The sequence below is a fragment of the Aythya fuligula genome, chromosome 6, assembly GCF_009819795.1.
Source record: "Aythya fuligula isolate bAytFul2 chromosome 6, bAytFul2.pri, whole genome shotgun sequence".
In the NCBI taxonomy this organism is placed as follows: Eukaryota; Metazoa; Chordata; class Aves; order Anseriformes; family Anatidae; genus Aythya; species Aythya fuligula.
In genome coordinates, this window is record NC_045564.1 from 26,083,365 (window position 1) to 26,192,350 (window position 108,986).

At 40.1% G+C, this 108,986-nt stretch overlaps 2 protein-coding genes across 6 annotated transcripts; one reads left to right on the forward strand and one right to left on the reverse strand.

The window, feature by feature from the left end:
* The first annotated feature begins 35,439 nt into the window (after nucleotides 1-35,439).
* On the forward strand, nucleotides 35,440-51,316 carry LOC116490982 (tip elongation aberrant protein 3-like). 3 transcript variants are annotated; one of them, XM_032190642.1, is made up of 8 exons: nucleotides 35,440-35,499; nucleotides 43,785-44,036; nucleotides 44,906-44,985; nucleotides 45,780-45,858; nucleotides 46,584-46,630; nucleotides 48,043-48,163; nucleotides 49,067-49,253; nucleotides 49,597-51,316. In XM_032190642.1, the coding sequence occupies exons 2-8, from the start codon at nucleotides 43,856-43,858 to the stop codon at nucleotides 50,294-50,296; spliced, it is 1,395 nt and encodes a 464-aa protein (XP_032046533.1). In that variant the 5' UTR covers nucleotides 35,440-35,499; nucleotides 43,785-43,855; the 3' UTR covers nucleotides 50,297-51,316. The 3 variants fall into 3 exon arrangements, with proteins under 3 accessions (XP_032046533.1, XP_032046535.1, XP_032046534.1); XM_032190643.1 differs by lacking the exon at nucleotides 35,440-35,499 and adding an exon at nucleotides 36,919-36,949; XM_032190644.1 differs by lacking the exon at nucleotides 46,584-46,630 and having other exon boundaries at nucleotides 49,110-49,253.
* Nucleotides 51,317-56,167: 4,851 nt separating this feature from the next.
* EPB41L5 (erythrocyte membrane protein band 4.1 like 5) lies at nucleotides 56,168-108,136 on the reverse strand. 3 transcript variants are annotated; one of them, XM_032190142.1, is made up of 25 exons: nucleotides 107,866-108,136; nucleotides 99,202-99,306; nucleotides 95,618-95,660; nucleotides 94,375-94,453; nucleotides 91,541-91,585; nucleotides 91,182-91,234; nucleotides 88,376-88,496; nucleotides 87,880-87,967; nucleotides 87,159-87,247; nucleotides 86,254-86,323; nucleotides 85,375-85,544; nucleotides 84,068-84,174; nucleotides 83,353-83,380; nucleotides 80,912-80,954; nucleotides 79,850-79,968; nucleotides 70,567-70,733; nucleotides 69,647-69,741; nucleotides 64,707-64,835; nucleotides 63,986-64,047; nucleotides 63,214-63,324; nucleotides 62,708-62,801; nucleotides 61,640-61,717; nucleotides 60,691-60,732; nucleotides 60,141-60,274; nucleotides 56,168-59,754 (listed from the first exon to the last, which is right to left on the reverse strand). In XM_032190142.1, exons 1-25 carry the CDS (start codon nucleotides 108,043-108,045, stop codon nucleotides 59,697-59,699), a joined length of 2,310 nt encoding a protein of 769 aa, XP_032046033.1. In that variant the 5' UTR covers nucleotides 108,046-108,136; the 3' UTR covers nucleotides 56,168-59,696. The 3 variants fall into 3 exon arrangements, with proteins under 3 accessions (XP_032046033.1, XP_032046032.1, XP_032046035.1); XM_032190141.1 differs by having other exon boundaries at nucleotides 80,909-80,954; XM_032190144.1 differs by lacking the exon at nucleotides 61,640-61,717 and having other exon boundaries at nucleotides 80,909-80,954.
* Nucleotides 108,137-108,986: the final 850 nt, after the last annotated feature.

Here is a 108,986-nt window from a genome sequence, read left to right on the forward strand (position 1 = left end):
GTATTTTGAGATTGGAGAGGATAAAAAAGAGCTCTCACTTATGGCAAATGCCAAAAAAAAAAAATAAAATAAAAAATAAAAAAAAGGAATAGAAATGCAGCTTTATAAAAGTGATAGGTGAAACAATGGCCTATTTCCAAAATGAAGTAAAATGAAGGAGGAGGAATTGAAAAGAGATTTACTATAATCTGTAATTTCACAGTTGGCAAAAAAATACCAGAAACTGGGAAAAAAGACTTACAGAGGCAGGGGGAGGGAAAAAAAAAAAAGAAAAAAAAAAAAAAAAGTAGGTGTGTGGCTCTGAGAATCAGCTAAGTATTTCAGCACTGAAAGAAAAAAAAAAAAAAAGTATCTTCTGATTTTCTCATTTCTTGAAGGAAACCAAGTTTTCTACATTGCTCGTAAATAAACAGGATTGACATCATCCTTGCATCATCACTAGCTTCTCCTCTTGACTTAAACAACTGAACAAAGCACCAGATTTTAGTTGATACCTTAGATGGGAATGCGACTTTTCTCCTTTCAGGTTTGTGCATTGGGAAAGGTCCCAGTTCCAGTATTTTTTTCCCTCTGCATTATAGGATGTACTAAATTAAGAACTGCGTCAATATTCATCCTGCATGGAAGCCGGCAGACTAAGAGCCATTTGCTGTTTGATGCCATCCATGCAGAGAAAGAATAAGCAAAGAAAGAAATATTTCACAATATGAAAGAATGCTTTTTTACAGCTACCACTTAAATTTCCCAAATATTGGTATTTCTAGGATTATGCATTGTTTTTTGATACATTTTGTGCATTTGTATGGGGCCCTGAAAATATCCAAGTCTCCACAGCCATCTTCCATGTCATGCTGGCGATAATGGTGGACCAGTCACTCTGATGTGACTATTCAAAAGAGAGAAATATTTTCAGCAAATCTTATCTTTGAGTTGGAACTACCAAGAACCGAAGAAGCTGGATCTTTCCAAGCAGACCACAGTATTAGTCTGCTGCCCATACCGCAGAGCTGACACTTCCCCTTACCCTGTTGCAAAAAACAGGGTTGAGAAATAAACCTCCTCTATTCTGCTTCTGCAAATTGTTTAGGGGAAATCTGCTTCTTTATAGTAAGAGAGTCATGACAAAGAACGTTTGTCTGAGGCCACATTTGAAATCATTATGCATGTTGCCTGGTATAATCTCCATGGTTACCATAGGTGTTACAGATATATTTTTGCTTCAGTACTTTAAGAAAATTTCTATAGAACAATTTAGGGGAGAAAATTCCTTTTATCATTTATATTGCATTTATTTTATTCTAAGTGCTTTACAGGCAAAAAATGTTCACTTTCTAAGCGAGTAAGATTTCAGTAGAGATGGAAAAAATTATCTCCAGCTGTCACTTCATCATGCCATAATATGCTTCAGACTGCAAACTCTTTGAGATAGGCACAGTATTTTTGATGCATGTATTTAGTTTCCAGCCCACTAAGGATGTAACAGGGCAGTCTGTGCCACTGCTAGGGCCACTGTGAACAACGTGAAGTGGGGTGGGATAATTGAGCAGTAAATATGTATTTTTTTTCTTTGCAAAGATTAAGACTCATACTTCCTTTCTTGGCAATTCTATTTTGTAAGTAGAAATGTATTTTAGAAAGACGGCTATCTGAAGCAAGAATTAGCTGAAATTAGCTCTAGAAACTAGTCAAGAGAAAGATATAAAACCCAGGTAGATAGCTCTATTTTATTTATTTATTTATTGTGGAAATAATTGGCAAACAAAATCAAGGAGAAGTAAAGAAAAAATTACATGGAAAGGACAGATAGTAGACCCTAAACCTAACCTGTGTGAGGCAGGGATGGGTAGATCTGTGTGATTATGGAATCTAGGGTGAATTACCATACCCACCATTAATGAGAGAGAGAAGCTAAATGGATAAATTCATGCTGGATGAGGCTGGCAATTGTCTTGTCTTGGCCCCCATGTTTGTCATTTACACCTGTACAGAGTACATGTAAAACCACCATCTGCATTCCCAACTCTTCTTTGGCAGTGTTTTATAGAATCTCTGCCCTATCGTTTGGTGTTGGTTTTTGTTTGTTTGTTTGTTTTGTTTTGTTTTGTTTTTTGCACAAGTGACTATGGGAGGAACAAGGTATGGAATCCAGTTCAGGAAAAAATGTATTTGAGGAACTAAAAGACCTAACAGGTTGCAAACAATGGACAGAAGCAGTTCCCTGTTTCTGCTGGGATCATGTAGGAAAGGTGTTTAAACTGATTTTAAAAGACTTCAAAGGTTAAAGAACTTGAGGAGGATCCTGGAATTGCAAGGGAGTCAGTGCTGCATGGAAAGGCAGTCTTGCAGAATTACTTGTAGTAAGTGATTTGCAGTCCCTGTCAAAAACAGAAGAGGCAGCTTTTCTTCTCTTCTTACATCTGAATGTTGGAGATGGATAGCTGCAGGATAAGTACCTGATTCACAACTTTTGCCACAGCACCAGGCAGGGGACTGTTGTTTAAAACAACAGGACCTGTTGTTTACCTCTACTGCCAGCAATGACCACAAAGTCAGGAATCAGTGGAGAAAGAAGTGGTCCTGCCACGACTCCAGCACTGAGGCTGAGCCAGTAACATAAGAACAGGATAAAGTAGTCCCTCTCTGGTGAAATTCTTTGTTGTACATGGCCAGTGCCCTGTAGCACCTGTGCAGCACGAAACAAAGGCTCACTGAGGGCAACCAGACCTGTAAGGCTTTATTAATTTGTTCAATCCAAAGCCACTGTGTTATTTGTATCCTGCTTACTGAACCATTCTGCAATCAAAATGAATGCTAGCATAAAGCTGGGGAGAACAGAAGAAAGCAAACTGGAGAGAATAGGAAAATGAAGAAAAAAAAAAGAAAAAAAAAGAAAAAAGAAAAAAAAAGAAGTACTATTGCATTAGCTAGAATGTTATGATATCCTTTTTGTTCTCAAAATACAACATTTTTTGTATGTGCAGAGTTCAGCTGCCAGAGTTAATCTAGGCTTAGATAGCTTGCCAGAAGAGGTGCATGTACATAGTGTGCATTCAGAGCTTGTTCTAAAAGAAAAATAATATAGTCAAAGATCGTTTTCTCTTCAGGGATGGATAGTCCAACAAGAACTACATTATACAGATTATTTGTATACTGACTGAGAATGAAGCTGACCTTGCAATGATTTATGAATTTCAACATTTAAAAAAAAAAAAAAAAAAAACAAAAAAAAAACATAAAGCAGTAAAACAAACTATATCAGAAACAAATTATAGTAAATGAAAGATGATTGTGGTTTTGGCCTTGTAGGAGTTTATGGTGTTTTGATTGTATTGTGCCCTTCATTTTTGTTACAAGTACCAGGAAATCAACTCACTAAAGTTCACTACGGAATCACCTTGCAATTTCAGGTGCAGCTGGAATTCTGTCAGGATCAAACTACAAGGTCATTTCAAGGAGATTCTTACTGAAATGTTGTGAGGTAAGGAACTTCACATACCTGTGTTACAAGTGTTAAGCTTCTTATCATCGTGATTATCAACAGCATGACAGATTTAGGGCCTGATCTTGGAGACTTTACAGAAGGAGATAACTTTATTTTAACTATTTTGATAGCCTAGAATCAAAAGAGAATAAAAGGACTGGAGAGAGTCATAGCAGGTGAGGTGGCCCAAAGGCAAGCTCAGTTATACATGATCTTGGCGTGTATACATTTTTGGCATGTATTTGTTTAATGCAATTAAAATTGTATTAAATGATACATATATCATTTGGGGCATGTATTTATTTAATGCAATGAAAGTTGCACCATCATCATAACCATTTATTTAAAATATTGGATTACTTTATCATAAGAAAAAAATTAACAATATTTACTTTAGATTACTTTAAATGTCACTTGCTACAGTTTTAGCCTATTAACTAGTTGCAAAGTGGGCATAGCAATCAGATTTTTCTCTTTCTTTTGCTTCAACCTGTTAAATATGAAAAAAAAATCATTATTTTTTCACTCTTTTGAATCGCTTTTTTCTTCAAAATAACACCTTTTTTTTTTTTTTTTCTTCTTCAGTTGTTCCCTATAGGCCATGTTTCCTAATTGCCAGTCACTCTCTTTCTTCTTTGGCCTCTCTCCAGCTGGCCCACATTTCCTCAAGTGCACTGCTGAAGCAGATACATTAACTAAGGCTTTACCAGTTATATGAAGGGTAGAAAATGTACATTAGTGTCTTACAGATAAACTTGGATGTATTATCGTACTGAAACCAATTATGTGAAAACTAGAATTACTGTGGAACAAGATAAGGCAGGGATTTTTTTGCCAGAAAAATAAAGCAGGTAGCTAACATTATTGAGAATTTTGCTCACTGAGATGAACATTGCTACCTGACTGAATAACTGCTGTTGGGGAGTGATTTGAGCATTCATGAAAAAAAAAAAAAAAAAAAAAAAAAAAAAAAGAAGAAAATCATGTTATCAGATCTTTTGTCACTTCTTCTTTAATCATATTTTTTCCAGATGAAATTACTGGCAAATATATTAAATTAATTGTGAAAATTACTGGCTTTGAAAGCAACCAGCATTCTAGCAGGGTGGGATCAGTATTTTAGAAAGATTTGTCAATGAAAAAAATATAAAATTTTAAGTATCTGCTTCTGCCTGCAGACTATAATTTACCTACCTTAGAGCAAGCCTAAAATGTCCTTCTGCAAATTAAAGCAAAGTATATATTTATGCAATGAAAGCTCTTCATATTTAGACTGCTCTCTTCGTTGTTATTAATGCATTTTTCTCCTTTCAATGTTTAATTGGAACACATATTGCAAATGTTTGGAAGTCTCAATGTCCCCTTACCACTTAAGTGGCAGTAAAATTTTTATTTCCCAGACACCTTACAATTTATGAGAGGGATTTGGGGACTCAAATTTTGTAATAGAATTATTTATCATTATGATAGTATTTTACCCATACTTCAGGGTATACTTTATGGAATTAACTCTGGTACTCTGTGGCTAAAAATCAAACTTTTATTGCACCTTTGTGATATTATGCTGGCAAAAGTCAAATTGAAGAAGGTCTGAATACGAACTTGAATGAGCAAATCTCATTTGGAAATTCAAGTGCTGTGTGAAGTGGATTTGATGGTAAAACAAATGGCTACAAAGTTTGTCTACCAAAATTGCTCTTTGCTGCACTTGGCTAGAGATCCTTTACTCCCTACACTTACACAGTACAACACTGCACTGTTCTCTAAATGCTGTATTTCAGCCCAGATGTAACAGCCTCAAAAAAAGTGGGTTAAGTGGTTATTGTAGGAAACCTGCAGGAATTTGTTCAATCAGCAAAGGTTATAAGGAAGTTTGTCTGTCTACAAATATGCTAACATAAGCATCATATTTTTATGCCACCACTCTTAGTTACAGAGCCTGCTTAGAACATAATCCAGTAATGTGATAATACTGCTACACTGAAGAAAATTTTCACTGTTGAGCTGAATGTTGATGTGTTAGTTTACACAGCATTCTTCTCTTCTAGAAAACCCATGTTCTTGCGGTTGATAACCTAATACAGTCTGCAAACAGCCTCTCCTTTTTTTTTCTCATGTTAATTTGATAAGAGTATAATATGCTTTACATTAGGGGATTAAGGAGAGTAATTTCAAAATAAGCATCCATTGTATCTCATCTAGATAACATCCTGGCTTCTGTATTGTCTTTTAACTTTACAAGCTGTGTTACTGGCTTGTCAGAGCAATAATGGCCAAAGAACGGCTTTTTCGACCATTTTTTGATCAATTACAGTTTATTGAAGAGTGTTGTATTTTAGCTTTCTCAAATCTTGTTTACTTGATTTGACATAATCATAGATGACAGCGGAACCCACATATATCACATATTGCAAATCTGCATCTGTACTACTGCTGTATGGATCATGAGAATCTGTAATGTAAATCTTGAACAAATTCTTTTAAGATGTTCCATCTACTCGGACTGAAAAAATGAAATTTACAGTAAATAAGGAACAAGCCCCAACAGTGTCTATATTTTCTAAGAAGCTTTGAGAATTATGCTTGCCCTTAATCATACAAAACACCTTTGTATAACTTTGAGATCTTCAACAAAAAGCTTTACACAACCTTTCAGAGAACAATAAATCAAACTTCTGACTTTTCAAAATTGCTTCTCTGCATTCAGGCATGAATTTCATCCTCAAGCTGGATTTCTTGAAGGGCAACAACAGACCTTTAGTTGCATTTTTTTCTGATCAGACTTTCAGCAACGGAAAATGAATTACTTTGATCTGAGTCACCTAACTATATTTATTCCCCTTATAACCTTTGTCTTCTTATAAGGCTTTCCTTTTTCTATACAATGGTTCTCTAACATTTAAAATGGAATTACAACCAGGTCATAAGACATACAAGGCCTGCTTTTCTCCTACCTTTTCTTCTTCTGTAGCAATCAATGTCTGTAAAAACATCTGTAAAATGCCAAATTGCAGATGATACAGATATAAATCACTATAGAAATGGTCAGATTGTTGGTCTTAGGGCAGTTTCTATGCTGTAAAAAAGAATTTCATATTGAATCGTTGTGATCATCATTGTTTGAGTTGAACGGAAAAAGGAAGTTATGTCCCTTCAAGAACTGGTCTCTGCAGATAACAAATGACAGTGTACATACATATTATGGGGGGGGAAGGGGGGAAGGAAATAATGTTTTTTCTTTTCTGCAGATCAATAGACTTCAATCTGCAAGCCCCAAGCTTAAACTCTCATACGAGTCACTGTAAGTTAACTGGTAAAGTTAAAAACTGGCATTGCTCATTTACACTGTTCCAGAAGCATATCTGGTTCATGGAAATAGATGCAGGATGCCAAGCAGATACTATAATCCTGCCCATGGAAACTAGAACTGTGAAGGCACAGATGCCAGCAGTGCAGGCAGTATAAACTGCGATGTCTTTATGAGAGCAGGGACTGTTCAATGTGTGGTTTAATCATTAGGTAAGATTAAATCACTCTTGCTTGTACCCTCCCTGGTTTAGTGAATTTTACAGCATGCAAACTGGATCAGCTTCAACAAGGACTAAATACACCCCTCACCTTGCACAAGATAGTCTTTGGCATTCACTGTTTGGACTATTCTCCCCCCAGATAAGGGCTCCAATCACCTCAGTGGAGGAGGCAAGTGATCTCTGGTTTCCTACATGATATACAGATCCTGTATTCCCTGAGACATCAGATAAAAGGATGAATCTTCTTTCTGTGAGTTGAAAGAAATGACTGCTATTCTCTACTTCCATCCCGCTTTCAATTTATGGAGAAGGAGACAATTTACAAGATACCCTGTTCCTAAATTTTTCCTTTTCAGCTTCCCACTGAACCTGTTGGCTTGCATAGATTACGTTCAGAGAAGGGATCTGAGAATTTTACCAAATCTGGTTGTGAGGGCTTAATGTGCTACTTGCCCCAAAGTCTGTGCAGCTCTTTTGGTAAAGGTTGTTTCTATCAAGAGAGCTGTAGTTGCTAACATTTGTGGTCTTAGTGTTTCCATTTAACAGTTATAAGGCTGGAAACAGGCAAACTAAATGGAAGATCCAAAATGTTTAATGATTTGTCTTTTCTTGACAAACGTTTTAACCAAACTAGTTATTTTCTTGTACATTTAGAGAAGATCTTTATATAGAACAAGCCTGAGATATTATAGTCTTGAGGCAGCTGCCACTTCCTTCCAAGAAAGGGCAGCCCTTCATGCTCTTTGGAAGGCAAAAATGCTATGGATTTGGCCATTGTGGCTGAAGATATCCATTATGTCAAATGCAAAATGCAATAGTCATGTCACGTCCATGGTAGATTCAGCTTGATGTAGTTCTGCCTTTTCAGTCTCTTTTCACAGAGCTTAAGCAATGTGGCCACCTGCTGAATCCCTCTTTTGATTAGCATGTAAAGAATCCTTTGTTTGGATCAGCTGGACTCCTTTGACTTCTCAGCACTGGAGGCTCAGCAACAGTTTTCTTGAGGCTTTTCTTAAATCTCTCTAAGGGTTTTCTGGGGATAATTTGGGAAGCTTTCAATTTGGGAAGAAAAGGAATGGAATTTTACCATCTCTACTTAGCTGATTTGTATTTTCTTAGTTTTTTGTACGATGTTAATGGAGATAGAGCTGCACGTTAGCACCACAGTCTAAGCTATCATTTCTAAATACAGTCTGGATCATGGCAGAAAGAGCTGCAGTGTTAACGTATAGGTGCTGCCTGCAGAGTTCAAATTTCCTTAAATTTCAGGGCTCATATTTTAAATTGGTTAGAAATGAGTGTGCCTTTACAATACTTTCTACGATTCTTAGCTCAGAGAGAGCTGTGATTCTTACAAAACTTTCAGTGCTCTAAACCATCGTTGGTTTCTCTGCCATTGAAGTTCTGTGCATCTTCATGGAAGCTTTGGTTCTTAGTTCTTGTCAAGCAAACGAGACAGTTAGAAACTAGAAGCAGTAAAGACTGGTGTGTGAAAGACATTTTTAAAAAATTGAAAACTGTAATGAGGGACTGTTCTGGAAATGGAATAAGGTTCAGGTAGGACTCTTACTTCTACTTGAAGAATTGCTTATCTGCCTTAAAATATAGAAGTCATTCTAACATGATTGGAGGGTCCTGCCCACCTATCACTGAGATTTCACTCAGTGAAAAGCTGTAATTAACAGGAACACCAACACGTAAAGATAATGAGCAAAATGGCTGCCAGCTTTTTTCCTACACAGACTCCTAGCTCATGCAGCAAATTTCCAACAATCAAGCTCACTCTCATGCAGGTTTGGATCACGGGGAGGGTCTTGAGCTGCTACTACATAGAGGAATGAAAATATCTTAGTCCAGATCTAGGAAATGTTGAGCAGCTCCAAGAGCCACTATACTTTAGATGGTACCACACTGGCGGCTACTCCCGGTCTTACTTTAGATCCACACCACAGAGCTATTTCCTGGTTATATTTTGATCCATGTGCACTTTTAGTTCCCTGAGAAGCATGTTTTGTGTTCCAGTGAGAACTGGAGTCAATTTTTACTCTTATTGACCAATATTCATTCTAGCTTCATTTTTGTTTGATTCCAAATTTTGGCCATTGATTTGTCAGTACAGTTTGTTGCTCCAGGATATAACTCATTTGTACTCTGAATTCACTGAAGCAATCTTTTGCAGCATGCCAGAGACATGGCTGTAGTTTGTTAGGCAGCTAGAGCCTTTATTCAAACTCCAGCTTTTGAGCTTAAGCTTTTTCTCAAAAGCTACTGATGATTTCCAAATCTAACAAACTAGTTTGCTGGCAACCTTATTTTAGTTATATAAAAAGTATTTTAGTTCCAGTTCGTATTCTGTTCCATGTACAAACATTTCATTCTAATTCTGCCAAACCTTTGCCACTATTTTTCTAGTTCCTGTTAATAAAATGCATAGCTTCCTGGTCTGCATCCTGTTAGTGCTGACACAGGCTCCTAATATCAAGTACAGATTCATCCCTCCAAGGACAGGAAATGTTCTGCTTTGCTGATTCAAATCTGGGCAGAAATAACACAGCCTGTGAAAGTCTTAAGAGAGAGAATTTTAGCAAAGAATATGAGAGTTATGAATGTAACAGTCAGAGTTATAAATGAAAAGGAGAGGAAAATCTGACTTGAAACTGGTCTGGAAGTCCTTGATAAATGGTAACAGTGATAGTAATGAAACAGCCCGAGAATTCAGCCTTACATCAGCAATCTTTTTTGTATGTTTTTCCTTCCTAAAGTTTTGTTATTTTTGTTTGGTTGGGTTTTTTAAATTTATTCTATGCTGTATGACTTAATATAAATTGGTGTGAGGAAATTTCAATTCAATATTATTTAAGAAAGATTTTGCAAGCATTTTTGTAATTTAATGTTGCTGATAGTAGCTTGTGTGTGAGGTTTCCCCATGAGGATGACAACTTTAAATGTTTGCTTTGTTGCTTGTGTCAATTTGTTGAAATGCTGTAAGACAACTGAATCCATTAATAAGCAGTTAAACCAATAGACTGTGGCTAACGATGGTTGGATCTTGAAAATACTGATATTACAGAAACTGCCTGTGGAACTGACAACTTCTAGACAAGATGCTAAGGACTGAACTCTGATGTTCCTTTCCAGGTCATTGGATTGCTTTGGCTTAGAGGATGTGGTGATTCTGTGTGTAAAGACAAGCTATTCTTTAAACTGTGCTATATAGGGTGATTGCCATACTAAATGTAGTTGAATTTCACAAATTAACAAATGGACCATAGCAGTCATTCAGCTGAAAAGAAAAATGATTTCAGATGGGGGGATTTTACTGGGACATAAGTAGAGGCGTAGCATAAGGAGCTACAAACTGAACAAGTGTGCTTGATAAGGGAGGCAAAACAAAGACAGATAAGTTCTCAGGTTCTTAACTTTACAGTCTCTTTGAGTAGCTTAGCAAATCACAGTACAGATGAGTGAAATTCAGGGGGTGCTTTGCTTCTCTTTCCTAGACAAAATTGAATATCCTTCTGCTTAAACATGGTAGTGCAGTGGATTTACTGTTTTCTTTGGGACTCTAGCTGATTTAGCATGACTGGGCAGGATGCTTTCCTTCCTCCAAGCTTGCTAATGGGCAACAGGAAGTGTTGCCTTCCTTCCCTGCTCCCAGCCTGCTGCCTCTGCAACATCCCCTGCCTTCAGTGACAGGGCTTCCTTGCCAGATTCCTGCACACATATGCACACACTGCTTAAAAAAAAAAATATATATATATATATAAAAAAGGAGGGGATAGTCCAGATATTTCTGATGGATGTTACAGTCTTATTTCTTTCTTCTAATCTGTTATATATCGTGCATAAATAGCTGCCATATTTTTCCTAGTGGTGAGTACATTTTGGTTGTGGTGGACTGTTCTATAAATAACTTTGTTATAATAATTATTATAGCAACATACTATTTGGAGCATGTAGACTAATTAGAATTTTGAAATTGCGATTGAAATCTTTGAGAGTGAAGGAGCACTGGAAGAGGTTGCCCAGAGAGGCTGTGGAGTCTCCCTTCCTGGAGATGCTTAAAACCTGCCTGGATGTGATCCTGTGCAACGTGCTCAAGGTGACCCTGCTTGAGCGAGGAGGTTGGGCTAGGCGATTTCACAGAGGTCCCTTCCAACCTCAAGCATTCTGTGATTCTGTGAAAAGCAACAGTGTTTACACCTTTGGGCTTGAAAAATATCAACAGATCTGGTGCATTCCCAGTTGTGGGGACTTTTTGAGTTCTAGCTGTCATGTTCACATTTCACCCCTGTAGAAATGGACTTCTCCCTCTGATGACTCAGAGGAAATAGTCTCCACCCATTCTTTCACAGAATAAAACACAGTAGTCCCCTAATTTTTTCCACAGCAGAAAATCACAGTGACTGTAGAGCAAGAATTTAATGTAGCCCCAAATACTAGCATAAATATGTGATTAGATTGGATCTCATTTAGCTTGTGACCTCATTTGAAACTATTGTGACCTCACTAGTTATAACAGAGTTTGCTTTGGGAACTACTGCTTTATGTACTTCTAAATAGCAGATCTGTATTTCTGAATTATATTGCCACCCTATAGCACAAAGCAGCATAGATTCAGCATGTCCTGAATAGAAGACTTGGGTTATTTAATGTTTGCAGAGCCTAAGATAAGGGAAATGGATCTATTAGAGGCAGCATTACCAACCTCCTCTCACCCTTACTGTCTTCTTTGCATCAAGAGCTATGATTATATTTCATTCCAGTGACTTCACACCAAATCTGGATTTACACTGGGATGACAGCAGAATTTGACTGCTATTCAAAGCAATGCTAATTTGTATTGTAAAATTAGCTTGTTTCCTTCTTGATTTTCACTAATTTACATAAAGTTACAGACATATATGATGCCTTAAAGGTGCATAAAACAAACGCCCCTTTCCTGTAGAGATTACAATCAACAATAAGAAATAAAAACACAGTATAAAGAACTACTGCCAGGAGGAAATGGATTTTTTTTCCATGGATTGTGCTTTTCTATGGGACATGCACTCAGTAATTTTTAATCTACAATCAGTCCAGGTTAAGTACTTTGTTTCTTTTAAAAATGTAAATAGCAACGCCTAGTGGATTAGCATAGAAACACTTTATAGAAGAAATGCCTCTTACAAAGGATTTGAATGAAGATAGCATTGTGATTTCTTCCAAAAACCTTATCAGAAAAGAATTCACAGCAGAGAAGAATAGCTCCTGCCTTTTCATCACAGCTATTTTCAGAAAAACAAGTACTGAAGACAGATAAGGAAACTTTCTGGTAGATTATTCCTATTATCAAATAGCAACTTCACTCCACCCTTCCCTTATATTTGGCTTCATACAGAGTGCCTGAAGCTACAGTTTTGTTGCAAGACTACCCTCAGAAAAATCCCCTGCCATTGTCAGACATGCTAACAAAAGAAAGAAATGTATACTTCTTACGAAGAGGAAGACTGTAATTAACTGCTATCCATCAAAATTAGGAGAGGTACCTGTTTAGCCTGAATAAAAGCAAATGTACCTTTCCACTGTACCTTAACTGGGTGCATGTGATGAAACCGAGCCATGGGCACATCCAGGAGCACTTTTCCTCAAGCAGAAGTTTCAGCTGAGATCTACATCCCTGTCCAATACTTACAGAATTTCCCTGAAGACAAAGTAATTGTTTCAACTTGTTTTTAAGTCAGAGCTCTCAGTTTTTTTAATTCATACGTAGGTCGTGTTAAAATTAAACGGATGTTTTATAATTCTTCCCACTGGCTTTTAGTCATTGGATTCACTCAGAAAGGGGCCTGTTCCTACTAGTAGAAGAGCTTTGCTATCAACTCCAAGGACGGCAATTTCTCTTCCGTCCCCATCACCACTATGCTTCCTCTGCTGAAGGAAAATAAGACTCAGAATCTGCTGGTTAGATTCACTTGAATAAAAAGTCTGCAGAAAAAAAAAAAAAAAAAAAAAAAAAAAAAAAAAAAAAAAACATGATCTACAATATCTACATATCCTGTAGCTTGTATGCATACAGAATCCAAAGTTAATGTAATTATGTCCTTAATTACTAGAAACTCATAATTCCTGCAGTTATGCAGGGAAACTGAGTACATGCATCACACGTAGATGGCCAAAGAAAAGAAAGACAAATAAAATACAAAGAATACAAATACAAAGAAATGTGTTGTCATACATACCATCTCAGTGAGTGATACCTACAGCAACATGACATGTATTAATGGGGTAGTCGAGCCCCAGAGGCTACATGTGAGTCAGATCCCAGTGTAAGGATAGGCCACTGAGAAGACAATCAATAGCAGCTCAAGACTGTGATTTCTTACCTCCTATGACCCTATGACACATTTACACTGGGACCAGGAAGCAGGCCTAGGAGGGAGGCTGGCTGGAGCAACAGGCTGCAGAGGAACACTACTGTCCCTTGTTCCCTACTCCCCCAAAACAAGCAATGAATGAGAGTGGCAGTGGTGGAGAAGTGCTGTTTTTACCCACCAGACAATGAGCTAAGGCAGCAGGCTGTATAGGAATGTCTTCTTTTTCAAGTCCTCAGAAACTTAGAAGCACAGTAACAATTTGTCTATGTCAAGGTATTCTCAGAAGCATGAGCAAAAAGCTTCCCCTTGCTATTCCTTTCTTTGGGACAAGGCAGCAGCTTGCTCCTTGTAGTTTCCACAGAAAAGGTGGTTCAGGCCACCAGATCCTGCAGACCAGATTTGGCCAGTGGGCTGCATGTTGAGCCACGCTGGTGCAGAATTTTTAGAAGCGATCAGTGTTAGCCTGACAGCATCCACTGTGATTTTGCTGTGAGTTTGGCTGGTAGTAAGAGCTTTTGGAAACCACTGTCCTTATCTGGCCATGAAGACTCTTACTCTACCCGTGATCTTTGTGCACACCTTCTCTCTGCAGTAGTACACTCTGCTCACAGCAGGCCTACACAATCCTATCTCTACAATCACAGACACTGGGCAGCATTATAAAGGAAACTGTCATCACCCAAGAATTTAACATGCAGCTTATGGCTTTCGGAGTCATCAATCCTTACTGGAAATGAACAAAGGCCAGCATGAGCAAGCTTAAGAATTACATTGAACTCCTGTTTCTGACAATGTTAGCCAGTTTCATTTATCCTCTGTTAGCTCATTTGTAGTTATGACTCCTCTCCATTCTGGAACAGAAACCTAGAGGTCAAAGCACAGGATTAGGAGTTGGGTAACTTAATTGCAACCTTAATGCTAGTTCCTGCATACTGTGGCACTGTGGAGGTGGTTGCACAGCATTAGGGAGTTCTGCATCACAGTGCTGAGGTGGGAAAAGTACCGTTCAATTGAAATTGGTGCTATGGTTCAGTTTTAATGAGAAAAATATTATATTCCAAATGTTCCTGTCAATTGGAAATGCACCTTGTTTGTAAGGCTACAAGAGTAGAGGGAATGTCCATCATTCAACTTTAAAGGGCAGTTTTTGGGTAAAAACAGCCAAGGTTTTGACTGGCTGACACTGAGACAACCAGGACTGAAAGAAGCTGGAAATTAGATCACAGTAGTAGCAAAAATAGATGACAGAGCAGAGCTTTGAAAAGTCCTTCAGAGGGAAAGCTTTGGGACAGAAAGGAAGTGTGAGGAATGGAGGGTGCTGCTCATTAAGGGGAGGAGATAGGAAACAGTGATGCTATTGTGGCAGTGGAGCTGATGAAGGTCAGAGAAGATAAACTCTGTTTTGCCTGGTTGCAAAACACTCATGCAACGTTGGGAATTTTTAGTGAAACAAAGAGTTAGGCCAAGGGACATTGTGGCCAGGGAGTGTGGTATATTTGTGTGAATTGTAATCTACAGTGATTTCATTTTTCAAGTGAAAAGCAGTGCCTTCAGCAACTTTATGCAGAGCATATCTGGTTTATATCTACATCATATCTGAAGAATTAGCTATAAACCTGAAGACTGGAAAAAAAGTCTGTCCTAGCTCTGATAGCTGGAGAAATCACCGCTGGACATGGAACAGGCAGCAAGGCTATCAGGGCTAGCTCTCAGGAAGAGATACAAAGCTGAATATTTCCACCCTTGAATACAGGCTTCTGTGAGCCCCCAGTTGAAGAACCGTGCCCAGTCTTTAACTGGACATTAGAGACAAAAGACTGAAGGGCAGAGGACCATAGCTGGGTCTTGTGGAAATAATGGGAACAAGTCCTAACAGGGCCACCATATTAAGTTGCTTTTGCAGAAGTTGCTTATAGGAACCTATCTCCTAGGAAACAGTAAGTATTTGTCTGAATTAACATTCTTTACCTAGCGCTAGATGTATAGAATGTGCCTGGGTTCGCTGCTATTTAGACTTCCCTCCTTTAGCATTCCTACAGCTTGCCAGAAAGTCTGCTTCTGCAGAAGCATAGGTTAATTAAACACATCCGCCCATTAGAGCAAGGAGAGAACATTACAGTCTGGCCCAGAGCTACCTTCTTCAGCTGTCAGCACTGAAAGACACTTGGAACCACAAGTTAGTCCTCAAGCAAAACTAGTTTCAGCAGAAACTGCTTGTTTTAATGAACACAGCAGTCCTTCCCCATATGTACAGTTTGAGCTTGTACTTGCCTCGCTGCACCGAGTTCCAGCAAGAAACGTACCAGTGGTATTTTGCAAGTTGCACGATCCAAGATATTTGGATCTTTACAGTGCCATGATTAACACATAATGAGGAATGTTGAAAAAAAAAAAAAAATGTACCTTTCCTGCATTGCTAACTCCACCTTTTCTAATTAATACAATTTAAGGTAACTGATACAGGATTTTTTCCGTCATTTGTGACATTCCTTAGCTTTGTACCACGCACTGTGCTTGCACAATAGAATTAAACTGGTCGACTCCCTCATCCTGCATTTCTTTTCACTTTCAGTGCCATTTGCTGTTTGTAATGTGTAAGCAACATACTACCACAAACACTTTCTCAGTTCTCCAAATCAAATGTACGTAATAATATAATTATTGTATTAACCCTGCAGAGTACCTGTCTGTCTGTACCTCAGTTTCCTTCCTGCTGTCTTATAGGGAATGAAGGAAGACAACACGTACCTTTCACAAACATTTACTGTTGCCATGTGTACAATCCCCACCACTGCAAAGAACTGACATTCCTAAAATGCTTCCTTTCTGTGCTGAATCAACGGCAGAAAGCTGTGATAGGCCTATTAACGAGCAATGACTAGTAATGAGATTACTGAAATAGCCAGGACACATGGAGGTTTTCACTGAGAGGAGATTCTTAAATAAATTTAACAGTTAAAATATGATGTCCATTTAATCATTTAGACTGACTGCTCTCTTCAACAATAGAGGAAGCAAGCCCAAAATTCAAGGCCCATCTTTGACAGAGCTCTTCTCAAATGAGATAACATATTATACATCGTCCATTCTCATTCAGATTATCTACAAGCTGATCCATCCTTCACTCCTATTAACTGAACTGTTGCTGCAGAAAATGATTCTCTGCCCATGAACTGTATGTGTATTCATTTAATTTCAACTGTTTTATTTCATTTTGATCAGACACTCAGACCACAAAACTTATTTCTATTCCCACCCTGGAAGAGAACACCTAGGCACACTGTAATTTCAAACCTTATTTTTACCAAATATTAACCTACGCTTGATTCAAATTTGCAGCTTCTCGAGCATTATTACCATCACACATAGCCAGTTAGTCATAGGAACTGTCAATAAAAGGGGACTTGAGCGAATAGCCACGGGAATGTTTTCAATTGTTTGTATTGCTTTCTCGGGTTTGGTTTCAAAGTCTGTGAAGTCTCATCTCCTGTCCACCTTGTATTGGACAATTCAGACAATTCATGCCTGGCTTTCAACAACCCCTTTGAAAGGCAGCACCTCTAAGACCTGATAGATAGGTGCTGACACAGTGCTCCTGCAAACTGCTGCTTGCATGGCATCATGCTGTTTTCTGAAGTCTGTGAGGAAAACACCTTTTTCTCTAACAGAAACTGAAAGCAAAGCCGGAGCAACACTAACGACACCAATGACAGCTGGCCGCTGATGACAGAGCCATAGTGACAAAAATAAAATATGCTTTTTAAAGAGAAGATAAATCCAAAATGAAAACCACATGACCCTGGAGAGGAGATGGGATGGCCTTTTGGAACATGTCCCCAGGACTTGCTACCTGGAACCGTCTGCGTAACCCCCAGTTCAGCAGGCAAGATGTGACTCTCATTTCTTTGCAAGTACAACATGTTACATTACTTTGAGTAGTTTCTATAAATACAGCATGCCAAAGCTTATTTAATGATTTTACCACCTAGGAGTGTTATCTGCAGTCAGTAATGAAGCAGTTGAAATTTTAAGGTATTTTGTTGTTAAATTGCAATGAAGTTGGAAAGGCTGCTTGCCCAGATTCCCCTTTCATTACATATGGTAGAAGTCCTTACAGAAATCTAGGAGCTGGCTACAGCCTTGTGCTGCTTGTCTCACATGTAGCAAAAATATTATATGACACAAAGCATTATATAAGGCTGTGTAACAGACATCTATGTTTAAATCCAGGTTTAATAGGGAACAATGTATGGTAATGCTATTGCTCTGTTTCCTCTCCTGAGCCTCTCTCTATCTTCTGCCTATGTACATATTTTCTGGGCCGTTTATTCTTCCCTGTAATGAATAATATTATTTAACAGGTAAGATAGTGAGTACTGGAAAAAAATATTTATGTCCCATGAACCCAAACAAAAACATGGAGTGCACTCAAAAAGCTATAAAGCTGTTGGGGCATGACATTAGCCTGAACACAGGAACTATTTGTTTAAACAAGTTTTCAAGGTTTGTACATGTTTATGTACCAGTTTATCCTGAGATGATACAGCATATCGTTCAGAATTGCATGTCTAAGCAGATATTTCTTAAGATGCAATTTCTTTGTGCTTCAGGCTACATTTTCATTTAGTCATGACAGCGTAACAAGCAGTCTATCTCTTGCATTCTGTGGGGCAATAACTTTACTGTGCTCCATTTAGTAAAGCTATGGATATTAAGTGCAACTGCTGTTGAGAGTATGAAAAAAGAGTATTGCTACATTGATGTCAAAGAGATTGTCATGAGTTTTAAATGTGTTCCTTATCCTTTTTTTCTTTTTTTTTTTTTTTTCTTTTTCTTTTTCTTCTGGAGATCTGTTTGAGTATATTTTTCAAGTTCAAGATTACTGTAAGCAAAATGTATACAGATGCTACCTGAAGCTATATCTGAAAAGGAAAAACTAAAAAAGTCCTACGCATGAAAAACTTTTGCAAATATTTCAGCTGCTTATGTGAAATAAAACATGGTAATCTAACACAGAATTGAGAACAAGTATTTTAATAATTTAAGGAGTTTTCTCAACTTTAGAGTTGTCTGGTTTGATGATTAAAATACAGAGCAAGGAACCAGAAGACATAACCTCTATTTTCAGTGTTAGCACTGACTCACTGTGTGATATTAAGTAAGTCACTTAATTTAACTGTCTCACTCTCCATCTCACCTGCAAAATGAGGGAACCTACCTCACAAGTTCTAAGTGAGATTAATTAATTAAACGTTTGCTGCACGCCTAAAAGTTCTTGGATGTAAGGTGGTGGAAAATTTATTATTAAACACATATATAAACAGGATACAAGTGCAGAGCTGGGTGGTTTCTATAAAGGAAGCTCATTTCTCTTTCATCTCTGAATTTTTTAAGCATGACAACAAAATAATTAACTACAGGAAAAACTGTGGGTGAAGCCCTTGAAAAGAGTTTATAAATTGAACATAAAAAAACGTAGCCACAAACTAGACACTGACTACACTATAACTATAACAAAAAAAATACATGATTCCATCTTCAATAGGGCGCAAAATTAAAGACAAAGGTGACTTCTATGATCCAGAAGTAAATTTACATCTAATGACAGTGAAAGGCAGCAGATTTAAATGTGGAGAAAGGAAATAATGTTTCTTAAAGAAAAGACATTGTTATTGAACTCACTGCCATACTTTGTTGGAATGAAGATCTCAGTGAAGTCAAGAAACAAACATTTATATGGAAATATGAATATTCATTGTGATATTTTACAAAATGAAAGAGTTAAAAAACACCTGTGTTGTAGAGCACAAGTTAATTGTCAGCTGATAAGCATTAAGAGAATCTGCTGGGAAGCTCTTTGAACAGCTGAACACCTCGGGTTTACCTGCAGCTGTGCCAGAGCACCTAGCACAGGTCACTGGGGAGGTAAACCTCTGGAGCCAGTGGGCCAGTGGCCACATCTCATTCAGCCACACCAGCGCTCCGTCAGCTGGGCCACACAGCTCACCTTCTACTCAACATTGCTACGTTGAGAAAATGGCAGGTTTGTTCTGTCGCAAAATTAACTATGTCAGCAACAGAAGAGGGTCCAGCAACTTTTAACTAAAGAAGATTTTCTGCCTTCTGTGCTCTCAATGGCAAGCTCACAATGCAGCTGAGATAACACAAAGCAACAATTTTTACTGACATTGTTCTGTGGCCTTATAAGCTGATCAAAGCCACAGCTGGCAAAGGAGAAATGGATAAAGTAATGGGATCAATGACACATTCAAAGGTTACATGTTTCCTGGACAATTACTTGCACCCAAGATTGTTTGAGGAAAGGATGCAACTCATCTGCACTTTTCTGAAGCCTGTTATTGTTATCTTGTACATTCATAAGCATCACTGCTGCTTTCTGCTGGTCCCACTCAAACAGAGCTAGGCCTTTACACGAACCATGACTGTGAACTCTTTACAAAGTTTTGGCATGCTGCTGGTGTGTGTTACTCTGGCAGGGGCACATGCACAGGAAAAATCATGTGCTCTGTCCCCTTAAAAGCAGTCTTCTAGGTTAAGAAACAATTTAAATTATACCATTTAGTAAATATAAATGCAAGTGGATTGTTAACCTTCATTGTAACATTTCTTACGCTGTGAATTCCAGAACATACTAAGCTATTCATCTACTTTAAATGTAATTCTAAATATATATTTGATACAGCTGATACATTTCTACCCAGTTAGCATTGCAGAGACATACGGACAAAACCTTAGGCCCTCCACCAAGAATGGCAGGACCTTTCCATTCAGCCCTTCTTTCCCTCTTCATTACAGAGCTAAAAGACCAAGATGGAGAAGTACAGAAGTAACAACAGCAAGGGTTATGTAGTTATATTAAAAGGAAACAATGACTCACTGTTAATGTGTTTACTTGGCCTGTATGCTTCAGGATGAGTGAATATTAGTATAGAAATCTAGTTCTTTTATTCTCTTTTTATTTAGCTTATTACTAGCTCATACTACTGCCTTGGTTAAGTCAAACAAGACTAAGAATAAACAAGAGGTGCTTGTCACCCAGCATTACCACAACCCCACGTGCTCACTCCGAGCTGCTTGTGTATACATTTTAGCAGCTGTTTTTTCCTGTCTGTCCACAGCAAATGGGTAGGTTGCCTCACAGAGTACGTGCGCCTTGTCCTTTTCCTGCACCCAGCCCATATCTGTAACCTTCTCTCTGCAGCCTGAGAGCCTTCCCCATTGCTGCTATCCCTCTCCTCACCCCAGCTGGGCCAGGGAGCTCCTTTTTCTTCTCACCTCAGTGACAGAAAATGAAAGCAAGTTCTCCTTTCACGTGTATTTCTGTCACTGGCTGCGCACACATATAAATACATAGGCGATCTTTCTTCAGTGCCACATTACAAGCTAGAGAGATCATCTGCTTTCTTAGCTGATACTCACTGTGCTTAAGGAGGGTGCTCGTCCTAGAGCAGCAGTTTCTCAGGGAGTGCGAATCGGGCGGGCAGGCACAGGATGGCAGGGGCAGCTCCACTCCCGTTTCCAGACCAATTCACCCGGTGACTGTGGCTGGACTCCTCCTAGTGCCTCACAGAGCTGCAAGAAAAGGGAAGGGCTCAGGATATGATATCATGCACTCGTTCTGAAAACAAGGAAACTGTTGTAGATGATTGAAAAAGTAACAGCTTCAAAATTCCTCAATGGCCAATAACAGAGAATTACTTTCCTGCTTCACCTTCCCAACCCTCTTCAAAGACCTTTTCACTAAATAAAAGTGACAAATTTAGGAAACAATATTTACCTCATGACTAGGAACAGCTGAAGAGCTGTGTTAGAGCTGAGCCATCTCAGAGCATTGTTGTGTTCCCTGTCGCGGTCCGTTTGTCTGTGCGTATACCGTATCTCAAGCTCTGACCTTGCTGCCCAGAAAGATACACTCAGGCAAACACACATTGCCAGCTCCCTGCAGCCACAGCTGGATTTGCATAAGCAGCAAGGACTCCCAATCATCCACTCCTTGGCAGTACCCAGACCTGTTTATTGCCCTTTCCAGTGAAAGTAATATCGTCTAAAGCACCTAAGTGACTTAGGAATCCAATTAATATTTTCTAAAGCAATGTAAGCAAACAGGCTTGTAAATCTCCTGGAAAGTCAAAGTGATTTTGTGCAGATTTGTTAGGTTAAGTTTTACTCCCTAGATCTCTTTCTACTTGCAAGCCTACTTTAGAAATAATAATCCATTTGCAGGGCTATATTATTATAAATTTATTCCACAGACCATCATTTATGGTCTTTAAAAAAGACATTAGTAAACACTTGAAGCAAAGCAGATGTCTGAACTCAACACAATTGTTCCTAACCTGAATTTATCTTTGAAGTATGCTGTCTCTGTTTCAGATCTGACGAAGCACCTGCGTGCCTAAAAGCTTATCTGTTTTTTTTGTTGTTGTTTGTTTGATTGTTTTTTTGTTTGTTTGTTTGTTTTTTTCCAACTTTATCAATTGGACTAATAGAGGAGACACTTATTTTTCTCTCAAGTAGCCAGGATATTTTTATTTCTGTTGTAATCTCATAAAACACTATCAGAAGAAAATTTGCTACAGCCTTCGAGCACACAACATTTTTATGTAGTTTGGAATTGCTAAGTACTCTGCAACGGCACTGTGCTTGCCTTTCAGATTTCTTTTTTGTGTTAAGAAGTTCCCATGATTTTTTTCATGTAATTCATCCCAGATTCAGCATTAAGACCACCCATGAGTGATATATTGTAGTTTACTGTCATTTTCAAGCTCCTGTATTGGCCTTTGGCTTAATGGCTTGGGTTTGGGGGAACCTTACCATATTAAAGCAGTTTAGTGATTTGGCATTTTGTATTTCAGTATTTGTCAGACAAATCCTTCTACTGTGCTGTGCAACAGGGTGTTGCTCTTTCAGATCTATTGTTTGAACAGAAATATTTTGCTGCCGGATTTCTTGTTCCATTTGTGTGCTTTGTTAGTGGACTTTCAATTTCAGGAATTTGTTCTGTCTAGGAGCATAGTGGAAGAAGAATACTTTGTAATATTCATAATATTTATTAAACAGATGATAGTATTATCAATGCTTGTTTATCCAGTGGTGATGTGTTGCCTAAATAAGCCTTTTAAAAGCAGTAGCAGTGAAATAAACAGGAACACAGAACCATTATCTTCATAAAGACTCCAGGGGCTTTCTCTAATTGCTGGTATTTCTGATTCAAGGATTAATCGCCTTTAGTTGTTCCGTGTAGTGAAGGACATTGGAAATTGCACAGACATAAGAAATTGTGAGGTTGCGGGGTGTGATTTAAAATCACTAATAGATTTAATTTTGTAGAGTTTGAGAAGTCCCCTCTCAAAAGCTGGGATACAGTCTACATTACATTTCTACAGGAAACAAAACAGGTGGTAGCTTGGAATATTCCAGCTGAGGATATTCACAAGACAACACACATTAGTAACAAAGCCTTGAGTCCAGGCAGATGAAGCAAGCCTGAAGTAACCACAGGCATGTTGATGCTGATTCTCTTCTTGGTTCTCCACTGATTTTAACATTTATCTGACTTCATCCTGAATTACTTCAGTGCAAGCGAGATGAAAAGCAGACCAGTTCTGCATGGCTCTGGTTTGTTTTGTGGTATTCCTTTTTTTCTCTTGCCAGAAGACCATCTTTCTTAGACTCTTGCTTCCTCTCCCTATTTTCCTTCAATTTAGAATTACTGAATCATTAAATAATTTTGATTAGAAGGAACCTCTGGAGATCATCTGGTCCTTTCCCTACGTGAAACAAGGCTAACTTCAAAGTTAGGTCAGGCAGCATAGGGCTTTGTCCAGTCTGGGTGGAAATTCCAGTTTCACAGAGCGTTCCCTTTGAGGGTTCAGCCACCCTCACAGTGAAGTCCATATGGAGGGTAGCTCATGTTACTCTGTGCATTTATAAGACTGCGTATGCTCCCCCACATTAGCATAAAGGTACCTGATAGAGAACCTGGATAGAGACGTAGCTTGGGAAGGAGGTGGGAGGAAACTACAATATGTGGAAATGAGGGAGGGAAAAAAATAAAAATTTAGTTTTACAGAAAGCAGGAGGAGATCAAGTGTTGAGTAGAATGAAAAGGGATCATGGTAGGAAGAAAACAATGGCACATTTTACAGGGCAGGGAAGGTTGTGTGTGGGAGGATAACTTGGGTGATCAGAAGGCAGCAGGACCATAACTAAACTGGTCACCACCTCCAGATTTGGGTACCTGTCACATCCCTAAATACATTTCCAACAGTGTTTCATAGCTAAAAATACCTTGACAGTTCTGGCATGAAGTTGATTACAGGTGCTTGCAGATCATTTTGCTTACTTAGGTGGCCTGTGCAATTTCAGTGGGATAGGACGCTTCATGTTTAAGATATTGCGGACATTTTGGTCGTCTACTGAGTTTTGTTCCAGAGAAGTTGCCTTTTGGTAGCAAGTGGTACAGGTCCTGCAACATACAAGCACAGACACACCTGATATTTGTACTTTGGGTTATGTCTGTAGACAACTCCAGTTTTGATCACAATTAATCCTCTGAGAGGTCTCTTGACTGAAAGGTGCTTTACAAACATATGCTAAGATTATTCCTCATGACATACATTGAGATTGTTTCTCATGACAACGCCAAGGAGTCGGAGCAGTCATGAGAAATTTTAGTTGAGTACTATGATGTATAAATCATTTTCCAACACTAATAAAAAGGAAAAACAGAAATTGAAGAAGAATTACTTTTCCTTTGCCGATTACTTCATTGCTCAGGAAAAAATCAGTATGACTGTTAAAACTGCTTTCATGTGTCCAAAAGCAACACTAGCTGCAACTGCCTTTTGCAGCAGCATTAAGCAAAGAGGAATATGGATACATGAAAAGAGGGAAAAGATCTTTAAGATGGGTGGGATGAGTTTGTGTTCCTAAGAACTAAAGTCTAGGTGTTTAAGAATGCAAAATCATTTTTAGTGATGTAAACATGTTAACTGATGAATCCTCACAATACTGTTTTGAAGCAGGGAAGGCTTATGCCTTGTTTTGACAGACAGAGAAACACGGACAGAAAAGGCTAAGTTCTTACCAGGATCCTTGCCAGCATCTTTCAAAGTAATTTCCAAGGAAGATCTTCCCCTGCAGAAATCTGGTAGCTACAGACATCTTTCCAACTTTGCCTCTGGTGCTATGGGAGAACAGAGAGGGTCACAGTTGTTAATGCTATTGGCCTGGCCTTTTTTGGAGCTTGGACTGGATTATAATCTGAACAGAGAACAAGCAGAAACAACCTTTTCTATATGATGACTCAACTTGCCAGGGGAGGATTAGTCAAAGGAAATTTGTGTCTGTCTGTACTAGTTAGAAATATGTACCCATCAATGCGTAAGTCAAAGCAACACAAACTCAAAGCTGTGTAGGGCAACAGGAGTGGAAACCTGAGTTGAGCAGTCATAGCTTTTTTGCTGTTGGCACTCCACCATCAACAGAAGTAAAAGGAGAGGAATCCCAGGCTGATTTCCAGCACTGTAAGAGACCCTAGGCCTGAAGGATGTCAGGTATTGAATCTCACCTCTCCCATTTGCCATTTTCACTCAGTCTGTGCAAGGCATACTCCAAACTGTCCCCAACATACACTCTCATTTTCCTTAATCTTGGGTCAGTACAGGGTTGCTGATTTTTCCTAGAACTTTTCACAAAAGAAATCCAGGCTAAACCTTATGGAACTTTAGATTCATTTTTTACTGCCCTGTTAATTAGTAAAGTGGTCAGGTGGTAACCAGAACCTCGCAGTAGCAAAAGTGAGCGAAGATTAAGAAGTAGTTACCTTACCGTTCAATAAATATTCATTAAAATGCCAGCTGACTTCTTTTTTTTTTTCACTCTGGTAATTGACTCCATTTGTGTCAGGTACTTCACGTGGTCAGGCCTACTTCTGCTTTGCCATTGCTTCTTAGAAGTGTCTGGAATAGAAAGACTTGATTATTTGTCAGCTAAAATAAATTCAGTTAATTTTTCCCTAATACTGATAAATGTAGCCTGAATGTTGTCAGCAATAGGGTTTGGCTATATCTGTGTTCACACAGCATTTGGAAGAGGCCCAAACAGAAAAATCTTTCTGGAAGCTCTCTTCATTGGAACTTCTCTGTACAACAAAGTATTGTTGGGAAAAAAATGGAGATAAGTGGGACCTCAGCAGTGTAACTGTGTGCATTCTGGTGTGCCTAGAACTTCAGGAGTTTAAAACTATGAATTCTATCATGATAATAAAGGTTGCTAACAACTCTGTCTGGAGAAGTGCCTTCATTAATCTTTATAATGCAGGGACTATCATATACTCTGTATGTTCGCAACTTGTTAATCCTAGGTTTATAAAGTCCCTGCTTCCAGTGTGCCTTGATGAACCCATAAACTTTGCAAATTCAACCCCACACAACATCAGCCTAAACCACTGGACCCAGTCTCTGGGTCCCAAGTTCCTAACACAATCTTAACAGTGTTTAGATAACTATTCCTATATAACTGTAAAGACACATAGGTGGGCTGAGAATCCATCAGCATAGGATGTAGGCCTGGAACTGGTGAATCAGAATGGGAGAACCCCCTGCTTGCTTATTCATGGTTTTCTCAGTTTTACCAAGGCCTACAAGTTTCTGCGTTGGCCCATTCAGAGTGAAAAGGGAAGACAAAAGCCAATACCAAAACCACTTGTGTAGCAAAGGATTTTCTTTATCACCAACCTTAAAAAAAAAAAAAACTCTCAAGTTACACATCTTTGCAAAATAGCAAGTCATTTGTCTTTTCTCAGTCTGATCACACTCCTATGGCTTCCAAGTTTTATCAGCATCTCAGGTGAGATAGAATGCCTCCTGTTGCTCTCTCCAGATTTCTTAATATTTGACAATGATTTGCTCTCATCTATGGAGAAGCCTCCCTCTTTATACGTAGACTGCTTCCTTTTGTCATCTACTCCAACCAAAATCCTCCAACTCCTGTGTAAATTAAATTAGTCATTTTGTGGGGCTGGGGTAGGAGTGAGAGACATTCAGAGCCTTTGACTGCTAGGTGTTGAAAATGTTAGTTGGTCCAGGAAAGGTCAAGAACTGTCCCTGGACTGTGCTGTATAATAGTTGACATATAGTGTAGTATAATAATATAATAGTTGACTGACATGGTTGGGGTCGATCTGGACTTTCAGTACGCAATACAAAATACAGAATGGCAAACCTAATATAAACAGGCTCACAATATAAAAAGAGCTTACAATTTGATGTAGATATTCTTGCTTCTACGATATGCATCTCATCTTTTGCAACAAAAGCTACAGGAATACCAAATAGTTATTGGTTAGGATGAGAAGAAAGGATGAAGAAAAAAAACATGATTCAGACTGGGTTACTTGCTAAAGAAAACAATTATTTAAATATTAAAATACGAAAAGCATTGTACAGAAAGGGAGGTTCTCCATTTAACTGCTCTTTGCAGTTATTTTTAGTCATTGTAAGTTATCAGGTATCACTTGGTCTAATTAATTGCATCCTGAATTACCATGCATAAAATAAATGTGTTCACTTGGGGAAAAAAGAACAAAGAAGAAAAAACGCATAAAGGCTCTGTTCTGTGATTTGCCTCTGTTTATTATCCATCCCTCCTGTACCCCAGCTTCTCCTAATGAATGAAAATATTCAGTCTTCCTGAAAATAGGTAGTAAATCCATTTTAACCTATGTAAGCTTCAGTCTGATCACTTTTTCACACGTAGACAGAAACACAAGACTAAAATTTATTACAGATTATCCTAGTCTAAGCTGAAGTAATTTCATATATTCAAACTGCACTTCAACCACTTGGAAGGCCTTCAATATTCACTGAATTGTCTGCTTTGCACAACAATGCACCTTTTTGAGCTTATCTTCATTTGCTATATTCCATTGAGCCACTAGATGTCCCTCGTTCCTACATAAAGCTGGAGAAATGAGAAAATCATAATTAACCAGAGAGACTAGGTTGGAACTCAAGCTACGTAGAAGCATTCACAGTAGGTAGGATTTTCCTGTAATTAACACTGGTTCTTTAATAAACTTGGAGTGTGCCTGGGAATTCCAAACACTAATGTGCCAAACACACAACCCTATTTGTATTTGGACAAAGTACATGTAGGCCAAATATAAAAATGGCGTGAGGCTGAAGAGAACAGATGAAGATGACTTTGAGCAAAATAGGCTACAACCCCCTGGATCACAAATTACATGGGGTCATTCCATTCCCGACTATTCATTGACAACAGCATTTTCCATATCCACAGCCTTTTCTTGCTATTTGTAAAATAAAATGGCACAGTCTTGGCAGTTAGACTAGATCTTATTTAATCAAAGAATGCATTTGACTGTAGCCTAGTTGGGGTATGGGTGGGCCACACCACTGTGTCCTTGTAGATAATAACAGAGCAGCTGGGGAAAGGCCACTTCAGTATCAGACCATGAGCGTTGGGCAGTGCATAATGGACACAATAATGATGCTGACATTTGCCACTAGTGTTGTATCAAAGCAAAGTCAATCTCTGCTCTGAAGGAGACAAAATGTTTCACCAATAAAATAGTATCAGGAAGCTGCCTGTAACTGCACACAGGCTGTACAACTCCCTTTCCCCTTCCTGCACTCTATCAGCCTTAAGCAAGTTTCCTCTGTGCACACAGACCTGACCCCATGAGTTAATTTGTACCATCAGCACTATGGGAGACCCCGCCACAGAAAGTGCTGCATCTCTAAATCCATTCTGAATACTCTTCCTCCAATTAGGACTCACTTCCTTAGTAGTTTAATTTCATGGACTAGAAGAGAAACATCACACAGACAAAAACTGAAAAAACCCTACCTCCCAACTAGTTTTGCTTTTCAGTCATGTAAGTGGTGGCAAATCACATCTGTAGAAGAAATAGGGTTCTTGTGGCCAAAAGCATTGCCATTTTGCCTCACCAAAATGCTTGTGGCAGAAGGTCACAGCATTTCTTGTCCCAGTTCTCTTTGAGATTGCACCTGAAAAATAAGGCTGCTGCCATTTTTCAGTCAGGATACAGAGGGGCCTGCCATCTCGTGCTACCAGTTTCCTAATGACTGGGTGATACAGATTGTCCCTGGCAATTAAATATCAGATCATGACACATGCCTTCAGCATTTAATGTCTGAGGATTTCAGGATGAGCCTAATCATCTAAGTGCCTTTACAAGTCTTGGTTCAGTTCTTAAAGATGAAGGGGGAAATTGTACAGTTCTCAATTACATGTTTGTTTGTCCAAGGCATTGTCAAAGCACAAAGAGCTGAAAATGTAATAACTAATTCCTACACAAAATACTTATGGTCTTCTCTACTTCAGGTCTTTGAACTTACCTTGTACTTCCCCTCAGCTATCCTTAGCCTGACTCCACTGGAGCGAGCAGTTGTTGAAGGCCCAGTATGTACAACGCACCAGCCACTTCTGACTCTGCAACCACTGCATTGCCTGCAGCTGCTCGGATGAGAGTTCCGACAATCTAGCGATTAATATACTGCATATTGGTGACCAGCTTGCCCTAGGCCATCTACCAGTGATATTAGAGCCAAATCCAAAGCCCAGTGACCATCAGTGTGAGATTTTAACACAGTTTTGAATGGGATTCGTATCAGCTTGTTATTCCCAATGATAAACCATTACCAGACTAATAATCTTACAGTCCCAAACAATCCTTGGTGCTCTTTCTAGTGCTTAATAGCTCTGCTCTTACCAGTTATTTAATTTAGTCTGAAGCTAAAAGTTGTTTTGTTTGTTTGTTTTTGTAGACTAACATGTACATTAAACAGAGTCTTCTTTCCCCTCTTTACTCTCATTGCTAGCCATCTTTTTAATAAGAAACTGAGAACTCAGAAATTGAGAGAACACGCTGACCTATTGAACTGATTTCACTCTTCGGCATAGCTGACAGGAAAACGGCTGCCTGAGCTCAGGCTTCCAGGAAGGGAAAACCAGATGTTTCTTGGCTGCATTTAACAGATGTTATTCCAGTTTGCAACAACATTTTAAGATGCAGATCCCAAGAGTATATGCATTTCCAAGGTATTGGAAGAATGAAAAAGTGGAAATTTCTTGCAAGTCCTGAAAAGTAGTGCCAAGCATCCTTTTTTTTTTCCCCCCAAATGAATTTTTCCAGCTTTAGCATTCCTGTGGTTGATACGTACACCAGAACATGCAGTGGTGCTTACGTGCATTAAATAACCAAATTGGGTAGATTAGCACTGCCACATACTTAGCATGTTACCTTGGGAAAATCACCTGATCTCTCTGGATCTCAGTCCTTCATTTGTTCTACCTGGAGCTTGTAAGCTCTCCATGTCTCTCTCAACTATGAGAATCTACAATATCTAGTGCAAAGAAACCATAAAAAAAAAACATAGCCCTGGGTTATTACGATAAAATAATTAAAAAAAAAAAAAAAAAAAAGTTATCTACCAGCTACTCAATAGATGGAAACAGCATATAAAAGAAAGTGGGTGAGGCATGAGTTCTTTATGGGGGTAATTGCAGATCATCCCATCAACTGTGGATGCTGCAAGTCCCAGAATAAAGTTGAGGGATGGAAGGGCAGAAGTGTGGGAAGACAAGAGTTTCCAGCCTGTTCTCTGAACACATTCAGGTTGAGTTGTTCAACCAAAAAAGCCAATCCTTAATTTAGAGCATCTTCCCAGAGTAACCAGATTATGCTAGGGCCATGATGACCTCTGGAATAAGACAAAACTAGGGAGGATAGGAAAGGTGTCCTTCAACATGCCTGCCCTGAACCTGCCAGGTTTGCCTCTGAGTACATTTAGCACAGGTACAGGAGCTCTCCTACCAAGCACCACAGAATTAGTGTGGTATTATTCCCATGCTACAAATAGAGATTTAAATTGACAGCATATGTGTGATAACCAAAAATATAAGTTAAAGATCCCAAGTCTGTGGAACTGTGCATTTCCCAAGAATAAACCTTAGCCCCTATTTACATGATTGCCTTCTTCCAGTTATGTGAAGTAAATCACAAGAGCTGGCTGTGATAAAACACTCTGAGCACTTCCTTCCCTGGCTGAAACCAGATATATACTTACCAACCCCAAAATAGAAAATGGTTCAACTTATGTTAAATCCTAGCTTTTTCATTGGTTTTAGAGTAGGCGAAGATGGAGAAGGCAACCTCGTTGAAAGAGTTCTTGACTTACCAGATATTGCTGATATTCAGAGTACTGTACAGATTCAGGTTTGGGAGAAGCGAGGCTCATTACAGGACCAACAGAAAAGAAGCAGAACAGATTTCATGAAGATATTTCCCTGATGTTCAAATGTATTTACAGAAATTTCCTGATATTCTCCCATACCCTTCATTGATACGTAACACATGTACAGGAAAAGTTAAGCCAAATATGTTATCTTTATCAAAGAGTTCTTGTGGACATGATTCAATTTCACCAGAGATCTGAGATAATCATGACTTGTAAATTTAGTCCAAAATTGATTTATTTTCAGAAAACTAGATTTTTTTTGGAAAAAAAAAAAAAAAAAAAAAAACCACTTTCATAGAATTATGTAAAAATAATTGAGTCATTTTCCAACTATTTCAAAATAAAAGTCTAATATTTAGCATTCAGACCGTTCTTCAAACACTTTGAACATAGAGACTAGGCATTTTAAAACAAAAACTTCAAATGTTGACTTTTGAAATGAAGATAGCTTCTTGTTTTGCAGCCAGTCATAAAATAATTGTCTTGTATCTTTATAGAATGGTGTGTATGAAATAGCAGGTTTAAGAGTAAAAAACACTGGCAGGTAAAAGCATAAGGGTTGATTATTAGATTTTAGTGTAGTCTGTAACAGAAGAACTGAAGCTGGGTGCCCTTGGTCTTTCATGACCACAGCCTCTATGCCTGCTCCTTGCATTTAAGTTTCATAAATTGTTCAAAACTTTATTGATAGAATTAATAGCCAAAATACTGCTTCACAACATCTGTTTCATATTCTTCTCCCAGTTACACTGGTGCAACTCTAAATTAAACTGAATGCCTTATGTGAAGTCACTCCAAATTTATGATGGCATACATGAGAGTGAACTCAGTTCTTTGACTTTAAAAGATGTCTGTATTTGCAGCCAAATAAAATCACAAATGCTTCTATACTGTATGGCACAAGAGTGCCATCCAGCGGATGTTCCTAAATGTGAATTCTTGGGAGAAATCCCCACAGAGTTGACTAGTCAAGTGGCATGGGTTATATGTACTAATGTGGTAGCTGCACATCCAAACTACCAGCTAGCTATTGCTGGACTGAGGTAAGTTCTTCTTTTATTCTATTCACTTCTTATTATTCACTTCTATTAAAAATTAGTAATTTGAAGTAGATCGTTGCTTGCCTGAATGTAGGAATGTGCTGAAGACAGAGGTCCCTGGACTGGCTAGGCTCAGAAGCACTACCATCATCTCTACACACACTGCATTGCAGCTAAAAAACTCTGCCACTTTTCAACCCTTTCTGATAGCACGGCGTTACCCAATCCTGATCAGTGCTAATCTGAGTATCCCTGTACTGAGCTTCACCACCCCCTGTAGTATGTCCTGTGCAGGGTCACAATGAGAGTGATCAAGCTTTGCATCTGGGTTCAGGTGAATACTTTTGTACGCAGACATCAATGTGACTGCTGATCCCTCTGATCTGCAAAGAATGGGCCCTGAACTCAGACCTTCCACCTCCTGGATAAATGCTTCACCCACTGCAGTATAACACAAAAATGTCTTTTTAGAAGGAATGGGCTCAGTTGCATTTGTTAAGACTTAGTCCCACTGGCATACATTAGAGGGGTTTGAAGTTTACCTCTTGAACTGAGCCACTCTGGGGACATGCATGGAGTGACACATAGGTTTTAGCTCCTGTTTGAGATATGAGTGCATGCCAAGCTGCTCAGCCCTGTTGAACTGATACAGATCTGGGTACTCGCAGAGAGGCTCTCTATAGCCAAGTAGCTTACCTAAAATAATGCAAGGTGGCTTGGGAATTTAGGCATGATGCAAGGTCATACACAGCTCACTGGGGTTTTTCACCATCTCTGTTTTAGATTTAGGAGCTCAAATTCTGACCTGAGCCCTTGGGTTTCAGACTTGGCCTGTAGCCAATAAAATAAATTCTGGTTAAAAAAAAAAATAATAAGAATGTATTTCATGCCAATTTTACTGATCTGCCTTATTCCCTGTCTCACCCACTCCCCATCCATAATGTTTCCCTTTGTAGTTAACTGTATCTCTTGCAATGCAGATGCATATGAAAGATTATGAATGATTCATGGATTTGTTTGGCCTGATTGCCCACAGATTAAATCATTTTGTACAATGCTCCTGTTAGTGCTCTGTATTCATCTAAACAGAAATTAAATTATCTGGGGATCTGAGGTAACCATTGCAGATAATACTTGCAAGACAGAGTGCTCATCCCAACAAGTAGCCATGTCTGCAATGGTCTCCTCAAGAGATGTAGAAATAGGAGGAAAGATACTTTCATTTCTGGGTATAATTCCCCTTTGATGCATCTCTTGCACTAATATTTGAGATCAGATACCAAAGATTCAACTTGCTCCCATAGGCAATACAGCAATTGAATGTCTCCCTTTAAACTCTGCAAGAGACCAGTGGGCTGCATATAAAGAACTTGATCATTTACCATGATTTCCATAGTCTTCTACTTGAGGACATTTTACTCTGTTTAAGAATGATCAGGTATACACTAAAATAGTTAAAAATGAACGATTTTACCTAGAACTGGCTTAGATCAAGTAGTCACATTCAAAATTATCTGAAATATTAAGGAGTGTGCAAAAGAAATTCTGCACAAATATTTGCCATAGAAGAACAAACACTTGAATGCTGACAATGAGATTCACTCTTTAGGACTAAAATTAATGTAATTTTACCTGTGATTTTAGCATGGTACAATTGCTTTGAGACTGTGAGAGACCAGTAAATCAGCTCTCTGTATGCTTTGTAGTGATCTTCATATTATAGATATGTAGAAAAATGAAACAAACTGCCATTTATGTTTCTTAGTTCCACAATAGTTGGAAGAAGAAGAAGAAAGAAAAAAAAAAAAAAAAAAAAAAAAAAAGCCCACCCACACAACTCAGACATTTTCAAATACATCTCATCCCTTTCTGCTAATTAAACCCATGCCCACAATTCAAACTTTAAGAAAAACATGTCAAGTCCCCCATTTCAGAACAAAGCAGAACTTAAAGGCTTATGAGCAGAAACAGATACTATTTGGTGTCACTGGGACTATGACCAGTTTCCTTGCATTTGTCCTGTAACAAATGCCCAATTTTCAGGTGAGCTGCCCTCTCCCAGATAAGATTTTATTGCTGGCTCCTTTCCGCTTTATCTGTTCGGAATGCAAGCGCCCTGACATTGCAACAGGCTGCAGTGGGCAGCTGCAGTGACAGGATTAATGCTGACCTGTTTTTCAAATAAAGCACTGGAGCAAAGGTGGAACACACAGAAAATTAGTTTCCATTTTCTGAAGATTTTTTTAAGGCTTACCATTTAGGAAATAACAACACTGATGGGGAGGAATACTAAATTTAAGGGTGAGGCCAAGCGGAGCCCCGATACCTTCCAGGTCAATCAGACTACTGTAGAAAGAAAAAGGGAAGCTGGCACAACACATCCGGCCAGGGCACTCACAGACCTCAAAGGATGAGCTGAAGCAAAGTAACAGAGCTGCTTGCGTTCTGCAGCAACCGAGCAGACACATAAGGATCTGCCACCTTCTGTTGCTAGTGAGGACGATATAATGACGGAAATAATTAGTTAATCTTTCGTTTAAATAAAGCATTGGGGGAAAATGCTAAAAATAAACACTGATTCATTCCTTGTCAAGGAAGTTTCTCCTGTCAATTATCACATTGTTACTGCTGTTTTTAATCTAGTCAGATGGTGAGATTGGCAAATCCCTTCTGCAGGGGCTTCTGGGTGTTATTTTGTAGAGAATCTTGCTTGAAGGACTGATTACTGCTTTTATGGGAGCCAGTGGGAGTTTGGCCACAGTCCTTCACGCATGTTAATTTGAGGGACTTCCAAATGTTAGCTAATGATCTCAGACTTCTTTTTATGAAAGATGTGTGGGTTTGTTTTGGGGTTTGTTTTTTTGTTTTGTTTTGTTTTTAATCCCTAGCAGGAGGCAATTAAGAGGCTCTGGGGAAAGTTCTGCACTGAAGCTCTGGTCCGGCCTCTCCACAACTCCAGAAGAACTAGCATAAAAAAAAATAAATCAGCAGCATACATTACCACCATACTGGCACATACTGTAAATTTTAATTGAAGATGCTCATATTATTCATCTAGCCCAGGCCACGTGCTTTGCATTGCTCTGGGCTGGGTGTATTTATTGGCCTCCACTTATAACTTGAAAAAACAATTACACGTGTAATATTTTTTTTTTCCAGGCACAATACTAATGAAGAAGCAGTAGCCTCGCCCCAAAGCAGGAAAACACGTCAATGTAGAAAATAGAGGCACATGTGGGCGGGGGAGTTTCAATCCTGATTGTTTTGCGAAGCCTCACGTAGCTGTAAAGGAGAAACAGAGAGCAAAATAAATAAAGGGAAAGAAACCATGGAAGCTGCAGCAGGCGTGCAGGACGCCAAGGCCACAAGCCCAAGCAAGCAGCGGGACCGCGGCTCCGCGGCAAGCTCGCAGAGGGGATCTGGGGCTAAAGGCTGACTTAAAAGGGCTTGGAAGCGCTTACAAAAACAAACAAAGAAAAAAAAATAATACAAAATAAACCCCAAAACTCCGTCCCCAGCTGCGCTGGGAACAGCCACCAGGTGCCGTGCCCCCCTGCTGACGGGGCACGGCCCAGCCCTCACCGCCCCCCCCTGAGATGGCGGCCGCCGGCCCCCGGCCCGCGCAGGCCCGTGCAGGGCAGGGCCGCGCCTCCCGCCCGCCCCCCGGCTGCGGCTCCCGGCCCGGCCGGAGGCGAGGGGGAGCCCCGGGGGCTGCGGGCAGAGCCGGGGGCAGGCGGCGAGGAGCCCCTTCCCCTGCCCCTTCCTCGCTGCACCGAGGCCGCGGTGAGTAGCGCTGCCCCCGGGCCCCGGGCGGTGCGGGAAGGGCGAGGGAAGCAGCGGCGGGGCTGCGGGCAGGCTCCCCCCACAGCCCTTTTCCCAAAAAAAAAAACATAAAGCGGCAAAAACGCCAAGCGCAAGACAAAGAAATGCAAGCATCCGAAGGCCGAGCCAGAGCGGGTCTGGCTTGGGATGAATGCTGGACCACGGTAGCTGGGAGTGAGGGGTTCTCAGAAAGGCAGGCTCCGGTCAAAAATGGGCCCTGTCATTCTGCGGCTGAATATGAAAACAGCTCGCAAAACATTTTTTTCAGGCTTCTAACAAAGGAGTTGGGTCCTTCTTTTACCCTGGTATCTAGGCTACATTGTGCAGGCTCATGCGTATCACTGGTTTTGTTCACATGAGTAATTCCATTTGAATTTGGGCTGTCAACGTGCGTGTGTAAAGTTACTCATATGCTTTCTGTCTTCTTTATATATTGAAATTATGTGGGTTTGTATTTTTTCCATTTGCTGGTGCAGCCCAGTAGCTGTTGGCATCAAGGTTATTGTGAGGCAGCACAGTCATTACCCTCTGCCTGCCTGACACCATTTATTTTTCACTGACAGGCTGAAATCTAACTATTCCTCTGAATGCAACCTATTCCAGCTATGCAATCGTATCATCTGTCTTCATGCAGCCATCTCTCACCTGAGTGTTTAATTTGTTTTCCCTATAAAGGATCCTTTTTGCACTGACAGGCTCTCCAGTTGTGCCATCTGATGCTTTTTCACGAAGAAGTCATGAAGTCTTTCATGACTTTTCCCATACTGTATCATCTAAATTCGTTCCCATTCAGACATGATATCTGTATGTTTTAAGATTTGCCAGCTGGAACGTTTTATTATTCTCATTGCCAAATGCCCTCTCTTTTCTCTTTTTTTTCAGGTTACAGCTTCTGCTATTCTCACAACCTTGTGCATCTTCTCTACCCCTTTCTCCATGCTTGTCTAAGGGCAAAATGTCTTTGGAACAGGAAAAGCACATTGCCTGCCTTCCACGAAGTGTGTTATTTAGTTGAGAATGTTGCTGAGTGTTACATTAGGCTTTCTTTTCCTCAGTTAGGGAATATAAACAATAAGCATGTACAATTCAGTGCAGGTATTTTAGTAATAAAGTCGATAGCTTTTCATTGATACAGTCAGCTGTAACATATATACCACAATACACTAATTCATGCCTGAGGAGTGTAGGCACACTGGGCAGCCACTGTCAACCACATACTCCCTAACTTAGAAAATTTTGTGATTTAGGTGCAAAGGAGAGCCTCCTGTAGGAAATGCAGTATTTAGAAGCTGCTTCAATGGCAGTCTGTGAGCTGTCAAAAAAATGCATTCAGTCACACCTAAGTGCATACAGATGTATTACCTGGAATCTCCTGGCCATCTACCTGCTCTGTCTTGAAGAAATCCAACCAGTAAGTTTCGGAAAGCTCTTGTGAAATCCCACAATTCCAGGAACATCAAACACTGCTCTTTCTGAGGGATGGGGGTGATGACCCACGTACTGGAATGACCTATTTCCAGTGGTAAGATTACAGATTGCTTCCAAGGAAAGGGCAGAAGGCCAAACACATATTAGACTGCCCTGTGAACACGGTGGGAGTTTCTCATTTCTGTCAGCTTAAAGTGTGAGAACCAGGATCTGTATTTTCTCCCTCTGCCATATTTAGAATGAGAAAAATTACCTGTTTTTATCAGCTGACATCCAAAGGACCCTCTTTCTGTCATGACATCTATCCCAGTTACTTGGTGAGACCAAGAGAGAATGAGCTCTTGCCATGCCTATGCTTGGATTTGACAGCACAACCTTAAATAACATCTGAAAAGCAGATAAGATTTCTGAAATAAATATTCCCTTAAGGTCCAAAACCAAATAAAACCCATACGTAATCACATTCATTATCAGCATAAGCTTTTGATCAGGTGTGATATGTGCACTGGATTTATCTTTGCTTAACGTGTTGTATTTGTGCTACCTACAGATGCCTATTTCAGGAAGCTCTTTCCCAGAAACTTAACTCAAAATTGTGTTGTGGTTAAATTGTTATTTGCAGTTTTGGGAAATCAGAATAAACAGATTACCTGGGGAGATATACTATATAGTCAAAACTATACATTCTATTTTTTATTTCTATAAAAATCAGATTTTAATTTATTTCACAAAATAAACCATGAAAGTAAGGTAGTATAGATGTACTTATTTTTTGTCTGCACCATAAGATTTATTTCAATAGACTGAAAAAGGTGATTTCCTGATTCATATACTATAGGTGTTTAGAAAGATGTAGCAATCCCAGAAACATTTTAGTGTACTGAATTTATTTTTTTCCAGAAACCACCCCCTCATCTATTTCCCAAATATCGTAGAAATATTTACAGTATTACACCAAACCAAGTTGTATTTGTTTACTTAAAAATATGAAATATATCTAGCACATAGAAAATACAGCTGGATATATTTATACTTCTCTATTAATACATTGTTAGATTAATTACGATTTAAGAACTTAGTTCGTAATAGGGAGTAGTGCTACACACTAATGAGCATAACAGATTTCTTCTTGAAAAATACAGAAAGATCAATAATGTCAATTTGCAAAAGAAAACAAAATCTGCACTTCTGAAATCAGAGCTTGAACATTAACGTGATCTGAATAAGAAGCATGATACCTTACCTGCAGCGTTGCGGGAGCGGGCAGGCAGCTGTTAATGAGGACAGATGATCAACACCCTCATCTGCTGTGCAGTAAAGGTGCCAATGCAGGACTCTACATTCCAGAAGTGGCGGTTACATACATCAAGTTTGCAGTATATAGAAACTGTAATTACACACGACTGTTTCGGAATAGTTGCCTCCTTTGAAATACATCTTCACTACAGAAAGCATTCAGAAGCACTGAAAAATAACAATGATAATGCTTAACTTGTAAACTTAATTGTAAAAATTCAAGTAAGAGCTATTTAACATAAAAGTCCTTCAGATTTTTAACATAAAAACCTTTCAGATTTTCTCTAAATTTTTGGTAGGTTCACCTTCAGCTTTATAAAGACAACAGGGGTGTTAGTGCTTTACCTGACAGTACCTGGCACTTCTCTGAACCCTTAGATCAGAGGGGAGCCGTGCGTCCTGCTACGATTTTTGTGCTGCTTTCCAAATCCTTTCTGTCTGTCATCTTCCCCCTGTAAGAAGAAACAACAGTTTCCATTTCCTTCCCTTTGTCTTGACTACTTCAGTCATAAGCTCAGTCATGCAGTAACCGTCTTTACAACATGTAGCAAAGCAAGGCCCTTATTTCAATTCTGAATTTAATTAATATGGAAATATTACTGGTATTCTACATTCCCAGAGCCATCCTGGACCTGTGGAAATTCTGAAGTTCTGAAGCTGGGCAGCTTTGAAAATTAGTTTCTGTATTAATAAACAAATAAATAATGGAGACAAAATGACTTGAAATTAAAGTTACAAAATAGCAAACCTTGAGATACTGAAATTCATCACACCTGTTAAGGCAATAGAATTAAATCTGATATACTGAAAAAAAAAGGCTGCCATCCAAGCTATACAAAACAAAGAAAAGTGTTTCTGTTTTTAAAAGTAGGGTCTCACAACTGCCTTGCAAATTTTTGGTCAAAGATTTCTCCTTATTCATGCTGTCCTGCTGGAACAACTGTTAAATAAAACCACGACAAAAGCAAGGGTTTAGATGATCAGTAGAACCAGGAAATCCTGTAATTATTTTTGAAGAGCGCTAAAATATCAAATTGCCTAAGAAGAAAATAAAAATACTCTCCCCACATAAAGGTTCAGAGAACTGGGTCATTAACAACATCAAAAAAAAAAAAAATTCCCCAAATGAGTGATTTCTTATCTCATTGTATTTCAGAAGTCTTGATCCTCTTAAATCTGAAACTTTTCGGAGTATATTGAAAACAGATGGAAAGGAATCAGGGGACCCAGATAGAAAAAATGCTTTAATGAGCATGTATTTAAGTAATACTTAAAATAAATAAATCATTTGTCTGAGAAACCACATCTAATAGAAATATAAATAATTATATAATGAACATATAAACTACATTTCCTGAAGTAATTTCTGTCTTTCTACATTTCCTGAATTATTTTTATTATGAAACAGTAATGTGGCGCCATTAATTGATAAGTACTCTGTGCTATAGTTACCACGCTAATTGCAGCTCTTTAGGGCCTCGTCTCCCAGCTCCCTAAACTGTTGAACAATTGGGATTGATTGCAGGGGGGTTATTTTTAGTATGAACCAGCAGAAGAGTTTGGAGAGCTGCAGCCATTTCTTGTGCGTTACAGCTGGTTTGGAGAAAGTTGGATAAAAACGTTCTGAGTTGACTTTTGGGTGTGTTTTTTTTTTTGTTGTTGTTTTGTTTTAATTCTTCTGAAGTTAGAGAGCTTCCTATTGGATAATTAATTTACCAAATTGAAGCTGAGGACATTGATGCTTTACACAGAGAACATTTTTCAGTGGCATTAAAAGAGCAGCGGCTTTCTTTGGAAACAGGACCGGTAAGGTAGGCAGTAAGTGAACAAAGGCAATGTAGGAATTGAGTTTATAATTTGAAATACCAGTGATGAAAGGCAAGATTTGGGATTGCTGACTTCTAAGCGTATCATCCAAACTCTGAATTGAAGCAATTTGTTAACTGATCTGTTTTAGTGATTGTAGGTCTGCCTCCAGGAGTGCCTGATGCACAAGGGTCAGCAGATGCTCGGAGGTGTGACCAGGAGACCCCGATTCACTTAACTCCAGCTGAGCTTTCTGTTACCCTGCCTGCCTTATGCAGAGTTCAGCTGGGGTAGACAAACTAGTGGATGGGATTTTGTTGCTAAACTACTGTATGAAATCAGGACTTATCTCCTTCTGTGAATGCTTATATAATAGGAGACAAGGTTTGTGTAGGAAGAATAACAACCAGAAATATGTAGGAAGAGGAATAACTAGTTTCATAGCTGGGAAAAACAAAACTCAAGGGTACAAGCCCATTTTACCATTGTTAAGTAATAATAGCAGAGACCTATAATCTTTTTTTCACATTAAATTATATCAATAGCAGTGGTAATACCTTAAAGCTCTTGCACAGCACTGCATCAGCAAATCTGAAGTGTTCTGCTAATGGGATGTCTTTGTCCCTGTATTTCTTTGTAGATGTAGCTGAAAAATAGGTGAATTGGCTAGGGTTACATAGGCAGAGTTAAAGAGAAAATCTGTATTTCATGACTTCAGCCTTTTCCCTTTTCAGTGGCATGCCATAAAGTATTGCAAACTTAGACATGTAGAATGCGTCATTGCTTCATAGCTGCTAATTCTCCTGGGGGGGGGGGGGGGGGGGGAAAGAGACATACACCTTTGTAAATGCTGCCAATCTTGTATTCTTTAAGACAAAATATTAAAAAAAACACCCTTCAGTTTTGTACGCTAATTCCTTTCAATGGCAGTTTGCATAAAGTGGATGAATACAATTTGAATAGCTAGTCTTAACAGAACATGCCAGAAGAGATTCTCTCACACGTTTTTGTCACTGAATCTATTCTAGTCTTACAAGTGATAAATCTTAGAGATAAATTGTATGATAAACTAAATGACATTAGATACGTGCATTCCATAATAATATGCTCTAGTTATTTTCAGTAGCTTTTTTTACTGTAAAATTTTTTTCCCTCTAATTATGTGCATCTCTGCCTGGACTTCCACGTAAACACCTGAAACTAAGAGATGCAGCAGGGATCTGTGCTGTAAACAGCTCCTGGGCTCATGTCCTTTCATTACTGACCATGGGAATAAATAGCAATAAGTACAAATTTCAGATACAGTGAAAATGCAGGCATAGCTTTTGCAAGTAGGTATTTACTATCAGAAGCTTCTTACTGTAGCATGCAATCTCATTGTGGCCATTGTGATTTCAGGAATCAAAGCAACAGTTAAGTTGTTCATATTTTATAGATTGTGGCCTAAACTTTCTGCACCTTCATCTGGGAGAGGTCAGTAATATCAGAGGAGTACTGGGCTGCAGTTCACGTGGTTATTTTAGGACAGTAGCAGTGGTGATACCCCACAAAATGGAAGGACCCTGGATAACAGGCATGCTCCAAAATGCACTTCATGCTGCCCATGGTACTACCTGAGGGCATCTGGGCTTTCTGTCACCAGCTCAGCACAAGCCTGATGGAGTCAATCCTATTTTAAAGAGGGAGCTCAGTAGGTGTCTGCATTTTTCCACCAGCACAGGAGGCTACTGGTGTAGGGGGACCACCTGGAGCCTCCTTTTCACCATGGTAGAGGGAGGGAATAAAAACTGATGAAGACTCATGAATTTGCCCAGAAGAATTTTCAAAAACTTCAAAACAAGCTTTCAAAAGCAAAAATGTTGCTTGAAATGCATTGGTGAGACAAGATGTAGGATTTTGTGAGAAAAACAATAATAAAGGCTTATTATAGAAATGCACAGAAAAAAAATGATTATAAGAAGGGCTATGTTGTTGGCCAGTATTACTCAGTATGCTTCTGGACATCTATAACTGATTATAGAAGCCTCTCTTATGATCCCATGTTCACTTAACTAACATCTTCTACATCTTTGAAACCAAGTGAACGTCAGCCTTTCATAAGATGTCAATTTCTGACAGAGATCGAGGTCCCTTCCAACCCCTACAGTTCTGTGATTCTGTGATACTTTGTAGTTTCTCCCTGTCCTCTTATCCTGTAATCAGACACGTCCAGGGTTAGCAGCACTTATGTTGACCTTCACTGGCACACAGATGGCCAAGTGCAGCATCACACAAGGAAGGCAGAGTTACACTGACCGAAGTCACGCTGTGGCAAGGCACGTGGTTAACGTACCCACACACAGATATGAGGAAGAGGCCTTCCTGTATCCTAACATGCTGTTGCTGTACTTTCTAAGTAACTTCTGGCTTTAAGAAGTTCAAATGGCCATTTGCAGGAAACAAACCTTAGCTGGGTGTGGTTTCTGATCAGACAAGCATTGCTGCTTTTATGCACTTTCCTTGTGAATTAACTTGGGAAACTGAAACTGTTAATATGCTCTCAGCACACACACAAGCTGAAGACCCCAATGCACTGAGCTGGACAAATCGCCCTGGTGCCTGCCTGCACTGCTGCTTGTGACATGAAATTACCAGGCTTTGTAAAAGCTTTGCTCCTCTCCTCACATTTCTGAAGAGATGGAGGGAAAATTTCCCTTGACGCATCCTTGTTGAGGAAGGCTGTGGGCAGCAGAGGTAATGAAATTTCTCTGTGGATGAAAAACGATCTATTGCAGTATATCTCGGGCAAATTTGGTATTTCTGTCTTTTGTTGACTAGAAATAATCGGGCTAAGAAGCTACAGGTTTATTGCATTTACCTCTCAAACCAAAAGAATGGATTTGCTAGGCATTCATTACTTTGACCTTAGAATTGATCCAAAGGGATGCTGTGCGCAGGGTGTGCTCATACCAACGGACTGGGATCCATCAATTTCCAATCCTAGATCCTAAACTGGAATTCAGGCTTTCACTGAAATAGTCCTAGAATTAGGAGTCCTCATCACCTCATGTGGTGGTGTTTGTCACCTCAGACCTATTACCAAAGCAAATCTCGTGATTTGTTTTAACACTGAATATAATCTATTTTAAAACACTGGCCATGATATATGTTGGAGAGGACGAGAGATGAACGTTGTTCCTGGTGCTTGTGTCTTCACAGAACACAGTGACATCTTGTGGCAAACGAAGGGATAGTGTCTCTTTTTTCCAGATGCATCCTACTTTCAGCTGATTCAGGGATGAAAGTCTAAATAAATTCTGGACAAGTGCTAATGAATTACTTTTGTTTATATATTCGGCTTTCCCAATATTGTTTCAAGCACAGGTTACCTGAAACTCACAGTGAAAAAAAGAGCGAGCCTTGCTTTCTGCCATATTGTAGATGTAGCGTGCCGCACTTCATCCCTTCAACTCGCCAACATTCTTTGGAAAACTTTCAGCTCCAGGAACGTGCCTGTCCCACTCTCACTGATACGTGACTCTGTGAGGCGGTGTTGCAAATGTTTTACTCTGGTTATCACAGGTGGCAAAAAACGTCAGGTTGCTTTTGATGGAAATTAAAGAAAACACTGGAATTTTGTATCGTAAGGCATAGACTTTTTTTTTTTTTTTTTTTTCCTCCATCACCATTTTTTTCAACACAGTTTTAAATTTTTGTTTGTTTTTGACTTTTTACAGACCAGGCAGGGTTTAAACCCTGTCCCTGATGTTGTGGGACCTTCCCCTGACATGGTCGTCCTTTCCAGTTGATGCTCTTAGCTGTCAGCATGAAAGGAAAAACAGCACACTGCGACTGGAAATCTGCACCTCAAGAGAAGCCCTCTCCCTGCGATCGATACAAACATGCTTGCGTTATTTGCAGAGGATTTGTTTATCTTTATGGAGGGAGGAACACCACCAGTCTGAGAGATTTTTGGAGGTATAATCTAGGTAAGTTTGTCCCTTCACTTATACGTCAGTATTAAAGAGCAAATGCATCCAGTCAGTGTGAAACTGGGGACACTCTATAGCTAACGGATTCTCCCAGTTTAGTGTTTCTCCATCAAAATTATCTTCTACCTCAAGCAACTACCTAAGCCGTATAATTGCTATTGAAGATCAAGGGATAACTGAACTGCGTTATGTCCGCTGGGCAAATGGTGTGTGTTTGTTCCTGTTGCAGGTGTCCCAGAAAGCTTAGATTTGCGTTCTCTCTTTTTTAATTTGACCAAAAATACTGATTCATTTACGATAGGGATATAACAGACATGGATTTACTGAATCTTTAACATGGAAATAGTTCATTCACAGAAGAATGCAAAAAAGGAGCACATGAATATAATAACTTGTAAGTCTGAATTAGTGATGCATCATCAAATACGACACTTATTTTCTGAGGTTTAATTATACAGTGTTCCCCATTCAGATGTTGTTCCTGGATAAAACTCAGAACTGTTGGGTTTTGGCATAGGTAACAGTATAACAATAAAATACAAAACAAGATAAATTTCCATTCTGTTTAAGGTTGCTAAATAAAAAATGCCCATAATTTAATTCTGGGGGAAGTGCCTTAATATTCCAAACTAACAGGGGAAAGATGACAAGAGGCTTTTTTTTTTTTTTTTTTAAGATTGTCTTCCTCAGAGCAGCAATTCTTCAGTCTTCTTGATAGCAAACAAGGAAAACGAGGGAGCATTTGTTAACCTTCATCCCTCATTGACTCTAAGAGTGCAGCAAAATTCAAAGCTCATCTTTTCCCCTTTTTCTTACTGTCTATATGTTGAGTTTACCACTGTCTTAACTTGAGCTGTGGTTTTTAGCGAGGAATGAATGGGAGATGCTGGATTGCTCAAAAGATGGTCCAGAAGAACTGGAAGAACATTCAATGGTGGCTTATAAGGTAGGAAGGCAAAATTTACATTGTCTGTATTTTAACACTTATTTTCCTATTGTACAGTGAAATAAAATGCCATATATTATGTACTGAAATACTATACCCAGAAAAGACTTCTGCATCAGTGCAGTTCTGGATGTAGCTATGCAATGTTTTGGAACGTTTCTGAATAAAGTCACGGTATTTCAGCTTTGCAGCAGCGTGCAGCTCCCTGATTTCCTCAGTCGATGCTCAGTACATAATAGTAATACAAAATAAAGACCTTGGCAGCACATTCTTTGACTTAGTTGTACAGTTGTAACAGTTGCTCTGAATTCATTTGCATGATAAGCACCAGCATAAAAACATTCACTTAAGAACTTGCATAGAAAAGGAACGGGGGAGTGAAGACAAATAAGAATTACAGCTTTGCTTGTGAGGGGGAAACAGAATTTAGGATATCAGGAGCTGCAGTGCAATGAAACCCTTCTAAAAATAAGAGTAATCCTAGTATTACCTGAGCAATGTCTCTGAGAGCTCTGGATCTGCATCCCTCAAGCTGTCCCAGATGAGGAAGAAGTAAGTGCTTCTGGGATGCTGTCCCTGTCAAAATAGCGCAACCTTCTACAGGGTTTCCTACTGGGAGAGGATAAAAATAAGATGAGAAGATGGTGGCTTGTGATTACCTCATTAATTGTTAATAGGTTGCCATTATTGTTAATTATATTTTGATGATATCAGTCTTTTCAGAATTATTTTAAAAATTACTTTATGCTACATGCCTACCTGTACATGACAAACATTTTTTTTCCATTTTGCAGGGCACCCTGTGTATTTTTGGTGGAATGGTGGATTCTGCTTTCACACAAGCAAAAACCCCTCTCTGGATATATGATACTGGTACGATACACAATAGCCAGTCTCTTCCATGGGACATTCCAAGTCCATAGGTACTAAAAAATAGTAAGACCCAAAATGTTTTCTGCTGCCTGTAACAAGCTGTCCCTAGCTTTACAAGAAGAAATAAGTTTGAAACTGTGGGCATATTTTTCCCTAAAATTAGGCTGTTAAGCTCTCAAAAAGTCAGGTCTTCCTTTAACTGGAAGGTATTCTTTAGGATTTTTTAGATATTCTGTCTCTGGGATGATGGTATCTGGTATCTCCAGTCATTCAGATCAGTGATTTTTGACTGTTATCTGAGGACTGTTTTGAGAGATCTGTGAAAAGGAACAAGAAAAATAAAGCTATTGTTACATGGTTTAAATAATAAATAAAAGGAGCCACACTTCCACTGGAAAGTTTGAGTGTTTTGCAAGTCCAGCAAATGCTGCAAATCACAGATTATTTTTGTGTAGTGAAATTTAGCCTTAGGAAACAGGAAATTCAGTATGGCATCTCAGTGATTTGCTAGCAGATAAGGATAAAGGAAAACTGTGAAACTCTGTCTCTGTCAGCTCCCTGGTACTGCTGTATGAAAGGAAGCAGATTTCTTTAGCCTTCTCAGTGTAAAACACCAGGCTGGGATTTACTAGAAAATTAGACTTGTGATTTGAAAAATTGATGTTGGAGGAGTGTCCTCTTGTGGTCTGGGATATAAACTGCGCTTTATTAAAACAATTCCCTAGATTCTGCAAGATGGACAGAGTGCCGTAACGTACCAGCAGAGAATGAGGTAAGGAGCCAGGAAGTGGTGAATGTGTGAATCAAATGCCTGTTGCTTTGTTGATTAAACAGATTGCTTTGAAATATGTTCCCCCAAACAGTTCCAAACTAATCTCTTCAGAGACATGTGGCTGGCTATACTTTATTTCTTTGCACTTTCAATAACTAAGGCTTTTTCATTCTTTAAAACAGCATTTAAGAATACTGCTCTTAAATTTTAAGTCCTATGCAGAAAAATTAAGTCTTCTCTACTATGTTTTCTGGTTTTTTTTGTTTTTGTTTTTTTTTTTAATACTTATCAACAAAAAAAATCCTAAATGATGCACTGCAACCATCAAAAAAAAAAGCCTGCTTTTAAAAGTAGATTTGTAGAAACAGATTGGCAGTCACACTAATAGATTTTGAAATGTGAAGTGCAGCACTTCCCATTTCTTTAGTCTGAACACATTGACTCACCAAGAAACGTCCGCTTTTAAATGAAACCTCAGCCTAAGTGTTTAGGTCATGGTCTGACAGGATTGGTTTTATATCACTATGTGTAAAGATTCACTTAATAGTTGCTATTGGAAGTTCATCCTCACACTATGAAGTTTCACAAAAAAATGTTAAGATTTGACACAGTTGCTAACATGGTTACTTGTGTTTGGCAGAGGAGTTCAGTTTGGTTCTGCAGGTTATTTGTGAGAAAGAAAGGTGTTTGGACCTGGCACCCATATAATTCCGTCCCTTGTAGAGCACAGGGCTGTGCATCCACTTTCAATGGCATTGCTCCTGCTTCTAAGAAGGAGCTGATAGATAAAGGGTTTCTTGCAATTATCTTAAATGATACGGAGATACTTAGGGAGAGATGGGCATGGCTCTTCCACCTCCCCAAAACTGGGCTGTAAATGAACAAAAGCAAACACTTACCTTGTATTTTGTTTCAGCTCCACCTGGGCCTCCTTGGGCTTGGGTCCATGAGTCTTAGCAGCACTGAGGACTGCTGCAGATGCAGTGAGCACCGCCTGGAGTCCTGCTGAGGGCCTGGCCATGGCATAGGATTTGTGGCATGGCAAATCCACACCAAGCAAAATGATGGGAAGGTTGTCCTTGATGGCAGAAAGGGCTGTGTCTCCATATTACATTCCCAAGAGTTGCCTGGAATATTTGCAATATGTCCTAAAACTAAACTGTTCCTATGCATAGCAGTAGCTGTGAAAGCAGTACTACTGGTGCAGGTGCAGAGAGAGGGAGGCTGTAGGCACTTAAAAGGGGTGGACTTAAAAAGGGGAGGCTGCTCCAGTCATTGGTTTACCCTGTCTTTTTGAAGTTTAACACAACTCAGAGCAATGGTTTCAATTGCTTGGGAATATTCCTGAGGTGGACACTGCCACTGATACGACTGTTAACAATTTTGTTTACTTTATTCCTAAACTGTTTCAGAGCTTGGCACCAACGAACAGAAAAGGTCACAGCGCAGTAGTGTACAACTCCAGCATGTATATCTACGGGGGATACCTTGGTATCAGAGGCATTTCACAAGAATTTTGGTCTTTCCACTTTGGTAAGTTTAAAAGTTCAATAAATTTTTGATCCAGTACAGTCACTGTGAAGTGATGACTGTTGTAGGCTAACACGGCTTGCTCTGTGAAGAAAATTCCTACCAGCAGTAATGTTTTAAGTTAGTTTTGGCTTCTCTGTGGCAGCATTTAATTATGAATTCTGTCAGTTAAACTAATCCCCATCTGAAATGAATTGGACTGTATTATACTGGAAGAAGTTCTGCAGTATTTGCCAGTTCTAGAGCTGAGAATCAGGGAGTGGGCTTTGCTTTCTACTCACTACATTCTTCAAGGATTACTGAAAACTTCCAGTTGCAGCAGAGATTTTCCATGACTTCGGCCTATTAATGCCATCTTTTGTATCTCAAATCTCAAATGGACCCTGGGGAGCTGAACCTGACAGGAGATGGTGTCATATTCATCATGAATCAATACGGTTACAAACGATATCGATTCCCAGAGACTTCCTAAATGGGTAGCTTTCGTTATCTGGTGGTCATTCAGTAGATACTTTGAAATGGATGATGGGTTTATCTCATCCTTCATTCCCTCGCAGGCAGAATGAGCACAAGCATTAATGAAGGAATGGTTTTGCTGGCTGATTTTCCCTCTTATACCTAGGAAATTATCTTTCTGTGACAGAGGTAATGAATTAACTAAGCGGTAGGAAAAAATATTTTGTAAATAAAATTTCCATGGCATCTGTCATACAGCATCTGACATTTTCATTAAATGTTTATGCACTTCTGCAGTGTCAGAAATTAAGCTGTTAACTTATGCCGTAATACATTTAGAGTAGGACCCGCCTGTTCTCCAACAGAATAGTTACTTTGTTCTTGAAATAAATCCATTTTTATATATTAAGGTAAATTTGGTAAAATTATGAATTAGTATCTTGTTTTCAGATACAAGAAAATGGTTGTGTGTTTCCACCCCACCTCACAACAGTGGTCCTGGACCTCGTCATGGGCATTCAGCAGTGGTTTATCAAACAGGCATGTATCTCTTTGGAGGACTGATGGGGCTGAGTGAACAGAAGGACTTTTGGAAGTGGGACTTCATAAACAGCAGCTGGTACAACATCAGAACAAGGTGAAGCATACTGTTTGTTAAACTAAATTGACACAGAAAGAGAGAATTAGCCTTACCGCGTGATACTGCATGCAAGCAGAGGGGGAGATACTGATTTTTCATCAAAGGTAGGAGTTGTTCAGTTTAAGACAGTACTGCTGCCATCCCTGAGGCTCCAGTTGGCTTTGCTTGGATGAGGTGTTGGCAACACGTTGATGCAGCTGTCAGTGATACAACTTTGATGTTCCAGTGCAGCTGTTTAGTTTTAGTGGTCATTCTCTTGAGTGAAAAGAAAAGTAGGGGCTAAAATCAGTGTTAGTTTCTTGTTCACCTCCCCATAACTGCTGGTTTCTCTTGTATTTAGCCAAGGACCTCCTCCGGTGGTAGGACACGCTTCAGTGGTCTTCAAAGACTCACTGCTGGTTTTTGGTGGAGGGATTTCAAACTCCAGTCCTAACAACGACCTCTGGAAGTACCATTTCCACACACAGACATGGAAGAAGCTAAGTAGTATTACAAAGGCAAACTTTTTTCCTAAAATGTATCACTGCATCCTAGGAAGTGGTGTTGCTTTTCAAACTACCTCAGGTTCCCCTAATACATCCCCCAGTCACTGGAAGGGCAAGCAGAAGGACCGCCACCCGCTGGTGACCATCCCGAAGCACAGCCGCTTGTGCGACTACTTCCACCGTCAGCCTCTCTGCCCAGCGCTCAGCAGGGAGCAAAGCGAAGCGATTGAAATGAAAACCTTCAGCTTGCCTCTGGAGCCAGCGGGCTTCTGTGCATTTCAAACCACTTCGGGGGCAGAGCTAGACCCAAACAGAGCAACCAGCATTTTGTCAAAGGAAAAACCCACCCATCTGTTTGTCTCTGCAGAAAAGGAGACTTTTGCTGCTGCTGTGCTTGTGGAAGAAGAGGAGAGAACTGACTGTCAGAACGCGACTGCAGTGGATGAAGTCAGCAGTGACTCCAATGTGCTGCTGGTCATTGGGGGTAAACCTTTGTCCAGCTTCTCTGAAATCTCATTCTGGCAAATCGGGTTTGATAACTTGTCACCACTTTGATTGCAAGGCAGAAGGATGAAATCCCACCAATGGGCTAGGAGATGTTGAACCAACCACTTGCAAGTGTTCTGTTTCCTAGTGGCACACTGGGAAAAAAAAACGAAGCCTTCTTGTACTTGCTAGGAACAGACTTTTTACAATGTGAACAAAAACCTCTACATATGTAAGTCACAACTTACATACAAGTTACAGTTTTTGAGAGGAGCATGTGGGAACACTGCTGCTTTTGTTACTTCTTCTTCTGGTCAGTGAATGTCAGGTTGCAGTTGCCAATGCTGCCTTGACAATCACAGCTCCAATAACCCTACCTCCATACCTGCCATTTGAGGTGCAAAGCTTATTTTGTGCTGGGGGAAGTAAAAGAAACACCCATAAAAACACACTGAAATCAAGTTTGTGCATGTTACGGTCATGCCTGGTTATGAGAGATTTGTTGAATTTTAATAGCACCATTTTCTAAGACACTTAGGATTGCATTTTCTTCAAAGATTTCTGCTTTTTCAACTCCATCGTTGTTTTGTAAGCATACATATTGAGTATTTGTTACATAATTCCCCTCTATATCGAGTAAACGTAAATCCTGAGCTTTTGTATGGTTTTTTGTTTGTTTAAAAATTCGCTAGTATTTCAATTCACTGAGAAAGGTGTTTTTGTGAAACCCAGTGTTTCAAGTGTTTATTTTTGTATTAGTTACTAAGATACTGGCCTTCTGATTTATTTAGTCTCATGTAAGCAGAAATGATGATGAATGAAATTACTGGAAAGTGTTATTTAATGCTTCTCAATATGTGAATAAGTTTGTTCTCAAACATTTCATAGGAATAATGAATCTTCAGTGGGAATATTTACAGGTACTTCCTTAATCTCTCAAGTTGCTGTAACATGAAATCAATAGGAAAATTACACGTGTTTGCAAAAACCTAATTAAAAGTTATTTGGACCTTCAGTGACCTTTTTTTAGGACCAGAATTGTATGCTGCCATATAAATAAAGCCTGCTGCATTTCATATCAGTGTGTGCATGTTCTCTAGGTTTTCATGAGTTTAAAATATGTACTTACGTTTTCAAAATGAACAAGAAACTTACCTTTCTGAACAAAGACCATGCTTTCACAAGCACCCGTCATCTCATGGCAATCCAGCAGGCCTGAAGGGCTACCTAGGATTTGCATTTCTCCTTCAAGAACAGTGATTTGCCTTGTTGGCGGAGGTATGTTTGAGAACTTCATACTGCAACCGGGCTGAGCACGTGCAGAGCACCCCAACCTTTAATCAGTAGCAAATTTTTCTTCTGCTGACTGACACATCTGTTCTGGCATTATCCAGAGAGCTGCTGTAACATTCAGACTTATCTAGGATTGATGAGGGAATGAAATTTATCTGAAAAGGGTAACAATAAAACAGTGATTTTCCAAGTAATGAGAATGGTTTCTGGCACGTCCACGTATCCTGGGGATGTACAACAGCCCCAGGAAAATGCCATCCAGCCTCTGCCATTCCTTTCGTCCTCCCCCCGACTCCCTTCTCTTTGGCAGCCCCACAAAGGGTTTAACATTTACTTGGATCCAATGCAGGCAGGACACGAGCCAGCCCTAAGGCGAAGGCTTGGCACAGGGCGCAAAAAGCAGCTTGCAGAACATGCCCATCTCCCCCGCATCCTCCCCTCGCCGCTGCTGGCGAGCCAAGTCAGGTGGCTGCACCAGCATCTTCGGCTCAGCTCCAATTTCTTCCAAGAATGGCTGAACCTCTCCAACCACCCCACTGCCCGGCCTGCCAGCCCCCAGCCCCTGTAGGCGCACAGGAGCTCAGGGAGGGGCTGAAGCCACCGGAGGCTCTTTTGTCCCCAAGGGGGCCCATTCCCAGGGCTTTACCAACAAGGGTGAGCTCTGCCCAGAGAGGAAAGGGTCTGAGATGGAGAGCAATTGCATCCCACAGCCACTCAGCAGCAGGAGTGTTCTCCCTTTGTGCACACACAACCTGTACTTCAGGTCCTGTCCCAAAAACCTGCAAACAGCATCGGAGACCGACACAAGCAATCCTTGCTCGTAGCACTGTTATTCCCTGGGATGTCTTGTTTCAGAACTCAGTGCTGGCAGCTACACCCCGTGTCCACCCAGCACCTCAAGCGGTTTCACTCCCCGTTTGCTGGTGCCCAGTTCCACTTAGGTCTGGCACCACCACCTTTTTGCAGCGGAGTCTTTGTGGATGTGCCTGTGCCATTCCTCCATGCCTGCAGCAGTTCAGGAGAATTCATCCCAGACCCGAGCCACTGACTAAACACTGCTGCCAACTGAAAGCCCTGCGGTGGCTTGCAGGGAGTAATGAATGGAATCAGTCCAGTTGACAGCAACTACTGGGAAAGGAAACAGCACACATCACTTTTGGCTGGACACATTGCGGAGAGGCGGGGGCTGAAGCTTGCTGTTTTAAAATCTCTCTGAAAAAAGAGAGACACAGGGTCGTTCACTTCCACGCGCAGGCCCTGTGCCACTCTGTGCGTTTCCCTTCATGAGTCCGACGCTGCCATCTGCTCGATGGCCATGTCTGGGTCCCACACCGCGTTGGGCGCTATGGTCACACCTGTGCTCCTTGTGGCTGGCTGGGTGATGGTCCTGCCTTTGCCTCGCGCCGCTGTTGTGACTAGGAGAAGGCCCAGCTCCCCTCTCGCTGCGTGCTTGAGGGGCCGGCCTGTTCCCCGTGTCACTGCGGTGCCGATGGTACCGCTTATGGGTGTCTGTGGGCTGTGAGCTGGAGCTGCCATGGGCACTGCTGTCTTCTGTGCCGCCAGTGCTCTGCTTTCTGCCTTCGCCCATAACGCTTCTTCGCATCATCTGCTTTCCTTCTTGGTGCCTCCTGGGACGGCATCGCTGTCCTCTTGCACCAGACAGGATGATGTCTTAAATGAATTTCAAACATTTTACTATTATATATAGGATACATGAACATGAAGGCAGGTATCATCAGTCTTAAAGACTTATTTTGAAGAATTAATTTACAAAGTCTTAAAGAATTTGATGTACAGAAGTACAAAATATTCTCACCTCCAAAAACGTTAAGAAGGCCAGCTAACTCCTTGCTAGGTAAGGCTAGGGCTAGCTTTGTGACTCAAGGTCACACAGACTATGTACATTCGGAAGCCCTGTGGCATAATAGGAACGTATCTACAGAGTGAAAAAGTTCATGCAGATGATCCACTGTTCATACTACTTGCATTCTGGAGGATTTTCCTTCCGACAAGGTCAAGTCCCACAGATCCCATGCCCACTAGTGGCTGGAGAAAAACTGATGTAATCTTAAAACGCATCTTTCAGCTCAGATTCATCTCATCTGAGATGTGAGAGGTACTGTTTTATCATAAATCATGTATCACATGAAATCAAATCTATCAGCTCTAAATATCTCAAACTATTCGTCTTTAATTAGTATTTGGTTGCTGAACATCAAAATGCATGAACAGCAGAAGGATTTTCTTTTAATATACAGACATTCATACAGACATTCAATAAAGAGTGTGGGTATAGTTGTTTTTTTTTTTAAAATTTTAATTTAATTAAAAAAATAGGCCAATTTTTTTTATTATTATTATTTTTTCTGCGTTATAAATGGGTTTGAAGTACAATTCAGTCACATATTGGTAGGATTGTAGTTTGACCTACAGAAAAAATGATGCCATGGGGAAATAACTTTCTATGAGCTTAGCTATTGAGGTGGAATTATTTCACTTTCTTGTGATACTTTCCTAAGCGTCTTCATCACTGAGAAATGAAGATAACCAGATGGCTTGATTGCCCTTTGCTGCCTTCTTCAGCTTTCCATCAAAGTCAGGCTTTGGAAACAGTTTTCTTTAAACAATCATTAGCACCACTGTACTTCAAAGCATAAAACGTTCCCCTGAACGCTGAAAATAAAAGCAAAGCAAGGTCCCCCAGCTAACTGGCACCCATTTCTGTCCACATGGAGGACACACCTGCTATCATTTTAAAAAATGCTGACCACCTGACAGCCTTCCTGGAAGATCTCAGCTCACCTGAGAATACAGCATGCAAGTCTTTAACGTCTCTAAATGTAGATGGTGTTTAAGTTACTAGTTGACAGCAGGTTAATTTCATGTGGCCTGCAGTTCTGACATCCCAAGTAAGCTGCCAAGTTCCTCTCCGGCCCAGGTGCCCGTCTCTTCCATCAGAAGCCGCCGAGTGCCCACAGGGTGCAGACCGACAAACACATTCCTGCAGAGAGCCACACGCTGCCCCAGCACCCCGCGTGCCCCTGGCTTTGACTTCCCGCTGGCCCCCAATGCCCAGCTCCTGTCCCAGGTCTCATGTCCCCAATGCCCCAAGTCTCACGTCCCACCCGTCCCCCACCAGCATAGCACGGAGCTGCTAAAAGATGACTTTGCAAGACTTTTGCACTGATGTGGTGTATTTCAGGACACAACTACAGCATAAACATTTCAAGATTGGGTTCGAGTGGACTACAGATCACAGCTTCTTGTTCCCATGTACAGTTTCAATACAGATCTCAGTGCAGTGCCTAAAACAGTTCATACATCACTATCCTCGTGACACAGAAGCGAGAGGGTGCACTTTGTTTTATAAAAAAAAATAAATTATACATTGTGACCTACCACCGAGCTTTACATATAAAAAGGTAAAAATACAGTAGTTAGTGTGGCTTTAACAAAAAAAAAAAATCTAGCTAAAAAAATACTCTTACAGACTTTAAAAATAGGTTTGTCCAGTTATAGGTAAGGGCGTGTGTGTGTTTAGGAAGCAAAGTGCTCAGGCCAAGCAGGACAAAGGAGGAGAATCTGGAGGATCCCTGCTCCCCACAGGCTATGCCAACTGCCCAGACCTCCCTCCTCAGTGCCGTACGACAGCAGACTTCACGAAATCACACAAACTCTACATCCACTGGAGCGCAGTGGAGGGGCCCTGGACTCATTTCTGTGGTGCTAAACTCTGACCAAACACACGCAGATTAGACCTACACCACTGAAAGGCCATTAGCAAGGATTTTTATTTTTTTGGTATAAAAGTTACGATTGTCCAGCTGCATTTGAAAGCTGTGACACTACCACATCTAACAGCTACACAATTTTACTACCGCTTTCTAACTAACAAACTCTCTGTGCCCAGACAGCAGAGCTTTAAATGCTAGCTGGCTGTGAGATAGAGCTGCTAACACTTCACCTGCACAAGACTTGGGCTGTACCAGAACATGTTCACAACGTGAAAAACAAATCCAGTGCTGTCTGTGGCAGACCTTAACAGTACAGCTGTGCTTCAAGAAACAAAGTGGCAAAGACAGGGTGCAAAAGGACAACAAGCAAGGGCTGGAAAGAGCTTGTGGAAAGAGACCCAAATGTAACTGGACTGGTCACCTGAGCTCCTCATCCAGTGCAGCACATTTTCTTGCCAAGTCGTGGCCAAAAAGCCCAAGACACACCATTTATATGGCTGTCTTTGACAAAGCATACCTGGAATTTCAGTTTAAAATTGAATTCGTTCAAGCTAACCCATTAACCATGGCTGAGTACCAGGTATCGCATTATTTTATACCATGAGACTTCCCTACCACTGAACTAAAGAAAACTAAAGAAGACATCCCCTTAGTTCCAGTGCTAAGAGGGCCTGAAGTCCCACACCTTAATTCCTGTTTCAAAAGCTTGTAGTTACAGGACCATTACCACCTACTCACACATGCAGGCCCTCTGGTCGCTTCCTGTTAGACTAGATGGGTGAGATTGAAATGCGGTTCTGCTGTCCACAGTTCCTTAAGATTAATCACTTTGAAATGTAGTGTTGTGTGTTTTTTCCCCTCTTTTTTTTTTTTTTTTTTTTTAAAAAAAAAAAACGTTAAAATTTCTGCAAAATCTTTTATGGTGTACAATCATTTTTCATTTTTTTCATGTAAGTTTTCACTCTTTGACTACAGAGTGAAAAAGCATCCATCCCTGATCAGCACTGCATGCACACAGCAAAAGGGTACAAAGACAGTAAGCAGAGGCTGGAATATGCATTAGTAAGTCAGTTGGGGATAACTTTCTTCAGTTAAAAACAAACAAACAAACAAACAAAAAACACACACTTTTTTGTTAAATATATTGTATAAAAAAATCAAGGAGCTGGCTTTTTCTAAATGGCTGCACCACACATGTGGCTGTATCCCTTCATTCTTTCAACTCTCAAAGCCTCTAAGTGGTTGGCAGACCCGCCAACAGCCCAATGTCAGATTAACACAGAAGTTTTGTTTATAAAACTCTTTAAACAAATACCAAAAAATAACCTTTTAGAGTGCGGCTGGACTTATAGCCAATCAATAGAGTAGCAACGTTCAGATATCTTTTTTTCTCAATAGCATGCTGGCATTAATCAATATTTTATAACATCAGCTGCAGGTACTACTGCATCTATTTGTGTTTGATAATATCTAAGTGATGAGTAAGGCTGCATTACCTGGTAGCCAGTCATGGTACCACACAACACCTACAGTTTTAAAGCAAAACAGTGATGCAAAACTACAGGACGCTCAGACTCCAAACTATGTGCCTGTTTAGATCACATCACTGTGGTGTCTAAGTCTCCTCAGGCTCCCTGTATAAACAATTGGAATAGCTAAATAAGCTATGTTGAGTTAAATGGAGTATTTTCCCAGATGTCACTGGGAAGAATCGGGTTTGCAGTCTCAAATCTACTAGAAATTGCAAATCCCCAATGTAACAGTAGAAATTCTTGAATTTTTAAGTATTAGGCCATTGGAAATTGAGGGAAACCTTGCCTCTTTGAAATTTTCCTATGTGTGTTTAAATACAACACCCCCCCTCGACCACCACCACCCCAGCCATGCTGACAGTAAAGAGTTGGCTACTTGGAACCACTTAGATTTTAGGGGGACACATTCACCACATGTGTTATTTACTTGTTATTCGCTGTATGTGATTGCTTGGGAGGAATCTAAGGATGGTATTTAGCACACAACGCTGTGAAACTGTAAACTTCTGTTATTTTACTTTAGGGAGAAATTCAAGCTAACAGTTCACAGAGCTCCTGAACCCAATGGGAAGAGTCAAATATCAAACATGCCTTAAAGAGAATGCTACTGCATTCTGTCTATTTACAAAACCAACACATGTAGCTGGCGAATGCCAGCTCAGCTGCTGAGCAAACAGATCAATAGCAAGTGCCAAGTTTCCCCACACAGTCCTGGCTTTGTGCAGGAAGCAGACTGTTGCAGCCATAGCTTCCCTTTTCCTGCAGGAACTTTTCTGGCAACTCTATTAATCCACACTCAGACATTTGATATTTGAATCAGGAATCTTTTACGTTTTAATACACAATAAGGCTAAGACTTAAAATATAAAAGCTAACACTCAACTGGAAGCAACAATGACAGGTGGACACCGGGGATCAGAAACATGCTGCCCGGTCCCAAACAGCAGCTCTGTTCTGGCTGGCAGCGCTGAGTGCAGAGCATGCCTGGAGCACCTGCCATCAATTTCAGCTCTGGGTTCTCCAGGAAGTGGCTGCAAATCATTGTCTGCAGAGTGTCACTCTGCTGTGTCAGTCCAAATTGCTCCCAATGGTTTCTGTGTTTCTCTATTAAGGCCTCTGGGGCTTTGAGGAGTGGCAGTTGGCCATGTAAATGCTAAGTGGTTTCTTCCTTAACACTCTCAGTCAGCATCTTACAAAGAAGTACAAAAACAGCAGTAAGAACTTCCAGGACATACCTTAGTCTGAAAGAAGCAGCCTAGTAGGACACCAGCTTACCTGCACAACCCACAGTGGTTTGGTCCAAATCTCTGTCCACACTGAGAGACGTGCACGCAGCAGGTGCGCAGAAAGGAAGTTGTACGTACAAGTTTCAAACTAACTTTCACATTTAAAATTGTTTCTAAGAACCACATGTATATAAATATTTATAAACAGCAGCACTACGCAGAAAACAACCTCCAACCCCAGTCATACATACAAACCTCTTCCTGAGAAGGAAGGATCCCAGTAGTTTCACCTGTGCTTCCCTGTTTGGAGGTGTGGAATTCGTCATTAGGCTTCTACACTTCTCCTTCCTCTAACTCTGCATTGATATTTTTACAGGATACACTTCCAGTGTCCATGTGCCCTCACCTCTACACCTTCATGTGGGGATCCTGCTGCCTGGGACTCAAATGATCTCTTCAAACTGTGAATATTGTATCCTGTACTTCACCTGAGCACTGAAAGGTCTTCACCAGCACTGTGGAGCATGCTCTTGCAAGAACCCTGCTTTCCTACTAGAGGAAGCAGGTGAACTACTTTTGGGAATGTTTCGACTTTTTCTCCTATTTTCACCTTATTCTTTCTATTCTTTGTTCCACATACAACTGGAACAGGACTCAAGGTGGTAAGAACTGACCTGGTTGTACTGTCAGGCCATAACATGCCTGGTAAGCATCTCACAGCATCTGGAAACAACATCTAGGAACAGTATGAATACAAATAGGAAAAGTCTTTTCCTTCCTAGTCCTGAATGGCAACAGAACTAACCTCAAAGCAGTTTCTGAAGTAAGCTGTACTCATACCTTCACTGCTTCAGCATTTAAAACAAACAAACAACCCCCCATATCTATAGCCTAAATACATGTACTTGGGTCACACAGAAAATAAAGTAACCAGTGTCAAAAACCGTGGGACCTCTGCTGTAATCTGCTAATGCTAGAAGTTGTTTGGCAGGTTAATTTTCCTTTTCCTGCTTGCAATGAGCAGCTCAAATCCAGTCAAAGTAGTTGGTCACTGATGGACTAGATTTTCATTCCTTCCAGGTACTGTAACAAGAGGTGCAAAGATTATTAAGGTCTTTAAGGCCAAAAAGGAGCATATGTGTTGTTAAAACAAAGGAAAACCAGTGGGATTAATCACACAGAAGAAAATTACCTTGGCTGTATCAAATAGTTATCACTACCGTGAACTACCATATAAAGTATGGCCACAAGATGGCCCTACAAGTTCTCCTAATCTTCCCAATAATACTCTACAAAGGTCAGGGATGTGGTGTTCAAACACTATATAGCTAACATCACAGTGATCACTTGCCATTAACACTTCAGAGGCAGCACAGGGTAAGAAAGACTAAATCTAGTGTGAGTGGAACACAAGTAGATTTTGTTCCACATGTTCAGAACTAGCTCCAGTGTGGCATTCACTTCTAAGGAGAACATCAGATTTTCATGTGGTTTTATATTCCGGTTCAAATTATAATTCCAGTTAGATTGCAATAAATGTGGAAGTCTCTTCCTGGATCCTAGCAAACCAGCTGGCTGCTTCTGTCCCATTCAGCAAGAGTTTGATCCCAAGCAAGTTTTTCAAAACGGCTGCTTGTAGAAGACTGGAGTTTTTACAAGATGGGAAGTGCAGAAACTCCTTCTTCTAGAGTTCAGTGGTGAGTAAACATTTCGTCCTTATTGTAGAATCCTCAGTGACGGGGCTAAAAGAGAAAAATGAGGCTCTGTGGATACATTCCTACAAAAATCCCTTCCATAAGGGATTTAAAAAGCAAAAGATATTGCTGGGAGCAAAACTAAGAGATGAGTATAATTCATAAGAGTATTAATACCTGCTCCTTCATAATCTAACAAAACCAATGTATAAACCTTTCCAATGGACAACCAGAAGGGCAAACCAAACCAAGTTCCAGTAGTGCAGTAAGTAGCATCATTGCCATCCACATCCTGCCCACTGAAGCTTTCCCTTTCTTCAGGGATTCACTGAAAGACCTGGTCATCACTGCTAACTACAGCTATTGAAATGGAAGTAGCAAGAGCACATACATTCTCCACATGCATACTTCTGATGTGAATGCTGGGAACTTACCTTGCAAGGACTTCAGGTGTCTGCTGGGATGGTGGTTGTCCAGCTGATGGCAACAGAGCCTCTGTGCTGCCTTCCATTGCTTTCAGAGCTAAGGCAACATCATTTCCCAAAGGCCCATTGGAAATCAGTCCAGTCTGAATTGGGGAGAAAGAAACAGGAAACCATAATAAAAACCTGCTAGCACAAGACGTAATAATTATTCAGTATGGTTATTTACAACAGAAAACTAAGATTCATAAAGTTCTAGGGTGGGCATCACTAAATGCAAGTGCTTCAAGAAACTTCACGACATTTACCTGTAATGTAAACAAAGCAAAAGCGGAGTTTAAGTATTAACAGGATATCTGAGTATCAACCTGGATTGGTTTGCTTCAGCTTTGGGCTGCTGCTTTTGATGAAAAAAGAAAGCATGGGCTTTCAAATTAACACAAATTATTGTATTTTATTCAAGGTCCCATTTTTTAATCATGACAAAAACTTTCTCTCTCTTTTTAAATTTGCCACTTAAATGCTTCATATCAAATTGTTAAGGAATGGTTCAATAACTCACTGGCACTATCCACTTCGGTGTTATCGTGGGCTGGGGAGACACCTACAGAAAACAAACAAAAGCTCATTAGAACAGGATGGAAGTAACAGAGAACATTCCTGAAATAATAATGCCCGCCTAAAACAATATCAGATATTTGTAAATCACCAGTCAGAATCTGCTACCCTATAGAAGAGATCTTTGAACCATGCTAGTGATTAGCTATAGGTGAAGTGACTTCATACAAAAAGGTAATTCACATCCACGCAGCATATGGCTAACACCTGCTCACTCACAGAAACTCACTGAAAACAGTTTCAGCATAGAGCTCTCTTCAAAAAGGCAACTGAACCCATTATTATTTTCTGCTTGGAGGACACAGTTAACTGAAAGTACACTTCTGTGAACAGTTTATGGTCCTACTCCTTCCCTTTTTCTTCAGTGCCCACAGTATAGCTCATTTTTCCCCAGTGCATTTTTTTTTAATTTATTTCAATATAGAAGCATTTATTTGTATTAAAAGCTTTGTATTAAAAAGTTATTTGCATTAAAATATTTGTCAATTTTTTATATATATGCACATCTAAATATATTGTGTGTGTATGTATATAACGTGTGCATATATAGCTGCACAGCCATATACATATAAGGTACTCTATATATCTAGAAGTCTGATAAAGCAGGCTGGCACTTGCATCATACTAAAATAAGACTAAAGGCTGTTGTAACACAGATACAAGGTAACTCTTGAAAACAATTCAGGTTGCTTCACTTCCCTTACAAACTTATACAGCCTTACACCATCCACCCTAAAAGGCAGGTGACACATGCAGTGACCCAGGTGAACCACCACTTCACTCCACTGCAGCAGGTCCAAGCCTGGTGGACAGATACTAAAGCCAGAACAGAGTTTATGAGTAAAAACCATTTTATGTGGGAGGGAAGAAGTTTGGTTTTGAAATACATTTACCCGAGGTGTGGCTTCTGTAAAGTCAATTAGATTCTCTGTCAGTGATGTTAAGGAAACGTCCTGGTCATCTGGAGTGCTCTATGGAATAAATCAGTTTTGAATTGAATTCCCAATAGTAAATAGATAGGTTTGCTGAATACTCTAGTGGCTTCCTGCATTATGCACTGGTGTCCTTATTGAACACTGCCATTCACCAGGCCTGTTTTCTCCAATCTTGTCGTGTGATTTTTTTTTTTTTAATGATCTTTTATTTCACTTTTCCTCCATAATATGCTGAAAGTAATGTCATTGCCATGTAAGCTGTTAAACTGCCCTTTTTTCCTGTGCAAAGATGAAGTATTGCACCATTTGACCAAAAAGGTCAGTGAGGTCTGCAAGGTGAGTATCTGAACTCAGAAGATGAAGGTGATTAATTATTCAGTGGAATAAATTACATAATACTGGTTTAAAGAGATGACAGATAAAGGGTGTGTTGCTTTAGTTTTCCAGATTAACCCTTCCGCCTGCTGAAATAATAGCCAAGTCCAATTTGGGCTCACCTTTTGTTTTGGAAAGGGACAAACAAAAGTTGATCCCTTAGCGCTGCACAGATTGTTATGTGTGTTTCACAGAGTCCGTTTATAGAAAAAAAAAAAAAAGACTACCTTACCCTTAAGGCAACCAAAATACAGCAACTGAACATTTCAATTTAAACCTTTCCCTCCATGTTTTTTTTTTGACAGAAACTGCGTATGTCAGAATTTCATCCCTGCAGTCTCTTCCCCAGAGCACCAAATTATTGGGATATACATGGCTCCCCGAAAGAAAAAATGAGAAGTGAGAAACACGTCCAACCAGCTTAGAAAAACAAGTGCCAGGCAAAGAACCTGACAGGAGTCATACATCCTTCAGAGCAATGTATACAGTGTCTGTCTCTGCTCCAGAAAGCAGTCTTTGGTATTCACCAGTGACTGGTATTCACTGTGTTATGACAGGCATGCAGTAAGGTCTGTTGTGGCTGCCTGAGGGCATCAGTAGCTCAGAACGCAACACACAGAAACCTTCCAGGCTGACAGGTGGTGGTGATACCTTTGAAACAGCAGCCTCCTCATCTGGAGCCAGACTAGCCGGAATCAACAACTCTTCGTGGCTAGAGGCAGCACTATCCTCATTTGATGTGTTACTGGAAGGAGAAAACAATTCTCATCAGTAGATGTAGCCAGTGTCCTATAGACCTGACAGTATCAGTACCTTCAATCTTCAGCAGCTTTTTCAGCGCTTCTTCTAATTTGTCTACACAGGACTGAAGTCTTCCCTGCTATCCTCTTATCTCCCCACTTGGAGCCAGGGGATGTCAGGTATTTCAGTCATTTCAAAAGATGAGAGAGACGAGCTTACTGCTTGATAGCATGCTCACCCTGAGGCCTGGCCTACACTGATTAACTGTTGCAACACTACTTAAAGATGTATCTATAAACCTGTTTAGTTAGATATACCCTAACTGCTCAGCACTTTTCCTCATCTTTTCAAGCCTGTTTCATAATAAATTCTACATGGTACTCATCCCAGCAAGATTTTTCTCATGAATCACTTACAGAATGAAGGTGTTTGAGGCAGGGGTTATTTTCAGGAGCTCTTTTGGTTCTTGAAATATTGGACTGGTTGCTGGGGAGCTACTCGGTGTTTTGCCTGAGGGGAGAATGTTCCTGGTGCAATAAAAAACAAAAACAAACAGAAAGGTACTTTTTCACTGAAAGCTCTTCACTTGCTACAGCACAGTTTTGAAATTGCTAGATGCACATTTTATTCAATATATTGCCTTGTGTTCTTTGAAGTCTGATACATGCTTATGTTCATAAAAGGTCAAGATATTACATAGTTACGATAAGCAACACTTATTTTTTCATTGCCTGAAATTTAGCTAAAATAATGATCATATGAGATTCAGTAATTCACAGGAATCAGCTGTGACAGATTTCTGTACACAGATTTTTATCTCCATTGAAAAACAGCTACCGTAAATAGATACTTCCCCACTCCTCACACTGAAGTTGTTTGTGTCAGAAATAACTGCAGTGGTCAAGGCTGCCGGTGGAACAATGTTTATCAAACTGAAGTATGGGAGAAAAAAGTAAGATTATTTGGTTTACCTTGTACATGTCAAAGCTTTGCAAATGTAGTTTTTGCTGGCTTTCATTTTAGAAACACTTCATGCTTACCAGGTTAAACTACACTATGACAAGGTAAAATGCAATGATCACTGAGTTACTGCAAAATCACATGGAACACTGAGACTCCAGAACTCCAGGTTCTCAGTGCTGTACTTGGATAACTGGATTGCACTTTTCTTCCAAATCTATACAGTACCTGGCAGCAGCATCCTGAATAATGGAATTCTTGGTACCTGCCAGGTTGTCTTCTCTCACAGCCTAAGAGAAAAAAAACAACAAAAATACGCATTTCTAATACCTGTTCCCATTTCTTATACCAGTTCAGAGATTCAGAAAAAAGCCAAGAGTCTCCCTCCCAGCATGAAACTGTGATGTTTACTTACTGCTCAAAGACTTAAAACATCAATTCAGTGTGAAAACTTCAGTGTAGATAATTCATTAATGTAACCAAAAAAAAAAAAAAAAAGCCATTATTTGCTACAAAATTTACTAGAACATGCTAGAAGCATAGCCTTATTCACTGAATTGTAGAATATTTTTTGATTGGAAGGGATCCTTTGGATGTTATCTGGTTCAATCGCCACTCAAATTGAGGCCAAATGTAAAGGTCGATTAGTTTGTTCAAGGCCTTACCCAGCTACATTTTAAGTGTTAACAGGGACTGCAATTCCTCCCTGGGCAAGCCATTCCAGCACTGGACCACTGTGAAGAAAGGCTCTCTTACTCTGCCACTCTTTGGTCCTCAGCTCCTGGAGCACCCTTATTTGCAAAGCACCTTCTTCAATACCAGGCAATTGCAGAGTCAAACAGTGAAAAAGGGCATCTTCTGAACATTATTAATGGTACCCCCCTCACAACCAGTTCTAAAAAGAAAAAATATTTGAGAACATTGTAGTCCTTATCACTAGAGTATTTACCTTGTGACCTGCTTCTGCCTGGGCCTTCAGGATATTGCTTTTCATATCTGCTGGAAGCCATGCTGCTGCTGCTACTGGGCTCTCAATTGCATTGTTAAGACATTTATCTGTCAGCTTTACCACTTCATCCTGGACATGAAAAAGCCTTTGTTAGAAGCAGTTCCCACATGAAGATCCTGGACTGGAATTTATTAATAACAACAAGGCTCCACGTGAGAGGACAAGCAATGGTTATACTGAAATGAAAAATAATCTCCTCATTTCAAAACTTAGTTGGAAAATCAGAGCAAAACAAAGCAGGAAAAAGCACAATGCTTAAAAGGAGAGATGCCAAAAGCTGTGCTAAAAATACAGTGTGGAAGAACTGAGCAGCAGTGGACCCTCAAAACGTAGCAGCTTACTGATCTGAGATCAATACAGCAGCCATCATATTATATTGTTATAGCCTAACTGTAAATTGATAATTCATTTTCAAAACCAAGTTGGGAAGATTTTTACCTTAAAATCTGCTTATAAATTAGGACAACGCTTTAATGTGCTATTAGCTCCCTCTCCCATCGCTAATTATATCAGAATAAATTGGCAGGCAGATACTTTAGGAGGACAATTAAAAACGAGATACCTTTTCAATAGAGAATATTGCATTATGTGAATTGCATTTCTTAATTATAAAATGTTAATTAAGCATTCAATCTACTAATTGCTATTTGATTAGTGACAGAAGTTAATTAACTGAGTGGAAACTAAACCTTATGACCTTTCTTCTCAGGGTATGACTCAGCAGGGGGAGACAGAGCCCTGCTCTCCTCACCATATGCCACTCGCTGGCTGAGGCTGCTCCACCAGCAGCTCCTGCAGCATGCACTGCAGCAGGCACCAGCCTGCTACTTGCATGAAATGCAGCGTGTCCAGAAGGAATGAGTCCCATTGCATAGAGTGCAGGGCAGAAGTTAAAAATAGAAGGTGAAGAATACCTGTTCCTCACACAGATCTCTATCCACTTTTCACTTTTTTTTTTTTTTTAATTAAGTGGAAATAGGAAATAGAATGTCTAGATTCCAGTATTTAGGGAGGAGAAAAACATTTCCCCTTCTTGTCTCCCTCTAAACTACCTTTTACTCATTTTACAGAAACTGCTGGAATTGCCAAAAGCCTGGAATAATTAAAATTGAATTATTAGGATCCATACGGTCAAGGTACCCAACTGTGATGAATCCTTACACTGGACAGAATTTCTAAGGCACTGTTCCAGTACCAGTGAAATAGTAAATTTGATTGTTTTAACTGAGAACACATCAGCATACGGATGCTTTAAGCACCATTTTGTGGTTCCTCTCACTTTCCTCCATCTGAACAACCAATTTAATTGGGCCATGCTAGTCTATTAGCAATTACATTCCCAACTTTTGAAAAGGTTAGTATTATTAAGAGCTATTTTAATGTATTCAAAAATATAAGTTCCATATCACCACAGCAATATCTCCATCAATACTAAAGATACATTTTTTTCAGTCATTTCAATTTTGTGCTTAAAAAAGGCAATGGTGTTTTGCCATTTTACAGAAAGAGCTTGAAGTTAGAAGGAAAAGCAATTGACACATGATAAGATGGCCTCAAGAGGTCTGATTTACAAGACATTGAGTTATCCACGTAGAACAGTAAAGCTGCTAGAGCTTGTCAATATCCTAGCTCATTATGAATTTCTATTGTTTCCATGTACTAGGCAAACTATATTTGTACTTTAGCTTCATGTTTTGACTGCAGGATAAGTCCACTTCAGAAACTGATGAAAGCAGAGAGCTCAGTGTATTTAAGAACTTTGTGTTCCCTTTTGTCAGATCTGGTCACTGTACTAGGGAAAGCTTGGAAACAACAAAGTTGTATTCTTCCATCCAGCAGATTTTGGCAGAGAGCAGCTGTGAAGAATGAAGCCATTCATTCCACACTTCCCAGTTCTCATTCTAGAAAGATTTCTCCCTCTCTAAAAGGGCACAGATACAGTATAAATATTTCCTTATCAAATAAATCAGTCAGGAGTGTCAGCATGTATAGAATTATGTAAAGATGATGCTGGCAAGCCATCTTTGACCCCTGACAAAAAAGTTCAAGATTTTTAATGAACAGAGCTGGAGTGAGCAGTTCATTGGCATTTGATTGCGTCACGAAATTCAAGATGCAGCTCTGCTTTCAGAAGCAGAAAACTAATGCTTTCCCTTCGATGCACTTCACCAACCCTTTTGTGCACTGCAACTGTTTCTACATAGGTCGGTATCTTATGCACTGGTAAAACTTAAGGGAGATGAACAATGCTGAAATTTGTAATTATGCACTGCCAGAGAGAACACTTAACACTGCATTCATCTGAAGTAACAGCAAACTCCAGGATCTAAGCACACTGCAAGGTTTTAGTTGGTGCATTCCAGCCAACTGTGATGCATTGTCCCATTTTTTCCAGGCAGAAGATGCCATAAACACCTCTTTTTATGAGTAGGTTAACAGTGGAACTAGGTGCAGGACAGCCAATACACACATTATGTAAAAAATAAAGAAAGAATAATAATAAAAACACAACAAACAAAACCCAACCATGTACAGAAATTAAAAAATACATATATAAATTAAGCAGACTTCAAAGTCAGGGAAATAAGGCATTTTCAATAGTTGTTCTTATGTCACTCTTTCAGGACACACTTCCAAATCATTAGCCTTTACCTCTAGTCGCAGCTGGGAGATGCTCATTTGGCACTACCATAACCTACTTGCCTTTGCAGTTTGAAGCACACAGAGACAGTCTCTAATCTGCCTACCTTTTTAAACAAACACTCTCGAGTCACCTCTTGATAAATTACATCATAGGGGCTGAAAAGTTGTTAAATCTTTTCTACCTGAAGAAAATCACTTATGATATGCCCTTTTAAATTTTCATAAAACAATTTAAACTTCCTTCCTGAAAGCTGCTAAGTCTTTGTTTTCCAAAGAAAGAATCAAATTGCATTCTGTTCATCCATACACCTCCTATTTCTCACAGTTAAGCAAATGTTCTTGCTCTCTCATCAGGGTCTTATCACCCCAGCATCTGTAACCTTTATTATCCAAAGTTATTCGGCACCTCACATGGCAGCTGGATAACTGTGAATGTGCTGGATTGGCATCTGCTTGTTAGATTAGCTTGTTACAGGAATCTTATCTCGCTTACTATATTGCAGCTATGATTTAAAAAGCACTAATACAATTTTGCTCCATTCTCTCCGTTTAACCTCCTAGATGTTGTTGTTTTTTCTTTTTCTCTCAGTTTGAACTCAAATGGAGCTCAACAGGAGAAAATATTCTGCAATAAGCGGTATTCTTTGCTGTAGTTTATGCAGAGGCAGTGTTTTGGCATAACAGGACCTACGGGCTGCTGACTAATCTTCTTAGAGACTCTGTAATCTTTGTAATGCAGTCACCAAGCAGAAAGGTACACAAGGCACCCCTGACATCAGTCCTTAAAGGGGACTTGAGCACAACAGCCTGCAGCAAAAAGTACACCAAAACACCAGCCTTTTCTCACATCAGGGGGGCAAGCAAGTGCCTAGGAACAGGCTTACCCCAGCACACACTGCTAGAAAACCCTCTCAGAACCTGTTTTATTTTATCATTGCTGGAATAAGTCATACCAACTTCACCAAAAGGCAGATGAATCCTCAGGCCTCCCCCAAACAGTAGGGTATTGCAAACAGACTTAGTATTGCAGATTGCTTTACTCTCTCTGCTTGTTCAAAATGCAATAAAGCATCTAAAGTTTTAATGTAGGAGAAGCAGATTAAGTTGTCCTTTTTTTTTCTTTTTTAACACATGATTTATTCACAGTCAAGCCTGGAGGGAAAACTAAATCCCAGTTTTTTTAAATCCAGAATCTGATCTGTTCAATTTAAGTACTTTTTAATATGCTAGAGTTTTAGAAACCATAGTCGCATGCCCTGGCTATACTGCAAAGCAAAGCATGTCCTGTATGGGTCCAGTTGTCTGACAATCAGCGAATTTATCAAAATTCTCTGCTGCTGTAAGGGAGGACCCTGTGTTCTCCAACCCTTCTGGTTAACATTACTCATTTTCATTACAGCTCTTGCATTTCTTTGACACCCCCTCCTTCATGAGTCTATTTCATTCACAACTTTAGAAGAAAAAGTGAGGAGAAGGTACTAACAAAATAGTTCAAAACCAAAAAAATGTTAAAAAATAGTTTATACATTGTCACTTCATAGATTACATTGGTTCATTAAAACATCCAACAATTACTGTAGGCGACATAGGAATGAGGGTAGCCAGGGAAGGAAAATCAAAGAGAAGTAAGGTTAGAAGCCCCTCTCCCTGGGCACCGAGCCATCAGTGGTTCAGATGGTTCAGGGCACTGAACCATCACTCCTCTCTGTGTAAACGCACATCACAACCTCCACTAACACCTCCTGAGAGCTGGTAAGAACCAGCTACTTAACAGAAAGGACCGACCAGCAGCCAACTTGCCTCAAAACAAAACATCAAAACAAAGTTCTGGAAAGGTTATGGAATGCAACTGAAAAACATTACAAAAAACGCTCACCCCTTTAAAACAAGAGGATGAATGATACAACATTGTACAGTTAGCAACCTACAAGAAAAAAAAAAAAAAAACACAACACAAAACAACAGAGAAACATTTCAAGTGTTCACACTTTTTGCTCACACAGATTTTAAAAAGTTCCACCAGGCTGCAGTCTGCATATGTGTGTGTTCAGTTCTGCCTCATCGTCTTTATCTCACTGCCCTATCATGCAGAGTTTTATATACAACAAAATATTGCTTTATTCCCCAATATTACTCACGTTCTTAAAAATCTTGCAAAAAGACCAATTTAAGCACAAGACTTTTCAGAATTATCTGGAAAAAAATAAGTGACCCTGCCACGAAGGGTGCCCAAGTACCTGCAAGTTTATGTTTATGTTGGGCCGGTCAGCTGGCACAGGGCTGCTGCACTCTGCCTCCAGTTGTTTCAGTTTTAGCAATGCATCTTCAAATGCTGAAAAAGACAGAAATGTTAACAACTTACTAATAAGATATCACTTTGTAGTTAAGCTTGCTTCTTGCGTTATTCCTGAATGCTAATCCTAAGGTTTCTGAATTTGGGGTGAAAAAAATAATTAAAAAAAAGCAAACTGCTTGCTCAATCTTCAATTTAATTTTCATTTCTACGGTCTATATGTATTCAACTAGAACACTACTCTCCTGCATGTTCATTTATCCAGCCATCTTTACAGTGAATGAGCAAGCAGCAAGAGGTAATTGCTCAGATGGCAGCACATTACTGTATTTGTGGCTACTCAGACCCCACAGAGAACCGTGACTTTTCCCTTGTACCTCTGTTCTTGGAAATAAGATGCTTCCAACTGAAACAGGCCACAGCTGACTAACTTTGTCATCCCAACCTACGTAACCTAACATTATGTCTTAAAGATGTCTTACGCAATCCTTGAAAAGTTTGTGGCAAAAAAACTGTAATTTAGTAAAATCAAAACAAGGCAGCTCTTGAAAGCAGTGTTAAGGACAGTTCAGCAAATACAATGGCAGCAACATTAGAAAGCTCAGAGGAAAGTCTGATTCTGAAACAGGCTCTCCTTGCAAACAAGTCATTAGCATTTTGTTACAGAACTCCTGCATGCACTGCTTCATACACTAGAGAAGCTGCATTCCACTGGCAAGCAAATTTGTCCCTGTGCATGCATCTAAGGGACCTCTCTAAAACAGTTTTGGATTTTTGTATGGAAACAGCCTCATAACCATACAATCAGGTAACTTTGACCCCACACACCACAATAACAGGAAAAAAATCTGTAAGGTTGCTTACGATCAGAGTCTGTTTTTTCATTTGAAGTTTCCTTCATCCCAGGATGAGGGCTACTAACAAATTCTTCTGACTCTCTTGTTGCCAAGCCAACAACGGGATGGCCTACAGCATCATCAACACAAGTTTCTGGCAGCTCCGTGCTGTCTAGTAAATCAACAAGAGGTACACTGCAAAGGCAGAAAGATGGGCAGATATAGGCAGAATTCTGTTACCATTCTTTCTGTAACATGAAAAAGCTTTAACCACATGCAATCTTTTTTCAAGTTGTTTTCTGGTTACCAGAAACATTCTGGAAAAACTCTTCCAGGAAACTGTTCCAAGCTTTCGGTGAGCTTACAAGAAAAACAAACAAACAAACAAACAAAAAAACAACGAACACTTTACATCTCTAGAAGAATTGACCTCACAGCAGAACAGGTGTACTTTGTCTGTTGCTCACATAGCAATGGAAGAAGTGAAGAAAAAGGGAGGGGAGTTTCTGTGGAAACCTCTCCGGGATTTATAAACACAGCAATTAGATTGTGAGAAAGGAAATCTTCAGGCAGTCTTGCTGAGTCCTACAGTGTGTACTTGAGCTCTTTCTGAAGGCAAAGATGCACTGTGGCACGTTATTTCTAATTCTCATACTGCAAGCTGACTCCAATTGTTTCAAGAAACAAGATAGTTATCAGCTAGTAAATGTGCTTTTTGGAACAAATACTTGAAGTGTTTTGTTGTTGTTGTGTGTTTTTTTTTTGTTTTGTTTTTTAGCAGACTCAAGGTACATTTCTGCATTTTTACTTGAGAAAAAAAGGCATGCAGGAGGGAAGCTGATACTCTTCATAAAAAGTTATTAATTTGTGCAGCACTTCGTGCAACCGTTGGACAAAGGATAGAAGGGTCCATGGCAGAGCGCTGCATCGATGCCATGTTATGGTTACACATATCTATAACTAGTTTCAGTTTTGCTAACTTGGGCAGAGATGTGAATGAAAACTTAGCAGTCACAGTATTTTGGGCGAACCAAAGCATGCACTCCATACTCTCTTAGGATCACTTGCCTTCACCTCCTTTGCTTTCTAATGGGAATGTCTCCTTTTGTCTTACCATCTGTATTTACAATAAAAATAGCAAACCCAAACCAAACCAAAAAAAAAAAAAAAAAGAAAAGAAACAAAAGTTGCATTATGATGCTTTTGTTGTGCAAACAGCCGGGAATCTCATCCATCTCTTGGAAGCTGAGGAAAGCTATGTTAACAGCAAACTATCAAATACAGACACAAGAGCTGCTGCAGAATATAATGGTTAACCAGACAACCTGCGTATACAACCGCAGTTTGATTGCCACCCCTTTCAACCAAGGATCACGTTTACATACAACGTGGTTGAAATACTGACTTAAGAAAAAAATTGCTCTTGTATTGCTTTTGACAGTTCTGTCCCAAAGATGGGAACAATGAAACCAAGCAAGTACCCACCCCAGCAGAACTTACCCTTATGCATGGACAGAGACACCTCCTACTTTAGTGTTTAGACCAGCTTCTCACTAATGGGTTAATGCCCCTTTTCTCCCTCCAGCCCCTGGAATTTGGAAACAGTCCAATGTTGTCACTAGAGGCTCCAGGAAGAAAACCTCCCTTCAGCTCATGCACCCAAAAGAATCCTAGTTAAATCCAATGTTAAATATATACCTTGCAACCACGCGATGCCACTGTTTAAGTGCTAATAATGTGCGAATCGTCTTAAGACAATTAATTGTTGTGAGGTAAACTGAGGTCACTTGCTCAATTCTCTAGGCATTGGAATGAGAAGCTGCTAGCAAAGCAAATAATAGGAAAATTTCAATCTACTGTATAGCCTCTGTGTGCACCGCTAATGGGAAGTAGCAAGCAGCAGCCTTGCAAGGGATACAGAGAATTTCAATTATCAGAATTGAGTAATGGGCAGGAATAGATGCTCTTCCAATTAAGGCAGCAAAGGGAGACGGAATTCTGCATCTTACCATAAGAGAGGGTAACTACTATGCATGGAAGGGAAAATGTTTTCTAACCTTCACAAGGCCAACATTTTTCTTCCCGTTTTCTGACAGATTTCTGTAAATAGTCACCCGAATGTTCAGTATGACAACCATCATCACCAGATGTTCCGAGTTTGCCTGCAGCACACTTGCAGGTACTAAGGCCATGGCGTGCTGAAAGAACTATGTACATATAAGCCCCTATAAACTCCATCTAAGGGAGCTGATGTAGCATCAGTATCATTCTTCATACTGTAATCTTCTTGTGCTTTCCTGAGTATTGCAGCACAATGGAGAGAAACTGAGTAAAAAATTAAATTTATCTTCATTAGAAAATAGCTAGAATAATTATACTATCTTTTTTTTTTTCACCCTAATGACAACTGCAGTAAAATTTACTACAGATATGAGAATTGATTCAAAAACTTGCCTACTAGAGATACAGGCAGTCTTGAAAACTGATGACATATTCAAATGGAAAATTCAGTAAGTTCAGAGCTGCTCCAAAAGTAGAATATTTGTATTTAGGCAACAGAAATTTGTAGAGAAACTTACTGCCATTTGTGCTGTGGGATGGAGGACTGGCTGAGGTAGCAAGGGCAGGACGTGGGAGAGCCACTGCAGCTTCATCGCTGCATCACAGTGAGGCCTCAGGGAAACTGAATGAACTTTAGGCAGACTAGAGAGAAGCCTTCCAAAGCCAAGATTCAAACAGGAGCCGTTTTACCTGCTGAAATAGCTACTCGGCCACCCTGAGATAGGCAATCACAAAAGGCAAGTCATACCATGGACACCCTCAGCCACTGGAATTTGCAGGCACAAAGGACGAGTTCAAAGAGCAATAAACTGTTTGAGGCCCCCCAGATTCTTCATCCTCTTCAGAGGATCAGCAGGAAATGGCCAGACTATGTATGTAAGCACAAGATACTATTTTTATCACTTCACAGAATTTCTGACTTGTCTTACAAAATACTAATAAAACAGTCATGCCAGTTATGAGGGAAATAGTAAAAGGCTTACCACATAAAGTACAACTTCTACAGCAGTAAGTATGTAGTACTCAAGAGTGAAATATAGCTTTCAACATATCCCTATTTACTCAAACACTAAAGGATATTTGAATTTCGTATAGTAACAAGTGCCAGGCATGATTGTCTTCAGAATCAATGTCTACCAGGTATTTCAGGAAACATTCAATGAGAAAAACTGATAAAAGATACCAGCAGTTTAAGCCATACGAACAGTTATGAACATAGGAATTTTCTTTCCCTTATCAAAAATGCAGAATATTCAGGGGAAAAAAATAATTTACCTTTTGTAGTGAGGAAAACAGAAGGAAAAATCCTAGGGATGTGTGATTCAGATTTCAGTCAAGCAGGGTTATAAACTCTAAGATTTTTATGTTCTCCCATTTGTTTGAAGAATGACAAGATCAGGAATCCTCTTAAGTAATAGAAGAATAAGAAGAGTCCTACCCGTTCGTTTATCATTCTGTGGGATTTTGGAATATATAGATATCATAATATATGCGAGCCAATAACTACAGGAAATAGGAAAAAACACCCTTATAAGAAGTTGCTGGCTGCAGAAGCCTTATAGGTACTAAGCAGAGATCTGTCATTACTACACTGTTTAGAAATACACCTGTACACTTCCTGAATGCTATTCCTAGTGCACATGACCTGTCCTTTTAAAAAGGCAGCTAAATATTGTAGGCATCAATATGTGCTAGTTTGGTACAACTTCTCATTTTGCTGCTGAGAGCTGTCACTGTAGCAGAAACCAGCATAGTTCTTCCAAAGTCAATGAAGTTACCCTAAAACAAGTCCAGCAAAGAGCAAAATTGATTCTCACAGTGTATGGAAGATTCAAAGGCAGATGGGAAAAGCATGCAACTTATATCAATAATAAGTTGGATATGAAGGATATATGCTATCTGTGGTAGCTACACTCTAATTCACCAATTCTTCTCTGATAGCTGAGTCGTCGTCCAGGACCTGCAGTGGCCTCACCATTATGTTCACATTAAGCACATCTGAACACAGAACTCTGCAGTAGAACAGCAACCTGATTTTTTGCACATTTGATTATTGCAAATTAAAAGTAGCTAATTTCAGAAGACATATGAAAACACAGTGTTCAATGGTAAAGACAGTCCTTCATGTTATTAAAGGCCTACAAGTGTACCGATGAGCCACCAAGCTGGAGTCTTCACCTTTGACTTAACAATTAACCTCATGAATCATATGGCAGGACTGGTGTGTGTCATGAAATAGTTCTGTTTCATTTTGTCTGGAGCACAGCAGCAAGAATGAAAGAAAAATTTCTGGAGAGCAAATAAGACGTTCCCTAGGAGGGGGACCCTCCTCCAAAATATCACTCTTTGCCTTTTCAGGAGTTCTGATAATTTTATTCTTAAAAAAATTAAAATATTCTATCCCATTCCATTACTAAACAATATTTTTTTTAGATGAGGACTTGTTTAAAAAATTATTTTTCAGATCAACCACCTACCTTAGATATTTTTAAATAATCATGGTACAAAAGGAGGGGCAGTTACATCCTCTATTCTTTTAAGATTTTTGAAACCACATTAAGATTCACTGGTTGCACATGCAGTTTTGTTACCAACGTGACTTCCTGCATGGCTCCCAGAGATAAAAGCAGCTAAAAACCTTACAATCATTCAGAAAAATCTTAGCACAATTAAAAAGTAATATATACTCTATTTAAAGTAATTGTGACGGGTAACTTGTCTATATGTTATTTTGTCTTTAAAGACTAAATACCAACAGCATAACATGCAGAGCCTTTGTAACACAAGCTTTTTTCTCCCCTAGTCATCTCCGGGTCCGTTGTCCTTATCTTTTGAGACAGCTCAAAATGCAATTTTCCAGCCTCTGCTACAAAGCAGCCTCAAGCTCCCGAGAGGCCCGCGTGTCTCACAGGCTGGTCATGGTGGTTTGGACAGCATAGGTGACAGCACTGCTACGAACTCCTGCATTCTTCACATTGCGCTCATGAACAAAAGCAGAGTACTGTCCGTCTGCAGCGGGGGTCCTCAGCGGGGCCCGTGCCTTCCACAGGCTTCCACCACGTTGGCAGGGGTCGGCAGCATCAAGGGGCCTGGATTATTGGGGAGCGGGAGGGGGCACAATTAGTAATTAGGTGGGCATGAGAGGGTGGGGGAACAGCAAAGCAAAAGTAAAGACAGCATGAGCGATGGGAGAAGACAAGGAAAAATGACATTGCTGGCAGGTAAATATCTGAGGACAGAGGCATGCGAATATATATGTACAGTAAGGCAGTGTCAAATATACCCCTTTACTGCTCTGTATCATGCATATTCTTCTGAAATTAGAAGTTAAGCTATCTCACACTTACACTGTCTACACTTACAGAAATGAAAAGCATTCAGTATTGCAAAGCACTTTGCAAAACTGAGCAAGACCCATGCGTTGCAGATGGAAGAAAAACGCGAGGTGGAGGAACAGACCTCCCAGGCATACAGTGCACTGCAGTTTCAGGATGCTGAAAGGGTTTTTAAGCAGCAGGTCTAAGTGCACAATTGGAACAAGCATCTATTAGCAACGCTAATTTTTCAAAGTCATTTGAAAACATAGATTTTAATGCAAGTTGTTTGTTTTTTTTAAGAATGAAATAGAAATTGAGAGAAATGAGTGTTACTGTGCAGGAGCAAACAGTGCAGCGTACATAAGTCATTCACCATTTAGTTTGCTAAGGGACTAACTCTTAGGCACTTAGTCAGGGACTAACTAAGGGACTAACGAAGTAGCTGACTGCAGTTATGCTTAACTAACAAACTTAGTTGGAAGACCACCATTTTAGAAAAGGTTACAACACAAAGACCTTGCTTTCTAATTTTGCATGTGGTTCGTAAATGCTACATTTCAAATTCATAAAATCAAAATCCTGTGCTATGCACAGGTACGGTTAAATTCTTCAACAGTTGGAACAAAGCTCTTCAAAAGCTAGAAAAAGGAGCAGGAGAGAACACTCATCACTTTAAATAGTGTTTTGAAAAATATTTATAGCTTCCTATTTAATGGCTCCTTGCACAAAAGGCATTAGGCACAAGTATCTCCAAAGCAGCAGGGATAAACATTTTACTAAAACTGTTGAATTCTAGAAGGCTTAAAAAAAATGGACAAATATTTGCTAAGTGTTGACTGTGTTATCCTAGGATTCTTCACTGTAATGCTTTGAGACAGGCTGCTGCAAGTTACAGTCAGGTATCAAAAAAGTGCTTGAAAAAAGGGTGCTCTCAACCTACTCAGAAATTCCTAAAACAAACGTTTTCCTTCAGTTCAATGTAAAATTCTCTATTCAGTAATCCAGTAATATAAAATTCTCTATTCAGTAATCCAATAATAATTCTCTATTCAGTAATCTGTTGTTCAGAGGGCATCCTGAATAGTCCCTGAGTTCAAATTCCATCTTCCTGTGCTGCAAAAAGCCCAGTTTACCACTCCCAGCCCTGCCAGCCCAGCCAAGCAGGCAGCGCATAAATTGGAAGATCACATGTGCAGAGGCAGGGAAGCAGAAAAGCATGCAGGATTCACAACAGTGTTAAATGATTAATGTTCTGCGATAGTCCTCCTTTAGAAAAGAGAGGGGATTTATGTAAAGCTCACCCATGGGGAAACTCAGAGTTTTGGGTTTTGTGAAACCCTCTGAGGAAATGACCCGTGAATGCTGAAGGCTCCAATCCTCAACAGTTTGTTAAATTATTTTCCAGTTTCTCTAGCTTAAACAGTTAAATGAAAACTATAGCCACTACGAAGCAAAAACAATCCCTTCTGTGTTTGCAATAAGCAAACAACTATCAATCATTTGTCTCCTGCCGTATCTTAGCACAGACAGCTTCTCGAGAAAAGGCAATTCTAGAAAGACACCAATTGGGTTTTAGGCTTTCCAGCCTTGCAGTTAATATTCCAGACCATCCAGAGCAGCATCATTTTCCTGTACTAACATTTTATAGGAATGGAGCAAAGAAAGAAAATAAAAACACTAGAACCATTCCTGTCTGGCAAAGTGCTTTCTATGACTTGGCACTGATGCTGTTGGCAGCTGCAGCATTCACATCTTAAATTAAAGGAAACATTGACATTAGGAAGGGATCTGATCTGCAACACAGCCAGTACAGGCATCTGCCAAGAAAAGTACAGAAATGCACAAGGTCGGGACCTTACTTCTAAACCCCTTCAATCTAACCATCAACAAAATCCCCAGTCCAAATATTCTGGTGTTCTTAGCAATCCTTGGCAAGCTCTCTCTAAAAGAAGACTATTTTTCTGACAGGAAGCAAAGATAAATCATGCAGAAACAGGCCAATTAAAGACAGCAGCGGCTGAAAAGAGATCTTGTTAGCAGCACCGAGACCCCAAGGCTCGAAGGCACAACAGCCCAGCTGCAGCCCCCGCGCTAAGTAGGCATGTTCAGGCCCTGCATTAACCTAACCCCTCTCCCCAGCTATGCAACCAGCATGTGGCTCCTCTGCCGACTCAGCTCCAAACTGCTGCCTTCTTCCTGCAGCTGGATTTGTCCATTATCACAGGCAGGACAACTTCCAGCGAACGCATTAAAACCATTCTGCCAGAAGACAACTGTCTTCAGTAATAATTATATGGCTATAAGAGATATAGCATTTACACAGTACCACCACTGCTCTTTTGATTAAAACACATTAATTGCAAGGAAATACATTTTCTTTATGGCATGCTGGTTTGGGTTACACACAGGTATAGGTTATATTTGTTCCCACTCTTCAATAGAAAGGCTACTGACTGCAGCAGCTGGGACCTAAGCTCAGATCCCCTGACAATGTTAAGAAGGACAGGCTCAGGTTCTAAATCCTAAAAAACGAATACCAAGACCAAAATTGAAAGAGATTGGCTACAGAGTCCTCTCTGCTTCTGAACAAAAGCAGTGTGATCTCAAGGAGCAACAGAAGCCTTGGGAATACCAGAACGAATGCCCACCTGAATCAGATACCAAGGAAGAGCTGTTTGGAGCAGGAGTCAAACATTTCGACCAAAAGAAATAATGGCTTTAGCACGCATCTTGCAGTTAGACAAAAATATCAACCCAACATTTCATGAAGGCTGAAGAATAAAGAAACCACCACCTTTCACCCACCACCATGGAAGGAATCGAGCGATCAACAGGATCTCACCACAGACAACCACAGATTTCAGATACTAGACAAATCAAGGGCAAAAGAAAGAAAAAGAGCATTGATCATGTATTCTGATTGAAACTTCAATATAACGCAACAGATAAAGCAGAACTATTCTCCCACTTATAATTCAAAATCAATAGTATCAAAAGTTTTTATAATCAATATTATTTACAGAATTTAAGCACATTCGTCATTATACTGTCAGAAGCAGAGATCATGTATTTTTAAGAGATACTGAAACAAATTAGGTTCATATGCCAGACAATGGGAGAAGGATCTTTTCTCTTGAGGGCTGAAATGGCTTATGATAAGAGCTTTACTGTCCCTCCATTCCACCACAACTGCTCCTCTACAGTCTCACGGAAATCAGAATTGCCCTTCTAGGATTAGCCATACTGCCACTAAGCGAACAAGAAGCTGAAAAAACGTCAGTAGTGTACACAAGCACTGGGCTGATATATGTCAATTTTGGTTCTGAAATATGTTTGCAATATAAAATTACTTTTAAAAAGATTAATGAGATATAAGTTCATCTTCAGATCAGCCTGATTTTGAGATGCATACAATCCATATAAAACAAATCTTCTCTATTACATAAAAGCAAAGCTCTTATCTTCAGCTTGTGTTATTTCCCTCAAGCTACCATTCTCTCCAAGACAACAGAAAGATCAGCTTGCCAATTGCAAAAGATTTTTCTAAGATATTCACAAGGATACTGATTTACAAGGTTGTGCATTTTGTTAGGGTTTGAAGTAAGTCCTTGGGCTCCATGATAACAAAGGGCCACAAGGAATATTATGGCAAAACAGAAGGACCCAGCTCTCTCCAAGACTTGAAAATGCTGCTATGGATCTAATGTTGGCATCAATGGAGAAATTTTCCTTTGGTTGACAGTGACTACACATGTTGTTCTCACCTCCCCAGACTGTATTCACAGCAACAAATCAGCTGCATCACCACTAACTTGTCTTTCAATTTACATTGAAGGTGCGAAGTAGGAAGTTCATTTAAGCATAGGTAAAGAAACAGTCACTTGGATCATGCAAAAGCAAGCAGAATTCATTTCCCAGCAAAGCAGAACATACCACTTCTTGTCTTGCTGGCTGGCTCCTGGGCTCCTTGGGAGGTTTTCTATTTCCACCAGGACTGGGGCAGAAGGAACTGCTGCTGTTAGGACAGGTACATTTGGCTTTGCATTCCAACTCTTTGGAGGCAGAAGAGAAACAAGTAAGTTACTATAAACTCTTCAGTTAAGCAATGACACCTTATACATAAAATATATCACCACTTTTTCTTACACACAGTGATAAAGCAAGGCTGTTTTCTTCCATTACTTCCACAGCACTGGATACCTATGACCATTTTTTTCCAGTACTATACACAACACCAGGATTGCAATGAATCCAAAGCAGCTCAAACAACTCATTTTGCAGAGAACACAAAAGGCTGAGCAGTGCACCCACGTCTGTTTGCTTCCAGCTGAGATTGAGTGTTTAATGTTAAAATATAATGTTAAAATAAACTGGATTTCCCATTTCCACCAATCTGTGACCCTTTCTGCAGTTGCAATACTACAGAAAGCAAGACAGGGTCTTTCCAAACACCAAGTCCTATTTTTTGATACTTAGAATGGTATCAAACCATTACCTTACTGTTTTCAGTGAAACGTGGCATTTTGTGCACAAGTACTGAGAAGACTGGTGTCTCAGATTTCCCTCAAGCTCAGAAAACAATGAGTTTTTGCTAACATTTTCTCTAATTTGCAGATGCACACCCCTCTTTCAGAGTACTAGAGAAAAGTACTAGTACTAAAAAGTCTAGAGTACTTTTTTCTCTAGTACTTTTAGAGTATGCCCTTTGGTGTTAATTAGCACATACAATTAACGTACTTTGGATACTACTAACTCGCACACAAAGGTACTTTCTGTACCTATGAAAACTTGCATCTATAAATAGTATAATTTTTATTGCATAGAGGTATGGTGTATCTTCCTCGCTCCAGGTAGTCACTTCTTTGCATGCAATTTAGTTAACTGTGCATAACTTTTCAATACAACTGGCCAGTATGAAGGGAATAATGAAATCCTCAAATCTGTTGAAACATCAAAATTGTCTTTAAAAAGAATGAAAGAGATAGGCCTTACTTGTTGTGATCCATTAGTTTGGGTAATAACAGCGTTGTTTGGAAAACTGAAAGGTAAGAAGAATTTATATCAGAATCAGATCAACAAAATATTTCTGAAGGATGGCAGAATTAAGGATTTAAGTAAGGATTTTCAGAAAGAAACAGAAATCTAATAAAGATGTTTTCAAACTACGTAAACATTCTCAAAAGAAAATTTGAAAACATGTTTTAGGTCAGCTGCCTCATTTTAGGTATGTAAGGGTATCCAGTTATTTTTTATTTTCACACGGTAGTTTATCTATCATTCCTGTTGTTTTTTTTTCCTTTCCTAAACCAGTTAAAGCTTAGAAAGACTTTCTGATTCAGCTGTAAGGCAGGGTGTTTTATGAGCAAAAACTGGATGACTTTTTAGTTGAATACTCAACAAAATGTGACGTTGTCAAAACTTTACTTACATAATATAAATAGTTTGCTCTGTAACTTGAACTCTTCAGATTTGAAGTTTCACATCATGAAATCATGAGTTTCTTCTGTGTAGAAGCTCTAATGGACTGAATTACCGCTTCAGTAATTTCAGTCTTAAAAGCAGCCACTCAAATTTATGTGCACAGCAGTTCAGCATAGCATTAATAATTTTATGAAGATTTTTTATTCTACAAGACACACTTCAAATTTGCTTGTTTTTGAGAGATTTAAAAGTATTAACATCCTGTGCAATAATTATGTATTATAAATCTTACACAAAGCTAGGTATTCAAGAAAAGATTCAAAACAAACATTTTTTTCCAGACTTCTAATCTTTTTAAAAACAGTTCCAGGATCCTACCGTTAATTATTCTTTTGATTTATGGCCTCTGCAATAGCTAACCAACCTGGCAAGCTGACAATTTAAATAGATTTCTGTATCTACTTCAGTCATTCTTTAGAATTATTTTACTTAGATACCATACTACCAAGACCAAACAACTTCTTCCTTGTCTGCTTTCTAACATCACACCTTCTGCATTAAGAGCACGTGGAGGTTACCACAGAACAGCACACATTTAACAGAAACGTTAAAGAATGACTTCTTGGCAGCACATAACCTTGTGCTGAGTTCATACCAAAGAGCAGAACAACATACATCTTTCATGATGCATTTCAATTAGCAATGCTCGAGTGTAGAGTTTCAGAAATGGCATTGATTGCTCTGGAGACTAACAAAACAATGCCACACCTATGTGGAAATCAGAAGACCATCGTCTTATCAGAAGGCAAAACTGCACCTTAAGTTTCTCTTCCCACTCTCAGAATGACCTAAGCAGCATGAAACTCAAACAAGGTCATAACAACACAGCATGACGAGAGTACTAATTAAACAGGCAGTCACAGTTTGCATGCAGAGGATCTTCAAGCACTTTAATGACACCCAGTGTTGAAGACAACTTTCTCATTTTATAAAAAGAAAAGCTAGCACTGAAGATACTTGCCCCTAAGGTTGCAAAGACAAAGAGACCTCCTCCACTAACATGTTGAACTGCTGCATTAGCCTCACTTTTCCTAGACTTCTACCCTTATGCAAGAATCAGCCTTGCTTGCTAGTAACAAGATGTATGTCTCTAATAAGCCTGCCGTTTTTAAATGTTATTCTGACGTTCCTTACACAACTCCTGACTGCCAGGATGCTTAATATGTAACAGTACCTACAGTTTCTTAAACAAACAAACAAAAAAAACACAGCTTAAAACAAAACAGAAAGGAAAAAAAAAACTGGACTGAAAGCAAAACTGAGTGACTTTGTTCCTCTGCTAATAGATACATTCTTTCTAGACTGCTTCCCTCTCTTTCAGGAACAGTGTGAATATAGTATGATACAGTTTCACAGAAGCATTTTACACTACAACTGTAAGAGTGAATCTCCACATCCAGAAAGACTCTAAGTACAGAAATCAAAAAGCTTCTCTCTCAATGTCAGTCATAAGTAATTCATAATTATCAATATATAAAAACAAATACTTCTAATAAAAATAAATGTAAGTGTAATACAGAATACAAAAACATCGAAATATTTTAAATATTTTACAGTATTTTCCCCTCCTCTGAACTTCACTTAATTATGTATTTCACTTGCATAGCCCAAGTAGGCAGATCTCAGCAACAACCTCATGCTTTTACTTGATCTCCTTACATGGCAGCATAGGGAACTACGGCTCATAATCAGCAAGAATCATAACTAGTCATAAACAAACATCATTGCTTTCCAGTAAGCTCCTCTGGCAAAATCTTCAATGTGACAGCAACACAGCAGCTTTACCTCAAACAGTAGGGTTTATTTAAAGCAAAGAAACACAACAACCACATCAAAACCACAGTTAAGAGGTTAACACTATCTGCATTTAACCAATATTATAGCCTCCTGCAGACATGTGCTCAAACATAACTTACAAACATCAAAAGGAAAGGAAGTATTAGAATGCATCTTACCTTGTTTCTTCAAGTTTAGCAACATGTGCTGCAAAAGTATACATAAAGTTTTAATTAAATTTTAATTTTTAATTAGGTTGTCAGTCAAATATTAAAGCATATTAAATAAAAGTAGTAAAGCACTACCTAAAAGTATGCAACTAAAAGACCAAGTGTTGCATGTAACCCCTGTATAACGTGTATAAAATTTAAATTGGAAAAATAAAAATAAAAAATCTCAAGAGCAAACCAACAAGTTGTATTTAATCAAGGATCTGAAAGCGTGCCTGTAGGTCACTTTTGACCTATGAAAGAAGGGAAATAAGAGACAAGGTATCACATGCTGCCAGGCTGTGGTAACGGACAGAATGCAGCTTCTAAGATCAAGAAAATATCCTTGACAAAAATTTCCAACCTGATTCAGAAATTTCAAATATTACCATTATCACGTTTCTGTTTTTTGTACACAAGTTTTACATCTTCATACAGAAACATACTGCACAATATTCATAGGTGTTTTTGCTGCCAGGAAATCTAGAATGACATGCTTTGGACACAAGCTTTTTCTGACAAATATAGATTACCCCCCAGCTAAGTCAAAGGAAACCTAATTTTCAAAATTCAAGAGAAAAGAAAGCAGATATAGGAAAAACTCCTATAAAGAAACTTTAAAGGCTGTGATTAATAGATTGTCACAGTGGATTGTACATCTCAAAATGGAAGGTCAATAGCTTACCTTTTGTTTGTAGTGTTCGTCTAGAATATCTTTTGCTGGGCCTCCTTTCAAAGGATGCTGATCTCCTGGCTTTGTTGGTCTTGGTGGTTTGATATTCTGTTTTCCCACTAAGGATGCCAAGTACAAAACCGTAAGATTAATCACTTGCTTTTTATGACAGCACAGACTCTGCTCAGGAAAACATCACATTTCTATTATAAATTCATAGCTTAATAATCTGATCCCATTTCTAGTAAAAACATTTGCCTTTGCATATTTCTTTGTCAAAATACATACAGATTGAGATCACAAATCCTAGGAGAGAATAAAGCTAGTCTGAGAGAAGGGTGAAAAACTTTCCCCAAAGCAGCATCAAAGTTTTCAGTGACAGGAAACATGATGAAATGTTCCCATTTGTCTAGAACTTCCTTCTTTCTGACACTCCTCTTTTTTCCTCACCTTTACTACTTTTCAAGCTCCTTCAACTCAACCGATGAAGAGGATAATAACAACTTGCAAGTTGCCTGCTGGGCCTAACCAACAAATGATGGTTCTGAAAATACAGCACATCTCCTTTTGGGTGGAGTCTGGCTGGGCTCTGCCTCCAAAGCCATAGCAGAGCCATGTTCTGCCACTGGTACTTCTGGTCTGTCTCCTTGGTACCACTGGTCCTTGGTTCTGACACACATACACACACACACACACGATAGTATTGCTAAAGTAACTGGAAATGGAAGCAAGGGCTATATACACTGTATGGGGTCACCCTTCCACCACCTGGTGTATGTTCTTACCAACCCTAGTGGGACTTTTAACAGCATCTAGTAGACCAGTCTGGGACTAGAGGCTACTGGGAAGTCATACTGGGAAGAATATACATAGGTACTGCCTGACGTGATGATTGGCATTATCTTAGGCTGCAGAAGCACTACTATGATTCAAAATCAGGAGTCAAAAGTCACACACTGTCCCCAGCTGTGCAAGTCAACCATACTTCCTCAGCAGTTCATTTAAAAAGGAGTGGCTTTTCAAGATGAAGGGGTCTATAAAGTCAACATACTACACGTGCTATGTAATGAACATGAACCTCAAAACACCTTTGATTTCCTTGCATGTTTTACACACTGATGACAATCAACTAAAGATAAATCAGACAGTGTATGTGTTCAGAAAACATGATTCAACAAAAACAATAATTCAACTCACTCATCTTGCAAATTTCACTCACTCTAGGTGAATGAATAGTAAATTCTCTCCTATTTCCACTCATAATCCAAGAAAAGCAAGAAATGAAAGAGGATATGTGCCAAATAGTAGATGACACTGACCTGTATCGAAACCGGGAACCTAGCCGAATGAAGCCTGATCTACTTGAGCTTTTTTGGACAGGACCTCGGAGCCGGAAGAAGGCGTGATGCTCCACTGCACATTTCCATAAATGTTTGCAGGCTTTGGGATGATCCAGTCTAAAGACAAAAGTGTGCTCCTGCTCCTTTCCCTTAAAGCACACAAAGTGCAATAAAGATTTATAAGAGGCATGAACAAGTCCAAGATACAATTAAGTGAAAGCCAAATAAAATGTTTTTATGAATACCTAAATGTATGATAAAAGAGAAATATTTATGGCAGAAAAATGAATCTTTTCAGAAGCTTTAATGCTTTAGTACTCCAATGTCTGAAGTTAGAAAGGGCTAGCACCTATATATTTAACAAGTCAATTATCTGAATAACTACAAATGAGAGACATTATTATTATAGAAAGGTACTTCTCAATGAGGCTAACTTGGTTTCACTTCCTAATCTGATCTCTTCAAATTTCCAACGCTCACATTTTCATCTCAGCTCTGAGCAATTTCTTCCCACGGGAATAACTCTGGCATCTGTGTAAGGAATTCATTCCACTAAATGTGCTACCTGGTCTTTTTTAAAACTGTCTTGCACAATGCACTGAAATAAGCACGTGGTTTCCAAATTATCTAGCCTACATTAGTTTAATGAGGTATTCCCTTTTTAAAAACAGGGTAGGAAAAAAAGCAATTGAACCTATTTATTTTATATTTAACTCCCTTTATTCCCCACTAGAAATCACAACCAAAAATCTTGGAAGGCAGCCACACCAATTCTCAAAACTTAAAGAAAGATCAGGAGCATGTAAACTAGCACTGTATAATCAAGACTGAGATGTAACTAAACCGATTGTTATCTACCTGTTCATCATCTTCAACAACAACAAGAGTGAGTTTATTCTTCTTGAAGTCAAGTCTTGTTATCTTTGGCCTGCAAGATGAACAGAAAAAGCAGGTTAGGCTTAGCTCTCTCAGTAACACACTGAGAGCTAGGTTAGACGTGCTGGTTCAAGCCTTTCTTTTTTTCCCCCTTTTTTGTGTGTGTTTTTAATTCATGCAGTAGGGCTTGATGATAATGGGGATACCAATGTATCACTTCCAATTTCAACACTTCATTAGAAACTTAAAAGTAAGAAGTCAGCAACTTCCAAACAGTTGAATATATTAGAAATTAGAATAACAACTACTTGAGCAGAAATCAAAGTTCCCCTAAATACCTTTGCTTGCCTAGTCTTCACAAGCACAGAAGACTGAGTTCATAAGGGCATAAAGGCAGGCCAAAATAATTCTGTTTTATTAAAGAAGTGCAAAACCCCTGTACAGTATATCACAGATCAAGTCCTATGATGGCTCTGTTTCAGAAAATTCCAGCCACAGAAAACATTAACATGACGTGACACAGAAATGCAACCACTTTCCTTCCCACCCATCAAAAAAACCCACAACAATTCAGAGTTTACGATGGAGGGACTCCCTATATTCTCGACTTTATAAGACACAAAAAACATTTCTGCCACTACACAAATGTTTCTCTGTGAATTTTATAAAATTGGACTGGACTAAGCCAAAGTAACTACTTATGTCTTCTTATGATGAAAGATTTTTTTGGACACCATGAAGATACTCACAGGCTAAAGAATACTTTTGCAGGTACATAGTGCTCCCAGTGCTCTCACATTTTAAAAATTAAAATTAAAAAATGGGGTAGTGCAAAAGAAATGGAGGAGTAAAAATATAAATTGTATCTTAACATACAGAGAGCTTACCAGAAAAACAAACCAATCTTTGTGTCTCCTTCAAAGACAAGAACTCCGGTAGGGGTTAATCCCAGGCTGTAATCATTGCCATCTCTTGCCTAAGTGCAGCAAAATAAAGATTATGCTTTTTTTTTCAGTGTTTGACCCTCTGTCCAAATTATTCTAGCGATTAATATAGCTTATTTGTCCAGTGTTACAATTCAACACATATATGCTTATTCAGTGCAACAAAGGTGTCCTAAGTGTTTCTGCGTTCAATGACTTATGCAATGGAGTTTCCAGTTTGCAATCCTTCAATAAGACTAAGTGGAAAAATTAAAGTTTCCTCATTTGCCTATGTAATAAGCACCTTGTGCAGTTCACTACACTTCCTTTGCCACAGGAGATCTATTTTTACCTGCAGTTTTTCGTATGATAACTGACTGAACCCCTGCCAATTTTAATTTAATTACTGTAATTTTCACATAGCTCTAGTCTAAATACAAACAGTAGTGCATACTGATGTGCACCAATCACACATTTAATATAGAGCGGATATGTTTGGACTTGTACCTTGTAGAAACATATAAAATAGAGTGGAATATTGATGTAAAGTCACATCACTTGTTACATAGTTTAGATGAGCACAATATTCCTATTTTTTCCCCCTCAAAGCTAAGTCTCCCTTGAAATGCTAGACAAAGCTAACATTACCATTTCCAAAGGTCACCATGCTGTGTTTTAAACATACCTTGACTATGTGCATGTCTACACCATACATTTCCAGCCACTTAGCTTTGTTTAAGTAGTTAGTTTCAGCCTGTGCTGGTGTTTGCCCCCTGAAATAAATTTTTTGCCATTAGGAAGATGCCTGGAAAAGCACAGAAAGGAAAAACTGGCACATGAGAAAGAAGAAAATAAATGCCTAAAAGGATGTGAAAAACCTAAATGCTGTTGACTCTCGTTCACTTAAGTGAACATCAAAGTCACTTTTGTAGGTTTTAACCTGAAACCAATGCAGCAAAAAATTGCTGCATTTTGAGATTTTGCAACCTCATCATTTTACTCAGACTTCTGGAAAGCTTCATTTTCACATTATATCCTCTAACAAAATATGACAGAACCATATTAGAATTATGTTCTTCTAGAAGACCACAGGAGAAGCATCAGCAGTATTTTTTTAATACATTCTCTTTATAGAAAAATCAACACAAGACTTGGTTAGCATGCACTGGAAGATCTAATACCTGCATTCCTTCCACTTCTCAAAAATGGCTAGTTCCATCTCCTCTGTCTGAGTAGGCACAAACCTGAACTCAGACACCAGCTCAGGGACATGTTCAGCAGGATCATAGTCTCCAAGTTCCGCTATAAAAGAACAGCATTGTCAAGCAAATTTCACCATGAAGACAGAAAATATTAACAGGAACTTCTGTGTACTTTTCTAGTTAATCTAAAGTACTAAATTTCTTTATTGATCTCCCCCTCCCCTCCTCAGTACTCCCACTAATTGCAGCATCACCTTTTTTGACAAAGGCACCAAAAAAATAATCCTATAGTATACACAAAACTTTTGCATTAATTTTTTTACAACGTGCTGTTGATAAATCAGTTTAAAAACATCTTATGAAGTTATCAATATCATTGAAATTCATTATTTTTCTTGCACAGCTTTCAATATTTTTGTCACTGAAGTCTCTACTGAAACAACAGGTGACTAAAGCTGTAATGGAATTTTACCTTATTAAAATATCTTGAAATTTGTAAAAAACAAAACCACTTCTGATAGTTTTATATAAAGTAACTGTCCATTCTAACAATCAATTTTTTGGTTTTATAACCATAAAACCCTCCTGCTAAATTTACTCTTGTGTGAGGGTATGATCACACAGCTGTTATTTTTCTCATTCCTTTTCATCTAGGAACATAATAAATGCCCTACTGGGTCAGTCAAATGGTTCATCTAGTCCACGGCTGCATGCTCAACAAGGGCAACAAGAGATGCTATTTAGAGAGCATACTGGAACATGCTAGTCAATGGGTGTGCCACATCAGAAGCACAACCTTCTTTTTTCCACTGATGCTAATGAGTCCAGCTTTAAAGACCAATGTATGCCTAAAAAGCTGAAACTCAGAAACCTTTACAAAAAAGGTCCTGATTTTCAGAGTCACTAGCATTTGCTCCTCCCACTGATTTCAAGATGTTTCTTGACATTCACCTTGTATCCAAAAAGTCAAAAATAACTCAAAACTTGTGTGTCCAATAAATGCCAATAATAATTCTGACTGAAAAAAAATGCAAACTACGTATGTAATGTAGGGGGAAAAAAAGTAATGTATTTGAAAAGTTCTTGAAAACTCAAATAAATACACGGAGTATTCCACTTGTACAAAAATTACATCCAAAAAGCTGTTTCTTGGTTCTTGGTTTTTGGAATTCAGTGAATATATTAATAGCCTTTTCACCCCTCTACTTTTTTTTTTTTTTAAATGCTGACAGAGGAAGTCTGTAGTTCTATAATAATTTACTCCCACTAAAACGCCTGCCTCTGTTGAAAGGAATGCTGTCAAAGCCAGCTTAGGTTCCAGCTGATTTAAATAAAAGTACACAGCTGTCAGACAGTAAGATTAAAGCCCTGCTACAGGCCTCATTGTGCAGAGAGGAAAGAAAATACTACCACAGAAAGCAATGTATATATGGCCTAATTAGATCACTTTGTTTTTGCAAAAAGTTATCCATGGAACATCTTAAGGCTCTAACAATACCAGTATTTCTAACTACAGAATGTATTCTAACTGTTTGTCTTCCATGCCAAAGAGCAGGGGTAAAAAACAGGTTTCCTGAGAGTTTAATGCCAACTCTCCATACCTACACTTGATCAAGGCTATTATTAGCTCCTGCCTTAAGAACAAAATGTGTTTTGGAAAGCATCTGTAAGAGGAAGAATTTCGGTGACTTAGTCCTGTTACCTAACTCCTGCTAAGTTAGTGCAACAGTACACTGGTTTGTAAGATGAATGTTGTATAAAAAATTTGTGTACCACAAGCACATGGCACATCTTCAGTTTCCCTCTTCAGGGAACAGCTTTACGGCACAGGTTTTGAGATTTTTTTGTAGACTTGCAAACTGGTTTGAACGAGGCCACACTGAGACAGACTCCAAAAAGGACCCAAAAGCCTACTCTAGCAGATGCATCTAAACACTTCAAGCCTCCCTGCTTTCGTGGGTCCCCCTGCTTGAAACTACAAACTTCGCATTTGTTAAGATGACACCCTCATCCAAACAACACAAGGCATTGGCCATGAAGATCAATGATGTACAACATATACAAGTAACCAAAGGCCACACCACAGCTCTTGGAAAAGCCATGGATTTGGGAGTCTCAGCTGGAATCAGAAGTCAAAGATAACTCATTAAGAGTCTCAGAACATTCAAACATAGTACTATAGAGCTGAGAAAAAAATATACTAGGTCACCTCTCTTGGTTGAAGAAGGATCTGAAATAGCAACAAGTGCAGTTCACCCGTAAATGCTCATGTACAAGCATGAGACATGGGGTGTTAACATGTTTCTACAAACATACAAAAATCAAAAGCCGGGTAGTTTTTATACATATGAGTTTTCAGTTGAGCTCAGACCCACAAAAAATTGTATCTGATTTGCACAATGAGGAAAACACACAGTAGAAACTGCATCATGAAAAAAAAAAAAAAAAAAGTGGCTTGTTTTCCTGTATCACAGCAATTTGGAAAGATAGCAAACCTTGTAGCTTGTGTAAAGGTGGACAGGTTTGCATACACACACATGAAAAAACAAATTTAGGACAAAGCTGTTTATGTTCAGAACCCCCTTGTACTGTTTCCTGAGGACTCAATTTTCTGTACACACTATCAGCAAAATTACAAACACAAAGAGCTGTGTTTGATATTGGATTACTGACATTTGGACAGAACCTGTTTTCTGGATACCACAAGAACAGACTAAAAGAAGCAGTAATAGTCTACCCAAAGCTGTTCACACAACTTCTTCCTTCCCCACTCACACCTACTCACCTTGCATATTATAAGCTGCCAACTGGACGGCTGTGTCAAAAGGACATTCCAATCTGCCATAAAAGAAACGGCTTGTTAAAACCTCATCTGAAACTAGCAGGCAACTCATATACCTGACAGTGACAAATGGTCCAAACATTTGGGGTAAGGAAGTGAAAAAGGAGTAGCAGATTTTCACCAAAGTAACAAGAGATAAGTAAGCATTCCTCTGCTGCTACTCATGCACACAAAAGTAGTATTTTAGAGAAAAAGTTACATTACTTAGTAAGTCTTACTAGCTGTCCAAATGTAACAGTTTAATAAATCCTATGGTAAATACACTGTAGTTGTCTAGAAGACTATTTAGTGGGAATACTTACTTTCCACTAAGAATATCCAGTTTTAGCTGCAGAACAAATAAATACCTGCAGGGTTAAATGAGAAACAAAAGTCATTGATTAACAGTTCTAATGTATCACTCAGCCAAGAGACAGCAGTTGGAGCCTGAAAAACTAAAGTCACATACTCTTTACATGGGTTTTCATGACTGAAGAAACTACAAAGGCTTTATCAGTTGGGTTAGCATGGCACACGTGTCAAATGAAGTAAACACAAAACTAGAAGTTACCAGAAGCTGAACTACAGTGCTGCATGGAAAAAGAAACAGAATACCTAAATAAGTCTCATTTATAACCCCAGGATCCTACATGGGCAGACCTACAGAAAGAGATCTGGGAGTGCTGGCTCAGCATGAGCCATGGGAGGTTCAGACTGGATACTGGGTAAAATTTGTTCTCTGTCAGGGTGGTCAGACATTGGAACAGGCTTCTGAGTGAGGTGGTTGATGGTCTTGTCAGTGTTCAAGAGATGTTTGGGCAATGCCCTCAATGACACGCTTTTACTTTTGGTTAGCCCTGAAGTGCTCAGGCAGTGGAACGAGGTGATCTGTGTAGAACAGTTTAGTTGCTTATTGACCTTAGGTCCCTTCCAAAGAACAACTTGCATCTTCTACATTTTCTTCATTACCCATAGACATTGATCTCATTAGAGAATGAATACTTAAAGTCTCTCAAAAATAAACATTCATGATACAGATTGGCTGGTTAAAAATCCTACCCAGAAAGCTGGCTGCAAAGTGACAAAAAAATAACCAGTAGGCTGCAGCCTTCTCAGACAATTGATTCTTCAGAGCCAGATTTCCATCACTGCCTTGTTTATTTAGAATTCCTCTTCTTGCTTAGAAATTTGCAGGCATTAAACAAAAAGCACGTATCCCCCACTGGTGTGCAGCACCTAGCCTTCTGATCCAGTACCCACAAAGCGCATCCCTCCTGCTCTGTTGTGGCACACAGCTTTCCCTTCACAACAGAGGTCGCCTTATCAGCTATAGGGCTGACTTCAGCCATGGCACCTGATTTGAATTGCACTGCAGATGAAGAGGAGCCTCACACACAGCCAAAGATGGTTCTCTTTCAACTCTGATGTTCACCAAGACCACATGTGCCTATGTCTCTTTGTAGTAACATACACGGGCATGAAATGCATACAGGCATTTTTCCTACAGGTCCCTTCGAAATCCATGAATGCTTTGTCAAAGCATTCATCACCCAAAGCTGGCCTCTAGATGCGGAATGCATTTGTTCAGTACTGACCATGGATATGAAAAGAATGAGCACAGGCTTCCTGTATGGAGTGGGTGCGACCAACCTGTGCTTATCAGCCACACACCACCTGCAAACTGTTCGAGCATACTTCCCATGCTCGGGCTGTGCTGCATGACCTCTGGCTGGTGGCATCTGACGGATGGGAAACTGGCAGAAAACATGAGAGATCTGCACCTGTGGAAGCTGACAAAGGCCTCCAGCTGGGTGTCCTGCCACACAAAGGAAAGGCAGAACCCTTGGAAAACCACTGCGACATCTGTAACCTGTAACAGAGCTCCCTTTCCCACCGCTTCTTTGTAAAATAGTCTCGAGACAGAGGAAAGACTTGCTGCACTCCTAGTCTGGAGGATTAGCTAAGCAGACAGACAGGGTTTAGAAGCCCTCAGGTTTCAATTCTGCCATGCTAAAACCTGCACAGCAAGGTCTGACTGGCAGAGCTCAGTCAAGGTGGATGAAAACGTTTCACGCTGGTAGGCAGACAGAGGTCTGAACTTTTTCTATTACTATGATTTTCAAAGACAGTCAGCTGTTGATTCAGGAACATGTATCATGGGTAAAATATTCTTCCCAGGTTGCCAAGAGAGAATTAAAACAGTTATAGCACTGTTATCACTTGCAAGCATGAAGCTGCTCAGAGTACATATGGCTGCACAGGGTAATGCTACTATAATCCTCCTGGTAGCACTCCTAGGGATTTGGCTAAAGTGCAGATCGAAGATTCACACAGATAAACCTAAAAAAAAACAAAAACAAATGCACTTCACACTCTTACAAATGGCTGAGGGTATGAAGTGTCTACATCTGACAAGAAAACATAAATTTGTTTTCTCTCCAAAATGGATCATCAGCAGTGGTGACAACAATGCAAAGAAATGTTGTCTTTTACAACAGATTTATACAGCTGACAGATGGTAAATTGTGTTCTCTTTCAAAGCACCCCAAATATGTCTCAGTCCAACATGAAATGCAGCATTATGAACGGTATGCAAAACACTTTTAACAAGAGAAACTGCTGCTTACCTGATAATACAATCCTACGCAAACAGTACTGTCAACCCACATCAAAACATAGTGGTAAAATAGTTTTTCTCTTCGCATAACCCTTAGCAAAATATCACAGATGTAATGAAACTTAACTAAACTTATTTTTTGCCAAAGAAAAGCCCTAAATTGCAATTCAATGCTTTTCTGCTTAGAAAGACAGGATGACTGCATAGAGCTTAAACTAAATACATTGAAAGCAGAATAAAGAAAGAAAAATTATGGCAGTTCAGTAAAAATTCTGTCCATTGTATACATACAGATCAGTTGCCAGAGCTGCATAATGAAAAACAGTGCATCAACTAATACAGTAAATATTTGCATCTTTTTAAAATACATCTCATTTATTTCATAAGAGCTACATTAGATACATGTATAAACAGTCAGGTAAGCAACCAGCTTTAAGGAATTCTCCGAAATGCTTCAAAACTGTTTAAATAAATAGTACAGAAACATTTTCCTGGCCTTATTTGAGCACATGACTGTCTCTATCACAAAATTCCTCTTACCTTGTTAGCTCTTCACGCAGATTGTTGGGCTCTGATGAGTAAAACTTTACACGAAAATGCAGACAATACGGTGGGCCAACTGCAAAGAAGAATTCATTTGAGACAGCAGCAACAGCTACTGGACCAGACTTATTTTATTACACAGAATCACATCACAAACATTGACTGAAATTGGCCCTATCCTACCACAAGGTCTTAGGCAGGAATCAATTTGTAGCAGGAAAATGCATGAAAAACATCAGGATGAACATACACTTAAACAGATGCACAAAATAGTTTTATATTTATTTTACAAGTCAACCCAACAGATGTATCACATGAAGTTGATCTGTCTTGCCAAGAGCACATAAATCTAGGTTAATCCTCACATTTAAGGACTCCATCCATCACCAAGAGAGCTGTGGATCTTGGCTCTGCAGTCATTCAAATCCCTAGGTACTCTGTTGGTGTCTGTAATGCCTTTCCAGAGCTCTGGGAAAAGCCCACTGTTGACAACTTTGGCATGCATATTCCACTGAATTTTAGACATATTTTCATATTTTAGGGGTATATAATAGACCCTTTTGGGCAAGAATCTTTTTTTTTTTTTTTTTTTTTTTTTTCCAGAAACCAGAGAGTTAACCCAGCAAAAGGATGGTTTAACAGTTCTTAAAAATGTGCAGCTCTCTCTGTTGATTCTTGCATTTGACAGGAGGAATTTTCTCTGACTGTGCTTCCAAAATTTTTGTTTTGCTAATAAAGCACCACAAATCCCCGAAGACTTCCCACATCAGATAGCAAGGAAGCTTCTGAGCAAAATCAGTTGATGTCACAGATTACCCAAGCACGGACCACTGAACCAAACAGGCCACAATGAATGCTTGCATAGCGAGTAATGACTTGAGGGACAAACACAAACAGATCAGGGCATTCTGAACCACTTCAAGGGATGGAGGCTCCACGACAACTTTTCCTATAGGCAGAATAAAGATCTGTGATGCTAAAGCATCTTCAGCTGCCTTGTCTCTATTTAAACTATAATTAATGAGCCTCTAACATGGCTCATTAAGGACATTAGATGAAAGTAATACGAACTGCAGAGGAAAGAGGTCATTAAGCAATCAGCAGCAGCATGCTGGGTTGGGGTTTCAGTGCCTACGTTACCCCTCACAGAGCACACAGTCCCTTCCTCCCCACCACTTCAGCTCTGTGCCTCCTCTATGCTCAATGTGAGATCCAAAGAGAAAATGGAAAAGACACTTACTTTTCACTTGCTTTTTAATGCTTTTTGTGTTGTCCAACCAATGCTGAAAAACAAATTACTCTCATTGAATCATCAATAACAAAATCTCACAAAAACCCCACAACATATTCATTTGTGAAGATGAACTATTTGCTATTGCAACATGCTCAAAACAATATAATCTAATCCAGTCCAGATATTTCACGATTCATAGTTCTTAGGGCTTGTTGAAGATACTGTTTGTAATGTAAAAACTTTGTAATGCAAAAAGTTAGCACCAGAAATATCCTGAAGTACCTTATCTAAAGCCAATCTTCCAGAAAGTATTATCTACTTGGAGGAAAAATAAAAAAATAAAAAAAAGAAGTATAGACAAGCTACTCAAATCACTAAAATTGTCACCCTGTCCAAACAAACAAAACTGTTGGCACATTAGTAGTTGGCCAGTGACTGTGTGCCAGAGAGGCATAAATTGTAACTCAGCTTTCTGACTCTGCTGCTTGTGATCACTCCGGTGTGGCGAGGAGAGACAAAATAAATACTGCTGTCTTTCAGTCATTTCTTTAGGTCACTCAAGCATAGTAAGTAACAGCAACGCTGTCTGTGTCTGAACATAGGGTCAGCTCCACCCAACTGTCCAAAACCTATTCACAGCTGACATTTATTTAGCAATTGCTGCACGGGAGGACAGAAGTCACTGCCTCACCTACTAATACTAATGATAAGCTATATACTAGATGTAGAGGCTAACTCTCTGAAGACAAAGTAGTGGCTTCACTTACACTGCTTATAACAGCATGTGAAAAATAAGCTAGAGGTGGCAGGTTGAGAGAAACACCTACCTGTAGATGCCATACTTCCTAACATCATATATTCTCACTGCTGAAGTGTTCATACCAGAAAATACAGCTGGGAAACTGACATCCAGCTAGTGGTAGGGACCTGCTTTGCAGTGCTGTGAATACACAAACAGCTCCCTCCTCTGAAGGAGGTGACTCGGTTCACAGGGAACACAGCACCCTGTTCAACACCACAGCGCTGGCTGAGCAGCCAGAACAAACCACCTCGCACACCGTGTCCCGGGTGCTTCACACTGCCCAGGTAACACCACCTCATTAGGCCGATCCCAAATGTCACCTTGAAACTAATGCAGATGAATTATACAATTAGCAACACACCTTTCGTTCAACTACGTGCCATGAAGTTTACAGCGGGCCCCAAGTAGGACAGAAAAGCAACAGGGGTATGAGAAAGAACCGGTATTTTCAGGTTGCAATGCCAAGTGCAAACACGTTCCTGTCCTCGGAGCAGCCCTGCCTGCTGCAGGGAGTGCATAAAGCCGACCTGTAACGCAGCCAGGGCACGCAGTGGCTGATACATTAGGTGCAGACCAGAACAACTGAACCATCGAGTGCTGTGGTGCGTGCACCTGGAAATGCTCTTAATAGTTACTGAAACAGAGCTGCTACAGACAGCTATTTGAAATGTTATCTAATGTATTTTTTAAATAAAGCAGGAACCTCAGGAGGAATGAAGCAAATATTTGTCTACTTTGCTTACAACGCCAGTGAAATGGAGTTGAACATTTTTTTGTTTCTTTAAGAAAATGATACCACCTCTCTTCCTACTCCACAAACTCACTTGCTCTCAGAGACAAGTGACTTGCTCCTTCCTCCACCCTAAAAATATACGATCTCTCCACCTGAGACTTGCAGGTGATTTAGACACAGGAACAGCAGAGAGAGCCTTTTGTAGGCTGCAGGACTGCCTGTGCACGCCTGCCTCATCCCTTCTGTTTTCTCTCATCTCCTCCACATTCCAGCACAAGGCAGCTGAGAGGCCCGAGACAGGCACTGACAGCGATTTACTCTGCTCAGCTCTTTACCAGCACTGCCTACAGGAGCCTGGTTTGGATGGCATGGGTGTGCTGGAAGAAGGGAGACAACTGCTTTCGAATGGAGGGGAAGGAAGGGAAAAAAACAACACGCGCATGGACACACACAGACAACAGGAAACTTAAGATTGATTCCAAGTGATTAAAAAGGAATTCAAGTGGACCTGGCAAAAAGATCCTTTAAGTTTACATTTTGACAAGAGTTTGTTCAACACAGCCTACTCCTGAAATCCAGAGATAAAGTTCACTAAAACAAGAAGCAATACAGACAACACACCGGACAGAGCACTGGAAATCACTACTAAAACAGTTTGCTTCTTCAGAAATTAAAAATAAATAAATAAAAATAAAAAATAAAAAATAAAACGGAAGAGTAAACAAGTTTTTGTTGATGTTGCTTTTAATTACAATAATGAGGCTAAATCTGTGTCTCATGTCAATTAATGGCTGCATACTCAGTGGCAATGTTATATGACCATTTTCAGTATTAAGCACTGCAGTACACAAAGTAACTGCTAGAGTAACAAAATTATGCTCTACAACTTCAGTAGGAATAGCAAGTATTTGATGCTTGCAATCTGAACATGTGACTTAGGAATCTGCCACCTGTTAAACGATCCATGTCTCCTTATGAGAAACATGCAGTATGGCTAAAGGGAAAGCCAAAAGCCCAACAAGTTATCAGCTACCTTCACATTTCCCATCACTGGCCATGCTGTGCTGTTCAATGTCAGCCTGAATCAGAGCCACTCAAATTAACATTTTTTTGTTCCTTTAGCTTAACCAGGATTCAGATCATACCTGGTACACTGTGAACAACCTTGAAAATACCTCCTTCTGCCACCTCTGGCCTCCTAGTGCAGGGAAAAGTAGCTCCTCCTAACCATCAGACTAGCAACGAACATAGAAATCACATGAAAATGACAATTGTTTCCCTTCACAACTTGTTTCAAGAACATGTTTAAAGAACCCAGTATCCAAATCCTAAGAAGTAAAATGTGTTTTCCTCCTCTGTTCTGCAAAAGGTTTAAGACCATTTTCACTACTAGAACTGCAACCCAGCAGCAGCTGGAGTCCTGCTAGTCATGAAGTGTGTGTCAGATTCTGAACAGTTAAATTATTTCCTCAAAAGAGAAACGTGCTCTACAATTACATGCTAAACACTAAACTCATCCCAGAAATTCTGAAAAGAAGCCATGAGGCTTACAAATATGCATAGATACACAAAGACTTTCTAGCATTCCACCTGAACACAAAAGAAGAAAGAAACAGGAAGTAAACATGCAGCTAACCTTCTAGGCAGGACTAAGTGCTCAGCCAGAAGCATCACCCACATGAAACTACAACTGCAAGTGAAAGAACTGTGGATACTCCTGACAAACACTGCCCTGCTGCTGTTTTCAAAAGTGTTTGCTCTCAAAGCAAACTGTCTGGTACTCGCAAACACAACCATATCCCTCTCAAAAACTCCTCATCGCGGAGCTGACTCACAACCAATTTGAGCAAATCAAGTAGGTACCCTGCTCGCTAAGACTATTTCCCAAGCAGACGTGAACAAGATGACTTTTGCTCAAAAGAATGTTGAGTTAAACTTGGGTTCACTTTAATAAAACAGATAGCTTCTGCACAGACCATAAATCAAGAAAAAGAAAGCTTTCTTTTAGCATTTTGTCAATATTAAGATTTAACATTTAGACTGACTGCTACTCACCGCCACTTGTGCGGAATCCATGAACCTTAATCCAAAGTAGTCGCTTTCTATAAGGTCCAGATGATACATGATCTGCTCAAACAGGAGCTGGCCTTTGGCTTTTTTCTGAAAATACAAAAGGATTTAATACTTAGCAGGTGTATCTACTGTAGCATCTACCTTCTCTTCTATTCATTGCAATTCCAGAAGTAAGAGGACTCCAAAATTAAGTTTTTGACAATACAACCTGTAAATGATTTTTTCTTGTATTTCTTGTTTTTGTGAATGACAAATGTACACCCCACAAGGAGCATACAGAATAACCTTTTTTGAAAAACATCCACATTACCTTGCACAAGGCTGAAAGTGTCAGAACATCACTTCATTATTGTCCCTTTTAGGCTTTCCTTATCCACAAAGTTCAATAGGACTGGAATCATAGCTAGCATAATTGACAGTAACTAATACAGTGGAAAATTTTCAGGGTGAATTGCCCCAGAAATGGCTACTGTTTGCTAACTAGGCAATTCACCAGTGCTGAAGTGGGTAGGAAAGCACACAGCATCGGGCTGCAGCATTCCATTAGCAGGTGCTTTTAGCGACTGCCAGGAAACTGTCTGGGGCAAGGAACTTTAACAAACAGCCCTTAGATAAGGCATTTACATAAAGCTCAGCTTGTAGGTGCAAAAAGCCACCGCATTTGTTCATACATAATTCATGAAAAAAACTTAGCTCTGGTCCCAAGCAAACATAATTTTTACAGTGGTGATGTAAAAAATTAATCTGATGTTTTCGAAGAGAAAGCATGTAAATAACACCGAGCAGCTTCTATACAACATACATTTTTCATGCTATGAACTCCTTCACAATAATACACTGAAAGAAAAGCTTAACTCTAACACTTGAAATGCCTAAAAGTAATACAAATACATGAATAAATTAAGGACTCAGAGTACAAGCCCCAGTGCAGAAAATAATTATTTTTACATCTAAAGAAATGCAGAGTAAGCATAAATCCTTTCTGCAAGGAGTTAAACAATTTTTGTATTTCCATAGCATCCTTCAGTCTTTTATCTAATATTTATACATTCACAACTTCAGAAATGGGCTTTCTAAGCATATTCTATAGTATGCCATTAATGGGCAGATTTCATCCACCCCTCAAGATTCTTGACCATATGGGAAGAACTTCCGAAGTGAACTGAACAGAATGCTTTACCCTAGTGTCTGAACACCAACACAGACAATGCTCCAAGATACCCATAGTTTACAAAAGGATTTTCAAGAATAAGCCAGAATTCTTATTCTCAGAAATAATCGAGTTCAATCACTGAATTATAATGATGTAAGAAAAGAGGAATACATAATTTGCTTCCTTCCTCTGCTCTGATCTTCAAGTGTTTTATATTTAATCTGGTAATCACAGTCACTGCTTTACCCTGTGCTTCACTTAAATCCAGAATGACATTTCATAGCCCTAAGTAAAATTGCAGAAAAGTCTGCAAACCCAATCTTCCTAAACAAGTTCTCTTGCAGTTATTTATTTCCAAGTCTTGGAGAAGGAGGGGGAAGAGGAAAGCAATGAGATCAGCTGCCAACTTCACACGCAGTTTCTTCAAAACACCGTACAACGAGAATGCTGGGATGCAGACCTCACCAGACTCATTCAGGGCAAGTTTTTCTGTTGGCTTCAAGGAAAAAGCACTTTTTAGGCAGCAGCATTTCCATTAGACAGCAGCAAGACTCTCCCAGCAGCAGCCTTAAGGCAAATCACCTACATATAAAATGCATTTCTTCCACTATTTGAGACAGTGACAGATTTCTGCAAAGAGCAAGGCAGTGAGCTGTTGATACTTTCTCTCAGCATGGGATGTTTTCTTCCTGAGCAAATAACATGTAAATAGAAGTGGAATTGATTCAGCATTTGCAAGAGCAAAACTAGGAAAAGGCTTTATTTTGCACCTGATTTAAAGGTAGAAGAAAACCTCCACCTTGTTGCACAAAACATTTTAGATTCTTCCCAATTCTTCAGTAAGTCTTTTCTTAAAACTGTAATTAACCCATTAGCTCAGCTAAATCCCAAGATTTATATATAACCCTCTCAGGGACGAACAATGAAGCAGCTGGGCTCGGACTGGGATTTCTGCACGTGCCGTCTCGGGCTGCCAACACCAAAACACGCCCGTGTGCACCCACCCGTGGGTGGCTTCCCCTGCCGGAGGAGATCGCCCTTCTGGCAACCTCAGCAAAGGACTCAGGGGCCACCAAAAGCGGACCCAGGATGACTGATGTAGCACAAAGTCCCTGAAGCACAGCACTGGAGCAGCAGCGGAAAGGTTTCCAGGGCTGCTGGCTGTTCCATGCCGTAAATCAGCAGGGCTGTCAGCACAGAACTCATTACGTGGTGCTTTGCATACGACCTGGAGCCGCGGTTGCTGTATTCGGTGGAAGTCAGCACAAGTTTCACACACTCTTTAACGTTAAGTTCAAGTTCTTAAAGGCACACCGAAGTCCTCCTCCTTTATATTTAAGCAACCAGCAGACAGGAATGGCACTGCTTTGGTCAGCTTTTACGATTGAAGATTAGCCGATTTGCATGTAATAAACCTGCAATCTCCAATGTTTTCAAAGCTACACTCCTACTACATCCTCTGGTGAGAAGTTCCCCTACCTCCCCAGTGGCACCATTCAATTTAAATTACATTTTTATCCTGCTGCTGCCCTCCACTCTTTCCTTTCCCCGCTCTTGCAGCAGGGCTCAGGTTACTCTCCCAGGACAAATATTTTCAAGCTGCTCAGTGGTGACAACGAACTATTAACTACTCGCTCACAGGCAGTCCAGCAGCGGCTGGTTCTGCCTCCAGGGGACAAATTAAGCTCCCCATGGGTTTGTAATGCTCTAAGACCTGACTACTTGATTTATACAGTTTGCTGTACTCCATAGGAAGCAACAGCAAACATCGAACAGCAGGAGAATCGACAACCGAGCTGGGAAACTTAAATAAAACATATCACTTCTGGAGGGCAGAGCGTCTAGGGGTTTTGCTATGGAATGAGATCAAAACATCTCCTGAGCACCTTGGGGTAAACCCTGCCCTCCGCCAAATGGGAAGGATGCTCCCAAACATACCCCAGTGACATCTCATGCTGCCCCCTGCCTTCTTCTCGGGTCTGGAAGGTGAAGGTTACCTGATAAAGAAGTGGTCTCAGCGCCAGCCCCAGCCGGTGTAGGCCAGTGTGGATGAAGTGACGCTGGCTTCCAGCAGCTGTGGGTCTGCCCCTTGTGCTTGCTTCTCAAGGCTTTTATCAGGTTTTTATCATGGCAAAGCACTTCCAACGTGCAATACTTGGGGAAAAACAAAAAAGAAAGAAGCCCACCTAATGAATTTACTAAAACGTTTAACTGAGAAGGATTTTTCTCCTCTGTTTCTTTCATTAAGGAGACCCCCGTACGGGATGAACTCTGAAAACACGACAAATAAATAGGCTCCATCGCTGGGGGACTTTGCCCTCACGTCTCTGCTGCTGTACTTCCAATCTGTCACAAGATTTCTTGAAATAATTGTGTTAATACTGCTTGTTAACAGCGATTAGGAGAAGCTGTTGCCTTCAGCAGCCACTAAAGAACAAAACCCTTCTTGGCTTTTGCCAACTTATAAAAAGGGTTGCTGTTCATGTTCCTACCAGTTTCCTCTCAAAAACACCGTTTGCCACCCGGAGAGGCTGGGGGCGCCCACTGAGGACTTTCAGTCACTAGGGATCCTGGATGCCACCCATGCACATGTGCAGATCACAGCAGTGTGGGAGCATCAGATGAGCCTCTCCATTTCTTATGAAGCTAAATCCCCTTTCTCCCAAACTACATGCTTCCAAAAATGAGCCAAGAGAAAGCTCTAACAGTAAGCTTTAAGCAAATAAATAAATAAATAAAAATAAAAAATAAAAAAAATCACTCCAATCATGAAAACAGCCCCAATAGTTAACACCTTTAGCCATCAGGGCTTGCTGGAGAACTGGAGGGTTAAGACCCAAGGGCAGTGTTCGAAGTACAGAGCTGATTTCAACACCCATCATAACTGCAGGGTTATTCGAATACTACACAGAAGGATTTTAATGTACTGTGGCCAGGCTTGCTGAACCTACAGATAAAATGATAAAGATTCAAAACACTCCCACCTGTCAGCTTGTTTTGCCAGAACTCTCTTATTTATCCCCTCCCAGAAACCCATTTACATCCTGTGAGGTGGGGTTTGGGCTCTTCTCCCAAGCACCACGTGATAAGACAAGGGGAAATGGCATCAAGTTGTGCCAGGGGAGGTTTAGGCTGGATATTAGGAGACATTTCCTTACTGAAAGAGGTGTGTGGCACTGGAACAGGCTGCCCAGGGAGGTGGTTGAGGCACCATCCCTGGAGGTCTTCAAGAAATGTGCAGATCTGGAACTTAGTGGCATGGTTTGTGGTGGACTTCAGTACTAGGCTAAAGGTTGGACTGGATGGTCTCAGAGGTCTTTGGAGAATGATTCGATGATTCTGTGATTTCTGGTTACACATTTGATTGCATAGCACTAAGGCTTAGCAATTAAATCCCTGCCCCAACAGACTCTCAAACACCTCAGTTTGGTGTTGCACCGTGTATTTCCAACATTTTTACCATTTCTCGATTTTCTTTTTAACCAGTATCTGTCCTGTAGAAAGCACTCTACATTTTGCATTTACAGTTACAAACATTAAGCAAGCAGCCACATATCACAGGGTACAACTATCACAGCACACCCCTGATCCTGCAGTCAGACCAACGCAGATCGCCTCCCTCCACACAAAAAGCCATCGGCACTCCTAACAGCTTGCTGGCAACTTTCGTTGGCAGTCCAGAGAGATTTCTTAATATTTTTTCAATAATCACCACTAATACACTCCTCTCAGTCTTATTTTGTAAGCATTACTCCAAAATTGTAAACAGCTTAGCTAATTCCTGCTACTCCACAGAGCTCTTCAACTGGTTTATGTAAGACCTTGTTTTAATGACACTTGATTATAACAAGGACAAAACCATCTCATTTTGTAATCTTCATACTAAATTTCATGCATGTATAAGTAAGGCGGATGCTAAGGTGAAAAGCTGCTACGATTCAGACGGCTCCATCCTTGCAATTTGGGTCTTGCACCTTAAAGAGCTTCTGTCAGGTAACTTCTGCCTGAAACTTAGGCTGTGTGTACAGAAACTGGAATATAATTAATATAATTCTATTATCCATGAGAAGATTATGTAAATTATGGGTTATGTGGGGTCAGCTTTGTTGTTTTTATTTTTTTTTTAACCCAAACCCCTGGTTCCACAAAGTATGGCTTCCCACGCTATCTCTTGCTGTCGTGGGGCTGCCCTGGTTTCTCCCCAGAAATCCATCCACACATTTGTTAGAAGGTGCATGTTTCAAATGTATTCCTTTAATTTCGTTTATGAGATTTATTTCACAATTTTATTCCCTTTATCCAGGCTACCTTTTCCCTCTCCCTCCTATTACTTGACTAGCATAACGATCAACTGTTGCTACAATAAATATTCCAAGTTTTAGACCGTTTGATTGAAAAATCCTCCCTGGCTTTTGAGCTTTGGGAGTTCTGGAAGTACGGTGGGGGAAAGACATATTTTAGTATTATTGCATGGCAACAGCACTGCAAGTAAAATAGCGGATGGAGGCAGAACAGAATCCTCACCTCCCTGCAATCACACTGTTAAAACACTACCCATGGGCTTTGAAAACTTAGAAGACAATGCACAACCTGACTTTTTTGCTGTCCAAGTTGAACCCAAGATAACAGAAAAAGGCATGAATGATGAACAGTGTCAAAAGCAACACAGTTAACTGACACCATATATTTTTAAGAATTTTCTGTGGACAAAAATAAGCTTCTCAGTGTTTTGTTACACATGACTGCGAGTCTGGCAAAAATCACTGAATGTGTTTGGACAAACACAGAGCTTCAAAAAAAGTGGTAGTAGACAAGGAAATCTACCAGGACAGAACACAACGTTAGAATCTGAAATGACAGCGGGGGAAAAAAAACCTTTTTGATCTGCCCCAAAGGAACACTGATAACTCGCATGAAGTTCATGCTTCCCATTTTGAACATACCAAAGTGACAGTAAATAGCGCACATAACGCTGATATTCTTTAATCGTTGACATGGCTGAGAAATAAGTAGATTCTCAGAAAGAATTCAGCCTATGTACTGCATAGGACTGTAGCTTTGATGAATGGTTCAAGTTAGGCAATTTTTGTAATTAAAAAGAACAGAAGAAATAGAAACTCAGACAGATTAAGTGGCCTGACAGACACCATAGATAAGATCAGTGGACAAAAAGCAGGGTTACTGCTCGAGCCCTGGCTCTGTGTTTAATACATTCATCGCAACTGCATCATTTACAACATCCCTTCTGTTTCATTGTCAATATTTGCAAAAACTTCAGCCTTAGCTCCTTTAAAAGGCTCTGAAACATGCTTAGTTTACACGGTTTAAAAAAGGCCACAATAGGGATCAAAGGGAACGTTATTTAAGCAGAACTTCAGCAATCCCAAGCCCAGTCAATCACAGGAACGACCACAATTCTGGAATACTCTCAGTAACAAATTCACTCTAAGGCTTTAGCTCCACAAGCCCTGAACACCAGCATAAATCTTACGCTGCCTCTGAGTGCTTCTGCCCCACGCTCAGGGAGGCACATGGGGAGCCAGATTGGAGAATCACTCCAGCTGGAAACCAACAGAACAAACTTACACTGATTATTTTCAGCCCAGATTTTCCTTGACTTTACTTACTGCCTGGCTGCCAAAAAACGTTTTTCTTGCCAAGGGGGATGAGAAAACAAGGACAAACGCAGTAAGAAAAGCAACATCTTTTTTCCCCCATAGGAGCAACAAGTTAATGCCAGTGTAAAGTATTGACACAGCCGTGTACTAGGTAAGGTAAGGTGCTCGCTCCTGTCCTCTCCCTTGTGCCAAGGCAGCTCTTTTGCTGGCTGGAAATTAACCTGTTTGCTGAATGATTCAGTCTTAGGAAACACTTTCTGCTATTTACTTTTTTTTTTTTTTTTTTTTTTTGGTTAGATGGTTTCAGAGAGCTTAGGTAGACAATAGCACCATACAGCACTGTGTCGGCAGACCTGAGGGAGCCTCTCTGGGAACACAAGAGTTCATTTAAACCAGACCTGCATAGATGCCAGCGTAACAGGACCAGTCCCAGAAAACATCTTAGCTCAAAGGGGCCGATTATTCTCAAGGACAGATTTTGTAAAAGAAAAAAAAATAAATCTCTATGTGCAGACAGGTATATTTTTAATTCAGCTTTACATTTTAGAAATTAATGTTTTTCCAAGATTTTGTACCTTTCGTTTCATCTTCCTTCCACTCCGACACTTTTTTGTGTGTCCCAAATATGATTAATGTCAGACACGCGAACAAACATGCCAGAGTTTGAAATGAAACATTTCATTTACTTTTAATTTATTGTATTTTAATCACCAAAGGAACTAGTCCATGTCAGCCCCTGACAACATGCTGTAATTATTGCACTCAACCATGTATATTTAGCTTATTTGTTTGCTGTTACTCATAACTTAGATGTTCATGGACAAGGCTTTCTGCTGGCTTATAAAGAAAAAAGAAGAGTGCAAAAAAGTGACTGTTTCCTGCAGAAATAAAATAGTCTCTGCTACGCCCTGATCCAAGTTTTATAGTCCAGATGGGAGGTCACGACACCTCTTCAGGTTCAATTTATGCTCCTCAAAGCCTCAGAAATGTTGTTACAGGCGCCAGGAATTTGCCTACAGAGCCAACTCCAGCTCCAGCGATTGCTCCTCTGGTTATGTGGAGACACCAATTTACACTCGAGTACCTTTTTGAGTGTAACTCTTGCTACGAAGTGTTTGCGGGCATTCCTGGCCTCAAATCAAACATCCCAGGCACTAAGCAGCACCGGACGCGTTCATTACATTGTTTCGGAGACGTACAAATTAGTTTTACTGCCCTCCATAAATGCCTGTTTGGAGGAGAGAGATGCCAAACCGTTCCCTAAAGCCCAGGTCCGTTGGGTTTCTGGATGTTGCAGGCACTACACCCTGCCCTCGGTGTGAACAAGGCTGCTCAGCACACCGCCGAGCCGGGCTTTCCTTGGGAAGACACTGAAGAACGGTGTGTAAAGTATCAAAGAGGAAAGAAAAAAATCATTTAAGGAGCTGCAATTAAAGCCAAAACCCCACAGAAGTGGCCAGGGGACCTCGCAGCGCCACAGCCTCCTGACCGAGCTCCCAACAAGCGCCAGGCGCCTCCGACGCGTGCAGGCAGAAAGGCAAGGCAGGAGGCTCCCGTCGCTACTGTTTGTCCTGCTGCCTGCACACAGGTGTGTAATTAAGCGCAGGCATATAATTAACCACCGACACGTGCATATTAAGGCAGTTTTGGAAACGCAAAGCAGCGGCTCACACCTCGCTCCCAACAAAGCCCCCGTCCCCAAGCACCACGTCCTTATCCCCCCACCTCCCCGGGCAGCCCGTCCGAGCAGCTCTGTTCCCAGCGCTGCTCTCCCAGCACCTTTTTATGCCTTTTTTTGCCTTTTTATGATTATTTTTGGCGGCAGCCCGGCTCGCAGGTGCCTCCTTTCCCCCCCCTCCCCGTGTCGGGACCCACCGGCAGCTCCACGCTGACGTCGGTGCCGTCGAGCAGCGCCACCCTGCAGGTGAGCACGGCCCTGGCCTCGCCGGCGGCGGGGATGTGTGTGGCTGCGCGCTGCGCCTCCCGCAGCCGCTCCCGCTCGGCGTGCCGGCGGGCCGAGCGCCGGCCCAGGGTCCGCCGGAAGAAGCTCAGCATCGCTGCGGGAGCCTTCACTCCATGGGAAGGAAAAACAAAAAAAAAATGGGGGAAAATGGGAGCGAGACGCGCCGCCCGGCCGGCGGAGCAGCGCCCCGCGTCCCCCCTGAGCCGGCCCCCGGGGGAGTCGGGGCGGGCCTGAGAAAATGGCGGAGCGCCGCGGGAGGGGCTGGAAGGAGCGAGGAGCCCGCCCCGCTCCGCCGCACGGCCGCGCTCACGGCTCGGCCCCGCTCGGCTCGGGGGTCCCGGAGCTGCCGGAGGAGGCAGGAAGGGAAACAGGGGAGCTGCTGCCGGGAGGGGAAGGGAGGAGAAAGGGGAGGCGCACGCCCCTTTAAGGAGGCGGAGGCGGAGACGGGAGGGTCCCCCCCGCCCCCAAGCCAGGTGGTTGCGCCCGGCGGCGGGCGGCGGGGCGCGGCGCGGCCCATGTGGGGCCGGGCGGGGGGCGGCCAAAGGGGGCCGGGGGAAGGGGAGGCGGGGGCGGCCCCCAGGCCTCGGTGCCCACAGCCCACAAGGAAGGGTGTGGGGGAGCTCCCTGAGGAAACCTGCCTCACCCTGGTCTAATTAGTGAGGAAAACGTGCGGTTAGCACGGAGGGTGTCAGATAGGTGTCCTCGCTCTGAAAGATGACCACCCCACCCCAATGAAGGACAGGGCGGTGTCTCTCTTCTCCTCAACTCATCCCTCATGAGATGTTTGCCTTGCCCCCTAAATCCTCTCATCTTCTTTTTCTACTTCTGCTTTGAACATTCCCGCACTTTTTTTGGCAGCAAATGTTCATCACAATCTTCCATCTGGCATTTTTGTTCACACCGCTAGCCCCCACTTTTGGCACCAGGCTCTAAACCCTACTGAGCACTGCCTGAAATCCTCCCTTAAAAGTTACATACATGGCCCTGCAAAAGATGACGAGAGTTACTCTTCCATTACAGCAAAAATTACGGT

What these genes read in the sequence shown, in the direction of transcription:
- LOC116490982 (XM_032190642.1), top strand. Translation starts at nt 43,856, where the DNA reads ATGCTCTTAGCTGTCAGCATGAAAGGAAAAACAGCACACTGCGACTGG. An exon ending in TCTCTGGATATATGATACTG is followed by an intron (nt 45,859 to 46,583) that starts GTACGATACACA and finishes ACAATTCCCTAG; the next exon opens with ATTCTGCAAGATGGACAGAG. An exon ending in ATTTTGGTCTTTCCACTTTG is followed by an intron (nt 48,164 to 49,066) that starts GTAAGTTTAAAA and finishes TCTTGTTTTCAG; the next exon opens with ATACAAGAAAATGGTTGTGT.
- EPB41L5 (XM_032190141.1), bottom strand. Translation starts at nt 108,045, where the DNA reads ATGCTGAGCTTCTTCCGGCGGACCCTGGGCCGGCGCTCGGCCCGCCGG. An exon ending in TGGATTCCGCACAAGTGGCG is followed by an intron (nt 95,661 to 99,201) that starts GTGAGTAGCAGT and finishes TTTGTTTTTCAG; the next exon opens with CATTGGTTGGACAACACAAA. An exon ending in AGCCAGCAAGACAAGAAGTG is followed by an intron (nt 70,734 to 79,849) that starts GTATGTTCTGCT and finishes CTGCCTTTGCAG; the next exon opens with TGTACCTCTTGTTGATTTAC.